General features: G+C 41.2%; 4 protein-coding genes across 9 annotated transcripts; 1 reads left to right on the forward strand and 3 right to left on the reverse strand.

Moving 5' to 3' along the window:
• Positions 1-912: 912 nt before the first annotated feature.
• On the reverse strand, positions 913-16912 carry LOC143324827 (myelin basic protein-like). Of its 6 annotated transcripts, XM_076737584.1 has the most exons (7): positions 16360-16912; positions 8179-8283; positions 7972-7998; positions 7322-7351; positions 6263-6346; positions 6105-6123; positions 913-2423 (listed from the first exon to the last, which is right to left on the reverse strand). In XM_076737584.1, exons 1-6 carry the CDS (start codon positions 16477-16479, stop codon positions 6121-6123), a joined length of 369 nt encoding a protein of 122 aa, XP_076593699.1. In that variant the 5' UTR covers positions 16480-16912; the 3' UTR covers positions 913-2423; positions 6105-6120. The 6 variants fall into 6 exon arrangements, with proteins under 6 accessions (XP_076593699.1, XP_076593696.1, XP_076593695.1 ...); XM_076737581.1 differs by lacking the exon at positions 6105-6123 and having other exon boundaries at positions 16360-16724; XM_076737580.1 differs by lacking the exon at positions 6105-6123 and having other exon boundaries at positions 913-2418; positions 6239-6346; positions 16360-16724.
• Positions 16614-55174, reverse strand: LOC143324826 (myelin basic protein-like). The gene is made up of 4 exons (XM_076737579.1): positions 54766-55174; positions 43775-43833; positions 33144-33213; positions 16614-16912 (listed from the first exon to the last, which is right to left on the reverse strand). The coding sequence occupies exons 2-4, from the start codon at positions 43817-43819 to the stop codon at positions 16614-16616; spliced, it is 414 nt and encodes a 137-aa protein (XP_076593694.1). The 5' UTR covers positions 43820-43833; positions 54766-55174.
• A 10152-nt stretch (positions 55175-65326) lies between these two features.
• Positions 65327-81201, forward strand: LOC143324825 (galanin receptor type 1-like). The gene is made up of 3 exons (XM_076737578.1): positions 65327-66343; positions 66436-66501; positions 75201-81201. The coding sequence occupies exons 1-3, from the start codon at positions 65678-65680 to the stop codon at positions 75519-75521; spliced, it is 1053 nt and encodes a 350-aa protein (XP_076593693.1). The 5' UTR covers positions 65327-65677; the 3' UTR covers positions 75522-81201.
• A 7951-nt stretch (positions 81202-89152) lies between these two features.
• On the reverse strand, positions 89153-98414 carry LOC143324822 (DEP domain-containing protein 1B-like). Its single transcript, XM_076737576.1, has 11 exons — positions 98266-98414; positions 96118-96383; positions 95847-95991; positions 95095-95222; positions 93594-93724; positions 93452-93499; positions 92877-93017; positions 92576-92742; positions 91333-91509; positions 89616-89798; positions 89153-89417 (listed from the first exon to the last, which is right to left on the reverse strand). Exons 1-11 carry the CDS (start codon positions 98311-98313, stop codon positions 89262-89264), a joined length of 1590 nt encoding a protein of 529 aa, XP_076593691.1. The 5' UTR covers positions 98314-98414; the 3' UTR covers positions 89153-89261.
• Between the last annotated feature and the right edge of the window lie 45765 nt (positions 98415-144179).

Genomic DNA, 144179 nt, shown 5'->3' on the forward strand with positions numbered 1-144179 from the left:
ACCTTGATGATACGTCTGGTGAGAAAATATAAATAGATTTGTTTGTTAATGAGAAAATGACCAGGAGGTGATTAGCTTAGCTTAGCATAAAGACTGGAAGGAAGGGGTAACAGCTAGCCTGGCTGTAAATAACTTTTCATTTTCAAGCCTCGCTCAGTGATAACCTTCCAGAGTTCTAACATTCTGTCTCACTGTTAGAAACTGACTTGCTGTGTGCGGTAAGTCTTCACACTGAGCTGCTCGTGGGCCTGTTTTTAGCCTGAATGCCTGCAGACGCTTCAGTTTGTACCCGGATTAAACCAACAAAACGTGTTAGTGATGTTCAGAGTGTGTGGTAGGTGGATGAGTCAGGCTAGCGTTCCCCCTCTGCTTCTTGTCACTATGGAAAGCTAAGCTAAGCTAATGGCCTGATTCCCCTGGCTGTCACTACATACAGAATGGACAAACGGGAGCGGCATCAAATTCACATTTCCTGAATTTGTATTTGGTCACCCAAACAATCTATCGAATCAGTCTTTAAATGTGCCTCACTGTGCTGATTTAGCAAAGACATGCTGGTGTGCTTGAGTCCAGGTTCAAAGTAGAATTCACACAGGTGGTCCATGGCTGGCGTTTGCATTGCCTCTGATGTTGTGTAAGTAATGAAACAATTTCCACTGTTTTCTCTGAATTAAAATTTTGTCTTTCATTCATATTTTCAGCGCCACAGCCAGCCTTTGTGCTTCTATCACTTCATGAAAATGCATATTGTCTGCTTGATTGCACTTGAGCCTTAATCGCGCTCTCTCGGCTCCACACACGAGTAGCTCGGAAAGCTCGGCAAGAACAATGATCACCAAATGAGTCACGAGCCCTGGCTTCATGAAAGCAGCTATGTGCCGCTCTCCACAAAAACACACGGGAGGCAGAGAGTAGAGGTGGTTTTGTCATTTTTATTTTTTATTCTCAGTTAAGGGGCTGGTCATGTTTTATTACACATACAATAATGAAGAGGATCTTTACATTCATCCACAGGATCCATCCAGAGAAACACCACACGGCATTCATGAGGCTCAAGCACGCACAGACAGTGGGAGAGATGACCGCTGAAGATCACACACCTGCTTTTTTTTGTTTTTGACGCATTTGGAAGGTGGGTGTTTTGAACAGCACAAGTGGTAGTGCTGAGCTTTTCCTCCACTGACCCAGAAAACTTGCACGGAGTTAGTCACAGAGCACCTTTTTGAAATTGTGTTTGTGTTTTTAAGTCATCCACGAGAAGGAAAAGGCAGCACATTGGTTTGGTAGTGAGGAGGGGAGGCACTTGTTGAGCGAGGGGTTTCGTGAAGGCGTGCTGTGCTTCAGAGAGAAACAGAGAAGACGAAGGAGGAAGAGGCCTAGACTGCACTAAAGCAAGGAGGCGTGGTCTGAAACACACTTCAGATCCAGAGTCTGATAGTTTGTAAAGGTGGAAAACAGAGCAAATAATTAAGTTTTATATGTGGAGAAGAACATTAGTGAATGCCATATCCTCATAGACTGAGAAGGAACGATGCATTAGAAGTGGCTAATTTATCGACTTTATTTTTCAATGGCTATTGCATAAAATTGATTTAGAAGGTTTAGAAATTAACTTTTGTATGACGAAATTCACAGCCAGCCTTAGGCCCGAACGACAAACACAGAGCAACATCACATTCAGGACGGGACACTTAACTACAGCTGAGACACGGGGGTTGAATGAAAACACGCTGGGACCAAATGGCTCTCACGATCATGTCAAATCTGTTAATTCTATCACGAACAGAGCTCAAACAGAGCTGTGTTTGAGCACACAGAAAAGGTTTGAGGGGCTGACGAAGACAGTGTGACGAGACAGAAAACCGCTCTTTCTAAAACAGAAGCAACCCGGCCTTTTCCTCCGGTCAGCAAGCGGCAATGACGGTCAAGTCAGTCGGACTTGCACCGGCCGTAACCTTCAACTGCTCCGGGTCTGCTTCGGTTTAGCCGCCCTTTTTGTTAGAGAAACGGTCGAAGACGTCCAGAGAAACTCAGGCAGGGGTGTAGAGAGCCATGGCGGGGGGGGGGTCAGGGGTCATTCAGGCTGCACATGTGAGCGGCTTCAGCAAACAGTTCACACCAGTGATAATGACTGCACAGACTCAGCACAAAGCATGCAGGGGAGGGGTGGGGGGCAACAGATTGTGTCGCTATCTACCAGCCAAAGGGGTGGGGAGGGTCATAAGGGGATGAGGGATTTAGCGTACGTTAGAGTGTTATCAGAGGTGGAGGGGAAGGTGAGTTTATGGGGCGACAAGATTTCCTCATTTTCTTCCTCTTTTTCCCCACATTAGTCCCGCGTTCTTGAACATCCGCCCTCGTGCTGTTGGATGGGGTCGTCGAAAGGGACCTCAGCGTTTAGCTGGAGAAGCACTCCTGCTCCCCTGCAAAACAGACAACACAGATCAGATGAATACGCGGGGGTGGCAGAGCGTCGGGTCCGGTTCAGCACTAAAGGACGACTCTGATGGTTTTGGAGTCCGGCCCAGTGGTCGCTTCACTCAGCGAGAGCGTTCACCTCAGCAGACGGCTTGCTCTGAGGGCCCTGACAACACTTAAGCAGGAGGCGCGTTAAGTAAAAGCTAATTGTAGGCAATAACTTCTCACAGCTACATTTTTGTCTTCACCATTGGCGGCGGCCATTATGACTCATCAACAATTTAGACGCATTAGCTGTCTGGCTTACTTGTCTTGTACTGTGTTAAATATACAACTCTTAAAGGTTTTTGGGAAGAACAGAGAACATATTTCATCAGTCTTTGATCACGCAAGAAGTTCCAAAAGGTTCCAAACCAGGGCTCAACGTTTGGAACGCCAGAGTAGTCCTTTAATGTGAGAAATAAGCAGGTTAGTATGTTTGTGGGCCATTTTCATGACGCACAGTTATGGAAGCCAAGAGAACAGACAGACAGACAGACAGACAGACAGACACACACACACACACACACACACACACACACACACACACACACAAAGAAATAAATGAAATCTCAGGAATGACAAAGATACAAAATACTCATAGTAAGTCAAAATAATGTGATGCTAATTCAAAATTCTGACAATATGTGAGGACAATCTAAGTACAACTCATATGATACTAAGTCAGACTTCAACAAAATGAAGCCAAAGTATCTGAATTTTGTCTCACTGTGAGTATTTTTATTTTTTATCATCCTTATGCTTTCCTGGAAACGTGCTTCCACACAGGCCGATGTCGCACACAGGACGTCATTATTTAGTTTGTTTGTGTCCTACTGTGACAGGAAATGGGTTGCATCTTAACCACGGATCACAGGTCATTACATATTACTTCACAGATCCTGCAAATGTGTTTCCTTTGTGGTTTTCAGGCATTTCATCCTTTCAGAAGCAAAAGCCTGAACTTTTCCATTTGTGTTTCCCCCCCAAAGTTTCCAATTACACATCCTGTGTTTATCACAGAGCCGTCTCTGAGACTACAGTGGACCTTTTCCATCGCACTCATATCAAAAAGTGGGAAGAACAGAGGATTCTGAAAAGGCAGGAAGATTATACAAATGAGGCAAATCTTTATGGATTGCTCAAGAAGATAATCCATATTGTGAGAAGCTTTTTACTCCTCATAGAACCACAGCTGGGAACTGAGGCCTTTGTTCTAATCTATTCTTACAGCTATTTCAATTGAAATTCATTATCTGTCATGAAACGGAAAAAAAACTCAATGTTCAGCGACGGTGCTGAAATTTAAATCTGAATAAGAAAGCAGAAAATGAAAAGAGACAAAGTGTGAAACGTTAATTAAAAGTTAACGTGGCTTTATTCTCTTTCCCGTTTGAGACTGCGGAGGCTGTTTATGTGTGGAAGAAAAGGAAGTGAGAGGGCGATGGCGCCGAGTCAACACTAATCAGCCACATCGTAAAGATGTGAAACGAGCATCGCGGAAGTTTGTCATCTCCAGAGCCATTTGTTGTAGCTTAGTGACAACAATTTAGCCACTGCAGATGAGGATGCAGCCCTGGGGAAATTTGGGGTTTCTTTTCCACCCTCTGTAATTGCTACACCAACTACTCTAAGGTAAAGTGAGAGAGGCTGGCTAATTACAAACTGACAGAGCATGAAAGTCGCCACTCCTCTTCATGACAAATGAAAAGAAAACTAATAAGGAACTTCCCTGGAAATTGGAAAGTCAAGCGTTTGTGAATGCAGCAGTCGGAAGTGAAGTAAGCGCGGATGAATATGATGAAGCTGAAAAGTTGGGTGACTGTTACACAGTACTGGATTGAATTCACTCAGTCACACCGGGAGCACAGAGTCAGAGCTTCCATCTGTGCTCTCAGTGCTTTTGACATTTCATGTTTGGAAGCTTTTAGTCAAGAAGACGGACGATTTCCCCTGCAGCTTCAGCCTGTTAGAGCCACTGCGAGAAAAAGTCTGTCGTGGAATTCATTTTTGACCAAAACCTCAATGATTCAAAGGTCTCTCTCACACACAGTAACCCATTATTTCACCATCTAGCTTTGTGATTACACTTTGACGTGCTCACAGAAGTCCCAGTTTTTACACAGGTTTTGCTAACAGATAGAGTACAAGCCAGCGTTAGTAGTGCCTGTGACGTTAGCATGTAGCCAACAACAGCTAACTCCTTCAGTGCAGACAAGCTTAAATAAAAGGAACAGGAAAACATTTTACTTTACCTCATATAAAGAATTCCTAAGCAGCCCATAAACAGTTAATACATGCTATATAAACTGCAAATAAATATTAGAACGTTTGAACAGCTGGGATTGTATGATGGTATGTCTTCAGCAGTTCAAGCACATTCAGAAAAAGTTTTAAACCTGTCTGTATGATAACGGTTGATACACGCTTTTAAACACATCTCCGACATATTAGAGCTGTGTAACATTGCCTACTAGAGAAATACTACAGTTAGTTTGAAGTCTTGTCTCTTGACACTTGATGAAGTGCAACATTTATTCTGCTTTTCACTCTGTTGTTTTCACCATTTTTGGAAATATCTATGTCTTTAGCAGCTAAATGCTTCAGTATGTCACCAGCTATTCACTGCATTCGTCTGTCATTTGATGCTGGACAGGTCGCGAATGGGTTTATCAGAGCTTTACTGCAGAAAGCTCAGCCTGCTGCAAACAATACTGATCCGATCAGTGTGACTGAACCTATACCATGAAGCTGTGGGCCAGAAAACCAAAAGAACGAGCTGAAAGATGCTAAAACGTGACCTCTTCCACATCAATAACACTATTAATTATAGCAGATTTAAGTATTATATATTAGGTCATTCATAAATCAATAGCAAGGAATAATAAACATTTACAAATGATTTGTATGTACATGTGTACAATCATGTAGTAAATGTTTTACTACACACTATTAATTCTAGGAAGCGACAATAACAATACCTTTTAATCTTATATTAACTATTCATATTAATAAATAAGTGACATCCACTAATGAAGCATGTGAAACATGTCAGCCTTGATGGATTTTCAGTTGTCTTATGCCTTTTCCCTGCGTTCCCTGTTATATCCTATATGTTATATGCTGGTGACACAACCACTGTTCAGATTGAATATTAGCTTTGCATCATCCCTATTCCAGTTATATGTAGTAAGTTTAAACATTCAGAGTTTGATTTCAACATTACTGGCCAGGGAATAATAGCTTTTTCAGATACTGTACACTGTGTGCCTAATGATCAGTTTTTTATTTTTTCACAGTGAGTCCTCCGGAGGACCTGCAGGAGCTCGTCGTGCTTGGCAAGTGATTGATAATATTGCATAATAATATTGTTATATTATTGAGCATAAGCAACCAGTCCTTCCCTGGAGAACAGGTACTGTGTGTTAGCTAAAGCCCTGCTGGACCCTTTCGAGCTGGATCTACCATCTTCAGCACTGGCATAAAGCACGTAGTATGCACAATGATCAATCGTGTCTTTAAAAGCCTCTTAGTATTCTGCTGCTGCTGCTGCAGTAGTAATGAGATTAGGATGTCTTCTAAGCATATCAAACAAATGTGGAGCAAGTTAAACTCAAGTATCCCTCCATCACGAATCAGTTACTCACTCTGCTGTAGATATCATCACTGAGGCAGAAAAAAACAAAAACAGGGGCGAGACAGTGATTAGGGACATATTTAATTTTCTATGGGATTTCACTTCCAGGAAAGAGAAAGTGGAGCGAAGCCGCAGGGAAATAACTGGGAAAGTGTCCGGTTTTCTTACCATTTTGAAGATCCTAGTCAGGGTGCCTTTGCCATCCCCTGCGCTGGTCTTCTTAGCTTTGGTGGAGTGTGACTTCTGGTCGCCCTGGCAGAGGGAGGAAAGGAGTCAGTGTGTCTCAGAGGTATTTGTCAGGGGATTGGCTGACCTTTCCACACGGAACCCCAGGTTCATTTTCAATTCAGTGGAGGGTATGAAAATTTCAGAGAGTAAAGAGAGAAGAGAAAATAAGAGCAAGACACAGGATCTATCTTCAGGGTGTGCTCTACACCCAAATACTGCAGGAAACTGGGTATCGATCACGGCTCTATCCGGTTTTGCTTACTTTTAAAGTATAATTGTGTTCCACTGTGAACCGTGGACCAAGTGAAATGATCTCTGAGTTGAAAGTATTTATGTGGAGATGTAAGATTCAGGAGAAGAAAAAAAGCAAAAGATGCTCTCCTGCAGATCATCGCCTGCTGTCAGACTGTCCTGCCTTCAACCAAAATGATACGCTCCTCCTTTTTTGACCTCCCGTCCCACCCAAATCATTTTCATACAGTCCCTCAGGACAGGTCTCCTTTGTCTGAGTCATTTTATCTTTTACAACCAACAACCTCTCTGCTGCTTCATGATTCAGAAACAGCACACACACAAACACACAGACACACACACTCGTGCACATGCGTGAGGACCTTAAATTAAGTGCTGATAACGTTGCCAAATGAAGCAGAAGGCGGCCTCACCACAGCCAGCCACAGAGGACTTTTTGAACTGAAACAAGGACGGTGAAGAGCAGAATAATGCCTGTGTTATCATGGATGTACAATATACGCACATGATATGGATAAGTCAGGCTGCAAAGCTGTTTGAGAATGGACTTAAGTCGGAAAGGAAATGAGGGCGTTATCATTGATGTGTGGACAGATTACGGCGGCTAAAGTGGTTGATGGAGACTAAATGGAAATACAGCCACACGCCTCACTCTGGAAGGCTGTTTTAGATGATGACCTCAACGGCCCCCTCGGTTTAATTAGGCATGATACCTGTGATGCTTTTGCAGTTTTTAAAACCACCTACCAGGCCTATCTTGGCTGCTAGTCCTCTCCACTGGACGTGTAGAGAAACACAAAAGAGACAAGGACAAGAGGTAAAAGGAAGCGGGGACAAATAGAAATGTGTGTCTTACTCAGCGCAAAGGCAGGATGGGAAGGAGAGGAGGGTCCGTCCAGGGGGGGGAAAGTCACAGGGTCACAGGGGGGCAGGAGCAGATGAGGAACAGAGGGACGGGAGCAGATATGTGGGGGAAATAAGAGAGGAGCAAGGCCAACGCTCACATTGAGAAGAGCACAAATTTAGTGACATTCAGCAGCAACAAGCCAGAGACATGCAGCATATAGAAAGAATGGGAAAAACACACCACCAGTCCACCACAGATTGAACTTCACTGGGTTCAAGTATTCTGCTTACACGCTTCAACTTGTATGTTTCTGTGCATTTGTCCCACTTTATCCAAATTTTGATGTTTTTGTGCAGATTTTATGTTTGCAGATTTGCAGTGAATGGGTTTCAAATTAAAGGCCTAATACCTAATATGGTATTGATGATCTTTAAAAAACCAGCTCAAGCCTCAACTTTAGGACAAAAAAAGATTTTATTGGTCTACTGTATTTGTCTCCTGTGTGAGTGTAAATTTGAGCTTCAGAAGGAACAACATAAAGCAGACTCACCCTAGACTTGGGAGGGGCGGGGGACACCTGAAGAGGGGTTAATCAGAGAAAGTAAAGAGATTTGACAGAGTTTGTGAGAGACAAGAAAAGAGAACAGAGGCGCAAAGAGACAAACAGTGGAAGAAACGGGGATGCTGGGAACACTGCTGACGCAGACTCCTATCCCGAGATGCTTCAGAGGTGTGGTGTGTTATTTCTGTTACTCACGATCGTGCGGAAGAAATGGACCACAGCGTTTTCTGCTCCACGCTTACGTGGGGAAGTCGCAGAGGCTTTCTGAGGGCCTGGAGAGAGAGCACCTCGGAAAGATCCCTGGGAGGGAAAAGAGGAAAGGAAAGGAAAGGAAAGGAAAGGAAAGGAAAGGAAAGGAAAGGAAAGGAAGGTACAAAAGACCTACATGTTAAATAAATGTGTGCAGAAATCACTGGACCCTGAAATACAGTTTTTACAGGAACTGTCTCAAAAATCTTTAATAATAAATGTGAGATGAATAGTTTATCTGTTGAAGTAAAGCAACCAAGGAGACAACACTGTTTAAAACCCTCCTCTGGGATACATGAACGAATGCTTCAAACAGCACACAGATGTGGGTAAAATGTCCTACTCACCTCTGAACGATGCGAACAAATACAGCAAAATTACAAAACAATTCAACTTTCAGTGGAAGTGCTGTCAGTTTACAAAAAACACTCATGTTGCCAAAGGTGTTGGCTGCTGGCACACGGCGGCAGCTCCTAATCCATGCATAAACAAGGTTACTTTCCGGAAATATGAATAATAACTTAATCTGAATTTTGAATGAATGTGTTGGTTTTAAAGTATTTCCATTATACATAATGCATGTGGCCGACTATTCACTCCAGACAGTGGACGCTCGTGTTGGCACAGATGGTGATTTAATACCTGAATCACATAATGCTACAATATGCAAATCTTTTACTTTAAATTCATAGGGTACATGTAAATTAAATTAAAAGGACACATTTACTGTATACACTGTGTATGTATTGGGTTGCTTTCCGGCACTAAGTATGAGTTTTAGTGTGAGTTTTCCAGTGAAAACAGGCAGTTTTCACCACATGTATGGCCTCTAGTGATAAACTTTTTTACTCTGTAAAATAGAAGCCATATTGTAAGAAGAGGCTGCAGGGATGCAGAAAGCCTGAATGTGAATATATTTTCATGATCAGTTCTTTGCACTCTTCTCAGTGAAAAAGCTCCATCTGCTCACAGGTATTCATTCAATCAGGAACATTAATAGCAGCCTCACGTCGCAGACCCCTCCCACCTCGTTAACCCAATGGCCGTGAATCATTAAGAACAGATTAAAATGGCACAAATGAGCGGTTGAAGATGTCCGTATTCTCTTGTCAATGGCTTGATCTTAACAAAGAAGTTCAATTAGCAACTCAAAGTACAAATCAATGCAGCCAAGTTCTTCCAAGTCAGACTTTACAAAGAGTGTCGACACGAGTGTTTAATTTAAGCCTGAGTAAAACACTGCTGCATTAAAAAAACAAAAAAACAACAACCCTGTGTTAACTCATGCAGACAACACAGACACATTAAAGGTGAAAAGTATAATTCTTCATATATCGAACACCATCAACAACCTGCAGCCCACGAGGGAGAACAACCTCACTTCCACCCACTCAGTGTGTTCAGTCTTTTCAGTTAATGTTATCTCATTCATCCCTTCCCCTGACCCCGTTAATGGAAGGGGAGGATGTATGTGTGCTTATATGGGTGTGTGTGTATGTGTTGGATGGAAGGGGAGGGCTCACTGTTGATGATTCACATCCATTATCTCACATCAGAGAAGCTTCAAGCAACCGAAAAGGGGGTAAAACTCTCACTGCCGCCACCATTTATGCAATATGATAGACATGCTGTGACAAATTATACGTCACCTTTACTGTCTTTTATGGGTTTCGTGAAAATGGACCACCCAACAATTATATCAATACAGAGTAGGAAATATAAAAGAGAAAGAAAAAAGGTCCCCACCTTGAGCACAATCCATCTAAATGGACATGTAGACAGACAATTATCTCTTACATAAAGGGAATTTTGTTTCAGAAAAAAAAGCAAATTTACAGCCTCGATGAAAATGACTATTTTGGCTATTTGAATATGAGTAAATCTAGCCTCTCTGTTGCTGATGTCACTACGTGTATTCCAGCTCTGCAGCTGCCCCAGTGCTTCAGCACTGACCCCTTAATGATGTCCTCTTGTATAAGAGTGTGTCTCTCTCTGTGTGTGTGCATGTCTGTGTCTGTCATGATGTAAATGATGGGAAATGGTGGCAGAAATGAAAGGGACAGGAGAAAATAGAGCAACCTCTGTGGCTGCTGTCGCAGCTTTGTTTGGGGAAAGGAGAAGGGAAGAGGAAGAGATGAGAGGGGAAATAGGAGATCAAATAACGCCGTATGGATTCTGCTGGTACGGTTTCAATTTCAGCCAGTTGTCCCTTTGAAGTGAGTTTCATCAGTGTTTCTTCTCAGCTCCTCTCTCTTTTGAAACACTTTTTCTGTCTTTATTCTTCCATTTTAAAGCTAAAAAAAGTGCATAATGAGATTTAAAAAAAAAAATTCATCTGCATCTGCGAATGTCAAGTGAATATTACACATATTTAATTTGGGGTTTCCATTAGCTGCTGGCACGATGTCAATGATGATTTCAAACTTTCAAATCTTCAGCAGTGATGCTGAGGCTTTCTGCCAAGTCTGAGCTGTTAGTTTCTCCTAAATTAAAAGCTGTTTTGGGGTAAATGTTGATGCTGCTGCTCAGCTCTTCTCACTTCTTGTCAAACTCTCGTTTCAGCAGCATATTTGACAAGCAGGAGGTCATAATCATTGATCCCTGTTTGATGTTTGAAGAGCAAGGGGATCAGGTGTGTGTGTGTGTGTGTGTGTGTGTGTGTGTGTGTGTGTGTCGGGGGGGGGGGGGGGGTGACACATATGCACACACACACACACACACACAATTTGTGTGCACTTCAAATAGACTATGCAAACAGTTTGTGTATTGTGACACCTGTCTCTCATAACTGCCCAATAAATATAAAGCCACAGAAGGGTTAGCTTAGCTTTGAATGAAGAGTGGAAGCAGGGGGAAACAGCTAGCCTGGCCCTGTGCAAAGGTAAAACAAGGCTAGGAGTCTACGGCCATGCTAGTGTCTCTCCTTTGGGCTTTGGCCTACATATGCACAGTGGTGCTTCGAGCTAAATGCTAATGCTAGTATGGCACCATGCTTGCAATGATGATGCTAGCAGGTATAATGGTGACATTTTCTAATTAGTATGTCATTAGTTTTGCAGGTTTTTGATCATGAAAAGCCAGTGATGCGATTCATCCTGTGTGGAAACATGAATGCATAAAATTTCAAGTCAATCCATCCAATAGCTGTTGAGCTATTCCTTTTCCATTCAACCAAAATGTGTTAGTTAGCCATTTCTCTGTTTCCAGTCTTTATGCTAAGCTAAGATAAGCATCTCCTGGCTACAGCAGCTTGACTATTTCCCAAACTATTAAACTGTTCTTCTCATTTATTAAATACAAAACAACAAGAGCAGCTCTCAGGTGTCCCTGCTGTCACACAAACACACACACACACACACACACACACACACACACACACACACTCACACACACACACACACACACACACACACACACACACAGAGTGCGCTTCATTCAAACACACATAATACGAGTTGGCTGATATGATGGAAGAAAGTGAGAAATCAGGATTCAGAGCACAGATTGAGGCACAAAGTATTCGCAGCATGTAGTTTATCACAAAGTGCAGGTTAATAATGAGATCTGCCTCCTCTGAGGTGAGAGGTCACAGCCTGGCCACAAACCTGCATCATTATTGATGATGCTCAATAATTCATCCTGCAGAGGAGGAGGCTTGGGGGATTCATTGTTAAGAATCAGTTTCTTCACCATTATCCTCATGGATCCACATAAAAAATACTTAATCCTTCTAACTAGCATCGCTCACTTCACAGTGAACATCTCGGAGACTTGTGTTTAACATTTAACAAGAGCTGCGCTGAGATATCTGCAGCTCATTTTCTAGAAATAGGGTATCTACCCTGCAGTGCTGAGCAAGAGGAGCCAGCACTCCTTCACATTTTCATTCATTTTTTCGCAATTAGTCCTTCCTCAAAGAGAACAATAAATCTTGTTTTTTTTCTTATCCACGAAAAGAGGGAGAGCAGGGTCAATCAATCTGGCCGACACGCAGCAGTCTAACAAGTTAAGGTTCAAACTGGACTACACGGCCATGGAGTCCCTGAGATATTGTAGCGAAGTGGTTTTATTTGTCCATGAATGAACCTGTGGCTCAGGAAGTGGAGCAGCTCATCCACTAATCAGAAAGTCGGCGGTTCGATGCCCGGCTCCCCCAGTCTGCATGTCCAAGTGTCCTTGGGCAAGATGCTGAAATGTGTGTGTGAATGAGTGAGTCAAGGAAAAGATCCAAAAAATATACATACAATAATGGTGTTGAGGGCCTTACCTTTCTCTTTAGTCACCCTTTCCTCAAATAATGTTCTTACAGTCCATTAAGCTTTATTAGGTCAAACGCATTTGCAGTGTAGCACATAACCTAATCCTAAAAACGACACGCTTGAGCAGTATTTGCACTTTAAATTTGTGTTGCTCCGAGCCTACACTCTTCTTCCATGTGTGACAGTTAAAGCAGGCCTTTCTGTCACTTCTACATCAATCATTTGCAGCTTGTATTCAAAACTCAATTAAAATGCACGTCTGTCCTAGGCAGGGTTCACTTTCATTGTGCAGTAATTTCCTGAGCCACAGTGCCGGTCTGTCCTTGTTCCTCAGTCCGTCTCACCAAAGGATGAATATAAACACACATTTTTACATATTGAATAGAAAGTGAAATGTGGCGGCTGAGTTTCTGAGCTGAACTCTGAGTCCTGCTGTTGGAGACGTAATCCTCATCAACACGCTGCTGCTTTTGTGAATGCAAAGTCTTTAGGCCGGCTTTAAATGACTCAAACTTCTCTCCGATCTGAGTCTAATTGAATGAATTTCAGGAAGCAAGAACAATCAGCTTGTGCTGAGTGCAAAGCTCTGCTGTTTTCCTGAGAGGTGTTATATTTTTGCTTCTCGCCATTTCATCTTTCGGCTCATATAAACAAGTCAAGCCAGTCACCCATTACTATCAGAGCGGAGGTAAACAGCAGCTCTGCTTCCCATTAAAACTCCTCAGATAACTGTTTGTGTGATTGGTTGACTCAACTCTAGAATATATTCATTCGTCGACAGTTTTAGTCGGAGAGAGCAGACAAGCATGAGCTCAGTGAATAAATGCCAAAAGTGAACTTTTCTCCAATGGGCCAAACTGAAAATATCACCTTAAAATTGGTGCAAAGACAAATCAGAGTGGCTGGCTGTTACTGGTTGTTAGCAGAGATTTCTCTCACTTTCACAACACAAACCGAAAAAGGGAGACACAAACATGAATTAAAACAAAACAAAGAGAGCGCCGAGGGTGTTGTTAAAGAGTTTTAATCAAGCCATAATTCAAAAAGCTGAGAACAGGAACAGGTTAGGAACAGGTCACAGCACTTCACAACAGATACAAACGCTTAACAAGTATCCACTGCAAAGTCGAAGGCGTTACAAATCAGGGACGAGCCCCGATCCACTGCTGGTTCAAACAAACTCTCCGACTGGGTCAAAGACACGTGAACCTGAGGTGAGCAAACTGATGTGAGGGGGCCGCTGACAGCCCCTCCTCATCCAAGACACTGGGGTTAGAGTACAGTATCACAAGAGTTTTGGTTTAGACTCAAAAGCCTGATTCATACAGTAATTACTCGTTTGTTGCATTATATCACCGATTCTATCTGCCACTCAGCAAAATAATATGCAAATTAAGACTTCAAAATATTCTCTTCATTTCTGCTTGAATAGCTAAAGCTCACGCAAACTTAATTTTCTCTCCAATTAACACATCATTATCGTGGTAATTTGAAATGATCAAAAACCTGTTAGCATTCAAATGCAGATTTCCTGCCGTTGTTTCATGTCCTGAGACTGGAGTTAGTCGTTTTTGGCGTCGTCTCACAACTTCTGAAACATGTCTCGCGCACTGTCTTAATACTTTCTAAAAGCCCGAGCTCAGGCTTGGAATGACAATTATGCAAATAAATCCGACACATAAAACACAAAAAGCACAGGGAATCAGGTTGTAAATGGCTCCACACCTGCCAAATATTAAAACAACTGAAGAATTACTCAAGCATGCATAATCAAGATTGAACAGAAACACGTTCCTCCTCTAACACTGCAGCCTAGAGGTCAAAGTCTGCATTAGAGAACATCTGTGGAGAATCTGTGCACATCGACAGGCAGAGCAGATCGGAAATTAAGCAAAAAATTTATGATGAACTCTCTGAGAAATATGTGTTTGCAGCAGAAAGTTAGTGCAGGTTGATTTTTTTTTTTTTTTGCTTGAGGCAACAGAGGTGGGGCGAACCTGTCCGTCATTCACTTGAGATGTGAACGCTCATTGTTTGAAGGCAAACCCTTGGTGAATACATAAATATATACTTCTATCACTTTGTTTTAGCAAACCTGTCATTAAAACAGAGAGCAATGGACAACTTACTTTATGACATGAAGAATAAATGAAACAAACGCTGCAGAAAAGTAGTCACTAATGTTGAATGAAAGCGTCACAATTTGTTCTGTTGACATTTTCCCTGAACATTTCAACATCTTACAAAAGCGAAACAATAGCTGACAACAGGCTAAAGCAAAGATTTATAGCATACAGTGTGTATAAAGTCGTTTTATCCTGAATCCGACACTGAACACCTTTTCAGAGTTGACATAAGGCGTGGGGGGGAAATGCATATTTCCATGCTGCTGAGTGATTTCTTTGCAATTACCCTGCCAAAACACTCTGACTGGCGCTCTGCAGGGTTAGCTGGGCACAAAAAAGCTTACAGCCAGATTTATTTATTTTTTTTGCTGCCCATAGGATTTAATCACTGCACCACAGCTCTCCATTCAAACCAATATCAGCAAAGTCCACTTTTTAAAAGAGCCGTCAAAATGAGTCCGCATGACACGCGGTGGAACATCAACAGCAACAGTTCCACTTCCTCTCTCTGAAAGCACTTTCAAGAGGCTTTGGGATGTAGCTGCAGCATGTTGCAGTAGTGTTGTCAGGATGACCATGATTTGAATGCGTGCTCAGGGCTGCTGTGAGCTCCACTTCATCACCACCTGCAGAGGGCATCACTGAGCACGTGGCCCACAGAGCGAGAAGGGCTGGAACCAACAGAGCTGCAGTCTGGTTCACAACAGCCGAGGCAGCAGTGCCAAGCATAATGTGTGTGTTTTTCTGTCTAAGCAGGCCCTTTATGCAACGGTCAAAATGACGGTACCCTGACAACACTGGGGCACAAGTAATTAAAAGCAATGCAGGCTCCAATACCTCATAATCACTTGCCTGCAAGATAAGACAAGCCCACTTTATAGAATGCAGACTATATATTCCCAAACAAGGGCTGATAATATGCTCTAACTCTAAAATATGTAATTACATCTTAACATACATCTTATATATCCTTGATCATTTGTAACATAGCATCATTGAGTTTGAAAGTGACTTAGCAGACTGCTGTGCTGTGCGAACAGTAGTGAAGTACCTCCTCGTGGCTGACTTATCACAGATGTTTCAAAATGACCCCAGAGACGGAGAAATCAAAGGGGCTTAACTCTCCACAAGGAAGCCGCGTGGACTCTCTGCAGAATGCCTAATGCCTCTACAAAATCCAAAATCACGTACCAATATTACATCTAAATGATAATGGGCACGACTCTCCCCATCTCTCACATTACCACTACCATCGTCATCGTCATTTAGGGAAGTACCTGAACTGAAACATGGCTGTTCTGAACTCCAGTTTGACAAATGTTCTGATCAAACTGCATAACGGCAGCGACGACTGAACAATTCCAGCAAATCCACATCTACAACGGATATATTAAGTTTTATTGAGGAGAGAAATGCTACTAAATGTCAGTACCCTTCAAATAAAAAGAAAAAACGGAATCTAGAGACACTCCCTTACATGATTCAAAATCACAGCCTCTTTGAAATAAAAACTTAAAATACAACAAACCCCACCCAAAGTCATTATCCGGCGATGACCCGTAACCTATGATCATAGGACAATGTCAGACTTTGGTTCCGCCACAAAAACAACAGTAAAACCAACACAAATCTATACGACAAATACAGATGTTAAATCAGAAGCTTCTGGGAGTGAATCAGCAGAATGAACTGAGATACGTGAGAAGGGTCGAGTTTTCACCTCGACTCTCCCTCTTCCTCACCTTGCCCTTCCTCTTCTTGTCCCCTCCAAAGAACTTTCCAATCTGATCCAGGAGGCCGGGGTTCTTCTTCCTGCGGCCCAGCCCGAAGGCGGCCTGTGCAGAGCTGCTTGCAGATGCCATGGTTGTAGTAGTGGTTGGTAGTTTGTTCGTGTTTGTCAAATGTGGGGTTCTTGTCGCTCTCTTAAATGAGAGACCGAAAGACAGAGGAGGGAAAAGAGAAAAGAGAGGGAGGGAGGGAAAAAAAAAAAGCTAGCCTATTCTAGGTCCTGTTCGGGGTTCTCCGACCCGCAGTCTGACGCCGCTCCGCTGTGCTCCTGGATGGTCTGCAGCTCGTCCGATTCGGAGGGTCGGTCTTTGAAGGTGTTGTCCTCTCGGCCCGGGGCATCTCGGGAGAAGAGGCGGACCAGGTGGGGGCGTGGTGTGGCGGCGTCAGGGTCAGCTGTGCTGGCGGGGGGCCAGGGCTGGCGGGGGCCCTCAGCGCCCGTGGAGTCAGTCACCGCCGGCTTCTCCGAGATGCAGCCATTGTTCTGGTTCGCATCTGCCTCACCCAGGCCTGCGCAGAAACAACAAGGGTCATCTATGGGCTCGGGCCTGCATGGCACACAACAAACCACAGCAACAAAGGGCCTTTTTGACGAGACCGTGCCCTTCCTGAGACCAGCAGAGCGAGCGTTTCACAGCTGAACTTGAATGAACTTTACCTGCTCAACAGGAAAAGAGAGAAATGTGAGAAATGTGTGAAGTGAATTCATGAGCACTGTTTTGTCTCTGAGGTCAGTGTCACCACCAGCTGCTTTCTTGGGTGCATAATAATAATAATGTTGCAGCAGTGTCTCACAATTCCCATGATCTGACTAGAGGACAGTGCAATAGAGTGCTTGCAAAATGTTTCTTGATTAATACAGTAACACTATTAACAGGGGGTTCGCACAGGATAAGCTTCTTTAAAATGACACTGAAACACACAGAAAGCTGCTGGACATTTTAAGGCTGCACCACCTCTGCAGCAGAATCGGCCCCTGTGCAACCGTGTAAACCCAATGCACGTTTCAGCATGTTCGAGTTCCACTGAGATGACTTTACAGCCGCGTCTCGAACGTCCACTTTGACAGCTATCCGTTCAGTTAGCCAGCAGCTCCCACAGCAGAGGACATCCAGTGCATTCCTGCCTCCGGAACAATATACACACTGTACTGGCAGAAATGGTGTAGCACTACACCAGAGAATCTGCATGCTAATATTGGCTGAAACAGTGGCCTGTTGTCAGAGCTGCATAGTTATTACAGAGAAACAAAGGGCCCAGTGTCACTAAAATAACTCCTATAAGTATGGATTTTCAACCCAATGCACGGTGACACTTATCTGATTTGGGGCCCGAGAGCTGCGAGGCCTCTGTCTCTGGGCGCAGAGCAAATGGTAGTTCCACGTTGTGTGCTATGTAGACGTTTCTACTGCTATTTCTTACAATTTTAGATGGCAATTACTCCTAAAACAGTGCAACTGTAGCAGCATAAGAATCCCTGGTTACTTGGTCCAATGAGTTCTTCAGCTTGATTTCCTTCTGGCTGATTTGCCACGTATCAAATGAATGTAGACGACATGTAAATGCAAATATGATTCAGTGTGTAGAGAATGAAACCAACCATTGCTTCAAGAGTTCCCTCTTTTCCTTAGTGCAGCTCTCCGACAAAGGTCTAATGGGTCAAGACGCCACAAGTCATCCTTAAAAAGCACATGACGCCTGTCTTTTTAAACACCTTCTGGAATAAGACATGGCTGTGAAAAGGCTTTAATAATAATGATCTAATAATACCATTGTCCTGCTACTCAGGCGATTTCTTTGGAACATCCTTAATCTCACTCCCGAGATGACTGCGGCAGACACACACACACCGCTGCTGTGAGAAGCACTGAGTGTGTCTCATTAGCTCATGATTTCATTCTTGTCAAGGTGAACAAGCCGCCTTAGAGGCCACTCTGAGACACTATAATCCTCACTGTGAACTAATAAAATTCTGCTTTAAGGCACATGACACTTCCAAGACTTTGTGTAAAGATTTCCAAAATGCATAACCACAATATAAAATGAAAGAATAAAATGAAGAAAAAAAGAAGATGCCAAGTCAGGTTTTCATCAAAGAGGAAGAAGCTGATATGAAGGCACAGTGTGTAAAGTAAAATATGATTTATAGCACCTTTCAAATTACTCTGAAGGCAATAATGAAACAATTGGAGCAGGTTGGTGCAATCAATATGTTGCTTTCAGCCCATTTGTCTCCATGTCCTTTGGTCAGACCCACAAGCTGTTTAGCACTGCCTTAGACATCTGTGCACTCTAAGACGATGCTCCATGTATTTACTCCTGCAGTGAAAGGTCTGCATGCTCTCCCCTGAGCTCTGAAACTCTTAAAGCTGAGATGCATTAACAGCAAGTGGCTTCTTAGCTGCACGCTGTGATTTCTCCACATTAGCTCTCAGGAGGTTGCCAGCTTCCTTTTTCTTTTACTTCATTGGTAGGAAAACTTATATATGTACGATGCACTGTTCAGTTTTCAACTTTCTCCGGCGAGTTCATTAGCAGACAGCATGACCTGTCAACCACTGTAAGAAAAAATGCATTGTGATCCTGGCAGCCAACAGTGAGGCTCATTAGAGTCACTCTGCATGTTCAGTGTGTTTTATGGATGTGTGATGTTTCTGATTGGAGCCAGACCCTGCGTTATGGGTGGGCCCAGGGAGGCCAGACCCGCCCATCCAGGAATCTGGACAAATCATCATTATTGTAATAATCATTTCATACATATATATATATATATATATTGATAACGATAATTTTGGTTGTGACCTAATGTGGATGGTCACTCAGCTGGTGCAGCAACGCTCCAACAATCAGCTACCGCTAGCAGGTTTGTAGATTACAGTGATGAAATGGGTACTAGCATCGATGCTACCACCAAGCTAGTAACCACAGCAGCCACCACTATGCCTCCTCTCCCATCTCCTCCACGACCACCACTCCTTTGGCCTGGTTCACCGTTTTCCAGATGACCTCTGGGTGGATAAACCCAAACAGGAACTCCTGGAGAGTTTTCCAGTCTAGCGAAGAGATGCTTCCACCAGTGCATGGTACTACAGTCATACTGGCATATGGTCTTCCAGCTTTTAGGTGGCTAAAAATATTGGGTATTTTGCCAGTGTCAAGTATGTAATGTCCCCTGAGCTGCACCGCCATGATGTTAGTGACTTTGTCTTGCACTAATAACTGACTTAGGCCTCGGACTGTTTGACCACAGATTGCAAGATTTAATACTTTGCCATTCTGATAAATAATAGGCTACGTATCGACTGAACCAAGTCCTCATTTACACAGTGAATAAGCATTTTTTTTGTTTATAGTAACCTTCATAACAGTGTCCTGTGCCATTAAAAAGTCAGAAAAAAATCACTTTGATTGTCCTTTCCTCTGGTGCTGGGTGTGATGGTAGCAGAATAAGCAAATCAATCCAGCTCAGTTGTTTAAGTTGTCAGTGTTTATATTAAACTATCCTCAGACACAGCAGCACAGCCTCATAGAATTATAACTCAGCATTCTAACTTTCGGTCTCATTTAGAATGTGCTTGCAGTAGAACTCTGTACTATAACTCATTAGTCCTTGTTACCAACAGTAAACATGTTATATTACATTGTGGTCTCCTCTCAGGAGAGCCTCTATGGCTCTTTCCCACAAAGAGTAGAATAAATAAGAGAGCTGCTGTTTTTCTGTCCTGCATTGGCCTGCCCATGAGTCCCCTTAAATCATTTCCTTCATCCATCATCTGTTGATCCCTTTTCTGAGCCCAGCAGGGCTACCATCCACCACTAGAATACCAATAAAATACAAATTACAGAGAGAAAAACACCCTGACATGGCTGAACTTTAACAGTTCTCCACAGTTCATAATGCTGCAGCATAACACTGACTGCGTGTCACCATAAAAAAGGTTATGTGCTGATGCGTAACTTATCTATCATCTGACTCCCTGTGCGCTGTTATTAAAGGTGTATTAAGTCAGGGTTTTAGCATCCCAGTGCACAAACTGACCTTAATACACATGCAAGGGATTGATGGGACTGTTGATCAGTGCTGATGACTCAGTGATTACTGAGTCAGGTGCTGACATTTCTGCCTAATCAGAGCTCACTGTGCAGCCCATGCTCTTTTGTGGAAAAACAAAAGTCCCCCCCCCCACATATTTACTGGCCTAATGAGGAAGCGTGGTGGACGACCAAGTGACTCGAACCAAACTCAAGCATGAAACACAAATGACAGAGCAGGATTATCACTGTGTTTACTTTCCTGCGATTTCACTTCTCAATGATTTCATTGGATCTCTGCTTAGATTAGACATCTTACTCATTTGTATAGTGATGATAAAACTGTGCATGTCCATTATTGGCCACGGTACACTGTATCAGATACTGATCAGTGTTCTTGATAGTCCCTGGGTAACAATAGAGATCCATCAAATAACAGACTATGTAATGATCCTTTAATTGCTGCTTGTCATTGTGATCATCTGTTTTTACCATATGCAAACCAAACTTCCAGTATGAAAATATACTGATATTAAACTGAATGATTCTATTCAGTACGTTTCCAATTCACAGTCCCTCAAATCCATATGAATTTTTTTATGCGTGTGTTTTATGGACAGAGGCAGGAAATTGGGACATTATCCTGGTGCACGACTTTCTGCGAGACAGCAGCCCATCGGACTGCAATTGATGCAATATGACAAGCCCAGCAAGCTGGATAATGAAGCTGAGAGGACAAGATGTTCTTGTTGGTTTGCTTGTTGAAGCTCTTTATGAAGAGCTATAAGGCCTCACAGAGTTGCCTTTTAGTCTGTGATACATTCACTGGAAATCCCTGTTCCTGGAATAAGCATTTCATCTGTACACCACACACTGCTACAGCAGTAACTGTAAGATGAATCTGACAAAACTGAGCCTCAGGTAGATCCTTTGAAGCCACCTGGTTTCCGTGGCAGGGTCACTGTTCTGTGACAGCCTGCGCTCCTCAGTGTGTTGACTATTTAATTAGGGCCAAGGCTCAGCGTCTAAATTAGTTAATCACACACTGATTTGTTTCTTTCATGACTCAATCTTCTCTTTAGTTTAATAACAACTGTGAGTCAGGCAATCATTCAGCACCCAGCAGAGCTTAATAATGGCTTCAGCACACCTAACCAATTTTTTCATTAATTGCAATTGTCTGTGCTGCTTAGCCTGACAACTCAAGACGAAGGCCGAGTCCACGTGTACAAGGGTACTTTTTTTAAGGTTTTCCCTGCGTTGTTCTCAAAACTCAATCAATCAATCAATCAATAAATAGTTTTCTAAAATCTGTTTGTGTCACAAATACCTGTGCACATGTGCACAAGGAAATCATTTTGTAGTAAAGGTTTTCAGTGTAATTTGAAGTTATTGGAGAGCTGTAAACTCTCAGATTGTCAGTGTGCTGGCACTGGAAAACAAGAATCATTAAAAGAGAAGGGAACAAGCTTTTCATGTCATACTTTGATGTTTTTCACTGCTTGCTAAGATGCTGCTAAACAGAAGTTAAGGAGACAGGGGGGTACAAGGCCAAATAAGACTTCTTTCTTTTTCCCCTGTATAGTCCTTCACTACATTAGGTTATGCAAAAGAAGCACAATTTGTAAACAACACTAAGGGCCAATTAGAGACAAGCAGGGGTCTGCTGATAGCATGTTGCCCTCACTTTGCTGGCCTCCTTCATAAATATCAGATTTATTCATGCATTGAAATCCAAAGATAATGACAGTTTCTCATGCTTGCCGATCAGCAGATGGGTCCTTAGCTATCAAAGGAGAAGACAGTAAGGTCAGAATCTGCTGTCAATACATCGCTCTGTACGCCTGCCTTTATTAGCACCAAGGGGAACTGGCCTCTTTCAAAATCTGTTTTCGGCTTCTCATAATGTAGCCAAGACATTATCACAGTCTGACGGTGACCAGATAATAGCCTCTTACCTCAGCTTGATTAATTCACCATGACAACTAAAGCGCCAAAATGGCCTGATAATTCTGGTGAAATTATAGGGGACAATTGATGTGATCTGCCGCCTAGGAGTCTCAGATTATTGTGCCCCGAACAATCACCGCCTCTGTCTCCTGCACCATCTAGGTTAAGTAGTTAGGTGAAGACATCAAAAACGTTCTGTCTGATCTGTTTAGTGTTGAAACTCAGCACCCTGCAAGAGGGGAAAGATCAGCATCTCGAAGGGAAGAGGTATGCAGGGAGTGGGCCTCAATCTCCTCATTTTTCCTCCTCTTCCTCACTGTGAAGAGGATGTGTAGCCTAGCCTCTGGGACAACAACAAGGACTGTGGTGGGACTGAGGAACGGGAAGCATTCCTCTGAAAAAACACCCATCGCTATGTGGACCTGGACCAAACCTCCCACCCGGGGGCGAAAATCCTTTTGTTGCTGCATTCATGGTGGATTTAAAGCACCCACAAGCCTTGAGAAAAAAGACCCTCTGTGTCTCTGAAACCCCATCTGGCATTCAGGACATTAGTCCTCCAGAGATTTTTGTGGAGCAGATAAGAGCTCCAGCAGAGCCACTCCCTTCTTATGACCCGAGCCATGCCCATGACCTTTGAACTTCACTTTGAGCAGTGACTTTCAATAGGGAAGGATGGGATTCAAAGGAAAGAATGCACACCACTGTACCAGAAGACAAAAGTTAGCTTAACATCTTTTTTTTTTTTTTTTGCATGTCGAATCAAAACCGAAAAACACTTTCAACTTCCCCAAATTGCATGCAAGGAGACACGGGCCGCATTTGGCCTGGCTTGCCTGCTATGAGTGTTGCAAACTCCATTATATACACAGCAGTGTCAGAGCTACTGTATTTATCCAAACAGCTGTGAAACAAACCTCCAAATATAATGGAAGCCCTGGCTTGTGATCACCAGCAGCTCCTCACATTAATCTGTTTGCTGGCAAACGTCAGCTAGCTTCTCTATCTTTGTCCACCTCTTTCTATACCATTTGTTTTCTTGACAGTGGATCAATAGAGCCATTTGACATACTGGTTTGTTTGATATCTAATTTCCAATGATATTAGACAGGCAATCTCACATTTGAGAGCTTGGAACCACGAAAAATGACTGAAACACTGAATTTGCCTGTTTAATCAATAAATCAACAGATTTCAGCAGTACAGTCTTCAACACATACTGTAGATATTCACACAACTTGCTGGGACTTCACTGTTATTTTTGGACTAAGGACAGTAATACATTGTACTGTGATTAAACTTAATTCTATTTGTCTTCAAGCTCACTCATGAATCTACATTTTGTATCTGCTCAGTTCAGCCTGGTGTATTAACGCAGCACTATATCCCTGTCATGCCAGGCGTGTTTGTGGAGGATGAGGTTTTCACTGGCAGCTGGTATGAATGGGTGTCTCTAGTGGGACAGTGGGGCAGCACAGAAGAAGAATAGAACTCGATATGGGTTGATGCCATCAGCGTAGTGCCCAGGGACGTTTCCTCACCCATGGAGACATCAGAGGCCAAAACACATTTACACATACGCACACTTCAGCGGGGCAGTGGACATGACTAATGTCCTGAAGTCGTAAGCCAGCTGGGTGCTTGTGTCAAAGGCTTCAACTGAGACATTACACTTTGATTTCTTCTGCGTGACCACTGGCACAAGAAGGTTATCATCCTGAGAGCTTTAGGTCCCATCACAGTCAAAAACACTCTGCTCTGCCAAGCGCCTCAAAGTCTTCCAATAACAGCAAGATCAGCATGTCAAACACTGTATGTGCAAGAGGAGGGTGGTACTAAGCCTGCATTGCTGTGAGCAGCGTTTTCACACACTAGGAGACACAAAAGGTTAAATATTGCACCAGAGCATGTCAATAAAGCACTGATGTGGGGCAGCTTCTTTCCTTGGTGGAGGATGGTGTACTGCAGGCAATCTGATCACAAACACACAGCTTTGTTTAGGTGCACCTAAAAAGCACTGGAAGGAAGCTTGGATCCCATTAACATCTGTCATTTCAACATGTCAATCCAGATGGGATTTAAGACACTTTAGTTTACACCTTGCAACAAATGTGTGTCTCCATTAGGCAGTCATGAATCTGATTGCACTGGTCTTGTCCCTCACTAAGCACAAATCTTGGTAGTCTTCACAGCTATCTGATCTGCTCAAAATGCAGGAAAGCCTAAGTGTAAATTAAGTAACTGGGATCCAATCGCTCAGGTAACATTTGGTCATGGTCAAGGCTGCCTGTGACCACATGCATGTGAGTAGTGAAGTATGGGTGAAAATGCATCCCTAATTGCACAATGTTGGTTTTTTGATGCCAAACACCTCAGACAAGGTTTTTTAATTTGGACCCAAGGCGAGCTACCACAGAGACACAGCTGTGTCAGATGAACATGAACGTGGATCCTTCTCAGTTTGATTTCATCTGTGGGAACGCTCTGGCAGATGCCAAATGTGAGCGGTGAAACAAGAACTCAATCGCAAGGTGTGAAGTGTAATCCATCTCAGATGGATTTAGACACAATCTGGGTGTTACTGGACAAAACATGTGGTGTCTAAAAACGGTTCCAGATACTTGTCTCTCGAACGCAGCTGCGCTACCACATTAAGTTGGGTTTGTTTTCTTCCGAAGGGAAAGGACTCCAGTTCATCTTGTCTGACATATGGGATGTAGTAGCTAGGGTAGCACTTTTGTACTCGGTTACCCATCATCCCCTCCCATTGGACTCTTGTAGCCACAGACCCAGCTGCTAACACACCTACACACTCAGTGATTGTCCTGCCAGATGGTCGAGGCCAGATGACGTGGTCTCCTGAACTCCTGGCAACACTGAGGCGCAATGTCTTACAACATAGCACACAAACACAGACGCAGAATGCACAGATAGTCTTCAGTGTGTCTTCACGAAATCAGTCAGGAAAAGCTGCAGACATGAGTTCTATGGAGAGGAACACATCAAAAATGCGGCGCAAGTTGAAGCTCTTGAGATGAATTCATCCATCTGAGAGATGAAGGAAAAAAGCTGAAAGAAAGCGAAGGAGATCAGAGGCGAGAAAGCGAGGTGAGAGGGGACAGAAAGGGAGAATCTGAACAATGGTGTCAAACCGAAGAACACTGGTCCAGTGATGGACGATGCCCTTTAACAATCAGAGCTTTTGAGGGGGAAGGAGAGGAGGCGCTTCATGTTGGCAGTGCCAGGGCCCGTACCAGCTAGTGTCAGCCTCCGCCACAGAGACAAATGACTGAGCCACTGCACTTCTACGTATACAACTGACACATGCACAGCAGAGATACAAACTCATATATATTCTCAATACTGTGTTACATGCACAGTTGGCAGAGCTGACACAATCTCAGTGACAATATACTGTACACATTTGAGTGTAGCTGCTAAAGTGACCAATGGATTTTGAGTGTGGTGGAAGGCAAATGAAGGGTGGGAGGTGGTAGAGAGGATATACAGTTACACCATGACTTCTGCTAATCATTTTGGTTTTATGAAGGTATTTCTATGTATCTCCCAATTTCTTTACAAAGACAACTAGCTAATCTATGGGACTATTTGTCTGGAGCCATAGGACATTTGTGGCTGTTGAAGCCACAAATCCAAACGATCACTAATAGTAAACTCCTCCTCTTATATCTACTGAAAAAATATTACATTCAGTGTGTCCAGCAAATTACAAAGGTTGCAGAATAAGGAAGAAAATACAATCATTGCTGAAGAAAGCAAAGGGAGCTGTGCGGGCAAGATGAAGGGCATGTCAGTAAATAGCATATCCTGCTGTGTACATCACAGACAATACTGCATCTCCTTCAACCAGCTGTTTGTTCTCAGAAACTAAGCCAGATATTAAATATTCACAAGGCTTCAAAGGGAAAAGCCAGGGCTCCAAAGAGCATGTTCTGGCTCTCTTTTCATTACGCGATGATCTGTGTTTTCAAGCCTCTCTACAGAGTTAGCAACGAGCGAACAGCGAGGTGGAGCGTCTGGATCCTCCACCTGCTCCCTTCTCGGCCAGTAGGAAAGCAGAGCACTCTGGCTAACCCCACCAACCCTGGACCAAATCAATGCAATCTGAAGTAGCCTGCTCCACCCTTAAGATTTCAAGAGTGGCCAGCAGGTCCCTAAAGCAATTAGAGGGGAAGCGCACAGCGTATGAAATAAGTGATAACTGGCTCACACCAATATCATTCAATTTCCCTCGACAGAAGCTCAAGTGTTACCTTGAGAAGGAATGAATCTGAGACGAAAACTGATCTGCAGAGGACAGTCTCGCATGTTGTGTTCATGGCTTTGTCAGTTGCTTGCCTTTTCAGTTTTGCCATCAAATGCTGTTGTGTTTGGAAATGTTGAGCCTCTTTTGATACAGGGAGAATATCTTTGCTGTTTGCACTAGAGTGCAGCTATGAGCAGAACATGTTAAGAATTCTGATAAAACCGTCAGAAATTTAGGTAATTAGTTTTACAATCTCTAAGACTCTCACTTATAAAAGTCAATTTTAATACAATTTATGAACAGGATTCATCAGCAATAGCCGCTCAGTGTATTGCCGTCTGTAACTTTCCATTGTTGCAGGCAGAGTCCGCCTTTCCTGTGCAGGATTCAAATTAGGTTTCACAGGAAACGATACGTGTGTGGATGAGATGTGGAGGACAACATTCAATCAGAAGTTCAGTATTATCATTTGTCACCGTCTCCCATTAGTCTCTATCAGCGGTTTGGTTGGGTGAGCTGTAGACAGATACACGAGTTGCTCCAGCTGCTCTTCCTCTGTTGCGTTAATCGCTGAAGACTTTCTGCTGACTCCAACAGCTGATGTGTGATTTTAAAGGGATCTCCGAGATCTCTACCATCAAAATGCATGTGTCACTACTGTACCACCACCTGCCAAATCAATGAGGACTGTGTATCAGTTCAGAGAGCGTTTAACAGTAATACCATATGCTATACATTGCATAAAAACAGTTTTTTCTGAAATATTGCTTTTATCACTGGGATCTCGTCCAGATAGAACCATTAGATAGAATCATTAAGAACATGCAAACATGATCCATGTGGTGTGTATGTATGATATTTTCTTTTGTGTCTGAACAATCCCAGAAATCATTAACTCCATGCAGTTCCCCCTTCATTCATTAATTCCTGGGTGGAGCACCAAACCGCTGTTAAAGCCAGGGAGTACCACTGTATCAACTTTCCTTGCAGCCTCATCACACAGACTTTCCCAAAGTCTTCACGAGGAAATAGAAGTAGCTCTTCACAGACAGTGTGCAGACAGCGTGGCATGAGGGTAAAGAAGGCACACCTCAGGGCTCACTCAGGCCTCACTGCTGGTCTCTAGCTCTTTTTCTCTTCCTCGCAGTGAAGCCATACTTGACACTGGGAGGATTTGTCATGCAAAGCTTACAACAGGAAAAAGGCATTAGCCTCTGCATGTTGAGATTGATTCTTCAAATAAATGGAGGAATATTAAGAAATACATTTCCAATTTGCTACCACGTTGAGGCTGTGCCAGTTTGACACAGCATCTCTAGTTCCCAGTTCTCTGACTTTGAAAACTTTTTGGTTTTCTGTGCAACCAACTGTTTTGCATGAGAACAGACTGACCTACAATGTAAGAGCTTCGGTAACCTACACTGATTCATGTCATTAAAGTCCTCTTGATGAGTGTGGGTCTACAAAGAGGCTGAAGCACATGAACAAACTTGTTATGAGGAAAATCTTTTCAAGCCATGTACTCCAGAAAAAGAGCCCAAAGCCTCTTTACACTTGCATCCTTTTTCCTTTTTGTACCAGTCTGACAACTTACAGGAGGTGAGTGTCTGTCCTTGAATATTTTTGCAAGTTTTAACCTATTATCTACTTTTCACAAAGCCTTCACATTCATGCTAAACATTTTCTAAAGCATCCACTGGCATCTCAAGTTTCATTAAGCAATAACTGACTCATGGCTAGGTGATATGCACGGTGTTATTTTGATACAGTCTGCAGCATCCTCGGTAGCTAAGCACTACATCAAGAGTACTACTGCACTCTTGTGCATTTGATGTGAATCCAGTATGTGCAACTTTATTCCAAAAAGCATCCAGTAACTTTTGGGTTGTGTTGAGCTGCTCTGAAAGACAATCACTAATCCCCACTGAGCCCCACAAACATCTGTGGCCTATTGAACTCACTTGATATTGTCTTTACTCCCTGAGTGACAGATCTCCCTGGTACTTTAGCAGGTCAGAAAAAAGCAAACTAAATGACAGAACCATCTAGGCCAGTAATGGGCTACCACACACAAAACTACCCGTATGGCCCATTATGCTACCTTGCCCCTAAATCAGCTGGTCAGCAAGTCCATCCTACTTTTTTTTGTGTGTGTGTCTCTCCTGGGCTTCTATCTACAACTGCTGCTCACTTCTCCTCGGTTCACCCTGTGATGATGAAGAAACAGTGACCCAGACAGAGTCAGGGCGGAACAGGCAGATAGAGGGGGCCTGTTTTGCTGAGCGGGGGCCTGCTGCAGACTGGGCCAGGTAATGGAGCCATAATGGGCTTTTAACAGCCGCACAGCTGATGGTGGTGTTTGCCCTTCTGTGGAAAAGCAGTGCAAACAGGAAGTGCTGCATGGAGACATCCCCAGACACTGGACAGGCCGGGATGAGTCATGACGCCTGCTGATGACAACTACACCAAAACGGGCTCCAATAAAGCACAGCTAACCTGCCTGTCATAAACCACTCACACCGTGCCAATTTGGTGGAAATTCCTTTTATTTTCTTTTGCCTGCACCCTGAATGAACCTAATGGGGCTAAATTAGTTCAGCCTTGGTGCACAGGTAAGAGGAACGCTTTAAATGTATCCTAACAGCCATGTCCCCCCAGTGAGAGTTCGAAACTGATAACAAAATGGGATTTTTACACACTATCAGAAAGCAGTGCTGACCGAACAAAGAACCAGTCAAACATGAAGCATCAAAGTGGAATTTACACTGTGGTGCTCTGAAGCAGCTTTTTGACAAAATACACAATATGATAGAGCTTTGATTTTCACTTACACCTTCAACAACCCTTAATTAAGACGAAGTGCTCTTTAAGTTCAGTTCCAAAGCTTTTAGCAACTTTTTTGTGCACGGTCTTCATTTGCCAGATTAATCGATTTGAAATCAAGCTTATTATTTCTCTTCATGGTGTGGGTTCAGCTCAGTAATGCTCACTTTGAGGCAAACTCCTTACAAAAAAACTGACCCTGCAGTCAGATCACATTTAAGTCTGCTGCTCACCTCCCATTTTAAAAAAGCTTGCCACTTATACCTGCATCCTAAGTAATTTGTGCTCTCATCATGAGCGGCCAGATGCATCTGTGTGAGGAAGCTGAGTTGGACAAAGAGCCTAGTGGAGGAAAATAATAGTGTTTCATCATGGGTGAACCAAAGGTGAAGCCATTAAATCACTGAAGCAATAAGGAAGCCTGGTTACTAGTACAGTAACCTACTGTGCGTTAGATAATTCCATGTCTGTGCCTGGCAATTATATCATCCCTGATGGCTAAAAGTAATGAAACTGTGTACTGTGTGGGTGTACTTCTTTGAAGTATTGCTGGTGCCAGTGGTGGATCCTCTGAGTCTGCTCCATGCTGATCAATGACAAGTGTTAATCACATGGGACATTAATTAGCTACAGGAGAAGCAGCGTATCAAGTAGCTAACAGATCAATCTAATGAAGCCTCTGTGAGGTTTAAGTTTCCAGCTGATAATAAATGTCAAAAGTCAGTGAGAACAGCAGATAGTACCAGGGATGGCTATACGGTGAGTTTCCCTCTGCATGAGGAGACATGACCTCATACTTAAACAAGCTGCCATGACATGACATCAATATGGACACATACAAATTCGATCATGCACGCACACAGACACACAGACACAGACACTCACACTCACAGACACACACACACACACACACACACACACACAGACACACACACACAGACACACACACACACACACACACACACACACACACACACACACACACACACACACACTCACACTGCAGCTAAGCTGAGAAATTGGTTTTACAGAATATCAGGTCAATATTGACCTTTGTTTTGGTTGGTGCATCCATCCATTGTGAGCCCTCTTCCCCGTCAATGCATCATATAGTCAGTAATATTGTTCCTAAATACAGTGCAGAAAAGTTCCAAAACACACCTACTGAATCATGAAGAGGGGCATGTTTACCACTGTGTTACATCACCTTTTATTTGAACAACAAAGAGTGTCTGGACTGTGGACTCGAACTGTTTGGAAAGTGATTTTCTCTCCCATTCTTGCTTGATATTCAGCTTCAGTCGCTCAGCAGTTCAGGCTCTCTGTTGTCATGTTTTGCACTTCATAAGTGGCAAACATTTTCAATGGGAGACAGGTCTGGACTGCAGACAGGCCTGTACCTGAAGCCACGCTGTTGTAACACGCAGAATATGGCTTGACATTGTCTACCTGGAATAAGCAGGGACACCCCTGGAAAAGACGCTGTCTGGATGGCAGCATGTGCTGCTCCTGCCTGTACCTTTCAGCATTAATGGTGCTTCCACAGATCCACCCCTGGAATGAGCACTAACACACCTGCACATCATCACAGAAACTGGCTTTTGAACTTTGTGCAGGTAACAGTCTTTAGCCTGGAGGACATGATGTCCATGATTTCCTGATTTGAAATGTGGACTCATCAGAACACAGCACACTTTTCCACTTTTGTTCAGTCCATCTCAGCTGAGCTCAGGCCCAGAGAAGATAGCTGTTCTTAAACTGGGTAAAATCAGTATTTTACTCAGCAAAATTAGCGTTACAACAACAATTTGACTGCAGTATGAATAAAATTGGCAGTGTTGCAGGTTTATGCCTCACACCAAACTAGTTACTCTGTTTCCTGTCATTCTCACAAACACACCAAATATATTCTAGCTCTGTGTTTCTCGAAGACACCTGGTTCTCCTCCAGGATAATGAATTATTCAGTTAACAGCAAACAACAAACTAATTACCAGTTAATGTCCAGTTGCAGACGTCCATCTCTGTCTCATACTGGCACACCTGCCAATTAGTAAAATTAGAAGAACGCAAAAAACACCTCACAATGTTTTGATATTTGACTGACAGCCTTCAAACGAACTGTTGACAGCTCTTTACTTTAGCTGCTGGAGCTAACATTAGCTGACTGACTGACAGAACTAGCTAGTAGCATAAGGACAGAGATGATAAGATTACATTTAATCTGCTTGTGATGGTTCAGAGGCAGTTCTGCTCTGTGAAGAAGAAAGGTGTGGAAGAAGGGGGTCATTCGAATGTTTTGATGCTCTAACTGGCTTCAAATACACTCAAAATAGCAGTTCCAGGCTAATTAGCGCCTCTTATACTGTAGCTACTTGAGTCCCTTCTCTTGCATTTCACCTCAGCTCTCCCTGAAAACAATCGAGACTGACACAGAGGGCAGAAAACAGGCTTCACTTGTCTTCCATTCCCGATCTCTTGTGCTCCTCCTAAACAAATGTGGCCAATGTCGTCTTGAGGGTTTCACACTCCTGCAGATTGAAAAACCAGCTTTCCCTCTCCCCAACATGCACCTCTCCTCATTACCTTATGTGACTCGATTGAGCCTTTCCATTGTATTATTTTATATAGCTCGATCTATTATGCATGCAGTGTGTTGCAGTATATATCCAGGCACATAACCCAATCTCATTTGCCTTTGTTTTAAATTAAAGTGGAGCCTCATTATATAAAAAAATTGCTTCAGCAAATTTACACCTAGCATTGGAATCATCAAATAAGTGCAAGCCAGCAGATGCCCTCTTTGTGGTGCACCACATTCTGCCCTCATCTGCTGAGCCGAAGTATTACAAAGGTTCTTTTTAACTAGTCCGTACACACCAAATACGACACTGAATGTGACTGACGACAAAACGTTTCTGAGGGCAAATCTCTTAATGAGAGACGAGACTTTGGGGTGCATGGAATGCTAACTTTTTCTCATCATGAGGAAAACCACAAAGTTTCATTCATCACTGGTAACTGCACCTTTTCAACAGCCAGAGTGCTTATTCCAAATAAATGTCACAGCGCATGATTAGCAGTTTTTCAATGTGGGGGAAAAAAGAAAAAGATTTTGAGTCAAGATAGCTGAGTTAAAGGAGTTACTGTGCCAGTGTGGGTTTAAAGGTGTCATTCCAGGTCCCATTGTATTTCTTGGTTCAGTGCTTTATGAGTCCTCTGCACAAACCTCCCACAGAATCAATATTTCACTCAATCACAAACTTTGGTGAGAAAAAACTCCCTGAGACCTGAACAGCAATAATATGTAGCTTTTTAAACAATCAATAATCAGAATCTCATAGTTAGATTCGGCCATTACTAATTCAGATTTGTGTGACTGCATGTTTATATTCCTTGTGTACCGATGCTCCTCTGCACTGAGCCGATTTTTGCTGATTGGCAAGTGAACATTTAAGTCCTGCAAGCCACACAGGGTTTCACAAGAGAAACACTAAGTGACACCCATTCTTTAGTCTACTCAACAATGGTGGAAATCCCTGACTATGTGCATTACTAACTATCTTTTATTCATTATTTGAACAGCTAAAAATATTAAAACATGTTGGTTTTCAGCAGACTCTGGGAGTACATGTGTGATTTCCTATTCAAAACGTGGTTTGACTCTTACCAAAGACTTCATCTTGTGATTCAGGTTCTGCTGCTGTTGTCTGTGCTGCTCTGGGTTCAGGTGACGGAGCCTTTAATAGGAGCACAAAAAACAGATTGAGGAGGTGAGGTGCTGAGGTGCCATGGCAACAGAGCAAAGACAGAGACAAACAGAGAGTGAGAACGACAGCAGGAAGCTACACCTACTTAGGCCCTTGGGCTTTATAATTATAGCAGAATTATACTCACACACACTCATTAAACTTTCAAAAGCTGAAATTTTTGAATTGAATGCATATTGAGATTTGCCCATTTCGATGCCAGTCTGTGTGTTTCATCAGGTGCATTCATCTGGATTTTAGAGAGGAGTCATTCTGTGAAGCAAGCAGGTTAGACAGGAACTTTGCTTTATTTTAACATTATATTAGAATTCTATCTATATTTGTTTGAACTTTAAGGCTACATCTTCAGAATGAAATTGGCTTGTTCTAAATCATTTCAGCATTTAACACTAAAATATAAACAAAAATAATAAGAATTATTATTATTTGCCACCCTACAGATATTTTTGCCAATATTACTACTTTTTAATACTTTAAAACTCAAATGTTTTGTGTTTATGTCCTTTTATATCCTTACGTGAGTGCAGGGAAGGTCCTGTATAAGCACATAATCCGTGTTGTGTAACAGTATTTCAGATTTGTTTCTGAATGAAGATGTGCTTTGGAAGATTATTTACGAATTTACCTGAAACTGCACGTTGATTATGTCTAAAGGGACAGCAATGTGTCAAAATGAAAACGTGATGAAAACACAGCGACTGTGACTAACTCGTCCCTTGTGTCAGCTGAGACAACAGTGAATCTGTCCTTCAGGGACATCCTGATCCAGATTCTGTCATTTAGTCATAAAGTTTTGCATCATGATCACATTCGTTAACTAACTGGAAGCTGTGGTGACAGGTCCCAGAGGGGAGGCTAATGTTAGGTTTCTAAGTATGACAAAATACGACCAAAACGAGATGATGGCAAGACGGCACTGAAGTCATTAAACACTAACTGTGGCTATATCAACATGCAATATTGTTGATGAAAAAAGACGATATAAGATATGGCAAAATAAGCACAAAACTACAACCCTGTTTCTAAAAAGGTCAGGATACTGTGTAAAATGTGAATAGAAACAGAATGAGATGATTTGCATAACACTGAAACCCCGCATTTAATTGAAAATGGCATGAAGACAATGTATCAGATGTTGAAACTGAGAAATTTCATTGTTTTTATTAATTATATCAGTTAGAATATGACATTTTCAACAGGTGACCATTCAGGACTGCAAACAGGCCAGTTTAGCACCCAGACTCCTTTACTATGGAGCCCTGCTTTTGGGATACGTGCAGACTGTCATATGGCAGCATATGTTGCTCTGTTCAGCATTCATGGAGCCTTCACAAACATGCAGGTTACCCATGTGCCATGTGCACTAATGTACCCCTGTACCATCATGGCTGCTGGCTTTTGAACTGAGCACTGATAACAAGCCAGATGGTCCCTCTCCTCTTTAGCCCGCAGGATGCGGTGTCAATGATTTCCAAAAATGATTTCAAATTGTGACTCGTCAGACCACAGGACAGTTTCCACTTTGCCTCAGTCCATCTTGAGCTCATGACCACAGAAGGTGGCAGTGTTTGTGGATCTGGTTTACACGCAGCTTCCTCTCTGCATGGTAAACTTTCAGCTTGCATGTGTAAATGCAGCAAAGAACAGTGTTCACAGACCGACGTGGATTTTGGAAGTATTCCTGAGCCCATGCCGTGATGTCCACGACAGAATCATATCTGTTGTCAATGCAATAACATATGAAAGCCCAGTGATCACAGCCATTAAATATTGGTTTTTGGCCTTGTCCCTTGTGTACAGAGATTTCTTTATGTTCTCTGAATCTTTTAATTGACATCATGTACTGTAGAAAAAATCCCCAAATTCTTTGTCATTTTACATTAAGAAACATTATTCTTACAGTGTTGCACCATTTGCTCACGCATTCTGTCACAGAGTGGTGAGTCCCCCTCATCTTCAGAAAGACTGAGCCTCTCTGGGACTCTCTTACTCTAACCTGTAGTCAGTTAACCTAATTCATTGTGAGATGTTCCAACGTCTTCTGTTGCCACTATCCCAACTTTTTTTGAAAGGTGCTGCTAGCATCAACTTCTAAACGAATAGATAATATTCAAAAACAACTTCAATTCTCAACATTTGGTATGTTGTCTTAGCGCTATTTTTGATTAAATATGGGGTTTCAATGTTTTGCAAATCATCACATTCTGTTTCTATTTACGTAGATGTACTAAAATGTAGCAGTTCTTCTTTGTTTTGTTTTTTGAATGCAGCAGTTTCGCTTCCTGTGATGTACACGCCATATCCAGACAACCTATTTTACAGAAGCCAGGTCAAAGAAAAAAAATGACAACAACGGGGCTTAGGAGAGAGAAACGGGGTGATATTTGGGCCATTTCTATTACAATGAGGCTGAGAAAAAAACCCCGAATGCATTACCGTAAGAATAACTGTTAAGAAAACCACAAATCTGAAGAGACTCATTACGGCTCAGCACAAAGAAACTGAGGTAGGTCAAAGAAAAAACTATATTAATATATCTACTACAGCGGTGGTGTTACATTCAACCTGTGCTCATCAGATAATGAGAAGATGCAATATGGAATGTGAAATAAGTTTGACTAAATTTACAAAAACTAACAGAAAGATTAAATGACACCATTGGGTGTGAATGAAACAAAAGGCTTGTCTTATCAGGCTTACGTACAAGTATTGATTCAGCTGCCGCTCCTTGTCCTCTCTGCCCTGAGGCTGTCTGAATACATGAAAGCATAACTTCAGCATTATGCATGCTGAGCTCTTATACCCACCTGCTCTGGCACTTCTGAGTCACTGCGTCAGACTAATGAATCTCCCCTGTCACTTAAGTCCCTCTGTCATGTTCATTTCTTCCTACAGCTATTCATACCAAGCAAAGTTGGATTCTTGTTTCTATTTAGTGACTCCAAGTGAATGAAACATCTGCACTTCATAATCCGAAACTTTCATAAATCCTCTTACTGATTCCGTCCTCCTCCCTGATGACGATGTGCACTTATATCCCCGGTTTCCACTTCCGAGTGGGTTTGCCAATATGTGGAATCAACACAGGCATTCAAAAACTGTGGGCACGCTGCTAAGCATGAATGAGCGCATCAAGAGGTGCGACTGTGACATAGTCCTTTGAGCTGAGGGGAGGTGGACAAGTGTGGCGAGCGAGCACTTAGCTATGCAAATCACAGAAAATGTCAACAAAGTGCTGTGCTGTTCAGATTTCCTTTGTCCGTTTGATTATGTAAACAAGTTATGTAAATCTGGTTTGATATGGAGAGATTCAGGTTTGATTACTAGGTTAAATGGAGGATTCCAAATATTTTGTACAATCACTTTAAAACATGTTTCAGAATGTGTGTGTTCGTCTCTTTTTTCTGAAGTTTGATTTAAGTATACAAGATGGTTCACTGTTCACTGTTAGCAAGTAAGTAATCTGACATAATGGAAATGACGGACAAACTGGTGTCCAAGGCCACTTCAAAGTCCCCCAAGCAATGACTTTAACACAACACGAGGCGGACGCAGAGAAAGCAAGGCAGAGAGAAGACAGATTGCACTCAAATTCTTATGTATTGATAAAGCTTACATTATCACTGCATACTTACAGTCTGGCACATCAACATTTTTCCCATCACTGAAGCACTCAGTGTTCAACCTTTGCTGGATTGTGTCCAGGCACACCCACATGCATAGACACAGCTGTCTCTTCTCTCTCTTCAGCCTTGCACTTTTTGTAAGTGTAGAAAATTAGCAATGCAAACAACAAAGCCATATTCCAGGAGCTGAGCTGCTGGTGACTCGATGTTTGTTGAACTGATGCAAGGTGACTAAATCTGTAAGTGCTGGGCTCCTGGGGCTGTGTGAATATACAATCTGTACTTTGATACAAAGGAAACCATTCAAATATTAATGGAATTTTGCTCATTCGTTCATTTGTTTTAAATTTGATGATTATTTTAGGAACTTTACAGAGAATCTTTGGCCCAAACATCTTGTTTCTAACCCTGCTGGAGGACACATATTACATGAAGCAGAAGCTAAGGGCTATTTTCATCAACCCTGTGCCGTGGCATAGACAACTGCACCTTGCTATGGTCATTATGCATGATTTCATTTGTCATCACAATGATCCATACAACAACTATCTGTAGTTGAATACCACTGTGGCAGTCTATTTCTGTTGGGATGTTTCTTTTATTTTCCTGAAATTATTTGAAGTTTAAGTTAGATTTGACTGTTGTATATGCAAATATAATTGCTGAAAATCTGTCAACAAAACAGTTGCCTGCTTAATCTTATATTATTGCCACATAAACATGATCCTGGTCATGAATCACAAACAAACAGGGATTTAAAAAGAAAAAAAAAAAAGACTCTTTCATTTCAAGGAACATCACTATAAATATGTGACCTGAACAGCGTATCTTAAATCATGTTGCTCATCACAGCCACAAGTCTACCTGTTTTACAATCCCCCCCTTATCTGATGTTGTGAATGGGGGAAATGGGGAGGTTGGGCAGGAAGGGAAGCTCCTGAGGGAATCATTAGTCACTAAGTCACCAAGATGCCAAACCAGACCAGTTGAAGAAATAACCCACGTAAGCGTTTGCTGGTGCAAAACTGACCAACAACCAAAACCAACACAAGGGCAGAGGTCTGAATAACAACTTGGACACACTTGTTGCCTATAGCAACAAAGCTTATTTCACTATTCTCCTCCACTGTATGTGGCCCTCATTAACACATGGGGCGTTGGGAGAAAATAGAAGAGAAAAAAACATGTGGGCAATTTTTCCAAAGTGGACCAGATAGCAGCTCGATGCCATCCTTGGACAGCAGCTGTCAGCTTGACTTCACACATACTCCTTACTGGTGGCTTATTAAATATAGCTCTTGTCGAGCAGAGCTTCCATTGGTGCTGGAGACAGCGAAGCATCACCTGACCAGAGGGCATGTAAAGGAGATAAGTGCAGCAGCTCAATTAAGATCACGCTTGCCAATAATTCATGTTTTCCTGACAGCCTCCTGCTGTTTTCTACCCTCACCCAGTGACCTTTTAGCTTGCCAATTGTGCTGTTTTTCCAATGTATTATTGAACACAATGACACAAATGGACATATTCTACCCCATCATTATAGCCTCCCTGAGATTGCTCTATTTCCAGGTTCCACCCACGTGACAATGCACGGGTGAATGAGCTCTTAAACCCGTCCATCCCAAAGCAAAATGTTGAAGACAACTTTCTCAAAATGCATTTCCTCTAACAGCCCGCAGCTGCTGTCTCTGTGAAAACTCCAAATGTACTAATGTGACTGAGATGATTGCCAGTTTTTCACTTGAACTGACGGTTCGCTAATCGTTTGCAACCGTAAAAAGGCATGACCGGCCTTTTGCATTCTCATGTGCTGTGTGAGAATGCAAAGCTTGACAGGTGTAGGAACAATAACTAAGAGGGGAAGGGCTTGGCCATCATTTACAAAAGCAATTTTAAAATCCTATTGTCTGAAGTTGCTATGATGTCTTTTCTATATCATATTACACATCTTAAAATACATTAAGGCTAATGTCTACGAGCATGTTTGCTGTTTGATGGGTGTCTCAGACTGGCACACTCAGCCTTGGTGGTTGCCGCCTCAGCACCACTCACCCCTCTGATCTCCACTAGGGTACTGGATGGGGTTCAATGTGTCTAAGTACTCCTTATGTTTGAGCAGTGAGAGGGGAAGCAGAGTGCAGCCATTTGAACACCTTTCAGGGTTTGGTTGATTTGAGACTTTCAAAGGAATCCAAGTCCCTCTTCCTATCCCAGGCTCGGTGATAGCTATGGTGTTTCGTCCTCTCCCCACAGATGGAAGACAAATGGACCATGCACACTTAATCTCACCCTTTCACTAAGATATAAAAAGCACGAGAGAGAGTGGACAGTTTCTGTAGCTCTACCTTCAAAATGCCAATTTTATATTGTTATAATGTTCCGAAAATGCCAAGAGGACAATCAAATATCTTTAACATTTGTCTGTTATTTAGAGCTGTCAGGAAGTGATTCAGTTTACCTAATGAGGGCCAAAGGCAGTGCTACAGTTAAAGCCTTTCTTAAGCTCAGATTTTGGGGCCTCAAGAGCAGGGTCATTGACAGAAGGACAGAACATGATATTCTGAGGATTTATGGCTCGAAGAAGATTTACAATTAGTCATTTCTCCAATGACTCGAATCACCAAGGGCATAAAGTGTGGCTTGATGTCATCTCTACTTGCAGAAAATGCAACTCTTCCACCAACCAATAGTATCTGAGTGTTATGTTTCTGCTTAAAATAGATTTGATTCTGATCCCAGTAATGGTACCCTTAGTAAAAACACAACAGAACAGGGGCCGAGGCTGAGGATGGGAAGAATGTCATTGTGATTCAGATGTGGACAGATCTCACACAGAGGGACAGAAGAGACAGGAACAAGGTTGTTGGGCTGGTCACAATACATCAGTGCTCTAATTGGATACAATGGCACAGCTTATAGTTTCTGAACGCTGGTGGTCTGCTGGCTGAGCCTCAAGCTCCCTCATCTGGAGACTTCAGCCTTCGATTCAGTAGTTTCAGTTGCAGTTTGTCACACTCAGGCACAGAGTAGCAAATGACGTATTGTGAAGTTACAATGTAAAATAATCTCTCCAATGTACTTGGTTAAACCACCTATAAAGCCTCTTTACAGCAAGGACCAATGTCTAAGCTTTTCAACAGGATTTAATAAAAAGTAAAGTCTCATTGCAACTTGAGCTACTTGTTACTTTAAATTCCATCTGCTGCAACCATGTACAGTATGTCATTTTTTTGTGGCCCCACCTTAACTCAGTGCGCTTTATCTTACTCTCCTTCAGTCAGTTATTTCCTGTTTGTCACACAATGCATTGCAAACTACTGCTACTATTACAAACTACTCTTCTCAAATGCTTGCAACATCATCAGGGAACTACCTCGAGGTGGAGAGAACAATGTTAATATTATCGCAACAGCAATCATGCAGCAAGACCAAGACAGAGTCACTTTTTCATGCTGTTCAAGTCAAGTTGGGATGAGTGACAATTATGATCTTTACTCTTTGCTGTGATGGATTTCTTGCTGATTGTTGAGTACTGACTCTGAGGCATTTACGCCACAACCCATGGCCGAAAAAATGATTCCTCTCACTAAAGCTGGGCAGGAAATATCTCTTCACAAACATCATCATGGATTCAGAAATGCGTGGTTCATTGCAAATGGAGGTCACTGTAAACTAGTTGTGTATTATTAGTTTCATTAGTTCCATTTTTTTTGTTTTTGTAGTGTCAACCCAGGGTGTTAGATCATATAAAATAAAATATGCACTAACCAAATTTGAAGAATCAGGCAAGGAGACTGAGTGACTGTCTACCTCTGGTTCAGCTGTAGAAGGATTAGCAGGCTTTGCGCACAGCAATCACTAAATCTGGTAAGATCGGACAATACTACACTCCCTGCCTCTGTCTGTAATTCTGCGACATATCAAGCAGAAAAAAAGGTAATATAGAGGAGGAGCAGGGGTATTTCCTTGTTATTCTATTATTCTACTCCACACTATGAAGGAGATATACTGCAAAGCCCTGATCTGAAATGCATCAAGAGTTCTAGTTCTTCAACCAACACAGATATATTTGAATTTGGGAACATCAGAGGAAACTATCCACCTCTGTTTCTCCTACAAAAACAATACAAGTTTTACAATACAAGAGGAGCAAGGAAAATGTTTCTATCCTGTAATTCCAAGTGGGCGTTTAAAGCTCTAAAATATGAGCGGTGTGAACATTTCAGATGGCTGAAAGAGAAACATTTTGCAAGAGCTGCCGTTGAGGTTTGTCAAAGGAGGGATAGGTGCATTTCACCCTTCCTGAAATGATAAGAGAGAGGGATCACGACTCAGACAACACCGTCTAAACAAAACCTGCCTTACTCTGTCACGCTCTGTTCTAGCTTGACTGTCACTATGACAACTGGCTGTCTTGCCAGACCTCTAAATTGACCATAATGTCATGATGATCAAGCCAAAAGAAAGGGAAAAACAAATGGTAGACCTAGAGCGATATACAGCCTAATTATAAAGTTAAATAAACAATACAGCTTTAGTGCGACATGCTGCTCTAACACCTCTCCTGGGAGCTTCACATTTTCACAAATTAATCCACTTCTCTTGCTCCTGCTCTTCTCTCTCCAGAGTGTGCTTTGCAGGCAAAGGAAACAAATCATCTGTGAGCTAAGCTATTGGCCTCCCCGCTGCTTCGGGCTCCCCTCTTCCCCACCACGCCACACATGATCACTCCGCCCATTACAGGCGCCGGCCAGGTAGTCAGCCACAAGCCAGACCACATGGGCAGACCACAGCTTATACGCTGCTGCCCACAGCCTCAAATGCTTACACTGAAGTGTTTTATCCCCCACATTTTTCCCCATTCTACACCTCCTTCCTCACAACAAGCTAGCAACCTCTTCAAATCTGATTGCAACCTCACTCATAATGGCCCGAACTTATTATACATCAGCTGTAATTTTGCAAAGCTGTGACAAAAAGGACTTGAGCAAGATGATGTCGTTAAATGGCATTACTGTCCCAGTTTAAGCCTGATCCTCCTCCACACTCTGGCTACAGGAACAGCATCTGGCTTGTAATTTCTGCACTCACAGAGCAGAAAGATGAAGGAAGGAAAAAAAAATCTGTCAAACGTATTTGCTCTGTTGAATTACAGCCCTATTAGAGGCAAACACTTTCTGTCAAGCACAAGCCGTGGGGCACAGCAGAGCACCTTGCTTCCCAACCAATTAAAAACGCTGACTGTGAGACGCCTGACAACTTTGTTATCAAAGAAAATGAAGAAAATGCACTAAATTTGCCACTAGACCTTGCTTATTTCAGATCTGATTAGACTTTCTGTTTGTACTATGGCGCTGATATAAATGGGTTTAGATTTAGAACGCAAACTCACTGATCTGTCCTGCTGCTTTCAAGTACAATAATTGCTCCTGTTTCAAGAGCTCTGCACTTGCTGACAGAACAAAATCATTTTACGGCACAAACACAATCCATCAGCCAGCACAACAGCTCTCTATCTGAGACTTTAAGCATGAGATCTGACTCAAAAGCAATACAAGTGCACTGAAATTTTCAAACATTTCACTACCTTCTCGATGGACCTCCAGGATGAAAAACTGTTGGTGCTATATGGACGGAAAATTATCAATATCAGACAGCTGAACTTTGTGGGTATAGCCAAACAGAGTGCTAATGATCAACAGGTCAAAGCTAATGGTTCAATGAGATGTGTACCTGGAGAGGCTTCTGTGTCAGCCTTGATGCACACAATCATCTATTTACTCTCTCCAGTTCAAATGGGTTCTGCTGAGGAGCACTGTTGCAGTGAGGCTTGTGGTTTCAAGGGTTTATCACGGGGCGACGCACAAGATCCACAGAGAATCATCGTGCTTCGGACATAGCCATGGCAACATGACATAATAAGGAGTGGGATGCTGACCGTTGCAGAAAAGCGATTGTTTAAAATGCAGGATGCAAAGCATTATCTGAACTGTTTTCAGCCATGCTAACCAAAAATGTGCCAGTGTGCAGGATTTTTCACATTTAAATCCTTCATTTACGTGACTGTGCAGAAGACAGTTGCTTAATTTAAGTGCATGAATGGATCTGAACTTCTGTCAGCATTAACTGAGATAAAAAATACAATAAATGACCTAAGAAAAAGCGAGTTGAAAGGTTTCTTTTTTTATTCACATTGTACATGGTCCTTTCTCCAGTAAAGTGGCTTTTAAGACAAAATAATGGAAGCTATAAACCACAAAAAACTGGAGGCAAAGTCATCCACTCCACATTTGCAAAGTCATCTTCTCTTCATTCCCCCTCTACTCTCTACAACATAAAATCTCCATGTGAAGTAATGAGACTGTATTATTCATAGATTATTGCTTCTCACTACATTTGAGCGATAAGAATAAAGTGTTGCCTGTGGCACTGCGATTACCACAAAACCTGAATTTGTGATCCAAGTGCTGGAGGTAAGAGGGTAAGCAGTTGCAACCACAAACAGGTAGGCGGATCAGAAATATATGAAATCGCTTGTAAACATGAGAGAAAAACATTCAGTGCATAGACCTTGGAGATAAATACACTACCTGTGAAGTTACATAAGCTCTGACTTTTCCAAAGACATTCAAGACGCACATGCTGTAAAGTGGCTAACAGCCTGAAAGCTCGATGACGGTATTACATGTGTGACTGAAGGCGCCTGGCAGCTACAACAGAGTCCAAAGTCCTGCTGATAAAGGCCAGTGTTCACGCTGATAACGCTCAAAGAAAATTCTCCGGCACATGCTTCATTCTCAGATCACAATCAACAAAAATGCTTCCACAAACACACACATTTGAAGATTCTATGATTCCACGTGGACAAAACACAACATTAAAACACTTGCAGTGGGGACTCTTACCTTGCTGTTTGTGGGTGAGTCCCTCTTTCCTAGATGCTGGCCCATGCTGCTGACAGAGACTGTTAGAAAAACAGAGAATGAGTTCACACCAGGAAAAGACTGTAAACAGCATATTATGCAAAGATTATGCACTCCTCCTTATCTAAGCAAGGAGGGCTACCTGTCGAGTCAATGTGCGAAACTGTAGCATCACACATAGTGATGAAACACTGGGGGAACAGTTTTATACTGGATGACTGGAATGAAAATGCTAACATGTATGAAAATGCCACAGCCGTATGATTCTGACTGTGATGTGAATTGAAAATGTACTTGGTTTTGTGTTTAACCTTCATTTTTAAAGCAATAATATACAAAGTGAGTGACATGATCATCTTTGGCTCCACCCTGTGTTCATTTATTTGGTTTTAATGCTCTCTTTGGGTCTGTGGGTGCTCTCACACCGAACCCCATCGCTTCAGTTAAAATGAACTGGTGCGCCTGCTGGTTTAGTCTGGTTTCTCTGGGCAGGTGTGAAAGCTGTCAATCGATCCCTTGGTTTGGAAAATATCAGTGTGACCATGAACACAACCAGAACTAAACTGTAACTAGATATCACTTTTTCCCCTTCACCCAGGCCAAATGAACCAAACAAGAGCTGTAAACAGTTCAGACAAATGTTGACCTGCATCATCAGTACTTTGGAATCATATGGGGTTATGGGATGGTATGTTGTTACATTAGAGGCTCAGCTTTTGTCTTTGTGTATGATTATTCCTTCTGTAACAGAGAAGATTTAGAACTGATCTGCTGACGTGCATATGTGTTACCATGGTTACTTTGAGCTTGGCTATCCGCCACTTATACAGACTGCTTATCATATGATTTCTTCCTGAGCTGTTCACAATCAGCAGATGGACTTAATAGCAGATTACCCTAAAATCATGTGTACTTTCACAAAGTCCTGTTGCCTGTATGCTGCTGGTCCATGTGGAAACTGACCCTCCTGTTCTGGCCAGTCTGGTTGTTTTGTCCAGGTTGTCCAGCCCAAACAAGTCCAAATGCACCACAGCATGTTCAAACCGACCAAAATGTTTGAAGCAAGAACACGTCTTAACCCAAACCCCTTCCCTGTATGTGCTGTAGTCTTCATCCATTCATTGGAATACTTCTGCAGATGGTTTGTTTCGCCCTGCGGCTCTACCACTGCTGTAAAACACAGACTGCCAGTGATTAGTAGCTACTTCATCAGTATCAACCTTTTTGAATCTGACAGAGGTCTCCACAACTGATGATGCACCTTCTATCAAATTTCTCATTTTGCTGTTGGGTGCCCCAATTGAGTCTCATTGTCATCTGCTGCTGCGCCATCTGACTAAAGCTGTGCCTTATTACTGTTGTTGCTGCATTAAATATATTGTCTTTGTACTGTTTGCAATTGAGTATATGTCAAAAAGGATTAGCAAGTTATCACTGTTTTATTTATGTTTTCTGCAGCATCCCAACTTTTTTGGAATCAGGGCTATATAAACATTCATCACCACATCCTTGGTGACGGCGCAGCATGAAAAGGTGAGGGCCACGTATGGTGTGCGACTTTGTCGTTGTTCCCTGTGTCACTTTGACGAAGTCTATCCTTTTGACAGCAGTATAAATCTAACTCAAGCAGCAGTAACAACAAAAAAACAGTGGGTCCAGCCAACAGGCGTACTGCCAAATGTCTGAAAAACATGTCCTGAAAGATACGCTGAGAAATTCCAGTGAAGTAAGGGCAGGACGCAGGTGACTGATCACAAAGCTCACAAACAACACAAGTCCAGCCAAGAGTTTTCATACTCATAGAAGTGTGAGAAATGAACGATTCCAACCTAGGCAAGTAAGAACTGTCATTCACTTAATGGCGCACGGAGGAAAAGATGTAAAACTCAGGGCTTATCAAACTGCAGCCACCACTCAAAGAAAGAATTTTCTTTCCTCTGAAGGACCAGTCTCCTTGACTTGATCTCTGAATCACTGAATGCATTTTCAGCTTTTAGGAGAGTTTTGCAGCCATCAAAGGAAGGGTGTTATTATTCTGGCACGTTGACCATTTCCTTTTCTGACCTTTTAGAACAATACATGAACAGAACATGGTCGTGTCTCTTGTCAAAAATGTTCAAGCTGCACTGTAGTTTATGCTAATAAATGTTTTATAATGAGGTCTGTTGATTGTCCACGTTGATGTTGGCATTGGCACAGGCTTCATACATTATGACTGCAAACTGGGCTGTAGGAAACTATTCACTTAAAAGCCAACAATATTGAAAAATGATCTTAATTAATTCAAGAATACAATTTGTGTCTGCTTCATTGTTCAAATTCTAAATGCACCGAGCCACTCACAGTCCCGACTCACCAGTCAATCAGTGCAAGGTATTCAAAAATATGTTAATACAGCCTTTGAATAATAATGATAAGAAAATAATAAAATCATGGCCAAATCATTACTGCACATTTATTATTACTATTTATTACATTTTTTATTTATATACAAACATGCACACACACAGAGTACATACATAGATACACACACAATTTAACACCTTATTTACCTTATGCAACAGTCAACTGAGGTTAATTAAATAGAACAGAGTGCCACCCCTGTGCCCACAGTGAATAATAATTAAACACTGTGAGGTGTTATTAGAGTCATTGTCCTCTAAAGAGGAAGCACAGTGGAGCAAATGTAATTAAACTGCAATTAGACTGAAAAGTTCACGATTTTATATCACATCAATATGGCTCTGCACCCAAAGGAGCAGAAGTTGCGACAAAAAAAAAATGCCACCGATTATACATTTTCTCCGAAACTCTAAACACTCACAAAACTCTTCCAACAAGAGTGAGTTTCTCATTTGAAAAACAGTCTCATTATAACATCATGATGCCTCTCTCTCAGGTGTGGAGCAGCCATATCTGGAAAAATGTTTATTGATGAGGGAAATTTAATAGGCCTGGTAAATCTGCTAACTTACTTGTAAACACGTAGGGTGGCTAAATTTGGCTGCCTGCTAGTGCTGGGCAGAAACTGCAGAGAATTTCTAGAGGTTTTTGGCTGAAAACAAGGTTGGTGAGAACATTAAGATTGAACCAAGACAGTCTAGTTGCACATAGGGATGTCAGAAGTCAACCCTGCAAAGACTGAGTGTCTGTCTAGCAGCTATCCAGTTTAGTTAGCTATCCAGACATCCATACTAATGCTAAAACTACCAGCTAACAGCCGCTGCATCAGACAGTGGATAGCATCACTTGCAGTTATGGTGCCATCAAAACTAAAACTATGAACTTTAAACACAACATTCTTTGGTTGTAAATTCAATTTGGAGGAGAAGTGAAATGGTTAAGGATGCCCTGGGTCAGTAAATTTGGCTGGTAGTGTTTGTGCATCCTGCTCCGGTTGGTCCACATGAGCAGGTGTTTTTGGCAGTTGGGCTAAATACTGTGCGTGACTCACCCCAATCATGGCGTTAGGATAGGCTTAATATCTTAAAAACCAATAAGACTGAGGTCTGTAGAGAGGCTGATGCAACATCTGCTGCTAAAAATGTATTCAGTATACGTGTCCTACGGCAAAATGAGGTCTGCAAGGTGTGCAGAAGTGTGAAAAGGCCATGTGTCATTTTTTTAATGATTATCGATTACAAAACAATAAGCTGAAAGATGCTGAAAGGCCCCGTGGATCGGCGGAGAACACAGAGTTCGGGGATAATTCTCTGTGGGTTTATCAGAGGTGACAACTCTCATATTACATATTATCATTTCATCCACTGGCAATACAAAAATATTGCAATATCAGTGTACCTTGTTGTTCTGCAAGGTTGACCTTAGTCTAGTTGCATCAACAACTGATTCAGAAAGATTTGAAGCAGCAAGTCCTGAAACTGTTAGGACTTTATATAGATAAAGTGTGTGGTGGTTAGATGTTCAGTGAGTGGCCATACCTCACTCAGCAAGAATAATGAATGACGGGACGCTGGTTTATTTCTATGCAGTTTGTGCAGCTTTTACAGCACACTTCTATATAATAACACACTAAGCACAGCTAATTCTCCTCTGAACCTCCACGATACAGCAAGCCATGAGATTTGTGGCACAATTTTAAAGCTAATGACTTTTACAAATGAATTAGCATTCAGCAAATACACTGTTTGTAAAGGGTTTAGAATTGCTTGGCTCCATAGAGAAATATGGGCATGAAAATCCTCACAGCCTCCTTTTAAATCACATTTGTGAACTCGAGAGAGTGGGCTGAATCAATTAATTGGCAATTATACTGCCAGTGGCTGTGCATTCAATTCAGCATAAAACTGATCTGGACTCGATGTTTTGCTGGATGTGTGGTGCTGTTGTGGGTTTTCTGTAAAACTGAATGTGAGGCCTTGCAGCCAGTTTCACTCTAGAATATTACACAATCACAGCTGAGATCCTGCAAGGACTTGCAAGAAAAGACTGTTGCATAATAGCGGCAGAGAGGAGCGGAGGGGGGTGGGGGGATGGGGGCGTGAGTCAAGGCTGCAATTACAACTCAGCAGCAGTGCTTCATATATGTTACTATAAAAAATATTTTTCCTCACACATCGCCCTGTAATTTAGAAAGACAGAGGAAGGTGTGCGAAAACATGCAGCGAGAGGAAAAAGCGGCTTTCAATCGCTCTTTAGAAATTTAACCCGTAGAAGTTGCTGTTAATTGGCAGGTATGCCTGAGTACGTTTCTTGAAACATTTCTGTTTTCCTTTTGAATAAATGATTAGGACGGAAAAAGCTCTCGTAATAGGATAGAGGCATAAAGGCCAGCACCTGCAAGAATCCATTACCACTCAAAGCAGGGTCTGCAGTACAGAAGAGCAATGACCTGTGTGTCTGAGCTGGCCATTTCCTGAGGTCAGCTCACGTCCACATCGTAAGCCGCTAACGTCTTCACGTGGCTTTAACAGGCATAAGGAAGGGGCTCATTACTCGAAAAAAATAAAAATAAAAAAATAACTTGCTTGTTGACATTTAAACAAATCTCTGACCATACGTCAGCACATACAGAATTTATTTAGCCCTATTTTCTCCTCTGAGACTATTTCAGGTTATTCAGTAACGATGGAACAGAGATGATCAGAGTTGTTTTCAGAGAGGATAACCCGTGCGTTTACGTTTTGTAGAGGAAGAGAGATGTATGACAGGGGCTCTACGCCACCTGTTGCAAATTTCATTCAGGAAACCAGTAAAAGACAATGCTTGTTTTTTTTTTTACAGTGACAAGAGGGGTGGTACTGCTATATATTTCACTGACTGTTCACTAGACCTGTGAAGATGAAAGGGATATTACCTTGCTGCAACATAAATCTCCCAGTCAGGATGAGATGAGCCTTTTATAATGATGACCAAAGGCAGAATGGATTACTTTCCAACAACCTCAGCAATAAAACTCTTAATAACAAACAGGTTTGGACGCAATATCTGTCTTTTTTTTTAACAGCCTGTTATGAACTACGAACAACACATTGCTGTGGATTTCACACCGCCGGGACTGCGTTGTCTGAGGGATACTTCTTCAAATAAAGGGTCAGCGAGCATGAAACAGGCTTTTATAGGACTATGACTCACAGAAAAGATGGATGGGAAAAGCCAAGTAAACAATGCGGTGTGGTCTGGGTTTTTGTTTTTTCTTTCTGTAAAGCCTGTTCATCAAAATGTTCTCACTCTGTACAATCCAAGTATTCAAGTCCAGTTTTCCCACAGAGGCCCAGATGCAAAACCAAATAATAATCTTTCGGGAATCTGAACTTCATGGTGGTGATATTTTGGGGATTCAAGAGGGTCAGTGACTCCACTGAGACAGGGGTGAGTGGAATGTCAAATACAGGGGGGATGAAGAGGAGAAACACTACTGAGTCAAAGTTGTAACATGCTATCATAGATTTATACATCCTGTACTGTCACTCCACAGATTCACCATTACTATTACTGTGGAGTTCATATGTAGGCCGGGGTCATACAGCTTCAGGTCACCCGCATAGTTTCTTTCTAGATCTGTCACAACAGTGTGTAGTGTTCAGTAATCACACAATCATCTATGTATACTACCGATATTCTCCTTTCTACTGAATAGATGGAAATGCACTCTCACAGCTGAATCATCCAAACCACTGGCCAAACCACTGATCCTGATCAGCATGTCAAATCAGAATCACATCCTCCTTTAGAGGCATACCTCTCAACAGTATGTCTATATTCTACAATAACCACTGCATGCATATTTGATCAGATTAGAAGCCCTCATAGCGCAGCACAACAACATGCTGACAAACCCATTTCTCAGTGTGCCACTAAAGCTGTAAGTGGCTGGAGCACGTGTGTGTCTGTCTGCCATTGCCTGGTTCCTTTGTTTCAATTTAAGTTTGCTCTTGTGCACGCGAGACAACGGCTTCTTTTAACCCTCTGGCCACCCTCAGTGACTGCATCATGTTAGACTCTGCTAGTAGTCAACTACGTAATGATAACAGAGTGTGTGTGTGTGTGTGTGTGTGTGTGGAAGGGAGGAGAGGGTGCACAAGAGAGTGATGAGATGAGAAACAGTGATAGAGTTACACACTGCCTATCTACCAGTGAAAGCGCTCTACTCTCAACAACAGATCGGAGGTCAAAGGTCAACATCTGTCCCTGAGGGAAGGCATCTGCTTGTACAGTGATGAGGGTGAGCTGCAGGAAGCCTGGCATCCATCCTGGTTGGTTATAGTCTCCTCAAATCAAGGATCACATCTTTTCTTGACACCAACAGCACTTTAGATGTCTCTGCTCTCATGGTCTGGGATGCACATAAAGGAAAACTGATCAATTTAAGCGTCAGAGAGCAAAGCAACTCGTAACAAGCAGCTGTATGGACGATGGAGAGTTCACCTCAGATCCCATTAAAATGAGTATACATTTACAGACTTAAGGCTGTCAACGACTATTCAAAAATGTCTTTCTGTACTTAGAGGTTAGACACCACATGTGCTCAATCCTACTGCACTTTCCTGAACAATCCCACACTAACCCTGTTGACACATTTCTTTCATGTGACCTACTATCTCAAGGTGCACTGTCAACACTGTGCAGAAAGATTTCCATGCTGACATGCCCACCCCTGGACAGGATTACACCAGCCTTGGAACATGACTTGGGGCATACATTATCTGCTGACCAATGGAACTGCACAAGACACTGCAAGTAAACTGCATCTACCCTGATTCACCCCACCTGCGACCAGCAGAAGGGTAATATCAACAGCACCAGCTGGCAAAATGCTGCTAGAATGGAGAAGCCTGCTTTTTTCTACCTCTGTCTGATACTGAGGATCCATTGGTTCAAATATTAATAGGAACTTTGAGCTTGAAGTCTGCCAGTGTTATTATAAGCTGCATATGTGCCGTGAGAGAGCTTGCCAGGCGCAGCAGCAGTGACTAAGAAGGTTTGGGTTTGGGGTTTGATTACTTTTGACAGATGTTATGTTTAGTGTTCAGTTTTTACAATGAATCCGCACTTTTTGGCAAACCATCCAAACAGAGGCATGCTATGCCGATTGGCAAACTCTTAGCGGACAAAGTCTTGCACAGCACAACATCATCTCTGTTGGCCACATTCACATAATCATCACGACCAGCACCACTCCTCCTAGAGAACAATGCCAGTCTGGTTTGAGCTCAACGCTGTGAATAAATGAGGACAGTTGTATGTGCGACCAGGCTGGAGGAAAAGTCAGAGTTTCGTCAGCACGGTGACCAGCCAGCCGTGAACGTCTGACTGAACTACAGCAGCTCCACCACCCAGTGAAGCAATGTTTGCCTGTAGGCTCCAGCTGCCCGTCTGACACATCAGGGATGCTGCTTTCTTAGCTTCCTGCTCTCTTAGCATAAGATAACTGCTCTCAGAGTTTGGTCGATTAACCGAATGAAATGTAAGACTACGACATTTTCCATCTCTTCCTTGTAAACACACTCTGATGTTGTTTTGCAAGAGGGGCGTGAGTGTACAGACAAATATATGGCTGTTATTCTGCACCACTTTTTTTTACATTCACTGGATGTGGTTCTGAGGGAATATTAGACTCCAGCGGAAAAACAATACTCCCTGCTGCTTTGTTAATTCACGCATATATTTGTTTTGCTGTGTTATGCATGGGCACCTCCCGTCGCTCCCTGGGGTGTGCTAGTGATGTAGCCTTGGGTCTGAAGCATAAGCTTAATGCTCCTCAATGGAGATACACAACGTCTGCCACCTGGGGTTTGCTATCTAATAATCCTCCACTTGGATCTGGAGCCAAAATATTGAACTCTGCCATCTGCTGTGATCACTATGAGGAGCTGAAACATTGCACGCTGTGACGCCACTGCGGACAACAGGATTTGCTGTCAGTGCAGCACCCTGAGTTGACTGGCAGCACCACGCCTTGGGCCAAACTAACAAAACTATTGGTTTGCTAGCAGGTAATGTGACTCAACCTGTCTGCCAAGAACAGGCGCAGACAAGAGGGGAAGTGAGAAAAGAGAGGAAGTTTGTGAGTCTGTGAGGACGGAAGTTGAGTAACCTCAACGCATCACCTGCAAAATACACAAAAAGCATGCAGCCACACACACACGCTTACTGAGCAGGATGGAACATTTCACTTAGTGTGGAAAATTCGAACAAAACACCTAACTTTTTATTTAGCTGGAGAAAAACGACACTGAAGGCCTGCTAGGATAAGCTTGTCCTGTTCACAAACACAAAGGAATGGCAAGTGACGCAAAGTGGCATTTTTCTCTCTTGGCTGAGCTGGGGCAAATCCTTTGAAATTCAAAGGAATGCAATGGAATGCCTTCATGCGGCCGTGCTTGTGCAGGTAGTCACAGGCAAACAGAAACTTCTCGTGAAGCTATGTGAAGGGCAAGCTACAACTGCTGGCATCCCGTGAGGTATACATCAATACAAGCTTTCTGTCTAGTTAGTAATCCTTGACGTTCCATAAAATCCTTTAGGTCATACCATAGACATTTCTGTCAATGCAGCTCAGCTCCGTATCAAAAATGATTCGTATAATCGAGGTATCTGACAATGTTTTACAGCGACAGCATGATATTCAAGTTACGCGGTGCAACTGATATACAGCATACGAGCTGTTCTGTCCTGTCCTTATCAACTAAAAGGAAATGAAAAAGGTGAGGATTAAGGCTGCATGTAGTTTGGAGCAAACAGAGCCAGAGGTTACCTTGTTGAGTGCTCTCTGGCTCGAGGACATTCAGAGCTGCAGGCTTTAGTAAATCAGCGCAGTTCAGACATAAGCAGCCACTCATGTGTAAGTGCTTTATTTATAGACAGCACATAGCTGCAACAGTAAGTGAGCATGTCACTGATTTTAGATGCTTTTTTATTTCCAAATGAAACTAACAGACTATGAGTAAAAATGACAGCCCATAACTCGCCATATGGTCGTATGCTGCTGTAATCAGTTGTGCTCCTTAACAGGCTAACAGTGCAATGGTGAACAGTTGTTCTGTCCGTTTGGGCCGACAGAACCTGTATGGTTTCTGTTAAAGGCCTTCACTGTTTTCGTGTAAAGTTGAGTAACAAGTGGAGATAGCTACAAACCAGTCCTTTCCAATGATGCAGAGTGATGGAATACATTTCCTCCAGGCTTTAGCAAGTATGTTGTAGTATCCTGAAAGCACACTTGACCAAAACACTCATCAACGCCAGCACAAACTACAATACATTTAAGCCAAAAGCCAGGATAAACAACCCACTTTTCTAAAGACTGCATCAAACATTAAAGACATCTTGTACCTTTGACTAGTGTTAAAAACAGTAATAGCAAAGATGATTATGCGTCTGCAATTGAAGAGATAAATTTGATGCAGTTGTCTGCGAAGTCAAATTCAGGAGCACTTACCATTTCAATCTTACATGGCAACAGTTTTGTGTCTATGTACAGCGTCTACATGGTCACATTTAAGAGTGATGACTGTGTGCCATGACATTAAGCACAGGAAGTGCTTCTCATACATAATACATTTGAACAAACAGTTAACCAAACAACAAACAGTTAACCAAAGCACTACTACAGTGCTAACGCTGACATGTTCCCTTTACAAATAATACGTGTGTGTGTATATATGTATATATGTATATGCAGCCCTGTAGTACAGACGTAATACTCAATTGAAAATCTTCTCATTTTAAGGTGACAGGCTTTGGTGCATATTGCTTTACCTCGTGCAACATGAGTTATAGTTTGAGAAGAATTATTCTGACCTTCTAATAAATTCGGCACATAAATAATCCACCGATCAACGCGCCGATTGGATAAATTTAAGATAAACAGCTGCTTTCCCCGTTGGTCACACGGTCCACTGCTACTCAAACACGCCAAGGTTTCCCCTAGCAAACCGTGTGAAGCAATTACAAAACTCTGAATATTATACGGTTAAAGTCCTGCTTGGCGTGCTATATGTATGCCGAATTGAAGACAAGCGTGTAATGATTGACACCAGGCCTTCAGCCTTTCTCCACACTGTGTGTTATATTACCACTGAGCAAAGAAGCGTTAAATTGCTAGATGTGAACGGTGATTGGATCAACGAGACAGAGAGCAGCAGGGAGGGTGGTGGTGGTAGTGGTGGTGGGGGGGCGACACCGTCAAAGCACATGACAAAAGCAGTGACACTGTCTGGTGGCACTGATGCTTATTAAACAACACTTACTACGTACGTTTAGGTAGAGTTAGATCGACTCTTACGAGCACGAAAATGACATTCCGAGCATATTTCCCCTGCAGGTTTCGAATCGGCTGTTCCGCACTGTAAACAAGTCGACGTGGATAACATGTTTACTACCGTTACACCACGTATCTCTGCGGTCGACAGGAAGAAAAGCAATAAGGCAATAGAAACATGTGTGGAACTGTCTTTACACTGGCTTTCTAGCCTTGTTTTTTGAGGACTGAACCAGTTCGACTGTGCACATACCCTTCTCCGATTAGTCTGTGTCAAAGGCATCCACAGCTGAGTCTTGTACTGGATGTAACCAACTGTCAGTCTTCTTTCAGCTGTGGTCGACGGTGGTCGTCAACAACATCAACAATGACGCCTTTTTCCCCTTTATGGTTCGCCGTCGCTGTAACCACCACAGTGTCTCCGTAAAAAGGAAAAGAAAAAGAAAAAAAAAATAACGTGTCTCGGTGCTTCCTGATTTAGGTACAGTGGTGGTGATGATGTTGTTTGTAAGGGGTGGGGCGGAATGCAGCTTTTGGTCCGCCAAGAAATGTGTGCTAAAAAGCGCGTTGGAGCACGTCTGAGCATGATTAGCTGCTCGCGCTTCAGAGCAGGGAGGCTTAAAAAAAGGCGCGAAGCAAGAGTCGTGATTTTGAAATAAGACTCAAACGCCTACAGGGTTTGCTCACTCATACTCTGCGTTACGGTGGGAGTTTCAGTGCCTTGCTCAAGGGCACTGTCGCTGAGGGTGGGGTGGGTGGCATTCACTGCAAACATTTACTGCCACTCACTTGCATATTTCCATTTGACACTACGTTATAGCCACACTTCATTCACATACCAATACATATTACCACTGTCCGTACTGTATATAATGATATGAACATCCCCGCATCATATAAATAAAAACACAAACTGGCATATCCATTCAGCACTTAGTTCATTTATGCATTACTTGAAGGATATGTCCACATGTTATGCTTCAGTTGACATTTAGAGAGAGGCTACTGTCAGGTGAGATAATTGGTACGAGATGGTGGTTATGAAAAAGGATGGAGAGTGTAATGTAAATATGTGTAAATACAGACATTGGCAGAGCCCGTGTCTGCGCCTCCTGGGTGCGCTTATGCTTGGCAGATTTGTCGTGCTGGCTCACATTAATTTTCCCTCGTGTGACACACTCAAATCTGTTCGGCATGTTTTACAAAAAGCATGACTTTGACCAACATTGGTCTTTATTAAATACGGGCAAGCCTCCTCCCATCTGGTGACATACTTTTAGCCTTTTTGGCAGGTGCTTCATCCCTCTCACGTTCATCCTTGTTCTTTGTTTTAATGGAGGGTACCATTTGAGTGTATGTTCGACAGATATGCTACTACTGTACATCTAATCTTTCAGATGTTCATATTTCTAACCACTGTCTGTACCTATGTGACTTAAGGTGATACACTGTATATCCAGCTGTTTAAATCCTGTATGATGTCTTCAGGTAGCATTATTCATGTCATGTCTGTAACTCTGTGTCCTTTTAAAGAAGATCAACTTCTTCAAATTCACTGGATTCACGTTAAGCAAGCACTGAAATGTTGTGGTTATCCAGAGTGGGCATGCCACAAAACACACACAGAACACAAGGAGATATCTAGACATCCCATATGTAGCTGGAGTGTCTGAAAAGTTCGTTTTCTCCAGGCCAACATCCCTGTGTGTTTTAAATCTAGGAACACTCTAAGATAGCATGTGGTCCATCCAAAGGACCGGATTCCCAAAGGAAACTGTATATGTAGTGAAGTGCAGCAAGGAGTGTAAGGACCTATAGTGTATATAGGAGAAACTAAACAACCGATCAGTCGATGCATGTCTAAACACAGGTGAGCAAACAACTCAGGACAGCACATTTTTCACACATTTACAACAAAAGATCCAGCGTTTTAATGATCATGAGGAAAATATCCTACATGGAGAAGATAGGTGGCGTGAAAGAGGAGTTAGGGAGGCCATGTATGTCAAAGTGGTGCAGCCCTGAGCAAACACATGAGGGGGTTTGAGGCACCTCCTGTCCTCTGCTTACAATCCTGTGCTAAGGACTACACCCATGCACTTTATGGACGAACCAGCTTGCTCCACCTCACAAGAAGGAGGAGAAGCACTACCATAAACTGCTGGGAAAGCCACCTCCTCTGGCAAGCGCACCTCAGACACATTTCAGTAGTCATGTGTCATGTGAGTTACTTCCTGTCACTTTACAACAGATTGTGGTGTTTGAATTGAAAAGCAAAACATCTTGGTGGTTGTTCTTTTAATTGTTCAGTGAGTTTAATAAACCTTATTCAACAGATTACAACCTAGATGTCTCTGGAAAGGAATCAACATTACACATACTTAACCTGCACGGTATATGTACATTTATACCTGCAACTGCCTCTGAAAGTCTGCCTCCTCCCTATCTGCTGCACATGTTGTACATATCCTAATGTAATCATTTCACTATGTTGATGCTGTATCTTAGAATATTCACATATAACCTCACTGCTTTTTATATATTTCTATACATATATAATAGTATTCCAGTAAAATAATAATAATAATAAAAAAAACCTCTCCAAAGCATGGCCCAGAGGCAAAAATTAACATTTTTTATAGTTTTTTTAAGTGGATGAAATTAAATATTCCTTGGCTACTGGTGATATCATCAAACACTGCACAATGTGTTCTGAGTAGGAATGCACTTTGTGCACGCAGAGGTATAATCTAGGTTCAAAGATTCAAAGTTTAGAGCGGTTCCCAAAGAAAAGAATGACTTCCTGTTATTGTCTCAGTATCTTTTGTGCACTTCACATATTCAATGGGCCTTTTAATGATTTGCTCATTTTTCTTTTCAATGTCCCACAGTGATATTAACATAAATGATTTCCTCCCCTTCTTCCCCAACTGAATTCCACTAGCAGCTATCTCGCAGCGTCTGTGAGCCATGGAATCAAATTTACTGCTGCTGTTTGCTGATGAAAGAATACTCAGACGTCTCAGAGCACCAAAGTAAAGCTGCGAAAACTTCCATGACTTTCAAAGCTGAGACTAAGTGAGAGCAGACCTCACAGATGAAACTCCAGGTGACCTTAAATTCCCTTCAAAATAATTCTTTTTAAATACTAACTTCATAGAGATTTGCATAGTGTAGTCCAAAACTCAAATCCCTCAGCCCAACCAGCTGCTAACATGACAGGAGAATGTCTGTTCATGTATTTCTTCAAACTAAATCTAAGCAAAACTATGGTTCTTCTTATTGGCCATACAACTAATGGGAGTCAGTAGTTTTAGATTTTATAATTTCATTTTACTTTGCTGTTGTGTTTCAGGCTTTGATCAGTCTGCCTCCTCCTCTCAGATGGGTTATATTAGGATGTTGCCAGAACTCCAAAGGCATTTCAATAGTGTCCTGCTTTATTCTCTTCAAATTTCAATTTTGGCTTTCATTTCGTGTTGGAGTCCAATTTTAATTAAAGCACAACAATGAGCTGTTTCATCTTTTCTCCCTTTTAACTATGGAACAAAAGAGAGGCAAAAAGCCATGTTCTATTGGGGTGCTATTTTACATGTCAAGCAAGTGCTCAAAAGCTGTGATATAGAGACGCAGCCTCAGTGCAGAGTGCTAAATTTCTCCAGTGAGATTTTTTGGAGTCATAGTTTGTCACATGACAATTTATCGAGCCGTTGCAATCCTGCTTAAAGATGATCAGATTTGATGCTGTAATAAGATGATGCAGCAATGACCAGAGAAATCAAATCGCCTCTGATAATGTATCCGGGATGACCGGGTCCAATCCATCCTGACTGAGAGCTCCAGATAGCGTTTCTGACTGCAGGGATGGGCAGCGGGTGGTGAGGGGTTTTGGTGGGGGTAGGGGGGGATGTGGTGCTGGCAGAATCAAGGGAGATCAGCCCAAGGCAGAGAAAATGACTCAACATCGTCAGTCATGTAATAATAACCCATTAGCTTAGAGCCTGGACCGATTCGGACAGAGATACAGTAACTTGTTGTCATGGAAATAGCCAGGCCTCAATTGGAGTAATGGGTCTAAAACAGCATGGATTATCCATCACAGTAACTCAGGGGAAGAGGGAGTTGTTTCCCTATGTATCTGTGTTCAGAGAAAAGTGTTCTTATTGCCTTGCAAGATGTATGCGCTCATATTTCCTCGACTCAAAACTACAAATCATGCTATTGATTGAAAGCGAAACTCCACAGGGATCACAGGGTGTTGCAGACAAGGACAGATGGTGAATTACGGGTCTGAAGCGGACACATCCTCATGATTTCATGTTTTTATGTGTCGCTAGATGTTTTGCTTGATTACTCGCTGGAAATAAATCCAGGTGTCTTGCTCTCCTCTGTATTTGTTTGGAATGTCATTAGCCTGATTGAAAGTGCTCATGCATGCAGCAGCAAGATGGGTTTCCTCTCATTCTTAACTAAAAGGTTCATTTTGATCTAGATTGAAGATCTCCCAGTTATATGTGTACAGTGTGCCAACTCATGCTGTTTTCTGGTTTGCTTGTATGAACAGAGGCACAAATGGGCCTGTAGATGTCCACAAGAAAAGGGCTTACTGGTTGACGTTAATCAGCATTCTACAAAGCTCACTTGTATTAGCTCTACTGAGCAAAGAAATACAACAATTCTAATATTTTATGTATAATCAGCACTGAAAGGAGTGAATAAACTGTCACTGTTCATTAAGCAAAGATTCCTTCAAACATCTGGATTAACCTCGTCACCTTCATAAATAGATTCCAAAATGTTGTTATGCAATTACTGATCTCATACAGGAGCTTTCACCTCTCCCCTAATTAATACAGTATCCTCAGGCTTCTGCAGTAAATAACTGGAATGGCTGTTTGTGATTGTTAACTGTGTATTGAAGTGATGTGGTGTTGGATCCACAGATGCTAACATCATAGCAAGGTCACAATAAACTGGGTGAGACAACATATGGCCAATGATGCATTGAAAGAAAATTAAAAAGGATTTTATGGCAAGCAGCTCTTCCAATAGCTTAGAAATACCCATCTGCCTGCTATAAAGGGAAGCATGTATGGCCAGAACCAGTTTCCCACAAGCATCTTTCCAAAAACTGAACCCAAGGTCTTCCAATCGTTTCGACTAGACAGTCTGAACCACTTCTGATGCCAAAGGGTCACAATGACCCATTTTGAGTTAGTCATCAGAGGATTTACATGCACAGTATGTACTTTCTGCCACTAGAGGGCTCTCAATCAAAACAATTAAAAACAAAAGACGTAGGCTGCATCCGGAACCACATACTGCATCCTACAGAGGAACGCAGTATGCAGTATGTACGGAAATTAAAAATATCTTTCAGCTGTGGGCCTGGCTGTCCTCTGCCATTGTCGCTGAAGTCTGCAGTGGTCTGTGTGACCGTGGGGTACGAGGTAATGGCTTACAGTTTTCTGGGTGTATATATTTCGTAAGAACTAATCTACATAAGAGCTAGTTTGTGAGGTGCAACCTGTTTTAATTTAGCGATACCTAAATCTCCACTTAGCAAACACTTATATTAAAAACAGGCTAACTTTGAAATCAACACCTGCCAATGGTAGCTTGTTGGCCTCTCTCTGTACCAGACACACCAGCATACCTGAGAAATGCATTGTGGTTATGTAAGTGTATTGATGAAAATTATAAAATGCAAAACAAGCTTACCAAACCATTAAAATATAACTGAGGAACTGCTCAGATGTTTCTGTACGAAACAAACTTGATAAAACACAGGCAGCGGCGACACTGGCCAAGTGTGAAGTGGTGACAGGAAGCGTAAAATTGGCAAATTAAGGCAGCGACCTCAGTATTCATCCATGAGATTTCAGTACCTCAGTACATCTCTCACTTTACTAACACTGACACAAATTCATTCTGAATGTTCAGAGTTGCTGAAAATATGGTTTAAACAAAGCACTTCAAGCCAAAGGGCATTTTAGGGCATTTATGAACAGTTGCACCTTATCTCTACACATTTGACTAATGACCTCCAAGAAACGTGATGGATATTAAACGTTGCCTGGTTTCACCTTTTTAGGTTTAATCACGAAGAGAGGGGAAAAGCTGAGATAACATCTCACACAGAGAAGAAAGCCACGACCACTGCCAGGCATAGTAATAAATACAAATCATTCACACAGAGACTCTCATCTCGCACAGGGTTTCACTGATGAGGTTTAGAGCTACGGCTGTATGGTTTGGCTGTATAGGATGTGTCGAGCTGATACTGAGAACAGCCACAAACGTTTAACCAAATATATCAGGATTTTGCTTTTCTGGAGAAAAGTAAATGTTAATTTTTCTGTGTTTCTTCTGCCTGAAGTTGTGATGTGACCACTTTCTCTGCAGCATGCCTGATTCAGTTCAGGGATACTTGTGAAACAGAGACAGCATTTCTAATTTGTAAAATAGCAGCCTCTGCTGAAAGAACCCCATGCAAACTGCTGCAGGAAAGCAAACTGAAAACTACATTTACAGCTATGGGTTTGTGGGGAACTGACAGTGCGGGCACATTCCCAGTGTGATTATGCATCCCCAAATGTTGGAGCTGTATATGCATATGTTTGAATCCACAGAGATTAACCTGTGTTACCTTGCTAAATCAAGTTGGCTGGTACAGTGCTCTCATTATTCCCACTGATGACCACCCACCAAACACACAGAGAGGAAATTAGGGCCAGAGACAGCGGCAGCAACGATCACTGAGCAGGGCTGAAACACTGAAATACACATCAAGCTGTCAACAATAGATTCCCACAACAGCTGGATTTAAAGAAGTCTTAATAAATGTGTCTCTTCAATATAAAATAGCCCCACCTAGTGGAAGATATCCATAAAATATCCTTAAAAATGTAAATAAATAAATAAACAGCCTACTGTTCTTATTCTTATTCTTACTATTGAGAAAAGTGGCCTTTGATTGGGTGTTGCACACATTAGAAAATATGATATTAGAGATACAATACCATTTTCAAGGGAGGGGTCCTACTCAACATGTGGAAACAGCTGTATAATGTCTTCTGTTGCTCTGGATGGAGTTTGAGTCTGAGAAAATAACTCGGTGTTGGCTTGAGGGTGACATATTTCTAATATAGAGCTTGCATTACACACTTCAGCATGGAGTTTGAAGGATGTCAGTATGTATCAGGCAAGTGTTGTCTAACAAAAGATTAGCTTGAGATGCATTATGGGAAATGTAGGATTCAACATTTTTGGAGCTTGACACATATTAGGGCCTAGATTTTGAAAATTCTTTGTCTTTTGTAAGCCTCCTGACTTTGTTGAATTCCAATAGTTAATCACTGGAAGACTTAAAGGTTTAAAGGAATGGTTGGAAATTTGGGAAAATATGCTTATTTACTTTCTGGCACACTGTAAAACAGTGAAAAGTCACACTTTTTGCAGGAATTAAACAAGTGATCCATACAAAATGAGATATATTTTAATTAGCGGGCTTCAGTGGTGCTCGTTGGATACTGTTTCACCCTGTCTCCTGCTAAGCTAAGTTAACTGGCTGCTGGCTAAAGCTTCATATTCAGTGCACAGATATGAGAATAATATCAATGTTCTCTTCTAACCCTTGGCAAGTTAGCAAATGAGTATAAAATGTGGCGCTGTTCCTTTATGGTGAAAGATGAGTGAAATTACGTTTTCAAACCAATAGCACGTCAGAGAATTGGAAAGACATATTCTGAGAGGACAAGTAGAAATGCTTGTATACTACAACAAATAGGATGTGCAAAATGTCACTAGTATGCATAAAATATTCTATTATATTACAATAGAATAACCCTTTATCTATATGTTTTGTATTGGTTTTTTGTGTGTCTGACCTTTAAATAACAATAATATTGACCATTTAGAGGTTACATTCAATTTAATCATGTCCAAATGGATGGATGGCTGCTTGCTGACTGGCTTTTTGTCAGCACTGTTTGTTTGCAGGGAGCTGTGCTTGTGGGCTCTGAAAGTCTGACAGGAGCAGAAACCACTGAATTATTCCGTCCTGACCCATTCTTCTGTGTCGCCACTGCTACCTACAGAGTTGGAAGAACCTGCCCCCATTACATTTCTTCTAACACAGCTGAGTCTAATGGAACACAAACCAATACAAAGGATGTTAGTCGAGGAGGAAGGCAAACAATGAACAGTAACAAGAAGCGTGCCTTCTGAAATGGAGGCAATCACCGTCCACCAGGAAATGCAATTCAACCGGCACGTCTCCCTGCTGCAAGAAGAATCTGTCAGCACTGTGACATATGTTATAAGAAGGCAGTAAACCAAAATGACTTGTACAACACAGCATATCTATTTCACAAAAGCTTTGTGTCTCATCAGAATCAGAATCAGAATCAGAATCAGAAAATGGTTTATTGCCAGCTAGGGTTTCACATATGAGGAATAGGCTTTGGTATTTTGGTGCATAATGTTCACAAACATAGTAGAGAAGAAAAAAACAAGTTCTGATGATTTTCTAAGGAGGATGAGAAAGGGATGGTGGTGGTGTGACAGCCAGGTGAGATGACTGCCAAGCAGCAGAGCACTGTCTGAGCCGTGCTGCTTGGGACTAAACTAGATATTTTTAACGCTATGTTGAGATGTTTTCCAGCTGTGAAAATATGATCTTTTCCTGACCATAACCAGGTGTTCTTTGTGCCTTAACCTCACCAAACCCTAACCACAGCATTGTCACAACAGGAAAAACAGAAAACGGAAATATAAAGGAACATAAAAGTTTGAATGTAAACAAACTTCAAGTTTCAACATTTCTGTGGTTTACAGAAACGTACAATACGAAAGGGGTCGCTCGTTATTATGAACCTTGAGAATTATTTCCTGAATCTGCAGTTTCCTTCAGCTTTCCAGAGCTTTCCAGTGAGTTTCAGCTATTGTTGTTTAGTTGTCCTGCCCACAATTTTACTGTTCTGGTTCCGTCTCACTTCTCTCATGGTGTCATTTCAAGCTGTTGCTGTCAGCTGTAAAAGCTCACTGTACACTGCTCAACACCAAAAGGGTATAAGTGATGAACTGATGAACATAGTGGAGCATTTTCAAGCAACAGAGTCCCTCAAAAGTCGGTGGAGACCAAAAACAGAGCCAAAAGAAGCTCTACTGGACTTACATTCACAACATGGCCAGAAACATGAGTCCAGATGAGCTTATTAGCAGGTCATAATTAAACATGCTCACAATGTATCACAAACTATCACTGCATGCCTTCATTTTTAGAAATACACCAGACTTCAAGACTTCAAGTTTAAGGTTGCACGAGATTCAGGTGTTTTTTTCTATCATTACTCCACTGTTAGACAGCAAAATGTGTATATGTGCTGGCAATTTTGATAATTGAGTCATCATTGACGTCATTTTCAAGCAAAACCACCACACAAGATATCATTATAGCTTCTCAGCTGTGAGGATTTCCTGCTTTTCTTCATTTTATGTGGTGGTAAACTGCAAACAGTAGGGTGTATGTGGGTTTTGGACTGTTTGTTGGACAAAACGAGCTATTTCATGACGTCAGCCTGAGCTCTGACAAACTGTGATGGGCATTTTTCACTATTTTCTCGCAGTTCATAGACTAAGCAATCAATAGATTCAGATAATAAAACTAATTGTACACCAGCACCATTGACTGACCACATCAGATCACTACATATGGCCGACTTGTCTGGCTAATCGATTAAGCTCAGGTTATGGCAGCAGCAGAGACAGGGCCTTGTGATTGTGGAGATAGTATTGACAGCTTTTCTGCAATGTGTTTTCAGTGGCATGATATTCCACGATAAGCTCAGCTCAGATGGTTTTTCATTGCAATGACAAATAAGCCAATAATTCATGCAGGAAAATGTCATCAACAACTTTAACTTGGACTTCAATGACCTTTCTTTGCAATCAGCCTGAGGGAATGCAGTGTTCCTTTGGTCAACAACTGCGGTGGAGTTTTCCTCTTTCTCTCATTATTCCCACAAATGTCTCTTATGAACACAGTGTTTGTCATAAGAAATAGGTTATTTGTATTCTTTTTGGAACTTTGGGATCATAAGTATTGTTTTTTTTTTTTTGTTAGATCCCATAGGTTTTTCCAGTTGGACTTGGACTATTTGGTGCAGTTTGGGAAAAGCAATTATAGTCTGACAACAATGAGATAATTGTTATTTTTGAGGTGTTTGTCATTGTTGTCAAGGACAAAATTAATTAAAGTGCATATGTTCTTTATAATGTGATTTTCAGGCTGATCATAACATGCAGCTTTGACTATATCTTGTTTTTACACTGCTGCTCCGCGATAAAATGATAAAACCATGCAAGTCCTGCCTTTTCATGCGTTTTCCACTCATGTGTATCAATTGCTCAAATAACGTGGACGGAAAATATTTATTTATTTATTTATTTATTTATTTATTTATTTATTCGTTTTGAGAAGGCTTGTTTCCCCTTTATGACAGAAGAGAGTGAATCTCCAACAAAGCAATCACAGCAAGACTGCCGATTGATTGTTTTGTGGCATATTGCAAATTAAAGCGTCGAGGCGGATAATCACAGTAGCAAAACTAATTGAGTGTGACCGAGGAAATGACATTGGCCCCTGGCATTCAAATTGTTCAGGAACGGTTCCAGATCCGTCGAACAAAACGTGTCCAGATAAATATATATCTATATTTGAGCGTTTCTTGGGAGGTGGTATACTGAGTGCTGACGTGAATGGCACAGCCCAGCCCCTGCTATAATGTGAGGGGAAAAGTCCAGACGCAGAGAAAAAGGCTTCACAGTGGATCAGCGCGGTCGGCGCGCAGACACACCAGGTGCGCACCAAGAGACGCTCCAAGACGCACAGCGGCAAGACTAATAAATGCTGTCCATACCGCAAGATAGCTTTGGAAGATTTGTTTACAGGTAATACTAATGTGAGATATAAGGATAAAGGATTTACTGAAGCCTTGAGGTGAAAATAGAAGTGACTGTGTCAGATGCGCTCTTGGAGACGCACCGGACCAACAACCTTTGTTCTTAAAACTGTCATGAAGCAGCAGCAGCGGGACACACACACCTCCCATAGGTAATTTCGGCAAAGTTTCAAGTTCACCTAAAGGAGAAAATTAGGAATCATGAACGTATCAGAGCCCGTCTGGCTCTTGGAAGAGCCGTGGAACCTCAGCAGAGCGGGGGAAGAGGACCAGAAACTTTTATTCGGGATCGGCACGGATAATTTCATCACGCTGCTGGTTTTCGGGCTCATCTTTACGCTCGGCGTGCTGGGCAACTCCATGGTGATCACCGTGCTGGCCCGGAGCAAACCAGGGAAACCACGGAGCACCACCAACATATTCATCCTCAACCTGAGCATAGCAGACCTCTCCTACCTGCTCTTCTGCATCCCTTTCCAGTCCACCATCTACATGATGCCGACGTGGGTCCTTGGCGCCTTCATTTGCAAATTCATCCACTATTTCTTCACTGTGTCCATGCTGGTGAGCATCTTTACTCTGTCTGCCATGTCCGTGGACCGATACATTGCCATTGTGCATTCCAGAAAGTCCTCCTCTATCCGTGTGGCCAAGCATGCTTTGATCGGAGTGGTGGTGATTTGGATACTCTCTCTGGCCATGGCTGCGCCTGTCATGTATTACCAGAACATTTTTCGCAGAGGAGAGAATCACACCTTTTGCTGGGAAGTGTGGCCAGATCAAAACCAGAAGAAAGTCTATGTCGTGTGCACATTTGTTTTTGGTTATGTGTTGCCTCTGCTACTGATTACCTTCTGTTATGCAAAGGTAAGGAAAGCCACGGGTCACGGGTCATTTCATAATTATGAAAATGATTGAACTATCCACAATATATCTTTCCTCTATTTCCTTGCCTACAGGTTTTAAATCACTTGCACAAAAAACTAAGAAATATGTCCAAAAAGTCAGAGGCATCAAAGAAAAAGGTATGTATTACCCTGTCTTTTAGGGTTGGGAGTGGGGTGTATATCATGGATTACAGCCATATGGTAGCAAACTTGTCTGACTGTAATCAGTAACAAGCACTGAATAAACACTGACTAACACATAGACATGCTGGGCTGATTTGTTGCTGCTTGAATTACTGCAGAATTATTTCCAGAACTTAAAATAATGAAAAATCTGACAGTGAAATGCCACAAGTTGAAGTTCATAAATCACTGGAAATACTCTTTGTGTAATACATTTCCTATTGCAAGTGACCATCTGAACCCTAGCATCGAGTATTACACCATTATCTGCCATGATGATGATGATGATGATGATGATGTTGCTAATAATGATGATTGCGATGGTAAATGATGTCACCCTTGCCACAATTTTTACGGCAAAGCTGTTGTTCCTGTACTGAAATGCCCTCCATCTATCTGGATCAGTGCATTCAGCTTTTTCCTCTGTTGACACATGGTTTGATTTGAAGCCGAGGTCAGTGTTCTTGCCCTTTAGCAAGATGCACTGTGTAATACAGCCACCCTGACCCAGTCCTGCACACATTACTCAGCGAGGGACTTGTGTGTTTGTGCCACATGCTGGACCATTTCCTCCAACAACAGGCAGACAGAAGGAAGTATTTCCATCATCTCTGTTTCTCCTTGGGGCCAAAATGATGAATTTTAATGTTACGGTGCTTACTGTTAACTGGCACACTGGAGAAAAATGGCCAAAAGGCAACGTGCAATCAAACTGCCATCTCGCTGTCATTATTCTTGGCAGAGATCATTTAGCTACCCAGAGAGCCAGTTATCTGCTGCCGCGCGCTTGATTGCCGATCTGTCCGTCTGTCCATTGTTCTTCACAGCTGGTCAGTTTAGTGGCGGATCTGACATCAGCTTTGTGCCATGAAACCAGGAGTGCAGACCCCTGGTCTGCAGGGAGGAGAGGAACTGATGAGAATATAGATGTGCTTTGATATGTCACCTGCCTACACACATGCTTTATTACAGGAAGCTTAAAACAACTGTGGAGGGTAAAACAGGAATTCCAGATATTCTGATGATTTACTGTGACCACTGATGGAGAATAGCACACTGACAGCTTTGTAGTAAAGGGTCGGCAAACATTGCATTAAAGGGTCACTAGTCTGAAACTATAAATAATGTCAGAGCACACTGTTTGTGCATGTATATTAAATGTGAGCCAGGTAGCAACAGCTTCAACTATGAGAAACTGGTGTAATGCTGCCAAACATGATTCATTTTCTATTAAAAGCTGCAATCTGCAGATGTATGTTTTTATGAATACACAAGTATAGTGCCAGTGCCACAATCAGTGTTTCCTTGGCAGTGTGTCTCTGTTTTGTCCAGTGAGTGTCAAGGAAAATGTTTAATGATATGGAGAGTAGTGTGCAGTACAGCATGGTATGTTCCATGTACAATCAGCAGACAATGAATAATACATGTGCATTGGGAAGCAAGTCGATCAGCCACTTAAATGTTACTTTTGGTATTATTTAACCTTTATTGGCAACAGGTTAACAAACCTGGAATAACACAGAATAATAAAGAGGAGTCAGTTACTTCAAAACTTTACAGATCAAGAGTGCTTTGAGAAAGGTTAGAAATAAACCGCAATATCAGAGTTATCCCTCAAAGCTGTTATCACTTCCTTCCATGGTGTGAAATAAAGGTGAAGGTGTCAAAACAAATTTTGACACCTGTCTTATCACAGGTCCAATGATGACTCCCTGGCTGCTTTCTCTGCACTCTTACTGAGATCCTGTAAAAGGCTAGCCTGGCTCTTCTGTGTTAAAGCAAGCGGACCAGAATTGTCTCAGTCTTATCTCATTGCTGCTGATCAGTGTTAAATAATATAGCATGCAAAGTGTCTTTTAGCTGACACCTGTCTCAGAAATATGAATTTCACTGCTCCATGCTGTTTTTAAAGGAATAGTTTGGGAAGTATGTTTATTTGCTTTTTTGCCCATAGTCAGAGGAAGAGATCAGATATTGCTACTATTACCATGACTGTCCTGCAAATATGACACTACAACCAGCAGCAGGTTAGCTTATCTCTGCCTGAAGGAAAGGGAAACAACCAGCTTGGCTCTGTTCAAAGGTAATAACATGGGCAACCTTGAGCAATGTATGTATAATACGGAGAAGTAAGATACCAGTAAAATAATCTCCTGTATCATTTCACACAGTGAGCAGCAAGGTGAAGAAGTTGAACCATCGTGAACCGTCGTAAGTGCAGCAGCAAAGAGCCGTTGTGTTCAGGAGAGCAGTCCCTGCCCTTGATCTCCTTGCTGCTCCCTGTGTGAAAGCACTGTTAGAGGTGCTGGTAGGCAGACTTTTTCAACCTATAGACAGAACCCGTCTACCTGTTTCCCTCTGTTTCCAGTCTTTATGCTAAGACATGCTAACCATCTCCTGGACGTTGCTTTATATTGGTGGTACAGACATGAGAGTGATATAGATCTTTAATCTAACTCTTGACAAGAGAGCGAATAAGCTATACGAATATCAAACTACTCCTGCAAGCCTGAACTAGTTTATCTCAAAAGAAAATCTATATTTCTGAGTAGCATTATCAATTCATTATGAGTTTGGTGTTTGCCGTCAGGCTCCCTCTCTGTGCTGTCTCAAAGCTTTAGCAGATACGCTGTGGAAGCGAGGGGTGCTTTTCACAAAAGATGAAAATCAAATGAGACAGAGTAACAAACTGCAGTGAGCTGTGCAGTGCCCTTGGTGGTAAGTGGAAGGAATTTGCTCAAATAAGTGTTTAATCAATAGTTTGTGTGATTCACTTGGCTCTCACAGCAGCTCATCACCAGGCTTGTGAAGTATAAGCTCAGTGGCAGCTGCAAGAGCAAGGTCACTCCCACTGCTGTTGTGAAATGCACCTCGACAAACTTTTTATCACCCTCAGACAGCCACAGTAGAAATCAGACAGCCTCTAAAAGTCCAACTCATAAGGCCCCCCCCCCCCCCCCCCCCCGACAAAAAAAGAGAAAAACAAGTAGTAAATCATCCATCCTGTCTGCAAGTCCTTTGTGCAAAGAAGAATGTTTTTAATGGATTCTCAGTGATGAGCCACAGGTTAAAAAAACAGTAATTAGTAGTGTAGGTTAGGAGTTGTCTCTCAATGATGTGAGTCAGTCAGACATCCAGACGGAGCACACAGATGGTTATGGACAATTACGAAAGTGAATAATTGGCCAAGTCGTCTCAAAATCGTTGAACTGCATCTGTAAATTTAAATGAGAAGAGCAAATGAGCTGAACTGTTACTATGTTAGCTGAATGAATCCACAGTGTCACAACAGTCTCAGTGGCTTCAACAGTCATTTAAAGTAACACGCTGTAGCGGGAAAAGCGGAATTCAACAAAGCATAGACGCGGACGTAGCAAATAAATCATGACTTTAACATCCGGTCAAGCTCCTACTTCACTGTGTAGATGAAAAAAAAAAACAGTAGATGACAGAATCTCATATATCCAACCGTTTTCCAGCTTTTAATTACATCATCTTATTGCACCTTCTTCTGCAAAGATTTAATGGCACCCTCCTGTACCATTAGCACCATCAACCTCTATCTTAATGTGCCCAGCTCCCAATGCCCAGCAGTGCAGTCCATATTTTCTCGCACACCTGCAGCGTAGTCCTGTGGCTGCAATGCATTCTGGTCTATTGAAACTGCTGTCAGAAGCAGCCCCGATGCAAACCACCAGCAACTTCAAGAAGGTGGCACCTTGTTAAAACTGGTGGGTTTTGATGATTGTCAGTAGTTGGTGCACAACGCTGTAGGAAGAGCCCCTGTGGTTCTGACAGACTGATGTTCTATACAGTCTATATAAAGCCGTTATTCAAATAGCAGAAATTTAGCACAGCAACTGAATGAGCCATGAATTGTAGAGCACATCACATCACATCACATCACATCACATCACATCAGCTTTTTTTGCCTTTTGTTTGTGTCTGTTTTATTTTTTACCATTATTGTTCAAAGGCTTTTCCTTAAAGGAGAACTGTCTTCTGTCCTCAAACCCAGCTTTGACTTTTCTTGCTGGTGTACATGGCTAAACTGTAACACCCAAAAAATAAATCTTGACAGTGTTTGATTAATTATTTAACGCATTTCAGTGAGCAGCTTGCAGCTTTCAATAAAGCAAGGTTACAAGTAGAGACAGCCTGGCTGAGGAAGTGAGGTTGAAAGGCATGAATTTTATGAGTTCTTTCTTCCTGCGGCGATGCTGCTGTTTATATTAGCCAAACTGATGGCTCTCAGGGGGTCGAGGTGAAGATATGAATGTGTTATGGAGGCTATCCAAACAAAGCGTGGTTAACATCCCACTAAAACTGTGGGAACCTGTCCCTGGCTATTGAGTCTTTGTGTGTGTATGTGTGTGTGTGTGTGTGTGTATGTGTGTGTATTACGGACAGGCTGATATCTCAGGACAATATTGACCTTTCATTTCAGTGGATATGTTCCAGTCATGTTTATCTCTGATATGATCGATACGGTGCAGTTTCATTACAGATTTATTGGATCCTAAAGCTGATCAATACTGCACTTGACTGTGAGAATTTGAATTTGATATGATGCTCATGAGACGTTTCATCACACGGAAACATTGTTGTCATGCTGCTTATTGGGAGAGTTTTAGGCAACACCTGAGCTCACTGCTCTTTAATTTTGATCTCAGTTGAAATGTTCAGTTTCTTTTAGGAAAATCTGATTACAACCACGGTGACCTTCTTGTGCCTTCTGCCACGTTTTTTTCTATTTAAACCTGATTTCATTTCTTTTATTAATTGAGTCTTTTTTTTAGCCACTTGGGGGCAGCACAACAAGCTTTAAACATGAATACACCTGAACGTGAACATATTAGCTAACAGTTACCTATGAGCACATGTAGCAGATGCAGAGCAACATCAGCATTCACTCGGAGTTGTGTTTCAGTTGTGTTTAGTGTGTGTTCTTTGAAAGCAGCTGCCTACTGAGGCTAAGCATGACACAGATGAGAGGACGAACCAAACAGTGAAGTTGCAGGCTCTAAACAATTCAAGCTCAAACAAACCCAGTAAAGCTCATTGCAGAGTTGAGGCTAACCGGGAGCAGATGATCGTTGTCTTTGGTTTCGGCAACTTTAAGAGACCCCTTTTACCTCTGACTGATTGTTAATATAAATATAATGTAATATTCATATAAGAATATTGATTAGTGCTGCTTTACAAGAATACATGAAGAAAGCAGTGGATATGAGCACAGCATCAGATATTCCCACATTCACCAGCTAAGGCAGAAAACACTTGAGAGTTTAAGACATTTTTTGTACATGTTTTTGTACTTTATGCTGCAAAATAGAAATAACTTCTTCAACCCTTTTTAGTTCCATCACTATAAGCCCATGTCGTGTGGACATGTGTTATTCAAAGGCACAGAAATGTGATTTTCTGAATGCAGTATGTGATTCTGATGCGTAAAATGACTTTTGACACGTTTGAAACTTCTATTTAAAATAATGGCGCAACCAGAAAAGTTTTCATCTTGGAACAGACAGGTGATATGATGATATCACTTGAGTGAATTGGTGGAATAACTACAGTAGATACAGAATTCATATGGCACCCTGTCATACTGTGAAAGAAATGCATTTTTCAATGGTCCTCAATGGTCAAGGGAAATGTAGAGGGACTGTCGGAAACGTTAGATTTGATTTCGATTGGTCATCATAGACTCTGGTTACTATGGCAGCTTCAACAATGGTCATCAAAAGCCTGTATTAGTCAAATGTCAGTAGGTATCGTACATTATAATTTCTGGATATGAAGGCATTCATGTCACTTCATACTGACATCAGCTCTCTTTTTTCTCTGATTGTTCCATGCTCAATTGGCTTGACAGGACATATTTAGGCATTTCATTTCTTACTTTCCTTGACCTACAGAGAAGGCTGCATTTGTGATAATGTGAGGCTCCGTCATAGTATTATTTTCTTCTATGGTGGTAACTAATTAGTTCTGGAATAAATCCACTTGCTACATAAAAATGCAGTGGAGGGGCGAAGAAGATCAGGAGGCATGTAATTAGTTTTTTATAGCAACACTTTCCAGCTGTAGAAGTAGTCACATCCACGCTTTCCTCAAACATTCCATAAAACTGATTCGCAATAATTGTCATATTAAGTTTCATTTGAAATAGATCTGGTCATCATTTTCAGCGCATTGTATTAAAGTGCATCTTATTTTTGTCTTTTATATGAGGGGTTAGGTTAGGTTCTAGATGCCTTGAAGAGGAAACATGTGACCTGGTGTTAGAATATATACACTGCACCAGAACACAATGATCTCAGTTTATGCACTGAGGTCTTTGTTTTTCTTCTACCATTGTCCAGTCACTATTGACATCTCATTGTGCAACATATAAAGACCTAAGGCACAACAAACCCATTGGATGAGTAGCTTCAATACTGACCTACAGAATCTTTGTCAGCCTAATATGTGGATTTGCATGTGCACAATTGGAATTACGTACTTTATGGATTAGACAGCAGGGCTCGAGACTGCGACCAAAATGGTGGCATATGCGACCTTTTTTTCAGAGTTTGCGAGTAAGAATTTCATCTGGTCGCGTTCGTGCGAGCGCATCAGTTTTATGGCTCCCATGTTAGACATTGTGGTTGAAAGTCGTCCCTTTTTTCACTGGTTTAGTCAGCCGCCTCCACCTGCACTCTCCCCTGTTGAGACAGCGCCGTCGCGTGCACATAAGCCGTCGCGTAAACGCGCAGCGCACAGAACTTCAAGACACCAAGACTAGCGTTTCGCTATTCTCAAAAATGAAGGGGTCTGTTGCTGATTTTTTCCCAAAAAAAAAAAATTGTTACGGGGTCGACACAATTTAAGCTGGAAACTGTGAAGTTACACAACGCCAGCATAAAACACAAAACCTGTCGGGACCAATGCATCACCCGAAACACTGAGCCCCTCCTGACTTTTTTTCAGCGGATGGATGGGTGTAATCGCTCATCAGAAGAGAACGAAATGGTCATTAAGTTTAACACTGCCTATAACATAGCGAAAGAGGAACTCCCGTTCACACAATTCAAATCCCAGATCGTACTGATGAAAAAAAACGGGCTGAATGTGAACCCAACCTATGCCAATGACAAGGCATGTGCCCAGTTCATGGGAAAATCATGTGCGACCAACTGAGAAAGTTGGTCGCACCAGTGCTACCAGTGGAAAAGTTAGTGTAGAGCCCTGGACAGACATTGTTTTCTTTCCACCCACAAGTGTGCCTCATTGTTTACTGTATGTAGGCCACTGTACAAGTGAATCAAGCATATGAATGAGCATTTGTGTCATGCTCGCTTGTGATATAGTCATCTAAACATTTACAGGATTGCAGATGGATCTGCTGAGTGAAATGTTAAAAGGATAATGTAATTCATGCAGTGCTGGTCAGTTTAATGTAATACAATTAATGGTTTCATGAGGCCAGAATGAGTATGAAATTGAATGCCAATGGATTGACTGTATTTATTGGTTTCAGAAGGAACTGCAGTTGAGCTACTATCCATGCCATCAATTTAAAGCTGAACTAATCAATATTTTTATGTTAACCATGGCTCAAATTACAATTTGCAATGTGAAAGGGGTCAATCATAGTAACAAATCCATAGAGAATTATTATAAGTCTGCAGTTTGCCTTAGCTCCAAGGAGCATTTTCGTAACTTTTGGCTCATTCTGGTTTTTCAACCCGAAGCTCTCTTATTACCAACTTTGTATCCATCTGCAGCAGGCAGCTGTTTTTAGTGGAAAAACTCAAACCAATGGCAGATGGATAAGGTTAGTCGCTGCCTTGTGAACATAGTGGGTCATTTTTCTCAGAAGTTGGTGGACAAAACCAGAACAGAGCTAAAAAGAGAGTGAATTTTGGACCTGCCTCTGCCAGATTGCCAGGAATACAAATTTTGCCCAGTGTATGTATGTATGTATGTATGTATGTATGTATGTATGTATGTGTAACTTATGTGTAAATAAGTAACTTTTTGCTTATTTTTGCAGCTTTAAGGAAAATATTTTAGAGGAAAGCATGTTTCCCAACTCTTACATAATGACAAAATTGACTCTCAAAGCATGCATTTGTCCTATTTATCACTATGCTAATACATCTATGTACACTAAGGCTCCACAATGACTCTCATAAATACCAGTAACTCAGAGGAGTGGATGTGCTGTACCCAGGTTCATGGCAGAATTTTCCATACACAATTGTGTGTGTCTTAAATGTGCCTTAAACCATGCAGTATCAGTTCACCGGTGATGTTCACTCTGTATTGAAACACGAAAAACGTAATCACAGAATTATTCAGTGAAATGAACACAAAAATGAAATCATTAACTACAGGTGTAGCAAGGTGTTCATTTGTAGTCCATAGAGGACACATGGCAAAGTTTTGGTGCATCGTAGCACAAGATGGAATACACATAAAGACGGAAAGAGCAGCAGCAGAATAACAACAGAAGAAAGTTTTCTGAGCCACTAACCTGTCAACAGTATACTTTATTCCTTTTATCCTAAATGAAATCAGAGTACAGCATTAATGTTGTCACTGTTGTCCCTGAGGACACTTGCTAAATCTTTCCCTACTTCTCTCTGTTCCTGATTTGTGACTCGCAGACTGCTCAGACTGTCCTGGTGGTGGTGGTGGTATTCTGCCTCTCTTGGCTCCCTCATCACGTTGTTCACCTGTGGGTGGAGTTTGGGACCTTCCCCCTGAACCAGGCCTCCTTCGTGTTACGGGTGGCCGCCCATTGCCTGGCATACAGCAACTCATCTGTCAATCCGGTCATCTACGCCTTCCTGTCAGAGAACTTCAGGAAGGCTTACAAGCAGGTGTTCAAATGCCAGATCGGTGCCAGTGACTCCCCACTCAACGACATCAAGGAGATTCGCAGCAAAGCAGATACGCCGCCTTCGACTAACTGCACCAACGTTTGACTGAAAAGGTGACGTGAAAATGAATTATGCCCATTGTCACATTGGAACTCAATGTAAACTCGTAGTGGGTGTGTGGATTTTTTGATGTAGGTAAGTATGGTTGCTTTGATATGCTGCAGCTCTACTGTTCCACATAAGCGCTGTTCATTATACCTGGACCAGTGGAGATGAAGCCACTGTGGCTGCAGGACATCATTACTCCCTCGTTGATCAATCTCTGTTTTCTGCATCTCCTCGTTCGTAATAAAAACCTGCGGAGTCTGAAACTCAGGAAGTTGGTCCTCTCTCTAAAACTCATTTAGATTGTAGACATTATTTACATTGATCACGCTGTATTTACAAGCCAATAAGTTAGGAATATGAGGTAATTGTACTTTCAGTCTACAAAAGTAATAAAAGTCAGTAACTCTCTGTTACTTGGACACTTGAGAATGAGAGGCTCCCCGCGACACCAAAATTGTCGTAAATGTACATGTTGTAAATTCAGACAATTTACATGTTGTAAATTATGCTTAACTGGCTCAATTACTAACGTTATCCACTTAAGAGTTGATGGTGTGTGAACAGGGTTTCTAGAGGCTGGTTTCATGAAGACAGACTTTGGCTGTGGCATTAGATCTACCTAATAGTTAGACCTGAGATAAATTCATCCCTTGCACAAAGCCATCTAGTTCTTGGCTAGTTTAAAGAGGGCTTCAAAACAGGTGATCAGGAGCAATCAGCCAGGTCAAACAGCTCCCATCACCTCACTTGTTTGCCCTTATGGAGAAATTCAACACTTACAAGTGCATTTTGCTGAGAAAATTGTGTAATGGTGAGTGTAATACCTAACACTTTCCAGTGGCATAAAATCCTAACTTGTTTATTAGCTGGGTTGCTGTAACAGGGCAAGCACTGAGAACCTCTTAACTCGTCAGGCTCAGGATAGTTTTTTGGGCAAACAAGTACAGAATAATGCTGTGGTATATTTCCAACAGCTTCCTGTGCTCTCTGAAAAATTTTTCTCTTATTGCTCATGCCACAAAAACTGTATTTTATTGGTGAAATAAGAGCATTCAGATGCAGCTACCAGGTTTGTTTCAAAAACACTGTTCAAGTCTCTGAAACACTAGCATTTTAGCCAATATGGCACTGATTTCCAGAGACATAAATACTCACCAGTGCAGGGAAAACAGCACAAGATCCTTGTTTGTGGCAGTGCAAGTTCACACTTCCAAGTGCTAGCTCAAAGTCCAGTTCACATCGATTAAAATTACCTTGTTCATTTTCATAGTTCATTATGTTGATAACTGATCCAAGTTCACAGTCCCCAAAAAAAATGACCCCGTTCACATTCATTTCCGTAGTTTTTTCTTTAAACGAGCAGCAATGGCTGCAGATCTGTTTCAAAGGAGTCTAGTACATTCCATGTCTATCTACTTGTTGAATGAAGGTAACCAGTGCTGCTATAAAACACTGTGCATAAGCATTAATAGCTCTTGCAGGAGTTAAGGATGCTCACATTCACATTCATCAGTTGCGCGTTCATGCACAACACTGAACACTAGGGGTGTCTCACTTTTTAAGTTTAAAATAATTTGGTCTTTATTTTTGTGAAACTGTGTAACTTGCTTTAGACTCACCTGAAGGCAAAATTAAGGCTGGCTTAACACACGATATCTTTGTGAAACCAGCCCCTAGAGTGCAGCATGCTGTCACCAGTGCTAAGCTAGCTGTTGATAGTCCACAGATACAGTATGTCCAAACTGTGGACTGGCACCTTGCCAAACAACATCTCGTTCTCCTCTTTCTCCACATTTTGAATATAGAGGATTGTGTGGTTGTGGAGATTTCGAGTTGTTTAAAGGTATGTCAGAGCTGTACTTAGTACCTAAAGTAATGTAATGTAAGGTCAACTGATTACATTTTTCAAGCAGGCTAACTTGCCTAACACTGCTGACAAAAGGTCACCACTGTAGATAAGAAGAAAACTTACCATTGTCATTGCACTCAGTATGATTAAAACCTATATTTGAAGTAGATTTGTTTGTATATATTATGGACTCTGAAGCTGATATTCACATATGCCTGTAAAAGCCTCACTATATTTGGCTGTTGTGCTATGTCAACAAATTGTGTTGTGCTGTATGACTGAGCCAGGCCGTTGGACATATAAAGCTTGATGCTTGTTTTGCACTTTGATAGCCATCTTTCTAACAATGAAAACAAACTAACAAGGGATCCTGTGGAAATGAAGTATTCTGATGTTGTTTGCCATATGTATGTAATGTGCCAAGCCTCCTCACAGCAGCTTTACCTCAGTATATCCAAACAAAATCATTAAAACTAAATATGAGACCTTTAACTTGGACCTACTGTATTGCACAATATTTTCTGTACATCTTTGGAAGTGCTGGACTTGTGGAATGCATTGCATCCATTATTCACTTTTTACATGAAATGGATTCCACATTGAGTTCTTTGTGGATTTTCTGCACTGAACATGTGTCATGGAAAAGAGTGAGCCTGCGGCAGGTTTTCACCACAGCAGCTGATATGACTGATCAACACGAACTTCATCCAGAGAAGAGGAACTAATCAGTGTAATCAGCAGACTGCCATCCTCCCAGCGAGGACCTCAGATGTGAGAGTCAAAGATTATTCCCAGGAGGTTCAGTGGATGACTTTGCTCACTATAGCGCTGACTGTACAGACAGTGATGCTTATTCATGCCCACACAGGACTGAGCAAGTTTTTAAAATGGGAAATCTAATCCTGGAAGAGCGACGCACATGGCAATGTGAAAGAATGGATTTTCAAAACTGATGTGGAACACAAATACTGTTATTTGTTTCAAAATCCCCATATGAAGAGCACATGAACAAAAGAATATATTTTCATCAGAAAATACAATGTTTGATTTCATAATACTTTAGATTACAGCCCACAAATTACAGTGTAATGATTTAGTATCTATGGGGTAGCCATATAATACATACAGAATAGCTACACCAAGACAAATATGCAGTAGAGCTTTGTGTCTGAGTACAGTGCAGTCATATTATTACTGGGTATCAAGGCAGGGAAAATGGGTCTGACAGTTAACACTCCAATGAAATTAATTATGGGATAATTTATTTTAATGTTAAAATTTTGGAGCATGTATTAATATAATTTACATCATTGTTGTTGCTGGTGCACAAAGTATTAGCCTGGATCTTGGAGGAAAGATGCGTCTGTGTAGCTATAATACATTCTTCCTCTTTTTTTTTTGTAAGCAATAGTAAAACACTGGGGAATAGTGGATAGTAGGAACCATCTGATGTTAGAGATGAACCTAGACCAGTTTTAACGTCACGTCATATCACACCATACACAGGTAGGGAGCCAAACATATACTTTACCTAACAAACAAACCGACATACCAGTGCATGAAGTAAAATCTTACAACAGATACATGATAATGAAGTCTTGTAGAAAGTCTTTGGCACTTAGAGTCTACAGGAAGGTTTTGTAATCAAAGGTCGTCTGCCCTTAGCAGCAGCAAAACCTAATAATTCCCCCCATGGAGTGCAGACACTGGTGATGGTGGTGGCTGACGAAATTGATACGAAACTGATAAATCTGCAAAGACTGGGCAGTGATGGGGAGGTGGAGGGGAACCCATAACAGCAGTATGAATGAACAGAGGCTGAGAGAAAAAAACATATTTAAAAAGGTAATATACGAAAACCGATGACAGGCTAACAGTGAAATTCTGTCGCTGTGTGATTGGATAGATGTGGTCAGCTGATGAGAACAGTTAATATCTCGATTCACAGCCCCAGACAATGACAGCAAGGAAATTAAGAGTGAGCATGCGTGAGAGGAGTGAAAGGCAGGATGGAATGATTGACTGAACTGAACGGTTGCTAGAGCTTTATTTATTCATTCATTGAACTATTCATAAATTTAAAACATGGTTTTAGTAAAAAAAAAAAAAAAAAAAAACGTATGAAGAATTCCAGTTGAGATATTGACCACTGCTATACAGTGCTACCATGAGTGCTGGGAAGCATTACTTTTGAAATGTATTAGGCTACTGTTGAAAATGCAATAAGTAAAGTAAATATTTTAAATTATGAAAGTAATGTGACTTATTGCGTTTGATTACTTTTTCATTACTTTTCTAACAAATGTATTAAACTGGGTAATAAAGCTGAAAGTCTTAGCATCATACATTTCAACAGGGCAGTATAATGGCAGTGTTAGCAAGGCCAAATTACCCAGCCAGTGTTGACCAGGCAATGTAAACAAAGCAGTGTTAACAAGGCAGTGTAAACAAGACACTATAATGCAGACAGTGTAAACAAGGTAGTGTAAACCTGCAGCACTAGCTAAATCTGAATGAAGTTAGTCAGTGCCATCAGATCTCACATAGGCTGCCTGCCTCACTATTCCAGGAGGACCAATGTTAACTAAGATTTACTAAAAGGTTAATGAATGGAAGTGCGGCTGTGCAAAAGGCATCTGATAGCTGGCCAGCAATCAGTTTTTCATGGATAGAGATGAAACATAAATATGTAGCCTACTGTACAGGCATCAAGCAAAATATGGAGCTAAATGACATCTTAAACACACCTAAAAAACATGGCGGGATGGGAGGTACTTTATGTGACTGAATGCAGTTACATTAACTTAGCTGTATATTTTTTCTCTGGTTTGACATCAAGCATTTCAATGACAACAGTGTTTTCAGCACTGGTAAACAAACTTTACATTGGACAGTAATGTTAGAGCCTTTTCCTGATTTCATGTTGAATTTCCAGCACTGATCCAGGCATTCTTGTGCAAAAAACATGGCCACGCCTTTGACATGGTCAGCTGATCGCAAGTTAGGGATATGCGGATTGTGAAATAAAGTTTCTTGTAGCCCCTGTTTCAAGTCAATTACAACAAAAATTTTGGGTTCCGTCAATGAATACTGTAAAACAGAAGACAAAATACAGTATGAGCATCTCAGTGTTAAAACTTTGAAATGCTTAGAGTAAGTACAATTTAAACCATTTGTTTGTCCATCTGTGGCTGTGAACTGAATTTGGGTACATGTTAGGTAATTGGTACCTGATTTGAGCAAAATATTTACACTGTAATTTGCTTTATTCTAAAGAATTACCTTCCATTTTGCAAAGGCAGCTTCCTGCACATCATTCCAGTTTGTATCCGTAAAAAAGATTTCTCTTTGAACATGGCATTAAAAAGAATGTGAAGGCAAACACAAACACACACCGAGCATGCTGTTGAGCGAGGACATGCATTAAAGGTGCTCTTTCTTGGTGTAGGTTTCTTGAAGGACTCACATTTGTTTTTCAGTTTTTATTCATTCATTCGCCTACATGACACTGTTTGTACAGTTCTTCAGCGCTTTGTGTGTTTTACTGAGGTCGTCCTGGTGTGTCTTTGCAATCTTTTCTCCTGTATTTATTCAGCTGTACGATTTAAATCAAATAATTTACCAGAACAGGACAAAAAAAAAAAAAAAAAAGATTATTCTCTTGTCTTTTTAATCTGTCTGTGCTTGAAATGCATCATGTGCGAAACAGCTACGGCTGAACTACTGGATGATATTTTAAAATACATCCAGGCTTCTGATTGTGTCTTTATGCAGTGCTACTTATATTATATAATTCTATTAAACTTTGTGCCATTTCCTTGAAGAAAACTTTGTATTCCATGAACCATACCTGCTTTAAAATTCCTCTGTTTTGTCACTCATGAACATCTCTTAAAAAAGGTGCTCTCACATCACATTGAGGCCTTCACTTCTATAAAAGGAGCTTTTATTTGGCCTCGCTGGTAGAAAACAACAACCCTCACGTCTCACTCTCACAGTGGGTTGTGGCCAAAAGACAGAAAATAGCAGTGTAAGCTTTCACCAGTTGGGTTCCCCTCAGAGTTTGGTTTTGTTGCTTACACAGTAGTGGAGTACATTTCCTGGCATCAGATCAACTCAATTATCCCTTAGAGGTCAGGGGAAACAGCCTGACTTCCCACGATGCCTTGTACTGTAAATATTGAGCAAGAACAAGTCTTTTTCAGGGCAGCTCTATTAATAAAGATGTGTATCAGATACAACTGATGACACTGGAAGCAGAAACAGTTGTATGTGTTAGAATGATCATTGCTAATTGCTATTGTTTCTGAGCTCATGTTTATCAAAATTTCTAGCTCATTATGAAAGCATTACAGTGACAGTAATAGCATTTTTTCTTTTTTTCTTTTTTTTTTTTACAATGCGAGCTGGATGACAGTGTATGCAGTGTAATAACTAAAGGCAGAACTTTACTCCTCTCTACTCTAGCTTTTCATCTAGCACCATCATCAGGCCAAAATTACAATCTGTTGTTGCTTTTGGTTTATGACCAAATGTCTGAAAAACTGATGACATTCCTTTCAGACTCAGCAGTGCTAATTAGCAATTGTTAGGAACTCATGGATAGATTGCCATGAAATTTTGTCCAGATATTCATGATGCCCAAAGGATGCGGGGCCCAATGACTTTTGTGATCCACTGACATTTCCTTATTTAGCAAGGTCTGTTTTGTGGGGTCTTGGGACAAACAAGGCTACTGTATATGTGAAGAAGGTTGTATAGAGAGTTTTGTGGCTTCAGTGAGAGCTGCATAACTGCTCCCCATATCTGCTTTAGGCTAGCAGCATGAGGCTATATTAGCAACTTCAAGCACAGTCTCTGATCGGCCAGTCTCTGACATCTGCGGTCGAGTTGCACTATGGGTAATGTGGCCACTCAGGCAGGTTTTGATGAGGGAGAAGAATGAGTGGACTAGAGGTGATGATTCATGTGGCTCTGCAGCAAAGGAGATGGTTGTTTTCTTTCTAAGTCCGACAGTGCTACAGCAGTGCAATGTTAAACCTGTGGAGTACTCTTTTAACTACAGCCTCAAAGAGCAGCAAGGAAAGCTTTAGACTCTTAGTCTTGTTTATGATAATAAGCTGCACTCTGACATTACATAGAGTTAACCCTAACCCTAACCTTACCATAAGCACTATTTGCCTAACCCTATCCTTAACCTTAACCTAACCCTAACCATTCCCTAACCTTAACCCAGGTCTTCTCCCTAAAATTTAACGATTTACATTATGGGGACTTGCATTTTGTCCCCACAAGTAAGGTGAGTCCCCACAATGTGACTGTGTCAAGAGATATATATATATGTCCCCACAAAGTGAGTAATACATGGACAAACACACGCACACAAACACACGCATTTGCTTCTGGCCATCTAATTGCCCACTTGTGCACACTTAGAAACCCAATAAATCAAATAATTTTATGTAACACTCAGCTCTGACAGCATAGCTCAATCATCATTCACATCATTCAACATTCACCAGCAGAATCTTTTTTTTGTCTCAGTAAACACTGAGGCAGCGGTCACGCAGCGATACATGCACTGGATCATCAAGCCTTGAGAGCGAGCACCGTTCTCTTCACGCTGGGCAAATTAAAAAAACTTAATGCAAGACACAACTCTGCAGGCTGTGTCTAGGCGATATGTACGGACATGTTTCAGATTGCCAGACTGGGTTTGGGTCCTGACTAATATATACAGTAAAAATGAGGAAAATATTCTTGTTGAAGAATACATTTTGATTTGTGTCATTACTGACGTGTATGTAGATGCATGTTTTCTGTCTGATGATGGCAGGTTTTACAGACGCCATCTCTTGTTTGAAGCTTGATGTTTTATTACTCCCACAGAAGCCATTTCTGTGACTGCAGTCAGTTACTGTGTGACTGTGCTTTCTGTAATAATCAGGGAACCACAGAAAGTTGATAATGGCCAGTAGGTTTAACTGCCTACTTAGTGTTCAAAATGACTAATACACGAGTGTGAATCAGACGTCAGTGGCTGTTATTCACAGTTTCTTCTCTCTTCTGACGAACATGAACAAAGCAAAAACTTCAAAGAGTGGGAGAAATGATGAAGGACCAGGGTAAAATTACCTCTTGATCCTTGGATTAATGACGCAGATTTCAACCGGTGGTATCACAGATAGTTATTTTTCACACTCAAACTGCACAGAGCGATATGATTCATAAGTGTCTTTCATTAAAAACTAATGAACTGTTCTGTTTTCATTAAAATCAGGAAGAATACAGGAGTAACACTTAATCTCATGTTTTTTTAACCATCTATTACATGAAGCTTATTTATTTCTGCCTCAATAAGAAAGGAGATCTTTCTTCTGATCACACCATCGCACCTTGAGACCAGCTCAAACACTCAAAGCCACTCACTCTGTGTTTTTTACACCACCAAAAAGGGACGAGAGAAAAAGTACTCTGCCTGCATGTGGCAGAAAAACACTTGAACGAAGCAGTGATCAGCACTTAGACATAAAGATCACTCACTCACTCACTGAATCAGTCACTCACGCCCTCACGCACAAACACACTCTACCCATGTACAGTGCAGCCACATCTCCTCTAAATTGGCTGTTATCGAATAGAGTTTGATGGGGTGAAAATGAGTTCAAATTTGTCTTGACTGAGCAGACTGGATCTAATATCAAAATGAAGAGCCGGTTTGCAAGGTCACCAATTGCTTAGTGTGCATATTGATGCATTAATGCTTATAAGCTGCTGTTAATTAGCTGAAACTTTCACATTCCTAATTTGCTGCATTCTTTTGGCCTCTTTTTCTATCTATATTTTCTCACATTAGCTTCTACAGTGCTGTAATCTGACTTCTCTGCACCTTTGTGGTTGTTTGATTCGCTGCTCATGACTAACACTAACACTGAGTCAGTGCTACTGCCTCTCTGCAGAGCAGGTGAGCATCATGCTGTGAATGTTTGTGCTCTTGAAATTCTGATTGATGCGTGATTAGAGGAGACATTGTTCACAGCATGCAAAAATCTGAATTGATTCAGGTAATTATTTTTTTTCTTAATTGAGGATAAGTGCAGTAAAGTTAATCCAACAAATTCACGCTGACAGTGCTGGGAAAACTGCCAACCAACTCTTCTTCTTCTTCTTCTTTTTGACATATTTCTGTACTTGATAGTGAGAAACTATTACACATACAGCAGAACTTTCTTTCTCCCTGTGTTGCAGTGCTTTCAGGTCCACAGTGGAAAACCAATTACCAAAGCTACGTATCTATTCCCAGAAAAGCATTATGAAAACAGCATGGGCTTTCCCAACTTGAGAGCATGGGCTGACTCCCTAACACCAAATAATACCTAAAAACTGTTACAGGCTCATGCGACCTTGGCAGCCTCAGAAGAGAAGAAGACGAATGTGAAATGTAGCCGTTTACTTTCATTTCTTCACTTCATAGGATCAACTGTTGGTAATCTAGACTATATCTGTGAGTGGAAGCTGCAGCACACAAAGAAAACACACATGAAGATTATGGAAGAACAAATCATACTGAGAGGACCAGAGTCCAGCCCTAAGCCAGCACCTGGAACCTCTGACTTTAGCACCAACATTTAAGCTATAGCAGGGACTGGTATTCTGTGTTCTGGGTCTGTTTGGCTTAATTTGGATGAGAACCCTGTCAGCAACACTGAAAGATCACTTGTGCTGAATGACCATGACCATTGGGTTTAAGGCTGTACCTAATGCCAGCTAGACAAACTTGATGAGCAGCAAACAGGCTGCTTTGTATTCAAGTCAGGTTTTGCCCCCATGGCTGCAAAGGCTGAAGAGGTCCCTGATGATGGAGTTAATTCCCTCTCCTTCACTCCGCTGCTGAGACATCAGCTACTCTCAATCACCCTGAATGGAACACCCACTGTATGACTTGCAGGCCCACTGGTTGGAATGTTAATGCACTGATAATACCTGAAGCATAATGACCACATACTTCTCCACACCACCATTCATTAGAGTCATATGGTCATTTCACGGGTTTTTCATATTACCACATTAGTCACATGGTGACAACTTGAAGAGAGTCATTAGTCTGCTACTTCTGAAGGCGATCATTAGGTGATAGTTATATTAGAAGTATTGCAGTTCAGTAGCTTTTCAAAACACGTGCTTTGATAGCTGATAATTTCATGTTGTCTGAGGCTTGTCTGAGTTTGGTCAGAGGGTCACTGACTGGTCTTTTGCTTCAGTTCCTCTATCTGTCTGCATTGCTTTGGACACAAACTAGATTATATCATTTACAGCACAGGGGAGATGGATTTCTTAAGGTATGCAACAAGAGGCGTGTGTTCATTAGTCTGTTGTGAACGTTCGCCTGGTGCATCTCATCTAAATGATGTTTCAAATCAATATCACATGCACAGTGCAGCAGGAGGTTTTAACTGAGATTTTCTGGACTCTTCCCAGTTGTCTACATGCATACTGCTTAATGATATTGACAGGTAAATCAAAATGTGTGTTCACATGAGATAAAGCTAATTATAGGTGTCATGAGTACTATCAGGTTACCACAAAGACGTGTGTGAACATGAGCTGATGCTGAAATTTGCTCCGAAGGGGCGCAAATTAAGGCAAAAATTCATCTGGTATGTTGAGGATGTTTCGAATTGAGCAAAAAAAAAATTTACAGCTCCAACTCATGAATGTGTGGAGGTGCAAGTAATCAAGACTGTAAAAACACTCCAGATGTCAGATTTCAGGTGAACAGCACAGGAAAATGTTCCCTGCTTTCAGTCCAAACACCCAAAGTCAAGCAGCTCTGTGCTAATCATCGTGACTCTGAGTGTGTTAGCATGCTCACTTTTGAGCACAAAGTGCTTTGAAGGCATTTTGGAAGTCCAATATACAATCATTGTAATTAGGCGTGTAAATCAGAGGTAAATGGACATGAATCGTAAAATTCTGCATCATGGCTGGCGTAGACAGGTGTGTTGATTAAAACAGAAACTATGCATGAAACAGAAAAACACAGTTGAAGCTGTTGGTCTCGTTTCATCATGCTTTGACACTGTGCAGAACTGGAACATTTCCAACTTTGACGCCCACAGTGGTGGTATCAAAAACAATGCATGCCTGAGGAAACAGAGGTGAATGACACAGACCTTCACCAGCATTGTCCCATTCGTCTCAAAACAGAAACTTGCGCCACCAGACAGACTAGAAAATGTCTTATCGCTGCATACACTGCACTTCATACACAGGTTTCAACACTGAATCGCTGTGGTGATGAGCTGTGTGGGACACTGATGTCTTCTCTCAAACTGCCGTGTACGTGCCTCTGTGTTTACTGTGTGGGATGTTTCCTTGGGAACGCATGCAGGTGTCAGCTGCTGACTTGCAACTCTTTTGCTGTGTCACACACATGTGCTACACATCTCACATGTCATTCTGTCACCCAGTAGATTGATATGTTCTGCATGATCCTGAAGGATTTCCATCAGTTATATGAAAGAGAGATGGAGGCAGGGCAGACGAGGTCATCTATAAAAGTAACTCTTTCTCAGGGCTGGGAAGAATGCATTGCTTAATAATGGTGAATGGCAGTATTTTTCTTTTATTGAAACGAAAGAAAAAAAGACATATAAAACACATAACAGCAATTTTCAGGCTCCTTCTTTTCTATACTGGTATGATCCCTTTTGTATGTCCTTTCTTTATTGAGATTAGGATTTCAAAGGGCATGGGTATAGAAAATGATCAAACCCCTGCCCTCTTGTGAACATACAGACAGCAGAATGTGCTTTGCAAACTGGGTCTGAGCCAAAAACGGAAATCAGACTTTATCCTCCAACAATACATGAGCTGTGCCTGTGCTTGTTATGTTCTTGCAGGGTTATTGCTCTTCTGCTGTATGTGATGATGCACAATAAACTGCACCTAATTCAGCTACCGATTGTACGCTGGAGGATGCATTTGCTTACGTTCATGTTTGGGTTACATCAAAACAATGTTCCCCTGTGGAAAATATCAAGTCATCCCTCATATGTAACAAGAAAAGAAGGGCAGCAAAGCAGTCATATCTGCCAATTAGAGTTTTTATGGGAAAATCAGCATCAACATGAAATCACTTTTATCCCGTTGATTTCTTTCCAGCACAGAGCAGCAATTCAAGTGTAACAGTAATTCCAGCATTATTGCATTTGTTCAAGAGCATTTAGGAGAGTCAATATAGAAATATCAGTACTTAATCAATACAAAAATAAAAACAGTCTCAATTTAAGTGAGAAACCTGATTGACATGACAAAGCAGCAGGTAACAGAAAATTACAAAATACATTGAAAACAGTGAAAGGGTTTTTGAGAGTGAAATATGTACCAAACAAACAAACAAACAAAGAGAAACAAAACAGTTCTTATATACAGAATAACACCAACAGGCACAAACATGAAATGAGTTGTTTTCAGAGTGCACATCCAGTAAGACCCGTCAAGTAAAGTGGGAGGAGGGTTTAGAGAGAGGGGTGAGACAGTGTAGAACACGTGAAATGTTTGCTTTTGCCTCTTTTTTTCTCCTTTTCCTCATTCTAGAATTTAGGATATCAACATAACAACTAAATCTTTTTGTACACTTTCTACAGCAAATGGCATCAATAGTTTGACCTCGACAGTGTAGAACTCTGCTCAGTTATGATGTGTTTGTAGTTAGAAATGCAATTATCCACTGGAGCTCATCTAGAGCTGAGAAAATGTTCACTGACAGACTCATATCTACATCATACTGACCATTCTACATCAGAAACTGATGGTGAAAATGAAATCTTTGCGTTATAAGTGTCAAGATCATGAAATTATCTAATCTGTTTGAAGAAATGCCTCAGGATTTATCTGTGGAGCACAAAAATATACATCAATATAAATGCTTTTAAGAGTATAACTTGCTTTGATCATTAACGTTCCTACGAAACATGCTTCTGCAGACTCATAGGGAGCTAAGAGGGGGACTTACCATGGATACTGATCTGCATTTACAGTACCCAATAATATTGAATGTGTAATACCTCTCCAGACTCTAAAATACCTTTAAAAATACCTACAAAACACCATGTTTGCCATTGTTGGGGCAGAGACTGGCATGTAGGTGCTGTATAAGACGTGATAAAAACACTCAGTCATTGACTTTGACCTCATGGGAACGTTACCTTTTCACAACCTATAAGCCGAACTCCTAATAACCTATTAATACTTTTGAAATACATTTCATTCAATTTAGGTACACGACAATGTCAGTCAACTACCATCCCTGCTCGTAACAGCTGAAATAGATGGGGCACAGACACAACGCATCATGCATACAGAGCAGAGGTGTCGTGCTGTCTCCATGCCCCATGTGTTTTGGTCATTAGACCTTTCTAACAAACAGTATCTTAACAGAAAAATACACCAATACATAAAATTAGAACAACTATGGGTTCATTTTAACAAATATGAGTGGTTCTCTCACTGTTCATCAATGATCATTTCCTACATATTCTTCAAGTTTTCTAGCAACACAATAAGTAAAAATGTATCCACATTCATTGTTTGTAGTTTTCAATATTTCAGTGGGAATGTCTCATTATTATTATTGGAACTATTATTATTATTTATATGAACTGACCTTTGACATTATTAGTTCAACAGTGCTACAAAGCTCAACTAATCAGTTTTAAACATTAGTTATGCCAATTGACCAAATGTGTGCGTGTGTGTGTGTGTGTGTGACCAACACTGTGGCCAGAGCTCCATTACAGCCACACTGCTCTTTATATCCTTTATCTATGACACTGAGATTGAGTTGTTTCAACAGCGTGAAGTGCATACGTGTCAGTGGTGGCAGATCATGCCCTGAAACTCCAGCTCCTCTGGAAGGGCGTCTTAAGTTTGAAGAACATGAGTGGAGGTTTGAGTCGTGGGGTTTTCTCGGGTATGACAGCAGCTTTGCTCTCCTCAGTGGGAAACCGATTGTTGTAGACTTCTGGGTACGACCTCTGGAACTGAAAGGAGGAGGATATGCATCGTTACCGTAGGGACATGTGCACACACGCACATTCTTAAAATGAATGGCTCAGATGCACATTCCACAGCATATTGCTCAAAACTAGTCTGATTTTGACCATCAAGCCTCCTCTGAGTTCTACATTTAACAAGGTTGTTCTTTTAACATGCCTTCTCTCCAAACAGTGCAGCCATACCTGTTTGAGCCTTTTTCTCTTGTCCTTGGCAGGCAGCTCTTTGTCTGCAATCAGGCCTTCCAGCAGCTCCTGCAGCGGGATCTGTGTTCCTATCACCTTCTGCTCCTCAGACTCCACCCTGCTGATCTGCTTACAAAAAGCTGGAGATGTGCTGAAGTCTGTATCTGATCCTGCATATTTGATCTGATGGAGGACACAAAGGAAACAAATGCACGTTTGGTGATTTACACTGGTGTGACACAAACTGATATTCTGGATATGTACACCCCTGTTTTGTTGTCAATAATAAATAAAGTACAGGATATTTCTGCAAAATATACACAAAAAAATAATATGCAGCCAGTAACGTGAAGCTACTGACTTACCTGCTTAAAAGTTACAAAAATCCAGTTTCTCTGTCAGTGACATTAACTGTAGAAAATCCACTATTGTACAGGGGGTTTAGGAACTACCCTTTCTGTAATTCTACTAAAAACACAACACAGTGGGTGGATGGTTATGCCTACGTCTCCCCCAGAACACTTCAATGAGGAAATATATTATGACTAGCAAATATAAATAATATGTTAAGTGTGCAGGGTGGTTACAGTTTTAAAATCTCATTTAGAGAATTCAGTTCAGATGGAATCATGTTTTCATCCTCTTCGCTGCGTGGGATGTGAAGCTTATGCATCTACTGTTGGACAACGAGATCAATCAGGCCTTCGTTTGTAGGCCAAACAACGTTGAACACAGATTGTATTTCCTCCATTTTCTGACGTGCCAGCCAAAAGAAAAACACATGCAGGCATCAATATGAACCAACTGTGCATGGAAGGATAAAATAAACCTCCAGCCCATGAAGGCGATCGTGAGGAGAAGCACAAACTGGTAAGAGAAAACTGTGCCGCTGCGCCTGTCTACGTCTGATACAGTGTGTGATCCCACATCTATTGAAAGAGATGCTTCTATAGTTACTACAGGTTTACAAGGAAAACAGGCTTACCTTGAAGCAGGCGGTGCGAAAAGTGAATAAAACCCCTAAAGACTGTGGTCCTGTTTCTGACCTTTACAGTGTTGCCCATAGCAACAGATACAAACCAGATACAGGGACATCAGGCTTCAGCGCAGCAGTGACGGTGCTGTTATGAACAATACCGCTTTAATAATATTGATGCTTAAACCGAGTTCATGAAATTGCCTCAATGATGAGAGACTCTCATATGTTCATGCAGTAAATAGAATTTCATCCAATCATCATCAGCATGCAATAATGCTGCTGACTGGCTGCTTCCACCTCCATTCCGGCTGCAGTCTATCACAAATCTAAATTTGTTTCAGAAGAAAATCTCAAAAGGGTTTTTGCCAGATGGGACACTAAACCCACAACTAAACGGACGGTCATCAAGACCCTCAAGTGCTTTCCACTCACATTAACATAATGGATGTAATTTTCCTGATTTCACGTGGCTTTATCTAATATCTAAATTTCCCAGCCACTGTCTCCACACTTGGTGTGTGGCAAGTTGACGGAACCAATCTGACAACTGTCATACTGTTTCACAAATGATGCACAGATACGGCTTGGTATACATGGACTGTGGGAGGGAGCAGATGCAGCAGAAAGTGGGTGCACGTTACTGTGATGCAGAGAGCACCACCTGCACAGGCCTCCTCACGCACACTGTCCCTGCTCATAAATCCATTCATGACCCGTAGCTGCACAGAGCGTACCGACCTGAACTCTTTTGAGGTGGGACAGGTGCTCCTCAACCTGGTGACGCAGCTTGGAAGGAACTTGGAAGATGGTGTTGTGGTGCTCCATCATGAAGGTCACCAGTTTGGTGGCAAGCAGCTCATCCAAGTCCATCTCGTCTACTGAGCCCAGAACACAGTGTGAGAACATCTGCACCATCTGGACAGAGACCGCAAGGAAAAGGATTAGAACCTGAATATACTCATTACATGACACAAGCGTAAAGAATATGAGCACCTGTTGAATCAATCCAAAGTAATACGTTTTGGACCACACAGCATTTTTGTGCAGATTTTAATATTTGAATTTTGTATGCACACAGACGGGGACTGGGAGTATCATCTAGACAGCCTAAATTCATACTTAATATAATCTGAATTGCTAATAAAACATCAAGGTTAAATGCTTCTGTGCTGGAGGCTGTGAAAGGGCAGTTCAGATCTTATGGTTCTATAGTTCAGGTGTAAACACAGTATCATATATGACCCGTAAATTTAATACAAAAGAGTGCAAGTCTGGAGCTGTTGACCATGAACTGTATTCATTCATTCATCTTCTATACCCGCGTATCCCTTTCGGGGTTGAGGGGGGGTGGAGCCTATCCCAGCTGGCAATGGGCGAGAGGCGGGATACACCCTGAACCGGTCGCCAGCCGATTGCAGGGCGACATAGACAGACATACAACCACTCACACTCACACCTATGGACAATTTAGAGTCATGAACTGCATATTTCTCTAAATATACTATACTCAATTTTCAACTTATCCATAGTATATCAAATGTTCTCAGTCATCCAGGTCATAGTTATCAAAGGAGGGTTGAATCAAGGGAAACTTGACTTGGTATGGTTTATTGAGTATACTTCAGTGTGAACAGTCTGCTGGGAATGGCAGACTTCATTGTTCATTTAGCGGGTAGTATGCAGCACATACTGACTGAGTATGTATTCAGCTCTATGTTAGCATGCAAATTTGAACACAGTGCGGGATTTTTTTCCAAAGCCTCTTGCACAATATTAAATGCTCTTGCTTACAAGCTTTATAAAGGCAGTGTGAATTGCAGGACTATCATATTTGTATTATATTCCTTGTTCATGACATTCTGTGTCCTTAAATTAGAATGCTGATTTGTGGGATTTCCTAACAATCCTACTCTTAATTAACCTCGCTAAACCAGAAAGGCAGCACAAAGACTGGTAGCAAATAACTGTCAGTAACATGTACCAGTGTGCGGGTAGCAATGAAGTCATTGAGTGGAGGCAGGTGGGGATTCTGGCAGACCCGAGCCATGAGACGCAGTAAAAGCTGGAGGCGTCTTCGGTTTGGAGGAGGCAGTAAGAGACAGCTGACTTGAAGGGCTTCAGTGGCAACCTCTTGCTCCTGCAGCAAACCTGCAGAGATATGGGAAAAGAATAGTCCTGCTCCTGAGGGCAAACATGCCGACTAGACAAACTGAACACCAGCAGCTGTTTATCTGTGGCAGAGCACAAATATCAGTCGTGGATCCACATTGTGAGTCACTTACTGAGAATGTTGACAAAGACTTCATATAGCTGGAAAGTCAGCAGGGGTTCTTTGAGTCTCTGAAAGTAATCTCCCACTGTTCTCAGAACATCCCTCTCAAAACCCGGGTACACTGGCTGTTTGCTTTCATTGCCATTAGGCCCTGAGAAAGCAGACAAATGCAGTTTTTAGTGCTTTACGACAAATACGTAACAATTAGAAATGCACAGCCCTCATTCCATGTTAAACTTGAATAAGAACAGAATGCAATCACATGCTAACAGATTGTGTTCTTTCTTTTTTGGATTTGGGGTCGTACAGTTAACCCTGGTTAATGTTGAATACATGTGCGTAAGCATGCCAAGTGGCACTTCAGATTTTATGGTGTGTGTGTGTATACGTATACCTACTCTCAACTGTCATTAGTGAAAAATAAACTGTAGCGTCTGTTTACAGACTAGCGTCCTCATGAATCAATTTAGAACGTACTGTAACTTATATCCTTCAGCTGCTTGTACCCACTGAAGTCTAAATCCCAAAGCAGATGGGGATGCTTCTAATATAAACTTTTAGAGTGAGCAGAAGATGTAAACTTACAATTGGCGAGGCATTTCATTGCTGATATAACCCAGTATGGCATGTCCTCTGGAGATGCAAAAGGAGATACAGTAGGTGAGTCATAATATTCTTGTAAGTTGCTGCTGAACAATTGTCCTTGCAATTGTGAATCAATGCATACCGGCTTTATTCTCCAATACGACTATGCCCGTCTTATTAACGCTGAACACATTGTGAACAATGTGCTTGCCGTTCACGTGTGCCGGGTTTAAAACTCCATCCAGTGACGTCAGGCCCAGCACGCCCTGCAAACTAAAACAAAAGAGATGCTATTTAAACATCTGAAGTAGTGGGTCCCAAAGTGGGTCCATGTCACCCTGGGGCGCCTTGCAGGCAGGTCAAGGGTGCAGCTTTATCATAGCATTGTTCATTTATTGTGTGCATTTTTACTGTCACATTACATTAATAAGGTTTTATGTTACATTTCCTAACAAATCAAAACAGAAGGAAAAAACAAAAGCACACAGTGTTAACACAGTCTAACAGGACTGAATCTGAGCCCACCAATAAAGCTAAAATCAGACCCAGGCTGCACGGTTACAACTTATTGGAAAGGTTTTGGCTGCTTGTGGAAGACAGACATCTTGGATATCTGTGGTATTGCGTGTTCTGAACATCATAATGTGTGAAGGGGCTCTGTCATTGCTGTATACAAGAAAACAAGATAAGAGCTAGCTTGTCAGTGAAGTCACACCTGCACATCCACATCAACAGCAAGCTCACTCATCCCATTAAAAAGCCTGCAGTTTTTTTTTTCCCTCTCCTTGTAGCCCTTAAATAGAAACTAATTTTAATTTTGATTAAAATGAAAGAAGTACATTTAACATAATTACACATATAATTGTATTCATTGTTTATTTTAAATCTTTATCTCTATCAGATGACCTGATGGCTTTTATTCTGAGTGACTGAGAATGGGCGTGTATTATGTCAGTTAACACTGATATAATATAATCAGCGATGCACATAAATGGTACACAGGCACACACGTGACAAAAATTAGAAAAGCAGTGATACAGATGTCGCGTGTAGCTCAGTAGAAAGATAACTGTTTCTTCATGAAACTCCTCATAACAAGGTCAATGGATTATCTCGAGTAGCCGGGCTGTGATTTCTGGAAAGAGACACTGCTGTTCAGTTTTTCACATGTATTTTTTGGGCGCTTTGAGCAGCGCAAGCCGACTGCCATCTGGTGCCATTACAATCGAGACAAGACAGACAAGTCTACGGCCCATGTCTACAGATCTCTGCAACTCACACCAAAATAATCTAGCTTGATAAATAACAATTACAGGTAAGAGGGAAAATGTATTGTTGATTTGGGGTGAACTGTCCCTTTAAGACCAAGCTATGAATGGGGTGAGAATCAAACATCATCTCCTGGTATTCACCTGAATGCTTGACTAAATGTGAACACCTGAATATAATATAATATAAAATTGTTGAAACCTATAAGCGTCTGTGTTCATATATGCATGCTATACTAGCTTGGGGTGCGATGAAGAGACATTTTCTTTGAATGGGTGCTGTGGTCCAAAAATGTTAGGGAACCACTGATCTAGAGCAAAAGATAACAAACAACATGAGCAGTTTGTAATGAGGTACATTGAAGGGTTACATACTGTGCAACTGTCATTGATTTCCAGATGTGGTCCACTTGTTTTGCGGTTATCTCCTTCCTCCGTATGAGCTTGCATTCATGCACATCCCCAATAGCTACGCTGTGCCTTTTATTCCACAAGTCTGAGGTCTGATTGAAAAGGAATAGGGACACGAATGAAACATTCTTTTTAACTTACACTGAGTATGCAGAAACATAGAAAGCCCTGTGTAATAAGAATCCAACACGTCAGTCTTCTAACTCAATCAAATAGAACATTTATGTGAGAAATCTTTGTTAAAAAAAATAAATAATAATAAAAAAATAATAATAAAAATACAAATAAATACGTTTTCAGTCCTTTCAGTTTTTTGTCAACGTGATGCAACCTAATAAAAGTACCACAGAACTGAGTTCAACAAAGAAACAACTGCAGCAGGAGTCTGAACAAAAACTGAAAACACAACTACAAGTAAACTATTTTTACCTGTCATTTTTTTCAGTTATATTTAAGTATTTTTTGTTCAGCTCGTATACTGCACTGCATTACATTGAGCTTTCCTTTTAATTTTTCAGTGTATGGTATAAGCAAAATAATGTAAATGACAGCTCTTAGTAGTAATTCAAAGAGGGGAAATGAAAATGATCTCTGTTAAAATGATCTCATCTTGCCATTTGCTCTCTATTAAGTTTGCATATGCTTACTTCACTTCAAGCACAGCATGAGTCAAAGCAAGCACTGGCATAGCTGAAACAGCTCTGTCTCTTTCTCACCATGACAGCAGACCTCAGGGGTGCAATGTTTTCCCGCTGAGGCAATTCTTCGTAGTCATCCCAGCGAATGAGTCTGGGCAGGTCACTGCTGTCTCTCAACATGGGCCTTGTTGGAAAAGACTTCAGTGGAGACAGTGTGGGGAACCTGGAGAAAAATACAAAAGCACTGGGCTCAGCCGGAGAGGGAATGGATAATCTGTCAATAAGGAAAAACAATACGTTCTGGTTTATCAACCAATACAAATAACAGTACAAGACGACAAAGTAGTACCTGTACAGATGGCCGCTGTCTTCAAAGTCCTCTGTCCCATGGCGTCCTTTGATGTCTTCAATGACATGGGCCTTGAGGAACTTCCTGAGCAGCTGCAGAGTCTGGTAGCGAGTCACCTCGGGCCCAAAGTTGTAGTTGCGCCTCAGCAGCTCATGCAGATAATCCACAGCCTCAGATCCTGTAAAACTCCAGTCATAGTAGCGGAAGTGTGCCCAGTGCCTTTTCAACGGCATGCCTCCACGGAAGAGTTTAATAGTTTCATTCCACTGCAAAATAGGGAGACATATACATTGTGGTTTGACAAGTGATGTGGGATGTAAAAAAGACAGCAAATAGCACAGATAGCAAATTCAAGGAGTGCTGCTAATTGTTAGATATTGCATGTAAATATTTCACTCAAACTACGACTATGATAGAGCACGCATAAGAGCATTTTATGTATTCAACAAGTTTCTTTTTTTAATGTTATGAGGGCGGTTTGGAACATTTTGTTAAAAGGGGAAGCATACAACATGTGAGGACTGAAATATCCTGCCCTCTGAAACGAAAAACAGTGTGCATTTCCTTCATTTCATAGTCTGCTCTGAAACAACTTTGGCCGCTCTAATATCCTCTAGTCACCAAAAAATGTAGGCAGGTATGAAAACAAATAGAGCATTATGTGCTCACACTGTTTGGGTGGTGCAGAGGTTATGGATTATCAGATCGTGCAAAGTATCCTGATGGGCAGGAGAAAAATGAAAGAAGTAGATAAAAGCAGAGAGAGACAGAAAGAGAGAGACAGGCTGCACAAGGTCATCACAACCCAGGCGATTATCAAACTGTATGAAGCAAATGCTGCTCACTCTGGTCTGAATCACGAAAAGAGCTGAACATGTGAAGGGAAAGATTAAAAATCTTAAAATAAGTAAAAGCCAAGAGGCTGGCCTTTAGGCTCCTGGGAAATGGGATAGGGATGGTCGTTCATTAAAACAAGTTGCAGAGGAGAGAGAGAGACAGACAGTGGAGTAGAAAGTGTTTCTTTTTTTTTGCACGTTTTTGTGAGTGAAAAAAAGGGTGAAGGCTTTGTGGATGTTGAGACTATAATCCATATATTTACTATGGGGTGCTTGGAAGCTTAGTTAACGATAACCTCTAACTACCAGGTGGCACAAATGCAATGCACACAAGCTTAAAAAGACATGAACTGTAGGTAAAAAAGAAGAAAAAAAAAGGCCGAAACCAATCAGGGAAAGGATAAAAATAAAAAAGATAGTAAGGAAGCCACTGTGACATATCCTTTCAACTTGAGGGTGTGTTTTTTTTAGCAAACATTATTGTATGGCTGTTCGTGTTTCTTTGCATGTCATCTGTCCTGATTCAGCACAGGTTTGTTCAGTCGAGATTCTCTTGACATTAGGCCTTCTTCACAGAAGACATTTTGACATGTAACAGCACCAAAGGCACAGGTGCAAATAAAATTAATGGGGCTGAATTCCATTTAGCTGCTTGCGTCTCAGGGTCCTGCTATGATGCAGCTCACTGGATCACCTGAATATAACAGAACTGTCGTTAACATTATTTAGTAACACCTGTGCCATTTCTACTGTTACAAGTCAAAATGTGAAAAAGACCAACAAGACAAAAAAGGAAATGGGTGCATTAACCTGCTAGTATATCTACACATATAATTCAGAATGATTTTGCAATGTGTTTTAATGTGTACATAGTTTATAAGAGTTGAAAGGAGTCCAAGCCACAGCCAGTGAGTGAACATATTAGCATTACATTGAATGGGTTCGCAGCTACCCTCAACAATGTAAACTCCGACGACTATTCTCGCAAATGAGGTAATAATGAATGCTGAATAGCATTGCTGCACAGCTCTCAAACACAGTCACAACAAACTAAACATGCGCAGGTATTTCAGATACTACAGCAGGCATGCAGGGCAATTAACGATAAACTTAAGACTGAGCTCAGTTTAAAGGTACGTTATCGCTTTCGACCACTCAATGAACAGAAATGATAAACGTACTAATTTCGCAGCGGTAACTTGAAGCAATTTTACACATTTAACGCAACACTGTAACGTTAAAGTCAAAGCCTTTCAACGTCACATTTGCTCGTGCCTTGCTAACGTTAACACTAAGTTGACAACAAACTCACCAGTTTGGTCGCCCTGTATGGACCCGGACCGATGACTTTACCGTCCATTCTGGTACTGAACACCCACTTCACGCGTGTGAAAACATGGAGATAGATAACTTCTGTGTTACCTTTTCAAAAGCTTCTGCTGCGGATGAAAATACGAAGTTACAAGAGTATCTCAATGCGCAGACGTTGCTGCCAACTTTGAATCTCGTGCGTCACGTCATTTGAACGACGTGATTCGACGGTGAGCTGATCACGTGACCACAAGAATGCAGCCTTTATGAATGGACATGCAGCAGGACAATACACACGTCAACGTTCAACTACTGATACAAGTATACTACTACTACTACTACTACTACTACTACTAATAATAATAATAATAATAACAACAACAACAATAAGAATAATAACATATTAAAAACAGATTACATAAGGGTCATAAAAGCATACACAAACTGTTATAACAAAAATCAAATACATGAAAAAAAGACTTCAAAAATGCGCCACTTAGCAGACATGAAAAAATAATATACACATTCAATAATAGCTCAGGTACTGTATTTACGGAGTAAGCAGTGCTTTATGTAAATGTTTGGCTAGATTTGCCCTTTGTCCGTGGGCCAGACTTTGTCTACCTGGTTCATTTTGAAAGACAGGATCACAGAACATTACCATTTATAACCATTTCTAAAGTTCAATGTTTGATTGATTCACACAAGCCTTTAAACTAATGACAAAGACAAGTTTAGTTTCAACTTATTGTATGTTGTCTAATTTCCTTCAGGATACATGTATAATGTAAAGGGATCTAGGCGGATGAGGCAGCCTAGTCACTGCAATGTTTGAAATGCAATAAGATCCCAAAATATAATCAAATAGTGAGTAGCTGGTGACATGATCTTTTAACAGAACCCAGGCTGTAGCTTTCTGGATAGACTGCAGGAATGACAGGAAGGTGTGGAGGGAATTACATAGGATGAACCAAAAGGAAGTAATTGCAGAGACAACCTTCTCCCAATCAGTGGACAATTGGTATGGTTCATAATTGAAGAAGTTCATGGCTGCACAGGGAATGACTGCACAACCAGTTTAACCTGCTTTCCAAAACTTGAAATTGGAATAAAACAAGAAACACTTGGAGCAGCCTTTCAAAGCCCACTGAGACCAAAATTGACAATGTGCAAGACTGCCATCTTTCCCAAGCTGAATGTTTACAATGCTGTGGCTCTACAGTGATGACAAAATATTAAGAACTAATCTGTCAGTGCAGCAGAAATGGCATAAGGCATTTAATGCCCCCCTGAAACATTTGCTGTAATACCCAAGGCACAGGCTTTTCCATTTAGTATGTTGGTGCTTATAAGGACAGAGAGGCACACTGTTTTTATCTAAGAGGTAATAGCAAGGGTTCCCCTTTTTGCAGCAATGGGCCAGAGAAAGATGCCTGATCAGGCAGGTCGAGACAGAAATGCTGAAACACTCAAACTTAAGACTGACTGAGGGAGAGCTGAGTTGCACCTTGAAATGACCTTGGATAGTGACAATGTTGTATTAAAATTCATGAGAAACGTCATGACAGCGATCTTTGACTTTGAAAGAATTTTAAAAGCAGTAGTATAACTTGAATAGCTTTAATCTCTGGTATTATTACAGTATAAACTATTCTCTTCATTCCTGTTACACATTAAAGGCAAGTGGCTGAAATATTCCTGAGTGAAAGTCTGTAGACACTTGACAGCTAAAAGGTCAACAAACACCTGTGCAGAGATGTTAACAGCCTTCGCTGGCTCAGAGATCATGAATATATTTGGACAACATAAGCCTGAGATCCAGAGTTCTGGTTTAATGACTTGAGCTGGGTTTTTGGATGCCAGAAATCACATTTGAGCCTACCAAAGATGTCAAGACCCTAATCAAACACTGATAAGCCCATCGACAGTCCTGTCTTCCATAATCCAACCTGGCTACATTCCATTTAAAGAATATGTCTCCTTCCTTTGCCTAACATCTCATCCTTGACTTCTCAGTGAAAAGGCACAGCGATAACCAGAAGAGGACGAGAGCAAAGATACTGAAGGTTCTGCTGACGACATGAAGGAACAAGGCAACAATCAACAGAGCCAACAGAGGCAGTGAGGCTGCTCATTATATCAGTAGTTGGAGAGGAAATGAAAACATTCCTGAGCAAGACGGACATTGACAATATTCATCATGACCAATAACTCATAAGCCCAGTGTGATTCACACACCATCACATCATATTTTTTGTGAACACCTCAAACTGTTAGATTATACTATTGCCACAAGACATAAATGGGAAAATAGCGCACAGTTGATTTTTGATAAAGGCATGCATCCTTATGAGTCATAAAAATACAGTACTTATAAAATGCACTCACCCCCACTGGAAGATTTATGTTTTATTGTCTTTTAAAATTGAATCAAAGTAGATTTAATGTGCCTTTTTATGATCAAAGAATTAGCCCCTTTAATGTCAAAGTGAAAGTCAATCTCTACAAAATGATTTCAATTAATTATGAATAGATAACACCTGCAGTATTCATCCCCTCCATGTCAGCACGTGATGCCGTTTTGGCAGCAAGTGCTGATATCTCTAACAGAATCACGACACTGCACAGAACGTTGAATCAAGACACAAGCAGATTTATGCCACCATCAATTTAAACCTTGTTACAACCTGTGATCTCCATCTAATTGATCACGTGACTTCCAGTTGGACTACCAGTGATGATTTAGGCATTTTGTATTTAATAATTAATTGTTTCTGTTTTAGATTGTCTGGAAAACAGTGAACCTTTAATCCTTCTGTGTCCTGGGTTGACATTTAACATTACAATAAACTGAAAACCTATTAAGGTTTGGAAGAAAGAAGAGAATAAAATAGCTCTATCAAAAAGCTGTCAGATTATAATACACTTATTTGCAGAAGAGGTTGATCTGGTGGAGGCAAAAATCAAATCAAGACACCCGGTGCTGGTGATGTGTGGCAGTTAGAATCAGATGACACAATGATCACAGAAGTGAGGGTGAGAGGAAGGACAGCTTCATTGTGTTGATTGAGTGTGACTGGAGACTTGTTGAAGGTGTGTCACCAACTCTGATTATAACCAGCAGCGGATACTGATCACTTTTACCTCTGAGGGACACCTGTGTGTCCTGTTGTCATGCCTCATTAGCAGGCAGAGGTGAGGAGGTATGAGGGCTCTTTCACATCTTTTGAAGTCTTTTAATCATCTGCTAATAAAGGCAGGTCATTTTTGGATGCTGAGTTAATGAGGAGCCAAACACAGGAGAATGAAGGATGGTGCATTTTAACCAAACAGAATGCAGTCCCTTTAAAGTTATAGGTGCCTGTGTGTTTGATGGTTCTAAGGATAGACATATGTCCTCCAGTTGCAGGTTAGCATGTCATTCTCTTTATATCTGAGGATAGTTATGAATGCATACACTGGATTTTTGAATTGATTCGTCTGCAACCCTTGTTCCAAAAAACACTGTGTAAAACATAAAGATTAAAGAATTAAAAACAAAGACAATACATTCAAGGCTATTGGCAAGAAAAACTAGTAAAACCGTTTTTGCCCTTTGGTCTTTATGATTAAACAAACAAAAAAAAATTATAACTTGATGACCTTTAGAGGTGCTGGTAGATGTTGTTTGTTACCTTTTAACAGAGCCAGTCTGGCTGTTCCCCCTAACTGTTTCCAGTCTCTCTGTGAAGCTAAACTAGGTGGCTGCTAGCTCCAGTGTCATACTTTTGTAGTGAGTCTCGGCAAGAAATGGAATAACCCTGTTTCCCAGAATGTCAAACAATTTCTTTCATTTTAGACATTGGTACAAATCTGTCGCTCCAAATGCTGAACACTTCTTTGCACTTGAATCACATCATATCTGTCATCAGATTTTGGCTGCCAATTCATCTTCCTGCATCCTTGTCCTTGTCCTCTCATGTAACGTAATGTCACATTTAGATCTTTGAAAACGCAAAATATTGCCAACTTTGCAAAGCACTGAAAAAGCAAAAGGTCTACCACTGTCAAGATGCACAACCTTGCACTTGAAAGGTAAACGTACTGTCCCCATTAAATGAAAGGCAGACAAAGATTACATTACTCACAGACCTGTCACTTTACAATGTGATTGATTGTCAGCTTGACAGAAAGTGGACTTAGGGGAGGCCATATTGCAGAGAGATCAGGTAAAACAGAGGTGTGCCTATGCAGTACAGCATCCACTTGTCTTGAGTGCTCCTGTGGAAAGGGATGACATACACCAAGTACGAGAAGGCATGGTATGACAGCAGCAAAGGTACTATTTGACACGAACACATAATGAAAAACAGCACAGTGCTGCCCGTATCCAGCTGAGCAACTCCTCGTAATGTTTAACTGTGAGGTCATGACATTGTTAGCAGTCTATTCAAAATCGACCACAGACTTTATTCTAAAGACTGCGTGTAGAGATTTGAAGAAAATACTGCCATTTGATCTCCTGCTGTGTTGTGCTAGCAGTAACACCTGGGAGACTGATCTGTCTTTGGCTTTATCTCAGGAAGACTATCTAAACATGCAGTGAAAACAGCAAAGTTGGTAGCTTATGTGCAGATCAAGTACAAAATGCACCAAAGGAAGGCCGCCTGTGATGATACTCTGGTTGTGTGACAAATGAAGGCCCTGAACAGAGTAGAACAAACTCAAACTGTAAAAGAATAATGAAAATGTTACTCCACAAATGCTGGATGAGAAAATGAAAATGAGAAACTGTTTGCTAATAGGTTCACCATATCAGCTTAAAAGGTGATGATATGTCATGCCGTCTCCACAGCTTGTTTCCCAAAGGGGTCAAAAAACATCACCTATGGCAGCTTTAAAACATAGAACGAAAAAACTAAATCTTTCAACCATTTTTTCTATGGAATGTGTTCTAAAGAATTTAACATTGTGGATATTTTCTATGGTATTTCCACTTATTTATCTTGTTGTATTTAAATTGGCCCCGAATGTACTTAAAAGCAATGAGGAATGCAGTTGGGATTCAGACAAAAGAGGGAGCTCCCTCTTGAGAATATTAAATATTAATATTAAAGATGAAACATTGAAGATGAAGGAAAAACTTAAGATGTCTTGTTACTATGTATAATTTTTCACCCGTCTAATGATCTTGATTCCATCTGGTCTCTTGACCCTATTTCCACAAAACTGCTTAAATGTCTCTTTCACTGCCTATCAAATGATCTTCTGCATATCATTAATGTGTCCCTGCAGTCCGGTGTCCCCACTTCTCTCAAGTGTGCTGTGGTCACTCCACTAATAAAAAGACTAATTGAAACCCAACAGATGTCCAACCTTCCTGTTATTAGAAAAATCCTTGAAAAGGTTTTCTACAAACCACTGCACAGCAACCCTCCACAACGTACATGATGTGTAGCACTATGGTTTCAGAGTGAATCAAAACACTGAAACGGCTCCTGTTAATGTGGTCGATGAAATCAACGGCGATGCAAAAAAAAACTTTCTTTTCAAGTATTGTTAGACTTGAGTGCCGCTTTCGACACTGTTGATAGTGACATTCTACATCTGGACCTGTTTGTCAATGGTTCTGAACATATTTAAAAGGAAGGACTTTTGGTAACTTCTCATCTGAAGAAATTGACATTTTCTGTGGGGTTTCACAAGGTCAGTTCTCGGTCCACTGCTAAACTGTACGTGCTCCTTCTTGGTACTATTGTACTGAATCACAATGTATCCCACCATTCCTATGCTGATGACACACTGCTGTACGTCTCACTGAATTTAGACAACCTCAGTCCTGTAACTGAGGCCATCAAATGCATTGATGACATCAACCGCTGGATGTCTCAAAGCTTTCTATAGAACTGATATTCTGATTGTGGACCCAAAAGTACAAAAGCAGGAGACTGTATCCATATTTTCATCTTTTTGCCTGAAACACAGCGAGCATGTCAGAAACCTGGATTATCGGTGACATCACGTCACTGCTTTTATGAAGACAGCTTTCTGGATTAAACAAAAATTAAAACAACAACACACAAAGTCCCCATAATTGTTACATTTTAGGGTGAAGACTTGAGTTAATGTTAGCATGAGTTTATCATACCTGTGAACATGTTCATCTGTCTTCTTCTTGCTTTATTGGCAGGTGCCATTTGAGTGAATGGTTCCTCGTCAACAGATATCAGAGCTAATGTCCTGCATATTGACACCTGCTGTACTGGAGGGGAATGTAGCAAACACATCGAATAGGCTGTTAAGCCTCCTGTCAAGAGCCAGCCTTTTTTTTTTTTTTGTTGGAAGGTTAAAAATATGGGAGGGTCCCCAGAAAAACAGGAGGGTTGACAGGTCTGGCTCACATTATGCAAACCAGCAAACAAATGGGAAAAAGAAGGGCTTCTGCTGGTTTCACACTAATCCACTGATCAACAAGCAGTGGTAAAGCTCGAAGAAGCTGAGCAATGTTTCAACAAAGGCAAGGAAGAAGAAGAATGCTATACAGTATGTTCTGCTGAGAAACATTGAATGTAAGTGCATAACTTTTGTTTGCTGATGTGAACAGTCCACAGGACAAAACAGTAAGCACAATTACAAAAGACAATTCAGTTTGTTACAACACTGAAAACATTGTATTCCCTTGAGTACTGAAAGCTCTTTTACTGCGTCTGTTATTGTACCATGTTCATGCTGTGGTGTTTATCTTTTTTCATGGTGACAACAACGTATATCATCGATCTATTTATTAGACAGAAAATCAGTACAACTACAGGATAAACACTTGTTTTTCTAACCAGTGTGCTCATCACCTCCATCCCGGTGAGTGTGATCAAAGCAGATCTGCATTCATTTTAATCATGCTCTATAATCAAATATTAATGCTTACTCTTTAACTAATCAGCCACTCTGCTGTTTCAGATCTGTTAACAAAATATAATTCCTTGCTGTCACTGGATTCCTGTCTCCCTGTCAGATATGACACTGTAATCTTTCCTTTCTAAAGAGCAACGTGTGCAAGATTGTACTCCAAATTCAAGGGTGAAGGGCGTGCTAATATGATGTGTGGGTGTTGAACAAAGCAATTTATGCTTTTTTATCCCACTAAAATATTAAGCTGTTGGCCACGTAAAGCTGATAATGTGAACTCATGAGGTCTTTTACTTTACTTACTGTAATAATTGTATTGATTTAGATCAATACTGTCAGCCACACTGCAGCAACGAGTCTTGCCAAATTCCACAGGCAGCAAGAAGAGTGCCAATAGGCAAACAGAAAAACAAAAACTGAGTCTACTGCCTCACTCTGGTACATGAACAGGCCAAGAGATCTCGCTGATATTCCTGTAAGTGCTCCAGTCTGCTGTGTGTGGAACATACCGAGGGACGCGAGTATGTACGAGAGCTGAAATCAGCAGCAGCCATGTTGAGTCAGGTCAAGTCGAGTATACAAGTTTGTAGTCCTGAACATTACTCCAGAGGGGAAAACGTGTAGCAGTCAATCCCCACACACACTGCTCTGAGCTACACTTTGTCGCACAGTACTCAGATGAGTTTAGAACACTGTTAAAGGATATAATGCTTTCATTTTGATGGCTGCCAGTTAGTTTAGTAATATGTACAGTAAAAACAGACTAGACAAGAAAAGGCGAGAGGCGAGAGTCACACTTATGCTGCCATTTCCTGCATGCAGTACATACCAATGCAGATCCGGTATGAACTAAACTAAAAAAAGGTATTGTCCAAAAGATTCTCCATTTTCAGCAGTAGCTAATATCTCCTCCCTGATGGATTTAACCACAGGATACTGAGAACAACACAGGGACTGCACCATTTTCACCAAAATTGTAGTCAACTTTCTTTATCCAGCACATTTAAAAACAGCAAATGTTGACCAAAAGACAAACACTCACTAATGGTCAAATAATAATACAGAAATGATAAAATAAAGCCATATAAATAAGACATAAATAAGAGGATTTGAGTAAATAAATGAAAGAAATCTAAAGAATGAGTACCGAGATGTAACCTGGTCCCAGATCAAGTGTGTGTGGAGTGTGATGGCTGCAACCAGAGCTCAGCAGTGCATGACTGAGAAAAAAGTGACAATGTGTCAGGTGTGATTTGATCGGAAATTTTACTGTGTCATTTCACTGAATTCCCACCATTCCCTCCCATCACTGAGAGCCCAGAGCAGTGTGTCACTGAAGACCAAAGCTCTCCTCTGTCCCTCTTCCTCTTCGACTCTCTTTATCTCTCAGGCTGTTATTTTCAAATATACAACTGTTGCCGTCATCCTGACAGAATCATTATTTATTGAAAGGGACCAGGAGCTGCCTGACAGCTGTTTGACAAAAGTCCAAAGATGCTCTCTACTGCTCCTCTTGCCAGTAGCAAGTGGTAAGTGAAGATATTTTGCTGATTGTCACAATGTCTTAGAGTTTAGATTCTCAGGTTAGACAAAATGAAAAAAAAATCAGCAAAGAAACCACATGTGAAACCCTCGCTTGGCTGCCAATGCTGACGCAAGACTGGTCCATCAAATAATCTGACACAAACAAGAAAGAGGCCCAACTGATAATTACATCCTGCTGTCTTGTGGGTGACAGTAATTGAACGTGTGCAAGGAGGTGGATCATCCATGTTGATGAACATTCCACCTTTACTGAGACAGAACGAGCCTTGAACAATGTGTCGCAAAACCGTGTCCCTCTGCTTCTCATTGTGATGAAAAGACAGGTTGATAATCATGCTGCAGCTGTGTTTGGTGAGACAGGACAACAGCTCTGCTTCCACAGAAACCCACTCACAGTCTCAACAGAGCACAGCAATTCTCAGAGGGAGAAATCCCAAAGTTATACATAACAAACTTTTTTTCTAGTTACACCGAGCCCCTTGGAACAGTGTGATGCTGTGCAGGGATTTTGGCACAGTAGCAACAGTTGAAATTCAAGATAAGACTTTATTGATCCTCAGTGGAAAAATCATGTTACAGCAGCACACAGTCAGACTGAGCTATGCAGTAGAGATGACAGAAGATGACTAAAGATATTAGAGATGGCATTAAAAATAGTATACTATGTATACATTACAATACTTTAGACGATACATAATGTATATGCAAATACATGTGCGAAGTAAATCCTGTATTGCAACAAAAGCCATAATGTGTGAACTATATGTAAGGACTTTACAATATACATAATAATATATTCAGGTATATAGTTTAAATATTTGCAGGTCCTATACAAACGCTGAACAGCGATGTTGCAAAGAAATGAAATATATAATACAAATTTTAAAATATACCTTGATAGAGCATACAATAATCTGAAAATTCAATGATAACAACATACCAGTGATGTATTATTACATAGAGATATAACTAATGTAAACCAGGTCAGTTTTAATGACAGCCCAGAAGCACAAATCACAATTTACCTCAAGGGGCTTTATGATGCAATGTAAAATAAATTAGTGTTTGACATGTTAGGGCTACTTATACAGTACAGCCCCGATTCTGGAAAAGTTGGGATGCTGTGTAAAATATGAAAACAGAGTTTGAATTTCCAACTCAAAGTAAAATACAAGATGTTGAATGTTCAAACTGAAAAACTTTATTGTTTTTTGTGAATATACATTCATTTCGAATCCGATGCCTGCAACACATTCCAGGGGCATGTTTACCCAACACTCAGCAAGTGAGCTGGGAAAGTCATTGTTAAAGTGTTGGAAGCGAAATTCTTTCCCAGTCTTGTGTGATCTATGGCTTCAGGTGCTGAACAGTCTGGGTCTCTGTCATATTCACCTGTTACCAGTAAACCTGTTTACCTGTGGAATGTTCCGAACAGGTGTTTTTGGAGCATTTCCAGTCTTCTGTGGCCCCTGTCCTAACTTGCTTATATATTTATATTTAAAAAAAATCAATGACATAGATGAGGTGAAACATTCATATATCGTCTTTGGTGATGTATAAGGGGACCAGGTGCAGGTGTATTGAGCATTCAGAAAAACTACTCACAATGTCAAACAGTAGGTTAAATATTTAATGAAAAGCCAACTAAAATGGCAGTCGGTTGGACAAAGCCATAGAAAGAAAGCCAAGTACATGTTTTATTGAAGGCATTGCATGAAGAAGTGGGCAAATGAGCTTGGAGAGAAGCTCCCACTGAAATGAATGGACTGCCATGTTTGGATTCATCATCCAGTTTAATACATCCATGGCTGACAGACTGAGTTAATGCAAATACAGCAGATTCACTATGTTAATGCTGTTTTATCCCCAAGGCTTAAGTGAATGTTTTGGTGCAATCACCTCTTTAATTAAAGCATTTTGAGGGATGTCATAGACCACAGTGTCAATCCAAGATGTAAATAAAAACAATTATTCAATCATCTCTAATTCAATCAAACTTGAATTTGAACTAATCACACAAGCAGCTTGAGTAAAACAAGCTGTAAATCTGTGATGACTATATTTAAATCTATTTCGACTTTGGGGAGGACTCTCGGGTATTAAAGCTTCAAAGTGAAGCATGCTCCTTCATTCTCTCTGAATATTATTTCGAATCAATCAGCCGTGTGTTGACTTTTGTAGGTCAAAGTCACCCTGCGTTTTTAATGGTGGAGCTAATTAGTTTTGAAGAGAAAGATGTGCTGAAAAATTGCCCCATTTTATGGGAACATTTTAGCTATTCAGAATAAATTGGGTCATTCAGCACTGGGAGGAGAGATGCAGCTGTGCAAACGCTCTGCAAAACAGGATTTTCGCCATGTCATATTTTGGTGATAATGGGATATACTGTAGCTTACCAGCTGAATTCAAAACCAACAGTCCACCCTCTAGGGCTGCTGTGAGATGTACATTTTCACTGCATGAGTCTAGGGATGATTATATCTGTCTGCTGGTTGGTCCACCAGATCCTAAAATATCTCATCAACTTCCATGAAATTTTGTTGACATTCACAGTCCTTAGAAAATGAATTGTGCTGATGATCTTCTGACTTGTCCTCTGGCGCCATCATCAGGTGAAAAGTTTCCAAAACTTTGATTTGTATCCAACTACCTGTAAATCTGGCATTGCTCTCAGCCTCAGTTGGACTTACATAGTATGCTAACAAGCTAAGCTAATATGGTGAACATCATAAACATACTGTACCTGTTTAGCATGTTAGCATTGTTATCATTTGATTAGCCAAGCTCCCTGTAGCAATAGGGTAATTAAATATTGGACTCTTCACATTTGAAACCCTTCTTAATGCCTCATTAAAACACTGTCTCCCTCAACAAATCTTAACTCTTCAGATGTGGCAATGGCAGTTGAACATGATTAACACAAAGGCAGGTTTCTTGTAAACAAACACATTTATGTACATTCAGTCATTCTCAACATGTTTCATGGGTTAGGGTTAGGTCATGCATGCATTTTTCTGTTTACATTTTGAAACCTGAATTGCAAACATCAGCTTTTTCTCCTCCACTTTTTGCAGGATGCATTGCTACCGATTGTCAATCAAACCCTTTCGTGTGAGTACACGCATCTCGCTCGAGAGCGCACTTCAAAACATTGCCCCTTGTGGTCAAAACCTCCACAGGGTACCTTTAAGGACATGCAAAAGGGCAATTTTCCTGGCCCTGGTCAATCAGGACATTATCTCACAATCTATAATCCTCTGTGACTATCAACTGTCTGCATGTGACGTCAAGAGAAGAGTCTGATCTGAATGCAACTATTTAACACCTTTGATGGAGCTGTGTTCGTGTGTCATCCCCCCACACATTTCTGCTCTATTAAAACCATTAAGTAGAATTAGGCCAATCTTAATTGAAACCCCATCCTCTTTCTTGTGGATGCTTGTCGTCATGGAGACAGGGCAGCTTTACCTGATCAACGTCTGGTTCAGAGTCAAATTAGGTCTAATCAGGTTGACTGTCTCTTTGTCAGTCTGCAGTGCACTTCTCTGCCTCTCTGCAGCATAAAAGCAACAACTTCCATTCACGACTCTTTATTCCACAGTCACACACAAGACTGAGCTACTGGAGACCATAGAGACTAGAGAGATAGAGAGCTGTGGGTGCTTATATCTTTTTATGGGCATCAGATCTGGTTTTGAGCTGATTGTAAATCATTCAATGCTATTGTTTGCTTTTTGATTTATGTGATAGTTGGTAAGCTTTTCACTGGTAGCATTTAATCTGAAGTGCTTGGAATCAAGTGTATGGAGGGACGTTCACTGTGAAAGCTTTGTCATCAAACCTGCTGAAACATTAAACTTTTATCTTCAGATGAAGGACAGGCAGAAGCCAAGTCGGTCATAATTTTCCGAGTAGGGTGATGTGGGGGGCACGAGATCGGAAATGTCAGAAATAGAATGAGCAGGAGGAGAAAGGCTGTGCCACGGCAGTGCTTCACAGACAAATGGGCTTGATTTGTTTCTAAAATAAGTGACATCCAGTGGAGTTCGATTTAGTTAATAGTCTTTGTGCAGTCTCGTGAACCCGATAAAAGAGTGATAAATGTGCCTTTGTAAAGTTTAAAGAATTACAGCTGTTACAATGGGCAGATATGGGAGCATAAAGACTTCCTCCAAACCAGAAACTAGGCGTGACTTGAATAAATGAAATATGCATTGAATCTGTATTTGTGGCACATTGTTTCAAATGAGGAGACAAAACGCCTGGGCCTTGAGTAGCGAAGGTGGTTTGATTTGAAGGATTAGATACAATATTTTCCCATTTATTCTCCAGAGAAAGTTGTGCTGATGGCTCAGAAAATGAAATGCAGAGAGCAAAAGCACAGGTTGCCTTTGTTGTTAGACACAGCACAATCAAGGTGAAGTGCTTCCTCTCAGGATCATTGGTAATTTAGGCAGTATTGCATTAAATAGAGCAATAACCATTTTTTTTTTGTGGTGACTGCGTCACTGTGGGAGGCCAGAACGGCTATGCTCTTGAGATTTTATAAACAGTGTTTTGGTGACCTCTGCAGGTTAAACTCATCATATTCTGGGGGGTAAATTATGCCATGTGGGATGCTGCCGTTTAACAAGATGTGACAGGCACAAAAACATGCACCACTGTTGAGTTAAAGGGGCAAATCAGGACATGCATGTTTCCATTTCGACGGGTCCCTCAGGCCCACACCTCATGACATTCACATCTGATGTAAACTTTGTTTTAAGTGGAATTATTGCACAGGAAAAAGGGTTTCATGCTGTGAAGGTTCCTTAAAGTGGCACAGTTTTTATGCTTAAAGTTCACAGCATGTGTAACACGGAGGCACTCTTGTCAAAGTAATGGATAATTAAATAGTAACTATTCTTCATCATCAGATGCCAACAAACACACACACACACACACAAACATGGCACATATTAACATGTAGGTTTTTGATAAAATTCAGTCACTCAACAGAACACAGTTTACCTTTTTAAAGCTTTGAAGGTTTTGTAGATTCAACTCAGTTGACTATGACCTTTAACACACAGAGAGAAACTGGCATCTAGCTGTCAGGCATGTCAACAGTGTGTGTGAGTGGCTAGAAAGAAAGAAAGCATTTCATCTGTGAAGTGTTGCCATTGTCATTTTATGGTGTAAGTCTTGAAGAAAGGTCATTAAATCATGATAAGAAATGCTAAGTCTATTCTTAGCCATGCTGGTGGCATGACTCTAGTGGAAATAGTCTGTGGGTCAGTCCACCACTTTGCTCCAGAGTGAAATACGTCGACAACTTATGCACACTGGTGGCCTAATGTTTACAACACATACCACAACATATCATAACCTCAACATCCACGGCCGGGTGATGTTTTTCACTCATCATTCCCTGCCTTCCCTGTCTCTCTCTAACTGATTGTTAAATAAAGGCAGAATTCAAAATAATGATGAATAAATATGTTGGCAGTTTGTGGTGGCCAGAGGATGAATCCTGCTGACGTTGGTCATCCATTGACTTTTCCTCTGGGTGATTGTGAGGTTCATCATTTGTAGTTCAGAGCGAAATATCTCAACAACTGTCAAATGGATCGCCATGAAATTTATCGCAGATATTCAAGGTCCTGAGTGGATTCAGTTAAACAACTCTGGTGATCCTTTAATTTGCCCTCCACTGCCACTAACAGGTCAACATTTTCACCTATCTCAACATCTACATGGTGGATTGGTGCGGACGTTCATATCCCAGATGATGTATCTTGCTGAATTTGGTGATCTTCTAACCTTTCCTCCTGTGCTACCAGCAGGTTGACTTTTTATTCAAACTAATGACATTCCCATCAGTCTCACCCGTATTTTGTGTTTAACACTAATTCGAAAATCTTTGTATACCAACATGCTAAACCAACACGGTGAATATGGTAACCATATATGGTTCCTTCAAAACATAAACATGATAACATTATCATTGTCAGCATGCTGATGTGATTGTGATGTGTTTAGCTCAAGTGCAGACTCACAGTGGCACAAGCAAACAAAAAAACAAAATACAAAAGCTATACATACAAGAGCAAGTTAAATCTAAATAATACTCAAAATACGACATTTGACTATCATACCTGTCTGCAAATGGATTCAGGGAACAACTGTAATGTCTACAGTCCTCCACTTGATGGCAGCATTGTGACTTGATGGAACTTTAAACGCCTGCACTTTCGCATTAAACCACGATACCGTGAGACCATATTGAGGAATTTATGAGTGTAAATGGTTTATGCATCACATTATTGATCCATTATTGTGTTTTTTAAGATGATGGTCAAGAAACTTGAGCGGAGTTAAAGCACACAGTGCTCTACTGGCGCGTTTGGCCTTTCCAGCATGTATTTATTCATGCAGTAATTTTTTACTTTATTTTTTTGTTTGTCAGTCTGTTGGTTGAATTGCCTTCTTGTAAATCTATTTGATTTATTTTTTACCTGTCCGGTCAGTCACTTTGTGTTCTTTTTATGCTTGATCACCTCCTTCCTGAAATGTGGCTCTTTGACTGAATATCTTAAGCGCATGAGCTTGTTTGGGTTGGGTTTTTATTTATTTATTTATTTATTTTTTGTATTTCTACTGCCAAGGGGGGAAAAATGTCCTGATGAATTATGTAATTTCCATTCACTTTCACCTTGGGAAAACAGAAAGGGCTGGGAAAATGAACATAAAGAAATATTGCGGCCTCGGTAAAAACGCTGTCACAACTTCTATTCAGACAATCAGACAATAATGCAAAACCTATAAAGAAAGTTCCTGGACTGGTTTTAATCCTGGAGGAGTGCTCATTTAGTTATTTCCTGTTGACTTGTTTTTGAAGAGTGGTCTTTATTTCTCCAAGATTAAAATTCAATGAGGAAAAAACCCAATGGAGTGTAATAAGAAAAACAAAAATAGCCCTGCATAGCCAGCCAGGAGGTATAGAACGTCATTTGTGTTTCATTATTTACGGTGAGGCCATACGCACTTTTTCCTTTTTTTTAAAGACATGTCCTTTCCCCACATTGCTACGAATTATGCACTGCCTGTAGTGGAGCTGCCACGCTTCACTGCTTACTAAATCGACAGTTCCCCCATAGCCGAGCATCGCTCTCAAGCACATCACGCCAGGGCCCATTTTGATGACATCATCACTGCTGTCACTCTCATTGTGGACCGAGCCCTCTGGGTAAAAGGGTGTCATGGACTGCTGCACACCCATATCTGCTCGTCCGTTTCCCAACACAGAAGTATCCCCTATCAGAAGTCCCTGCAGTGTTGCTTTGCAGCATCAGATTATACTTGATGACTTCATCTTAATCACATTCAGTTTAATTTTCTTTTATCTCCACAGCGCCATGCCACACTGGCTGCAAAACATTCCACAAGTGGCGGCAGACAAGCCTTTTTGAGCATATGCATCTACACACAAGGACACGTAAGTCTGCTTTTGTTCAGTTCGAGGGACAACTTCCTGTCCTAATTTCACATGGTCGTTGTACTTTTAAATGGGAAAGACTTCTAATCTAACTAGTAACTACAGACTGGATTTGCCGTGCAATGCATGTGCAATCACACTCACCATAAAACGAAACAACCAAGCAACTTGTAGTACTTTCCAACATTAAATACAGCTTGTTCAGTCTTTAACTGTTCTTTAGCTGCAGTTTCATAGCATTGCTTCTAAATGTTCATACTGCGAAATGACAAAAACGGACTGCTTTCCCTTCAATCTGCTTTAAGACGCATGGTACAAGTCATCTATGACATTATCCCAGATAAATGAGCAACAGTCCATAATCTGCCATGCATGAGGGAAGGTTGTTTCACACACAAAATTCTAGTTCAAGTTATTTGAGTTAAAATAAAACACACAAAGACAGACAAAGCTGTAACAACATATAAACAAAACCACAGAATTAATAGTTTAACACTAATTTTCAACCCACCCTCTGAAGTATTCAGCTCCTCTACTTACCGTAGGGAAAAGTAACAATACCACACAGTGAAAAGTACTACAATGAAAACTCTACTCGTATAAAAATGTGTGTGTATAGCATGTAAAATGCACTTTAAAGTATCAGTAGTAAAAATACTGATTCATCAATGTGTCAATGTGTAGGCAGGATTTTACTGCTGTAGTTGGCTGAGGTGGAGCTACTATTAATTATTTGATATAAAAAATGCGTCGTATTTTATAAACTCATCGTATGTTTGTACAAAAAATATTAATCTACAAAATAAAATCACACAAATGGAACAAGAAAAAAGTAGAGTATTTCCATCTGAAATGTACTGAAATAATAAGTACAATTACCTACCTCAAAATTGTAATTGAAATGTTTTTATTACATTCAATCAATGCTTCAATTATACTTCATTTTTTTTATATGGGGGAGTTTATATTAACAATTTTTCAAAATATGGAAGTTCCACAGTGCAATGCTAAGTTTGACCAAAATCTACTTATCATTTTGGTGCTGGTGTTATAAAGTATTATGAGCTTACAGGATAATAGAACTTATACAACAGAATAAAACTTATTCTACTTATTAATATATATAGATATATATTAACAACAACGCAAAAGACTCACTCATGTGCACTTTAAATGTCTACTGCGGAGAAAAACAACAGATACATTCACGTAATTGAGCGCTGTGGTGAACAAAGCACTGAATGTGCCACAGCTTATTCTCTGTCAAAGTGAGCTGCGTCTCTTCACTGGTCTTTGAACACTTTTGACCTTGCTCGGTGACTCCAGACACACACTCAGAGAAACATGGTTTTCTCAGACATGGCAGAGGGCCAAAATAAATAACCTGCCCTCAGAGTGTCGGCAGAACCGCAAGAAATCCAAAACCCAAGACCAGGCCCAGCGGCACTCACTCACAGGGCTATCAGCGAATGACTTGCTGAAATTTTAATTGTCCGAATGCATCATGTGGTTTGGAAACAAAATCAAATCAGGACGGATCATCCTTCCTCTTTGACACCCATCCAAAGGAGAGTAGCATTTTTGATTAGGGTTTCATTTATTTATTTTAGGTGGCTCTGATTTCAAGGTCGGGTTACACCAACTTGGGGGACAAACAGATGACATTGTATGGATAGGTAATTCAAGAGTCTGCATGCTTCGATCCTCACAGATAAGAGGGAGATAAGAGACAGGTGTCTTATAGAATAGAGGACATCCATCCAGAAATTCAATCGCTAAAGCTCAGTCAAAAATGGTGTCCATGAAATAAAGGGCTTGATATCAATACCTAACTTCAATTAAGGAGATCAGAATTTCATACATACATCCTGATATATCAAGAAGAGATTTTTCTTTTTCTTTGCTTTTTATTCAACTTGACAGAAAAAGACAGAGCATGGATACAGTCAGTGCCACCAACTTAAACAAACATTTGACAGATTTTAGGATGATGTCTAAATATGATTTGTTGGAAGTGGAAGTGTGCGAGTGAATGTTTTACCGTCCTCGCTACACGCCTGCCGACGTTTCCCCTCCTGTCCAGTCTCACCATCGTATCACTTGTCTGATGTCACCACAACAGTCAGGTATTGCGGCTTAAATGTGATTAAAGAAATGTTAGACGTAGACAGTAGACAGGACAGCTCTTGTAAGATGGACCTCTGCGGGTGTGTGGTATGTGTGTGTGTGTGTGTGTGTGTGTTACCATAAGAAAGGCACTCTCAGGTACACCTTCTTTAGTGCAAAGGTTTACGTCACCGAGCTTTGCAGAATATTGCAGGATGCAGTGAGTAAAAGAATATTTAACTTTGCAATTGCATGACCGTCTCCTCTTTTCCTCCCCCCTCCCTCCCATCCTTCTCAAAAGTAAAAGCTTGCAGTCATCGAGGCTCCCGTCGAGCTGCTGAAGGTGCATTTTTAAATACACTAGAAGTCCGTGTGAGTGATGGGGTGGCACGATGGTGAGCAAATATTGGAAAAAACCGGGTGATGAACATCTCTGACATTCAACGTAAAGGACATATGGTGAGGGGACAAAAAAAAAAAATCAATGACATTCTACTCAGCAACCAATGAGGGACAAATGGAGTGAGACCTTATGCAGACTCACTGGATCTCCTCAGAGCAGAGCAGACCGGACCGACTTCTCTACAGCAGTTTGAATGATAGCAGATGAAAATATTCAGTGACTGAAATGAAGGTCAGAGAATAACGAAGAAGCTCAATGATGAAAGTGACGCTCCAAATATATGATGATTAAATCCATCTATTGATTTATAATACAACCTTTAATCCGACGATGAATAGTGTGGTGGAATTTAATGTGCCATCCTTTCAGGTTATTATTAATCGTCCCGGCCATTAATAATTGGACAGTAAATATTCATTACAAGCCTCCATATCATGACATAAAGGCTATGTCTGGCCAATTAAAAATGCATAAGGAGTAATGGGGCTTTATGAATAACTTAGCAGATGCCTCTTGAATGCTCGAGCATGGGAAAAGCAACAAAGACTCGCACGAAATGACAGCATGAGTGTGAAATAATGCAGACAAAACTGAGACCCTGAATGTATGTAAATAAACAGCTATAAACAAATGACTTCTTGGAGGTCTTCACAAACAAAAGAGCATCATATGAACACTAATACTGATCTGTGACACATTCTCAATACATGCAGCGATCTGAGATACTTCACACTGTATGTTGAAGAGTTTAACAAATATTACACCCGCACTGTATTTGCTATCTAACATTTCTTAATTGTTTCACTTATTTTTCATGCTTTCTGATCGTTAATCCAGGTGTACTGTAGTTGCCCAGTAGATGTCAGGTTTGTATAAGAAAAGGTGTTAGTGGCACCTACAGTACCTCAGATACTTCCACAGTCACTCACATCCTGTTTGCACTTGGTGCTGTGCATACCTCCTCACAGATACCACTGTAGCTAGATGACCACCTGGGTTAATGAACGAATGAATATGTGTGTGTGAGTCACCGCTTGTATTTTGAACAACTTTTACCATTTTCTTTAGATTGTCCCGTAAGAATTAGAGCATGTGTAATGGGAATAATAGGCTCCTCAGATCGTGCATAGTAAATATCCAGATTAGACCTGCTCTAACTCTTTCAGGTGGAAAGCTCCTTGTGTCCATACATTTTCATCCTCTTTAATGCTTGTTTGTTGATAGAAAGTTCGCAAAGTCAACCAAAATCAGATGAGATTATGTGAGCACGTTCTTTCATTCTGGCAGCAGCATACATGGACTTAACTAACCTTGCTGATCACCTCTGAAAGCTGTGTGTGGATTAAAAAAAATATTATTGGTGTTAACAGATTCATTAGGCTTCTCTCAGGAGGCGCTTAAGTCGAGCCTGTGTATTCAGCCTCTAATTTGGACTTGTTAATTGTGTAATTGCATTTGTTGGATTTATCTCTGGAATATGTTGCGTTTGTCTCCGAGTCTTTAGACAAACATGTTTTCTTGGCAGGGATTTGTTTGCTTTCGGAACACTCAGCTGTCAGGCACACATGTCTCCTCACATTAATTTGAAAAGGCATTGCTATGGCCACCTAGAGTTGAGTGCTAACCTGGATGACTGTGATTGGATCAAGAGATAAAAACAGCTCAGCGCTTTGTTTTGTTTTTCACCTTTACCACAGTTACAATGAGTTCACTTAGACCAGGCGAAGTCCTAAAAATCACAGAATAGTGTCCATTGACATTGTGTCCACAAAAAACCCACCTGGTACAGTTTTATGGGCAGGAGTTCTTGGTTGATAAATATGAATAGACTGACCATTGCTTTATCATTATGTTTTGATGTCCAGGGGAGGTCAGTCTCTTTCCTTTGCTATCGCATTATAATCACTTTGAGAGTAAAGCTGTACTGTAGGAATAAAGTCCAAAATCTTTTAATACTGGTCAGACAATGCCTTTTATAGGAAGCACTGGAAATGAATCATCCTCCAGCACTGTCTGTGTGCAGTTCAGCCTGTTGTTTGATTGAATAAAGGCACAAAAAGTGGCTAAAGGGGAGGTAATATACGAGGTTTTGTTGGTCAGGGCTCCCATACTGCCCTGTTTGTTGGCTTTGCCACCTCCCTGTAAGAGGATTCTCAGTTTAGGCCTCTTCCTTCATCTCTTTTGGAATATCATATTTGGCACATGACTTGTGGATGTGTAGATTTCAATCAGCTTATGTATCAGTGTTAATGCCAGTGAGTGTGTGTGTGGAGTGTTTCTCAGCCTTCTGCCTTGGATACACTCAAGCAGCCCAGACGTGGAATAAACAGTGACTGGTGTGGACACCAGTGTGCACGAGGGTGTCTGAGGACTAACTCAAGGTGTGTGCAGTGTTTTAGTTTGGTGTCCATGAAACACATCACTCAGTACTGGAGCAAGGACAGCTGTCACTCATTGGCATGAAGTTTTTCACCGTATTCGAACAACACACACTGTACACTCACATACAGAGTGGACAAAATAATATAAACACCGATTCAACAGAACAATACAAACTGCTGTTTTAAAAAAGACTAAAGTTGCATCGACTCTCTGATTTTTTTCCTTTTTTTTTTTCTTTTTACATTTCAGTGTTTACAGTAAATAAAAGTACTGCAGGTCTGCTGTATTGATTGCAATGCAATGTTATATTTCAACCTCTAAATGAAGTGCAGTAATTAACATTTCAACTAACAGCATGTCTCCATCAGTGGAAAAGACTGCTGTTGTGTGAACCAGCAGCAGTCGATTGACAAGTGCTGGCTGAGACTCTTCTCCAAACCATGGAGTGTTCCTTTGGAACAGGTGGTGCATCTACTTAGCTGAACAGCTTGTTTTGCGTGGTTGCTGAAAATAAACATCGACTGATCCAGAAACTTATTACCAGTATCCGTCCATTCTTAGGCTGTTTTGTTGCAACAATGTCCAATTGAACATAACTTGTCTATAATTGCTTTTTTTTTTCATTCTCTTCTGGTTCTGAGCTTTTTCTATTGCCAAGTGTTACCAGGGCTCAGCAGAGATGTTATAGCTGCGCTGCACACTGCGGACAGTCATGGAGCCCCGGAGCAAACGAGCGGACATATATATCACTTGACTGTGTGTCAGGACGATTACTGGATAAAGATCACAATATGACACTTTTCCTTTTCTGTGCTGGCTCAGTGAACAGAAGGAAAGCTCCTGCAGCTCAGCATGGCCCTGTCCAGGTTATTGATCACAGATCTCAGACTTAAGACCTCTCGAGTCTGTTAGGGAAAAATCATTCTGCCTTTTTTCATTTTCAGAACGTCACGCTAATTCTCATTTTGGGGAGGGCAGATTTTACAAAATGATGTACATCTGATGATTTGAGAGGAACGGTTGGATGTCTTTAGTGTCTCTCTTGCAGTATATTTTCATGATGCATCACCAGCTGCAACAGCAGTTTTAATAAGGGATCGTTGCACTCAATCAGCACAGCGGAGTTTGATGCCAAATCTTTGTGTAGACAGCACATTTCCTTGAAGCCTTTTCAGAACTTTTTACCTTCCTTTAGTGGAGGACAATGACAAACATATCAGTGAAATAAAACACAGAAATACATCTTAAATACACATAAGAATGCATATTTTTCATTGTCAACAAATACCATGAGAAGACTAAACCTGACAGTGTGTTAGCCCCTCTCTCAATACTTTCTGCCTTCTATAGTCTGTGGCACTCAATCCTAAACCCATTTGTCCCTACTGAAAATGTAAATCTTTAAAAATGAGTCACAAATTTATCATCAGCTATCATTTTACAAAAAAGGCAAAGTCATTTCCTGAAAACAGATGGACACTCTCTCATTTGGTGCTCTAGTGAGGACAGTGTATGTGGGATCAACTCAAAATGTTCATGTAATGAATAAACCCAGTGCAACACTGTGGCCCACTGATGTGTTTTTAATAGTTTTTGTACACAATGGAGCTCTGTGGCACAGAAGAATGAGTCAGTAGCATCAATTGACTGTTGGTTTTGGTGTTTCCATGCAATTTGGTAAGAAAAATACAGAGGATCACCAGACATATTCATCAAGTTGTTTTACTTTCTCTGCAAAAAGCAGTAAGATAAGTAAATTCCTTCTCACAAAAAGCAAAGTAAACTCTCCTTTGCTTTTTGTAAAAGAGAATTTACTTTGCTTTTGGTGAAAATAGGACCTTGTCACTGCGCAGTATTAACTATTCCCATGCATAGATTTACATGGCAGTTCTACTAATGTGTTTACTTTCTTTTTGTGCTACCTAAATCAACCGCACATTTTATGATTCTGTTTTGGTAATATGGGAAACACACACTGCACAGCCCACAGAGGTGTTCTATTTTTCTTTCCTCCCAATGTCCTTTTTCTTGGGAGTGCTGAAGGGGGAGCGGGGCACTATGACCCTTAATCTTTTCTATTCTTTTCTAGAATGGCCAGGAACAAATCAATAGTGCAAACAAAAGCATTTTTATATATGCAGTTATTAGGTCATAAGCTACAGTATGTCACACTTCATTTTAGCCACAGCTGAGGCCTCCAGTGGGGCCGGCTCTCCCCCAGCCCCGTCCCCGCAGGGACGTTATGAGAATCATAAATAATACGTGCTAATGAGATATGAATTGATTACGTGGGGAAAAGCTTGACGCTCTCTATCCATCACCCTAAATGATGTTTAACAATAGATTACCAGCCAATAATTCCTCCAATATGAGATTAAATAAAATAGCAGGGCAGTTTTCAGCAGACTCCCGCCGCCTCCCTCTCCTCCCATTCTCCAACGGGTGGAAATAAATCTGCTCAATTACTGTACCATCAATCCGTTTTTCACCGCTAAGGACATTATTATTTCATTTAGAGCTTGTTCATGCATCATAGATTATTTCATTTTACTCAGTCAATACGGAGAAGTGCAGTATTTTATGTTATCCACTGGGGCTTATGGTGAAGTGGGGTTTTAATGGAGTATACATGGCTCCAGAAGAGGGGGCTTGCTGTAAATGGGAGAAACGTGGTGCATATATTCATGCTCACATATTCAGTTTTCGGGGAGATATATACATTTGCTCTGTGCTATCCTCAGGCACCTGACAGACAATGAGAAAATGGTTCTCCTTCAAACCTGTGATCAATTGAAACCACATTAGCTGTGCCTATAAGATGATTTGGAACATCACTTCAATCCCAAAGAACAATGAAAATTGGATAACACACATGCTCACTGGGCTCTAACTTAGCTGCAAATCATGTTAAGGTTTTCAGTGAAGCCAAAGTTGTGATTGGTTATTTCTCCTTTAACTGCATCAAGTTGTACCTCTGAGGGTTTACTTGTGATGATCTGTGTTAATGTGTGTTCTTATCGCTTTTCTATGGCTCAAAGACACACAGGCCTGGAAACAAACAAACGCAGAAATGGAATGAAATTCCAAATAAAGGGTTTCGATCATCGGTTGATGTCTTGAAATGGGCTCCAAACTGTGGCATTTTCACTTGGTAGGTTGGCAGTTGAATTATTTCTCACATTTTTAGGTAACTGCAGAGCGGCCACATTCAGAACGCAGAGAGAGACTTCAAAGACAGGTTTTAGTGAGAATGGCATTAGCTACATCTTTATCTGAAGAGTGCAAATGTTACAGACCGAGAACGGTTCGCTGATCCAGTGACTTTTCTTCTCCTTTGTGACCTGACTCTAACTGCTCCTGTCCCATCATGCAACACACCATTGAGCTGCTGTGTAACTCTGAAATTGGCTTTCAGAAGTTCTGCATTATAACATATGTCCCATTGAGTTTAATCAAAAACTTTGGCTTAATCAGTTCAGATGGCAATGTGTCCACCTCTTTGGTCCAGACCGAAATATCTCGACAACTATCACATTGATTGCCGTAGCATTTTGTACAAACATTTCTCAGTCTGCACCAGGATGCAGACTGCTGACTTTGGAAATCTGCTGACTATCCCCTTGCACCACCAGCAGGATTTGGCTTTTAGTGAAATGTCTTGACAACAAATGAATGAACTGCCATGAAATTTGGTGCAGATGTTCAAGGTCCCACGTGACGAATTCTTCTTTGAACTTCTTCTTTCTGTCACCAAATACTTTCAAAACTAAAAACATTCTTATTAGCCTGTAGTTAACATGCTATCACATGTTGACAGCATGTAGCTCAAAGCACTACTTTGCTAAGTACAACCTCACAGTGCCCCTAGCTAAAGCGTTGTAAACTCTCAGCATGCTCCCAACAGAAATCTGTGCACCATCTCCTCTGCAGGCACATATGCACTGTCTGCATCAATTCCCGCGTTGTACGAGCTGTGGGCAAATCCGCAGCAAGCACATGGAGAAAGAATGCAGGAAAACCCGATGGGACGTTAATTAAAACCTTTATGTTGTTATTCTTGTCTATGAATATGTTGGTTGCCTGAATGTTGTGTTTGGAAGAAGCCCACAGAGGAGGTGACTGGATACCACCGGCCACTGAGCCAATCATCAACAGAAGCCACACAATGTGTCACATTTTCAGAGGCACACAATGGGTTTGTGCACCGGTGACAATACCACAAAAAAGCCAGCTGTGTTGGTCAGCAGGTGCAGGTGTGTGTGTTTGCGGAGCCTGGCATGAAAAGCATGCAACAAGCTTTAGTCTCGTTAAAATGTGGTTCAGAAGCAGAATGATGCACACTTTGTGGATTTGTGCATCAGTTTATGATCCAGGCATGATGGTCTTTAGAAAATAATCTTCCTTGCCCACAGGCAGCACAATACAGTTTATCTCAAGCACCAACTCTTCTTGATTCTTACATCTTTTATCTGTAAGTCCTACCCATCATGCCCCAGTCCCTTTATACCTTGGCTTTGTGGCGTCCCTTCTCATCCCTCTCCATTCTGTCTTCCCAGTGCCCATTCAATCGTCTTCTCCCTCTGTCTCTTTGCTCCCTGCGTGGCCTCCTGTGGGTGAGGAGTTGAGTGGGCTTGTCTAGGGGCTGAAGTCGGGGCTGGATTGGGAAGAAGTGGCTGTCACAGTGTCTGATTAATGACCCGTCGGTGGCGTGTCCAGCCACATTAGGGCTCCATGTATCTACCAGCGTCCACACGGGGCGAGGGGCTTTGTTCTGGGAGGAAATGGTGTCAGCTGCCCACAGCCGTTTGCCTATAAAAAGAAAAAGATTTACTGTCATCAAAGGGCAGATTAAAGCTCACAATGGCGCCATTGATTTTTTTCCCTAAACCAAAAAATTCACATTTTGGGAAAACCCATTCCAGGACTAGAGAGAGATATGATCAGCTTATTTAGGAAGGATAATATGGAATCTTCTCCCAGAATGAACTTTGAAAGAAGTAAATTGTAAATATTGATTTCTGAAATGAAGTGTCAATCTTGGTTGGGCCAAGATTATTCCTATCATCTGGCTGAACCCCCAGCAAACGATGAATTCAAAACTGCTGACAAAGTGGAGTGTATAGGATTTCTGTTAGGAGCAGTCGGCAGCGCTTTACCGCTTGGCCGGCCTGAGCCCCTGCCGGTAATGGCTGTTCAATTTTATCAGATAACGGAGGAGATCTCATCAGAGGCGAAAAATGAAATGAACTGTGACTCCGAATCAGGATCCCTGCTCTTATCCCAGCAAAAATCATCCGCGCGGGGCCCAGGGCTTTCCATTATTTCAGGTCACTTCATTACGGCCCTGCACACAGGACCCAATTGCTACAAACAAAGCAGGCCCTTCCTGTCTCACCCAGGGGTCGAATGTGAGGGGCAGTTTGATAGGCTCTTGACGTGTCCAGGGTTATCCCATTACCACTTAAGAGGGTTGCTGAAAGGCAGCAAATCTTGCCCACTTGTTTGTTATCCTTTCTCACCCTTTTGTATCATGAGAGGTTTTATTGCTCACCTTATTTCTCGTGGTGCAATATAATTCATCTTTTCCAGTGGTGGTTCAAAATTGATTCCCCCCCCGTCATATGGATGATGAACATAACGTGAACTGAAGAGCACAAATTTCCCAATGCATTAATAAATGTACAGATAAAGGTACACTTTTATATATGTTTAGTACTAACATATAACACAACATGTATTACAGACTTAGTTGGCTGTTGCATCATGTTAGCATGAGCAGAAGTTTCCTTTCTATCTCTGACCCCAACCCTAACCCTCATAAGACCGACTTGAAGAAATATAAGCTCTGCATGATTATCACTTACAAGTTCCTGAAATGTGTGTGCGCCTATGCGTGCATGTGTGTATTTTTCTTACTTGCAATAATGAATGAAATAAGCTGTTATCGCCAAGGAATTTGTAGCTTTGTGAGTAATTACAGTTTTTGTTCCAGCCTCCGTAGGCCCAGCATTGATCTCCGGGAGGAGGGTGGTCGATACACATGGGGGCAGGGGCATTTGATAGCTACATGGAAGAAAAATGACATCGGTCCAGGCAGGGAGATTTGTAATAGAGCGATAAGACAAGCTAAAGGTAGGGAAACAAAGACTGAGGGTTCTCTGCGTTCCTTGACTTCTTTGATCACATTCTTTATTCTGAAATGTGGCCGTTACTCCAACTATTTCAGGCTGCTTTTTTGGATTAGCATTTAATAGGCCCAGTAAAAGAGAAGAAAATCAATGTCAAAAAATTGAGTCAGCTATAATTGTAAATTAATAATTCAGTGATTGATGACATATTTAAACATCTATGCTCATTTTTTTGCTTTATAATCCAATCATACTTGTAAACGGCTTCTTAGGGTCTCTCTGTCTTTCTGTTTTCATCTTTTCAAAACAGCTTAGAGCAAGCGTTCAACTGATTGAGACTTATCTGATCTGCTATGAGCTGTAGGCCACTGGATCCATACATTGACCCATGCGGGCTTGAGTTACATCGTCCTGATGCTGCTTTTTTTTTTTTCTTATGTCACTGATACATGGCATCTTTTCCCAGGTTCACTCTCCAGTCACACAGACTTCAAATGCAGTGCCTTCAATACACGTCAGGCTGCTGCAGATGATCATTAGAGAGAAGCTGTGATTGAGTCACACCCTGTTTGTATTAAATCAGTAAATAAAAGTGCATGTCTTAAATAAAATCTTGACTGTTTAAGAGATAGTTTGTGAAGCTTAATTTCTTTTTCTTTAGGGAATTTGGAAAAAAAAAATGTGTTTGGAGTGACTGTTTGAGAGAATGAACAATGGAAATTTCTCCTCACGTCAGAATAACGATGATGTGACTGCAGAAACGACACTGAATCCATTGCAGAGTGTGAGATGTGTCATGTTCAAACCTTTCTCAGTTATTAATGTGGACTTTGTTGTGTTTCTTTCTCTCAGTTTGGAGGTCAAAGGTTGTTTGTTATTAACCATGATCTTGTGTTACTGCATTCGATTGAAACAGGCAAAATGTCCATGTGTGACTTCATAGTGACATGTCTTATGGATCTATAAGGCAAGCTGTAAGATAGAGGTTTGATGTTAAATGCTGTACCTTTTTCTTTTAGTGCCAGTGGTGGAGAGTACATGTATTTGAATATTGTACTTATTGTACCAGTATTCATTTGACTGACTGTTCTTGTACTTCAGTATTTCAGTTTCATGCTACTTTATATGTCTGCCCCACTCTTCAGAGGGAAATATTGTAGCTTATACTCATGACTACATGATGCATTGTTATAGATGAAACCACCCAATAAAATAGACTTTTGTGATCTTAAAATTAGCTCCACCTCGACCAACTACAACAATAAAATGTTTCTTCCACATGAATGCATCAGTAATGATAGTCCCTTAATATGATATTTAATAGTTTAACACTCTCAGCAGAACTTTCACAAAGTGACATTTTTAATGCAGGACCTTCATCTGTTACACAGTATTTTCATGTTGTAGTATTGCCCATACTGAATACTGAAAACTGCAACCCAGAAAAATCTCTCATGTTTTATTATCATGTAATGATAATCTGCTGACCAAGACTCTGAATTAAAGGCCTTCAAAAGTTGTGAACCTTGAATTGAGATCATTTTGATACTTGGTCTGAAATTAGACTCAATTTAGAGATCGCATGATGTTGCATAAAAGTCTCAGAAGTGTTCGAAATTTGACAATTTTTCATCCTGGGTCTTATTGGTCATTCTTCTCCTAAAGACTGCACATTTTACCACAAGTAAATAAGCAAGGATTAGACAGTATAAGTTGTGACTTATAACAAACATTATCATTTAAAGTCGTCTTTATTAAAGTTGTCTTTAGTAAATTAAAGTTAAAGTCATTAAGTCAGATCAGGTGGTGGTCTGCTCAATTGAGGTTTCCAAGATGAGACAGGTTGTTGTACTGTCCATGTGGTCCACAGTTGTTCCACCTAAAGAACAATGTCCAGAGAGATTCCTCGGTTTGAGAGACACATGCCATGTGGAAGTCCCCGAAGAGGTCAGCTTTCACTTCCTAAAATTGGCCTGCGTTGGAAGTCCTCTCCTTGGACGCTCCGGTGTGACCGCGCAGAGGACATTTACGACAAAAAGAAAATGGCCTTATTCCCTCTCTTATCTCATCCTCTCAGAGTAACACAAAGTTGACATTAATAGAAAATAAAAAAGAAAAAGTCTTGAAACAAAGTTGAAGCCTTTGGTTACGTTTCAGAGCACAGGCAATTTAAAAGCCTGAAATGTGGAATTAGAGAGGATTTGATGCGTTTCAAATTGAACGGAGGGGGACACCGTCAGTGGCGTTTGCACCTTCAGGCATTATTTAAGTAATGTCTTGTGGCACGTTTGAGGCATTGGAGGCAAGGGCATAGAAATGAGGGATTTATGCAGACGCCACTGCAGTTTTATCTCTCTTCTTCAGTCTGAGTGCACGCTCCGCCGAGTAAAAAAACAAGCAGACATGCAAGTAGATTCAGATCATACAGGGTATGTGTTTGAGCTATCTGGATATTCACTTTAAACATCTAAATCAAGCTGTTCTCAATGGACCTCATCCACTCCTTATCGAAACACAGGCAGTGCCAGATAACTTGATTTGCTTAAGGTACGGAGGAGATATTAACAGCACTTGACTACGGCAGTGGCCCCTTCTGTTGTTGGTATTAAACCTATCCAGCACTTCATTATACCTTCACTCTCTGGAGAGTCTCTGCATACAGTCTCTCTTTATCTCCTCTTTCCTCCCGTGTTCCCTCCTTCTCTCTCCCTCTCTCCACCTCATGATACAAGCATCCTGGTAGCAGACAAGAGCATCATCAACATGCGCGGTGCGCTGGTGTCATGCAGATAGCCTCTGTGTTGGTAATGGGGGGAACAGCGATCGATAGGGAGCAGGAGATGGCTGCAGCTGAGGAGCCTCTGTTTGGCTAGCCCTAATCCTGATGAGTAATGTTGCTGTCATAATAGCAAGGATAATTTAATGCTGACACTTAACTCTGTGATGAATTGCCTGTCGCTGACACGGGTGCGAGTCTAGCAGCCCGTCACAAGTTTTGAAATATTAATTTCGTTCCAAATTCAGAGACTATGTGGTGGAACGGCCATTAGGAAAGTCCGAAATGATCAGCCGAACCAATCAAGGGTGAAGAAGGACTCAGTTGTTGTTTTCTTTGGATCTTGAACTTTCCAGTGAGTGTAATGAGGACATCAAAACCCCTCAAGTCAAGCTAACCACCAGACTGTTTTGCCTGAACGTTGTTGGGGTGCTCATAGTTGTTGCTGTTTGAGGTTATACACTTATAGGGTATTCTTAAGTATTTTGTGTTTTAGTCACAGATGCAGTGGGCTTTTGGTAAGTGATGTAATTTCATTTTATTATTTCAAAAAGTTACATAAAGCCGTCCTTAGATTTGTTGTTGCTAACCACCATCAAATTGCTAAATGTAAAAGCAGCCAGTGATCAAACTTCAATGCGTACCCTTAAAATCCAGTGGGAGGCTCTTCTATCGTTTCTGCACAGGAACAGCTTTACAGTGCAGAGGAACATGGCGTTAAGCTGCACAGGTCTGCAGCAACGTGGTCCAAAAATTAAAGGTGCAATGTTTAAGGTATGGTCAGAATTTTATACATACAACTGCACACCTTCTGAATTCAGCTTTCCCTCTTTTAACTAAATAAGATGAGCTTAAACTGCAAGTTGGTTCATTGTAAAACACACTTCATTCAAACGTGATAGAAGTAAAATAAAACCCACAAAACCGTCTTGCTTTTGTCTTCCCACAATCACCAACCCTGCTTTGGTTCAATTAAACTCTTAATTCAAGTTCGATATATAAATATCTCAGCTCTACATGCTGCTTTTGCACACTGGTGACCCCCGACCTTCCTCCTGCTCCTCTCCTGCTTCACACCTCTTCTGTCCCTGCCTGCCATGTCTTCATCGCCGACAGAGGCAGAGTCCTGGTTGGAGTAAATCACCTCAGTAATCCCTGTTGTCACATTGGCCTCGGTCGATCTCGGAGGCTGTGTTTGGTCCTGGTCTGGCTGTGTTCACTGTGAGGCTGCTGAGCCCGGTTCTATCAACGATGAATACACAGTGTGACCTGTCATTTCAAAATTGCTAGTGTTCCCTTAACCCTGTCGTCTTTACCTAAAATTACGACTATATGTCATAAAAATGACTACTCGCAACCTCTTATTTTGTTACTCTCCTTGGTTTTTGCCATCAGTGCAGACTGAGTGTAGCATGGTTTGCCCCTGGTCATTAGCACGGGTAGTAGTGACAAGGGCCCACAGCTGACCTCTCTGAATGCTGCAGCAGCTTCCTTCACAGCTGGCTGCACGGTGTACAGAACCGCAAACGTTAAGATTCACATAGGTTTATAATATTCAGGATCTTTAAGGGACATCTTAAACATGGAGACTCTTTCCACTGGCTTCCAGCGCTTTCTTCCGGTGACAAAGTATTTTTCCTCGTATAAACTTAATTACTGTACCACATAAATAAAATGAAAATGACGAAGAAAAGTTTCTGATAAACACCAACTGCGCCCTTTAAGAGACAGTTTGTGAAGTCTTATGACTTCCTTTAGGGAAAATAGTAAAAAAGGAGTCAGGCAGCTGGAGACAATGAGCGCTGCCGAGTTTTTTCTTTTCTCATATAAATGCCTTTTTATGCTTTGAGAATGAATGTCTGGAGGGGAAACTCAGTGCCATGTACTGACAAAGTACACTATTTACTTGCAATAATAATGATTGAGTCGCAGATACCAAACTCAGTTTTGCTACGGTACGTGGTCATTATACATAGATGAAGATTTTTTTTGGTAGATTTTGTGGGTTTACGTGCTTCTTTACACTTGATTGCTCTCATAAACTTTACAGAGGAAAGTGCAATAATAGAAACATTTCACTTTGTTTGGGTGAAATGATTTAATTGAAATGATGCTCAAAAATCTTATTTCCAAGAATGCAACCAAATGCCATTTTTCCTCATGACACAAGGTGATTTATGACAGCTGCAGTCATATTAAATTTCCTTTCATTTTCCTTTTGTCTGAAGGGACATGTTGACCCTGTGTGATTCTGTCAGTCATACTGTAGCCATGTTTGGAGGATGACATCCCCCATCCCTCCCCACTCTAATCCATTTACAGTACCTTCACGTCGAGCCGGTTTTGATGTTCAGACTGTTTGCAGGCCGCACTGGGACGTTGTGTACAGAAACTTAAATTGATTTGATTCCTAACTCCCTTATCTATAAATGTTTAGGAACAGAGTAGTTTTTTTTATGATTTATTACTTCAAAGCCATAAAGTCTCTTGTTGACACAAAAGCAAAGAACTCACTTACTTCTTATCCAGCGCAGTCTATCTCTGAGGCCACCACGACTCGGCCCAGAGCTGCATTTCCTTTACGTGACTCAAAAAGGCATTTTGATTTTGTTGACAGAGGTTGTGGGAGGAAATAATGGAAAAGATAAAAACTCCAATTATGATTTTTTTCTCTGGCAAAGCATTGCTTCAGTATGACAGATTGTATGATAAATGACACATTTGGAGACCAGTTGTTGTTTAAGATGTGACGATTTCTTAGGCGGCAAATAGGCTAACTTGACCTTTTTTTCTGAGATGCCATTGTTTGGTCCCCTGATGCAGCGACTGTTTTTGATGCAGGAAATGATATAAAGTGACGGTGAAAAGAAGTACAGCTCTAGATATTTTCTTTATCTTAATATTCTAAATGCTGCATTATCTCACGCTCATCGTGCTGCCTGGTCCGTGTAGAAGTCAACATTTTCCCGCTGCAAGCTGATGCAAAAACTGTCTTCTGCTCTGCTGTGGATTTGTGTACATTGTTTCTGCTGAGACCTAAAGACCAATGTAGCTAAGCTGGAATGGACTAACACAGCCATTTGACCTTGGGTGGCTTATTTGCTCCAGTGAGACAGCCTAAATATTTACCTGTCATTGTTGATGATACTCCAGGCTTCAATGCCCTTAATGGTTTTGATGGAGAAGCAGGGCTTTGCAGCACCGGGGTGATGGAATTGCAAAATTAAGAGCAGTGAATTGGGCTATATATTTAGGACACTGCGGGCTTAATTCTGTGTCTTATAATACAACTGCCTTAATCTGTAAAAGACTGGAGCAAGATAGAAGAGTAGTGGGGAATTGCAATGGAAAACAATGCCTCAACTGCTGGAGTTTAACCTTGACAAGGTCTGTGCAGTGGGGAAAGTGCAGGTGTGCAGGTATCAAACACGGCCCACGCTCAGTAGGTTCTAATCATAAATAGATTAAACAGCACAGCAATACTAACACGAGGCCACTGATCATTCTTACAGATGCTGAAAGAGCTAACCTGAGGAAGTGCTGGACGATTCTGCAAGACGCCAGATTATGTTCAGTGACAGTCTTTAGTTACTTATTTAAAATCTCACTTTCTACACTGTCTGCACATAGCAACTATGGGCGAGAGAAGGTTGGGAACAGAGGTAGTTATAGTGAATAAGCAATGGTTACAGTATGGTTAGGGTTAGGTGACTGAAACACACGATTAATTGCATCATCGTTTATGTTTTCATTCAGTAAAAGCTAGGGTAGATAATATATTTAAAAGCAGCTTTTTGTTCTATTAGTCGATGTCCGGTATCTGTGGCTGTTGCAGGCCTGCCTGTCTACCTTCTGCCTATCCAGCATGAACAGAGTTTTCCACAAGGCTAGACAGATACACAGGTGAAGCTACAGTGAGCTGGTCACACACGAATGGCAGAGAAAGAATGGCAGCCATAGTTTCACAGTATGAACATTCTAGTTTAACAGCTGTGAGTACTGACAATAGCCATGGTCCTTGTTAACATTCATTATAATAATGTTGTTGGTGTTTTTATTATATGTGAATGAGACATAAGCGTGTTCAGTATGGTTAGCGATGAGCCAGTGCTCCCTCGTCCTCCAGTAGAAGTCACACAGTGTGCATCCATGTGTTTTGGAGTGTCTTTGGAGGGAGGCCTGGAGGGTGGCGAGGGTGGGATTTTTTCAGTTGGGTACTCTCGAACTCTAGCTTCCTCTTGCAGTTTCTTGTACTATCTATGGTCTACATTTTAACAGCAACAGTCACTCAGTGTATTTCTATTCTGAAATGACCTCTCTGTATATTAGTTTTCATTCACAAGGGATTCACAGGAAACAGTGCAGCATGTAAAAAAGCATTACTGTTTACATTAAAAATCCAAATTAAAAATAAATTCTTGTTGACATTAGTCACACTGTTTACTGTCCATTGTCCCGCTGCTGCATCAGAGCGGGACTGGGGGAAACTGGAGAAATAAATATTGCAGGGAGTAATATGAACAGTGAGGAGCAGCCACAGTGAGCTGTTAAATGAAGAGCTGCATGCAACAGGCCGCACACCTCCAACTCGTCAGCAAAGTAACCAACTTTCCAGTGCCGCGCAGTCTGATCAAATTTCCACTCATTACTGAGTGACTTCCTTATTAAAATGGTTTGTCTGTGCTGTAACGATACACCAGATGCTCTTTTGTGGCTGTGGCTGAGTGTTAACTGTGCCATTAAACCACATTTGCTGTATCACCAGGAGACACGGATGTTGCCAAATCAACCAGGACAGAAATCTAATAGTTAGAATGCGAACTACCGTTGATAAGCAGGGAAAGTTAAGCCTAACCTAACTAATTTCAGGTCTTTGACAGGATGATCTCTGGTCTCTGCTTTTCAGGCTACATACATACAGTAAAGAGCACACTGCTTTTGACGTTGACGTTGATGTTGGCATTGGAAGTACGTTGTGAAAAGGAGACTGGTCTAATATTGATGTAATTTGTTGGGATACTGGGATGCCTGATCTGTATTCAAATGCCAGCAGGTGTCCAACAGCAGGTGCCCAACAGCAGGTAGTCAGCAGGGAAAAGCAATGGTCCTCAGTTCCTAACAAGCCTCCTCCTCCTCCTCCTTTTGCTCTTCCTCCACACTCAGCAGGCTCTGAAGTCTGCTGCTTTGAGTCTCATAGCCACGCACCAGAGGGATTGCTGATCCCCATTTCAGATAATGGCCCTCAATCTCTTATCATTTACAGCTGTCCACCAGTAAACAACAAAACGAAACAAAACAAAAAAATGATAGAAACAGATGAAAGGGGGGAGGAAAGTCAAAGTCCTTTACTCCCTCAGAGGTTTCATTCCCTCAGCACCACTGCTGACCTCCTTATGATGATAGCCATCAAAATCATAACTGTTTACACTGCTGTCACTTCCTTATCCTCGCCGCAGAAGTTTTCAATTTCAAGATTGATTTGTTTCAGGGGCGTTTATCTTTTCAACAAAGAAGGAGGGAGAAAGCCCCGGCTTTTTTCATTAAACTTTTGATTGCTCCTCAAGCTAAAGCTGCTTCCCCAGGAAGGCAGTGAGACAGAAAGGTGAAGACTAAACTGCCCTTCCACAGCTATTACTACATCATGTTATGTTGAATTGGCCACTGTGGTCCTCATCCAGATGCACGGCACAACATGGACTATTCAGTGTACCATCTGGCTAATATAATAAGGTAAAGTAATGCATTTTTAACCCTCCCTAATTGGCTAAGTCATTTCATTATTATAAATATTAGGTATCTGTAATGGGGAACACTAATTCCTTTGACTAGACTAAAGATTCCCGCCTTCAAATAAGCATGCTAATCTAATTAGAAAGCTAGCAGAGCTGAACGACTACATTTTCTCATACTTAGCATTGGAGGGCCGGGGCTTTGTGGAGCAGATGTGCTGTGAAATTAATTTCCTCTGGTGTAACCGGAGACGCTCTTCTCACCGTCTCTGTTATGAAATTTCCATTTCACAGATGATAACCTATTATCACTTTATTCAAGGGAAACATGTTAATGGCCAGGAGGAAGATTGAATTATTCATATTTGCTCATTTCTATTCTGCAGCGCAGCCCTGCTCTTTTCATGCACTGAGAGAGGGCTAATGTAAACATGACCAGAATCCTTGTAAATTGGCTTGTAGAGGAGGCTGTTAGCATAGTGCCTGGGGACTGATGCTAGACGGGGATAACAGCTGATATCTGTAAAGTACAGGCTGTGCATGTGCGTGCGTGTGCGCCTAAGTGCATGCGTGTGTGGGTAAGAAAAAGGGAAACAGAGTGTGTGTGTTACACAGAGAGTGGGTGAATGAATGAGTTAGGGTGTGCACGTGTGGAAATGTGTGTCAACAGTGTAACAGGGATGCTACCAGCTGGTAATGGAAGCTAATTGGAGCAGGGAGCAGTTAGCCACACTGCTAAGTGCGTCACATCGGCTGCGTGTGTACCCAGGACTCAGGTGATCCAGATATCAGCTTCTATCCGGGACGCACATTTTCCATATTTACAGCTTCTGTTAGCAGATGAAAAAAGGCAACAACAACAACAATCCCCTAACTGCTCTAGATCAAAGTTTTATTGAGGGGAAAAAAGTTTTCAACAGCAGCATCACGGGAAGGTAGCTTATTTATTTTCCTTAGGTGGTGTTGGTTGGCTCAAAGTGCTTCAGTATGGCAGGACAGGAAGGAGCTCATTCACAAATAATGAGCCATTCTGTCCCAGTGACGTAGCTGCTGTTCATTCACTAAACCGCTCTGACCCCCATAGGACACATAGTGTTTTGTGTGCGTTCGCAAGTGTTGTAAAGCACACAGATAAGACTAACGTGTATTTATCTGTGAATGCATTTCCGTTTCCTTGAATTCAAAAGTAAAAAACATGTGGTTACATTCTCTTTAATGACATGTTTGTCATCTACTGTATTGCATGAGCTCAGAAATTAGACGTTTCTGGATAAAATATGTGTTTATCTCTCTTTTCCCACAAACAAAAGCACATTTCGAGCGCCGGGTTACTTGGCTGCGATGTGTGGTAAGAAAATAATGTCTGCTACAAGACTACCATGCAAAATCTTACAAATGAGGCAAAATAGAAATATGTGCAGTTTTTCTCAATTCATCAAGTGATACATCACATTTTTCGATATGTCAAAATTAAGCCTGAGCCTATATTTTGTTGAAATAAAGTCAGAAAGAACTGCAGCTATGAAGTTAACAAAAATCCACTTTGCTGTATGTCAAAGACGGAGTGATTGTGTCTGTCTGAAGCAAACATTTGGCAAAGCATTAAGTCTGCTTTTCAGCCCAGACTATTTTATGAGAGAAATTAAGGGTAGAAAGAGACATAAGCAGCATGTCTCCCAGAACTTGAACTGAGGGCTGTTCTGACTTTTACAGCCAATAATGAGATTATATTTGAGCTGAATTGTGGCCGTCCTCTTTAGCCATGATAGGAATCATTATAGATGTCTCCCCTTCAAAAGCATCTTTCCCATGGGAATGTGCTTTGAGGACATTTCCATTGCCTCTGGTTTACATAATGCCTCTGGCGTCATAAGTATTGATTATTAAATCTATGATGGACCATGCCGGCCATGGAAAGAAATATGTATCTAGTCTGAAATGTTTTGTGAATGTATTTTGTAATTGTAACTCATAATTACCTTGATGATCTCCAGAATGTAATAATTAGAAAGAAAACAGTTAATTAATATTTCATAACAGGTTCATATTTAGTAAATAAAAAAACATTGTGTCTTTGAAAGAATTTAGAAATATTTGGCTTCACATAGCAGGATAATATGCATGAGACACAAAATCACATTCACATATTCAATGATCACTAGGTGGCAGTATAGTATACTATAATTGCATATATGCATATCAGTCTGTGTAAGTCCACTCCAACACTTGTCCCTCAGTCACAGAGAGGTCTTTGACGTGATGTGACCCTGACATTTGGACGGCCTTTACTGTGACTGCAGAAAATAATATTTTCTAATTGTCATAATAGACAAAGATTCAAAGACAGACAGATACAAAGATTATATGCAGTAGAATTACTGTGTCACCAAATAAGGTGTGTTTTGTCACATTATTGCTTTGACTTAAAAAAATATGTTCGAAATAGTTGAACTCCTTTCAGTCTGTTATAAATGCGTCCTTCAGTCCGCGTCAATATACAGGCATATTCATCACCGTCCAGTGAAAAACACGTGTCTCCAAATATGGTGATTTTTTAAGTCTATTTTATTGTTTTAAAACTTTGTATTTTCCTTCACGGGTTGAGAAAATGTGTCTGCTTCGTCAGTGAAATAATCCACTGGAAACAAAGCTGTTTTGGATATATAAAGGATTGATCTTTACTCTGTCATAAGTAATAGGAAGTGGAATCACAAGCGATGATGGTGGATTCTGACAGTAACATCGTGCGCTCTCTGTCCCAAATCATTTTAAACTGACCGAAAAAAGAAAAATAACAGAAAAAACAGAGGTTGTATTTAAGCATTGGGTTAGAGTGAATGACGTTAAAAATAAGGGAGTCAAAAACTTGTCTAATAAAGTGACTCTTTGACCGCAATCCTTTTTGAGGACCTCTCTATTATACTGCTGCTTAACACAATCCATAGCAATCCAAATCCTTATCAATATCAATTTACTCATATCAATAAAGATCAGGCTCCCTCTGGATCAGTTCTCACTGGCATCTGTCTGACATTGCAGGCCCCCAATCACCCAGACAACTCCCCCTCCTCATCACACACACACACACACACACACACAAACACAGCAGCCCTTGACTTTGGCGTCAATAAGGCTGACCGTCTTTGTGAGAGTATCGACAGTTATCAAAAAATGCCCTTGATGTAATTTCATGCCTGTCGACACTCACGGGCCGTATGCTAAGGATTATGGGATGCTTGCGTGCCGCATAAGTGTAAGGCACTGCAGAACTGGGGGCCTGGGCTTTGGTCACTTTATAGGAGCCTTTAATGGCCCTCACAGCCAGTGTTCGAGCCACAATGGCCAAAGTACAGCAAAGTGTCCACTGGGGGCTACCATCAACCTCAGCAACGGAGCAGCCAGGGAATCCCGCCCCTCCCATGCGTGACACTAACTTATCACGTTAAAGTGTCCGCAGTGTCACAGCATATGTCGAGTCTCTGTGTTTGAGGCTTTAATGTCATAAGGCTCTCATTTACATTTTCAGAGGTATCCACAGATGCACACTGAAACAGGGGGCAGTGAGCAGGCAGTGAGTGCTCTGGTGAGGGCGCTTTATGTCGGTTTGCTTTTATTTCTTTCACAGTGTCATTGAGGATGGAGATGGTGTAACACAAGTCTGGTTGTACAACAGAAAGCAGAGTTTTCTGCTGCCATAAACAGTTCGTGAAGCACCGCTACTGTAATTCAGGTGTCATGAATATGTGGCCATGTGTGGTCATACATATGAAGATTTACAATGCTTTTTGGAAATCTCTGCTTTCCCCAGTTCATCATATCTGTAGTTTCTTTACAAGTGACGAAGCCCAGATAGAAAAAAAAAAAGAACAACTTCAGTTATTTGAAAATGTATTACAGATATTAGACGTCTGATCAATGTTGAAATAAGGCATGTTCTAATCTTATATAATCTTTAATTAAATCATAATTGTATCCTCCAATGAAAAGCATGAACTGTATCTTCAAATTTGGTGGTTTGAATCTTTCGGATAAACTGAAGAATTAAATGTTTCTTTATGAACGGAATAAATCCTCATACTTCTTAAGCTGAATAGGACATTTTGGGACGTCCTATTGGCCAAGAGGTCACAGTGACGACCATGAACTGCAGCATCCCCGATTTGCCTGCATCATTCTCTCCTTTTATTCCCTGTTTTTTCTTCACTGTACATCTAATAAAAGCAGAAAATGCCCATAAAAATCTACACTTATAAACCCATTAGATGATCTGTAAAAAATCATTGTGACAAAGCTGAATCCTGGGCTGTTTTTAAAACACTGACATCTTTAATAACAGCGACAATGTGACGTGTGTTTCTGTACGCTGCATCCAGGACTTTGAATCCACAAGCTGTGTCAGTTCCAAAAGCCATGATGACTTTACAAAGCGTTTGGTAGCATTGCATGTGTTTTACAAGACAAACTAAAGACTTTTGCGGTGATTTCTGTATGTTTGCATCCTTTTGTTACCTTGAATTTAATCAGCTATCCCCCCACCGCCCCCCTCCCTCTCTGAACTGCTTTGTTTTTCTGCTGCCGATGGTAGCTGAAGCACCTTAGCTGTTTTGTAAGCATGTGCACATCCTGATCTCTCATAATATTAGTTAAAATCAATGTGCTGCTTTTTTAATTATTGCTCATGGTACAAAGCGGGGAAGGCTCATTTAAGGGGGGATCGATATGGGAGAGCGATTGGTAGACGGTGGAGCTGTACATCAGGCGGCTTGATGTGAAAATCATTGGGGCCTGTGCAGGCTGTGGCTCGCGCTGATCATCCTGGTTAGCCCCCCAGCTGGCTGCAGGGCCTGGGTAATGGGTGAACCCTCCGTGAACCAGCATCCTTAGCCTCTGCAACACCCCTCAGAGCAGCACACAGTCTCACACCGCCCCAGCCGCGATGCAGGGCAGGAATAACACATCATAAACTCTATTACAAATAGAATCAAAAAAGTAAGGCAGAAATTTCAAGTGCATTTCTCATTCTCCTCTCTTCATCTCCACATTGATTATCTGTGCCTGGGATTATTCTCTTTTTATTTGGTCCTGTTCCCTCACTTGTGTTACTCTTTCCCCTATCCCTAGATACACCAGTGCATTGTTCCTCCATGTGCACTTCTATTATCTCTGCTATCTGTCCCCTGACCGCGACCAGGCCTGACTGGAGGCTTGCGCTACTCTGCTCTGTGGGCTTTAAAGAGGTTAATAACTTGGGCCTGCGGACATTATTTAAGGGTGGCCAGAGGAAATGTAACGCTCCCCTGTTTCTGTTGCTTTAGATCCACCTTTGACCGTGGAATCGTCCCTCCCTCCCCAGCCCACATGACAAACACATCCTTATATCCACTACATCCCACTTTCTCTTGCCTTCTTCACACTTACTCTCCTCCTTCCTCGGTTTTAGTGAAGGCCAATCCAGATCTCCTTCATCATGCAGTTTGGCCCCTCTGGCGCTAAACTGATACAAATGACGTTAATCTCGAAAAGTGTGAACGGCAGCGTTTCACGGCCTCTTACTGTTATTTGTCACCATTTCTGTCTCCAAAATGGCTCCATTTTGCACAGAGATAAAAAAAAGTTAAAAGCCCAAATAATTGTTTTCATCATTAGGTCACTATGCATTTATCATGCAGTTTGTATATCAGCGCCGAGTGGATGATTTATACGGGCTCTTCTGCAACCAATAGGATACCACTATGAGGGTATCAATCCCTATAAGCACTGATCCAGTGTACAATCAGCATCTAGGAAAGCTGGGTTGCACATTCAATGTTCCCAAACGGACAAAAAGAGAGAAAAAAAAAATCTCTCTTTTCCTCATTTCCTACCTCTAGCCATCTGAAATAAGGCTACTAATCAGCAGCTGGAAGGAAAATTATTTAAAACCTTCATGTTATAACAGAAATGTAGGATGTGTGGCAAATATTTTTACTTCTAATGTGTTTTTTCTGTTCTTTGTAGGGTAAAAAATAAATAAACGTCGTAGCCATTGTTAAAAAAACACATCAGTAAGGCTTAAAAAGCACTTGACATTAACTGAAGGCACTTCTGCAATCACTTAAATCAAATGCCTTTATTTTGACAAGCTACCAGTACATAATATGGCCAATTAGAATTTAATACTGGTTAGACACAGTGACCCTTCTCTCTATATCACATTCTGAAACACTAATGTAATGGTTGTTTCTCATTTGGCTGCTCTTTTTCAGATGATCGTTATATATCATCTGCATCATTCACATGCTTACATATGCACAGCGCTCACACGCAGTCACTCATACTGAAGGGAGACGGTTATTCGGGGCATAAATCATTCGTCCATAGGAGCAGTTCATTTACTAATTAAAATCTTTAAAAAGAGAGCAAAATTGACTAAGCACTAAATTCTTAATCGCAAGTTTTGACCAGCAGCTGACAATATAATCTATGACGAGATATCAATCAGAGCCATGCAAATAGCTTTTATGAACCAGCCTTTTTTTGTGTGATCACCAAGGTCATTTATTTTGCCTTTAATTCCCCCTTTGGAAAAAAAAAAAAAAAAAATGCATTCAATCATACAGATTGTGTTGTGTAGCGGATGACTCTCTGCATCTCTTTCTCCCACGATGACGAAGCACATCCGATAGAAAAAGTTGAGGTATCAATAAATTACATCATTTCCTTGCTTGTCAATGTTGATGCCTGTCAATTTCAAAGAGTCCATGTGCTTTATTCTAATGAAAGAGGCGGAGGGCACAACACTCTTTCATTTGGCTGAAAATGCTCTGTTCAGCCAGATTTAAGATGAAATGATGCCTTTGGTTATGTGGCTGTGATTAATGTCAAGGACATCCGAGTTCATCTAAATATAGATGATCTGCATGTGCCGTCAGCGATCCTGAGCCTGCGCCATGCCGAGATCACACACAGATAGATATAATCACATTGCCAATCATAACATGGAAGAAGTAAGCCAAACTTGAAGTATCTAGCTTGATGGAGACTGATAAGAGGCACAAGATTAACACTGCGTTGCATAGCAGAGAACAGCAACTGCAGAAAGTTGACAAAAATAGTGTTTGAAGGCTGCTGGCCAAACTGCATAACACCAGTTGTAAAACCTGGATTTTATACCTCTTTAGGTTGTTATTAATTATTGTCACAGACTTTACATCAACCCTAAAAAGACAATTAGTTACTGCACTTTATGATGGGATCTAAAGGGTGCAGGGAAAACACATTATATACATTAATATTATGTTCTTGTCGTGTTTAATAAATATATCTCCAAATACCACACATGCCAGAAAACTTAGATGTAGCTTAACAACATCAACTCAAGTATATTCCACTTGAGACAGAGGTTGCAGAGATGACAGTTAGGCTACTGCTAAGCTAAGCTAGTTGACTTCCAGCAGAACAAGGACAGTATCCTGGTAAAACATGTCAACAAGTCAGATCCTGGTTGATTTTTCCAAAGTTTGTGCATTGTGGCTTGGAGGGCAGAGCAGGCCACTGTCCTCAGATCAGGTTCATGTGTTTCTCTTCTGTGGTCCACAGGATGAATGCATAGAGACAGTGGTGGAAGAAGCATTTAGAATTGACTTCAACAAAAGAAGCACGGTGTAAAAATGCTTCATTAAAGATGAAAGTCCGGATTTTAAAAGGTTATTAAAAATATCAGCAAGTATGAAAAGTACTCATTATGCAGAAAGGCCCCTGTCACAGTTATGTTATTAAATCCATGGATCGTTATTATTATTGGTGATCCAATAAGAAGTACTTTAATGTGTGTTTAATGTGTTGCTGTTGGGTAGTTTCCCAAACAATGCTTCATTTTATATACTGATCATATGTTTAATGTGTTAAAAGTTAGTAAAAAAAAATACAATATCCCACCTGAGTACTACTTGTAGTGTGGTAAAAGTAGCAGAAAATGCAGATAGTCAAGTAAAATACTTCAAAATGATACTTCATAACAGTACCTGAATAAATGTACTCATATACTTAGCAGATCTTGACATTTCTCTTGCTTATCAGGTGAAATCTGATCAAATAATGTGATATATGGCGTTCACATTGGATTAAATGTGTTGACGTATAATGTTGTGAAAGCTTCAAAAGGCAAGCATTAGATTAAACAGAGCGTGTGTTCCCTGCAATATTTCTCATAATGTATCTCCACAAACATTGCATGTTGCCACTACATCCCCCCCCCCCCCCCCCCCCCCCCTTCTCCTGCAGAGAACACAGTGAAAACCCAGATCCACAGCTGCTTTCATCGAGATTGAGTCAAGTTTCTCTTTGATGGGAGAATGTAAATGTGTCATTTACACCTGTCTTGTCTTTTATCATGATAAAGCAGTTCATACTCTGGGAAAAGGCAAAAGAGAAATGCAAGCAGTAGCTTCATTCATCGCCTGTCCTCTTTCATTCACACGCTTGTGATTCTCTATCATGCTCCTCTCAGCAGCCGTCAAGAGGCCAGCTTGCATTGAAACAAATCTCTCATATTCTGCTTTTTGATTTCATTCTTTCTCCCTGTCGTCTCTCCTATTAACTTATTCATTCTTCACATGTGACTGCCAGCCTGTTAAGGTCATATTAAACCAAAGCAATCCACTTTAAATGGTTATCTACGACGCGCATTAAAAAGCTCTTTGCTGCCCTTTAAATATTGTGATTGGGTTATAGGGGGGTCGCTGTTTCGGAGCGCTGATCGCTCTCCCAGGAGCCCGCTTCAGAATATAAATTGAGTAATATTATAAAGGCGGGCACTCCAGAAGGACTGGGTAATGAATAGGATTCATGATCTGAGGAGGAACAGGAGGTCATGCAATGAAGTGAAATAGTCTAATAACTCCAATCCAAACCCACTCAGATGATGATACATTAACTGAGAGACCCTTGTATTCCTGTTTTTTCTCTCTTGTGTCGTACTATATGAGCATTACATCTATTCCAAAGCGCTTGCTGTGAAAAAAAAAGGAGGAGAAAAAAAAAAACAAAAACGCTGATCTGAGTGGTAATGGTTATTTAAAGTTCTCATTTTGACTCTAATGTCAAGGCCACCTACAACAGTGGTAGAGGGTCACATCAAATCTCTGCAAATCTTCTAATCTTCTGCAAAGACATGAATAAAAAAAAACAAAACAGATTTGTATTGTATTACTTATGCAATTTCATGATCTTCAGCAAATGTCTCAAGAAATGTACCAGGCAGGTCAGACAACAGATTACTGCCACCGAAGGCCTAAATACAAGATATTAAGATTTTAGACGTAATCCCCCCGCGATTATGATTTTTTTTTTTTTTTTTTTTTTATCTGCAAGGAATTACATTCATCATCCTACATTGTAAGCTGTGGTTATTGAGGTGGCCCATGGATAGTTTTGCATGTTATCCCTTCAGATCAAGGCAAATCTGGTAGATGCTATCATTGGCCTTATGCCTCTCTGTATCTGATCTCTCTTGTACCTGAGGATGACTGATTACATGTTATTTAACTGTGCCCAACTGTGATTAACATTAAAGCTTTGCTCCTTAGTCATAACTTATCAAAAGGAATATTACAGCAATGCTCAGTGAGCCCTTGAAGTGGCTCAGAATGACGTTTCCTTACATATAACATCAACATTTTGCCCCCCGAAAGTGACAATCATTGTGTTTTCTGCGCAGGAACTTTGTGCGTTTTGAAGTTGTGATATTTTGTTTTTTGCTTTTGTGATGACATGGAAGAGCTGCAAGCATTCACTGTTATATCATGCTTTTAATAGAAGCCGGTCGGCCTTCTCTCTGTCAGTGGATCTTGATGGGGTGTATAGGAGTGCTGGAATGAGTCGGGCCTCTTGCAATCAGGCACAGGGAAAATGGTTAATTCCACTTGTGATGACACCGGCTCGGCAAGCACAACAGTTTTCAAGTGCTGACACTGACCAGTAATGACTGAACGAATGGAGAGAGAACAGAGAAGGTGTGTGTGTGTGTGTGTCTGTATGTGGAGGCGGGGGGGATGGACAGAGAGGGGCTAAGAAAGGATAGAGGAGTCAGTAAAAGAGACACTAGTAAAGTATGAGAGAGCGAGAAAGAGGGAGTAAGAGAGACACAGCTGCTTCTGCACAATCGCTTTTCAGCATCTACAGTCCCAGGCCAAAATACCATTAATACAAGTGTCAGAGGAGTGAGTGGAATCAGGCACTGCGCGATGGCTTTGAGTGGCTTGAGAAGAAAATGCCCAGGATCCTTTGGGGACGGGCCTGACCGAGACGGCCGTCCATTCTTCTGGCCCCTTTTGTGGCGCTGCCTCTCTGTCCGTCCTCTTCCTTTTATTTTGTGTGAAGATTAAATTGCACATGATCTCTAATGTCTCTGGCCCTCTGCTTGTCGTAGGTCGACGACCTCCATGCGGCTCACATAATAGATACATCCTCTGTTTGTCTCGTGGTGAAACGCTCGTCCGCCACAG

Source organism: Chaetodon auriga, chromosome 8 (genome assembly GCF_051107435.1).
Source record: "Chaetodon auriga isolate fChaAug3 chromosome 8, fChaAug3.hap1, whole genome shotgun sequence".
In the NCBI taxonomy this organism is placed as follows: domain Eukaryota; kingdom Metazoa; phylum Chordata; class Actinopteri; order Chaetodontiformes; family Chaetodontidae; genus Chaetodon; species Chaetodon auriga.

Bases quoted from the DNA above. Each gene is read 5' to 3' on its own strand.
- LOC143324822 (XM_076737576.1), bottom strand. From the start codon at position 98,313: ATGGACGGTAAAGTCATCGGTCCGGGTCCATACAGGGCGACCAAACTG. The intron at 91,510-92,575 runs GTACATGTTACT...GTCTCTGTCCAG, and splicing joins TCATTGCTACCCGCACACTG to ATGGTGCAGATGTTCTCACA. The intron at 89,799-91,332 runs GTCGGTACGCTC...GTCCTCCATCAG, and splicing joins CCCACCTCAAAAGAGTTCAG to ATCAAATATGCAGGATCAGA.
- LOC143324826 (XM_076737579.1), bottom strand. From the start codon at position 43,819: ATGGGCCAGCATCTAGGAAAGAGGGACTCACCCACAAACAGCAAG. The intron at 33,214-43,774 runs GTAAGAGTCCCC...CTCCTATTAAAG, and splicing joins ACTCACCCACAAACAGCAAG to GCTCCGTCACCTGAACCCAG. The intron at 16,913-33,143 runs GTAAGAGTCAAA...GTTTCTGCGCAG, and splicing joins ATCACAAGATGAAGTCTTTG to GCCTGGGTGAGGCAGATGCG.
- LOC143324825 (XM_076737578.1), top strand. From the start codon at position 65,678: ATGAACGTATCAGAGCCCGTCTGGCTCTTGGAAGAGCCGTGGAACCTC. The intron at 66,344-66,435 runs GTAAGGAAAGCC...CCTTGCCTACAG, and splicing joins TTACCTTCTGTTATGCAAAG to GTTTTAAATCACTTGCACAA. The intron at 66,502-75,200 runs GTATGTATTACC...TGTGACTCGCAG, and splicing joins CAGAGGCATCAAAGAAAAAG to ACTGCTCAGACTGTCCTGGT.
- LOC143324827 (XM_076737580.1), bottom strand. From the start codon at position 16,479: ATGGCATCTGCAAGCAGCTCTGCACAGGCCGCCTTCGGGCTGGGCCGC. The intron at 7,999-8,178 runs GTGAGTAACAGA...ACCCCTCTTCAG, and splicing joins TCCATTTCTTCCGCACGATC to GTGTCCCCCGCCCCTCCCAA. The intron at 6,347-7,321 runs GTAGGTGGTTTT...TCCCTCTGCCAG, and splicing joins TAGCAGCCAAGATAGGCCTG to GGCGACCAGAAGTCACACTC.